Genomic DNA, 144,179 nt, shown 5'->3' on the forward strand with positions numbered 1-144,179 from the left:
TCTTTCTCAAGTTTTATGCTTGTCTCTTGTATTCAAAAAATAAAATGTAATTCTTAGGTTTTAAGTTTTTTTTCAAGGACTATTGTCTTTTTCAAGTTTTATGCTTGTCTTTTGTATTCAAAAAATAACACCAGTTATTGAAAGCAAATATAATATCTTATTAAAAATTAAAATGTTAGATAAGTTTTTAAAGGATAAATAATAACTATCACATTTTGTGATACATTATCTTTAATTATTATTTACATATTTTAAGGGTATTTTTTGTTTTCATTCACTCATTTACACACACACATATATTTGAATATTTTTAAATAAAAAATAAAAAATTATATATTTTCTTCGAATTCCTTCGGGCATGACTTTACTCTCGAGAATTGCGACTCTCCGACACGCGCCACCGCTATTCAAAATGGAGGGAAAATTGATTAATTAAAACCCAAAAACCCTAAAAAAAACGCGGCAGTAGTTTTGTCCGAGTGACTCACGGTCAGCTTGTTCACGAGTGAAATTTCAGCTTCTTTTGCTCATTTCATTGTTTAATGTTCAGGAAAGTTTCTGTCCTTTTGGTCTTATTGTGAGGTTGGGAGGTCAGAATCTGCAGGGTGCTACCATACTATGTCCAGGCTGCTTCGTAAAACCTACCTTCTGCGGAGCTCTCTTTTCGGCAATGACGTTACTACGATGGTACAGCTTTTTTTTTTTTTTTGCTTGAATATTCTTGTTCTTCAACTTCTACATTATCTTTATGCATGGCAATCGACTCTCTCTCATTCGACATTCGTTTTTGGCTATAATTTGTTGCACAAGAAATGTTGCATTGCCCCCTCGTTCCCTTCCTTGTTTCTGTACCTTCTCTCTTGAGGGATTCTGCTGCTGCTCGGTCACCCATTTGTTATCATTTCCCCCCTTTTTAGGGACGGGTTTGTTTGAACTGTTTCGTCGTGAAAATCTAATATAGTACTCGAGGATAAGCTATTTCCTAAATCGCCTCTCTCAGGAATATATGCCTTTTTGTTTTTCAAGGAAAAAATATCATGGCCATTTGTGAGTTATGTAAGATAATGTCTCCCTCTTCCCCCTTCTTTTCGAGTTTGAGTTTTGATGCATAATCAATGATATACTTACTAATTGTTAATTTTTTTCCAGGGCTATAGACATGGATTATTGGGCACGTCGCAAATTTTAAGCTTCTCAACTCGAGGTTGTTGAAGGATGCTTTTAGCTTTCCACCCTCCCCGTATCTTTAGCTGATGATAAAACGAAAATGAATTTGATGGGTTATTTTATATTGCACAATTAATTATGCCAAACATGAAACATGAAACAAAGGGGCCACTTTAAGTCTTCGAAATTTGTCAAAGGAACCTGGTGTGACTCATCGCAATGACGTTATATTAGACTCAAGTCTGCTTTTTCTCCCTGTTAACATGGTCTCTTTATGCCCTTTGAGTTTTCTGATTTTATAATGATGAGGATGATGATAGCTCTTATTTCGGTCTGCTTGAAGGTAAAAGGGGGTCAAAATCAGATGGAAGTTGTTCACGCGAAGAAAATATGTCCAAGAAAGAGTTGGCCATACAACAAGCTCTGGATCAGATCATTTCTGCACATGGAAAGGGATCTATTATGTGGCTCGGTCGCTCTGTCTCTGAAAAACATGTATCTGTACCTGTAGTGCCGACTGGTTCTTTTGCTCTTGATATAGCACTAGGAGTTGGTGGGCTTCCAAAGGTATCATTAGATCCTTGCTTGAAGAAGTTCTTTCTCTTCATTCAATATGAATAGTCTTTAAAAATGTTAGTGGCTGCTAATTGTATATGATTGTCTTCACTGATAAATCTTCATAATTGAAAATTTGGCTTTTATAGTTTGCTCTGAGGAAAAATAGTTTGGGAAATGAAACAGTGTACCTTTCAGTTTTCACATGCAAAATTGGTTTGTGTATATAGGAAGGAGGGGTGAAAGAGCCAACACTATTTTGCAGTGTGCAATATGTTTACGTTGATTAATATGTTTCAGTGTGATATCTACAGGGACGTGTTGTGGAAATATACGGTCCAGAGGCTTCTGGTAAAACTACTCTGGCCTTACATGTGATTGCAGAAGCGCAGAAGCAAGGAGGTTATCTTTATATGTTACTTCTGCAGTCATTTTTAAAATATTTATTGCTTTATATGCTTTGTTTGGACTATTATTACTGTAAATATGGTGACCATTCTTTGTATTGATTAATGTTGTCAGCACAATTCACAATTGCTTTAATCTTCCCCCTTCCTTTCTCTCGATATGTAATTACTTGGATAGATGCAGCTGTTTTTTGACTAATAAATTTATGTGTAAATCAGTTTCATAGAATTCCCATTTGACCAACATTATTGTAAGGCGTTGAATTGTTGGTTAAAACCTGATTTCTCGTTTGATCTATTCTATCACTGCTTTAACATACTATGCAAACAGTTTATTGGTGCCAGCAGAATTCCAGTTGTCTAACTTTTTCTGCCTATTTTTCTTTTTTCCTTTAACAAAGAAAAAGAAGGCACACTTGTTTTATCGGTTCCCTCTTTATTTTGTAAATTTTACATGGTAAGTATTTTTAGTGATCTTTCAATTTATTAGACTTCTTTTCCTGTTCCTTTATGATGAAGATGGGAGGCCTGCAATTTTAATCAGTGTGATCAACATGCCAGAGTATCTTTTTTAGAATTTTGTGTTTGTTTGTTTTATGCAGGCTATTGTGCGTTTATTGATGCCGAGCATTCACTTGATAGAACACTCGCAGAGTCCATTGGTGTAAATACTCAGAACTTGCTTCTCTCTCAACCTGATTGTGGTGAACAAGCACTTAGTCTTGTTGATACCTTAATTCGAAGTGGTTCAGTTGATGTAATTGTTGTTGACAGTGTAAGTATGCAGATTTATTTTTTTAATTTGTTTTTTTTTCATTCTTTTTGCTTGGTCGTTGATTTTTGCAAGTAACTAAACTCACTGCTACGCTATTATAAGTATTATTTGTGGTTTCTGTAGCATACTCTTCTCTAATTTGTGGGTTGTTTTAGTATCATTGCTTGCATGTCTCTGCTATTATCTGCATCGCACTTCAATATGGTGCAAAATTATTGACTGTGAGAATGAAGTATGTGATGGTTATACTGTTATGGAAGAAATGAGTTGTTTTAAGAATTGCAATAGGACCTTACCTTTAATTTCAATTGTAGATATTGCTATTTTCAATATTTTGAATTTGAATCTTGCTTGCTGCCTATTAAAGTTTCTTTTATGGACTTATGTTCTCACTGCTTGTGTTGTTTTAGTTTTCCCCTCTTTCTGTTTATCATGCCTTTTTAACTATTGTAAGGTTTACATTTCCTTAAATTGTTTTTCATTGAATGGAATATTTTATAGTTCTTGGATATAAGTGTACTAACTTATTGTTGTGTCCAATGATAGGTGGCTGCTCTTGTTCCTAAAGGTGAGCTTGATGGTGATATGGGTGATGCTCACATGGCAATGCAGGCTAGGTTGATGAGCCAGGCACTTCGAAAATTGTGCCACTCTTTGTCAATGTCCCATTGTATATTGATTTTTATAAACCAGGTACCAGCTGTAGTTGTGGATTCAATTTCATTATTTTGTTGCTAGTCAAAGTGCAGAGTGTAGATTTAATTATATTTACTTAGTCTTGGTCAATTTAATATTTATATCAATCTTTGTTTATGTTTGTTTGCCATCTGCTCATTCTTGGTCCAAGTTTTTATAAATGCTTTGAGCCAGTATCGTTTTCACTTTCCAGGTATCGGTTGAGTTTGTACTTCACTTGTGTTGGCAGCTGCTTTGATCCATTCTTTTTCTGTTTATTGAACCCTTTCCCCCCTTTCTCTAGTTTTGTTCTGCTTCTGATCTTTCCTGGTGAATCTGTTACTCTGCCCTTTTAATTAACAGACCATGTTTTTATCTTTATCAATATACAATGTTCTGTTTAAATCTTAGATATAAAAAACATGAGCTATTAATTGATAGGAAGGAACCTCTGCAAGAGTTGCTGAGAACATATGGTATCCTAAAATGTCTTTTGTTTGGACAAAACTTCTTCAATAGTGATAATCTTTATCTCTCTTCTTTTGGTTACTTGTAGTGGATACTATTGACGTGGATAACGTTCTTTTCCTGATCTTTGTATGAGAAAGTATTGTTGATATTCTGTAGATAAGATCATAAGATATATGTTCTGGGATATACTCTGAGCAATCTGGATTTGTTCAAATTAACTGAGAGATGCTTTTATTATATTTCAATGGTAGAGGATTCTTGTATGCTACAGGTGAGGTCAAAGCTTTCTACTTTCGGGGGGTTTGGTGGGCCAACTGATGTTACTTGTGGTGGCAATGCATTGAAATTCTATGCTTCAGTGCGGCTAAATATCAAGCGAACAGCATTTGTTAAGAAGGGAGAAGAGGTACAAAAATATGCTTATTCCTCTGCCTCCTTGCCGCCTTTGTTTGGATTTGCCTGTTCAAGTGCTAGTGTTAAATGGGCATGAATAGTTTAATTGTCTGCTGTGATCAGTAAGGTTTGGCTTAACTTGCAACTAAATATTGCTTCTTCTATTGTAATTCTATGGAAAAAATCAGTGGTTGTCAAGTTTACTGCTAATTTCTCGATTGATTTTATCCTCATCCAACAGATTCAACTTTATTCTGGTCTCCATGCCCTTTTTTATTTTTTATTTTAAATCTAAATTTTCCCTCCCCCCTCTAAACTCCTTTTTTCCCAAAAAAAAAAAAAAAAAAAAACAAAGATCCTATCCAATTATAAGTATCCCTTGCAACGAGTCAGAATTCCAGTTATTAGTATAGATGATAATATGAAACATCATTTTGGTATTTTCACCATTTACGCATCTGTGCCTTTTGATGGATATAGGAGTAAAGCAATGTTGAGACATTAACTTCTGTGATTACTAGATTTGAGATTGATCTATGTTGAACCTAATGGCTTTCGCTAGTTATCTTAAACATCATAGGATCAATATTTTTAGCGCTTGATATTTTTCATATGATTATGGGTTTCCCTCCTTCATTATGTTTACCATGCATACTATGCCAGACTTTAGGAAGCCAGCTCCTTGTCAAGGTTGTGAAGAACAAGCTTGCCCCTCCATTTAAAACTGCACAGTTTGAGCTTGAGTTTGGCAAGGGCATAAGCAGAGAAGCAGAGATCATAGATCTGAGCTTAAAACATAAGTTTATCTCCAAGTCTTGTTCATTTTTCAACTACAATGGCCAGAACTTCCATGGTAAGGATGCTCTTAAGAAGTTCCTGGCTGGCAACCCTAGTGAACTAGAAGAACTTACTCTGAAGCTGAGGGAGAAACTTCTTACTGCTGAGAAAGAAGCAGGGGTGACAGATGGAGATGTTACAGAAGTTGCGTCACCTTATTCTACTGATGAAGAAGCTGCTGCTGCAGAAGTATGATTTTGCTGATGCTCCCAAAGTATGCTTCTACTTTATCTTCATTGCTTGGATTAGATCCTATATGGTTTCCGTATACTTGTGGGGATGGCCTTAAGCAACAAAATCCTCAAATGCTTCTGGCTCTGAATCACATCCCTCTTTTATCAATTAGTCCTCTCAGTTGCTTGATTGCCCATTTTGTTCAAGGCCTAAATGGTCAAGGTTTAAAAAATCTCATTTTTATCTGGGTCAATGTTCTTGCAAAACAACCTGACTCAGCTAGCAAGTTATTCAGGTCAACCTGTATTCCTAACTCTAGGGAAGAGATAGGAATAGATCTGGGGTCTGCCTGTCATTGTGGGCCTCACGTGGAATCTATTCCATGTCCATCTATGTCCTTGAGCAATTTTGCAATTAAGAGGATACAAATCCAATGTTTACTGTACGTTGTCACCACTAATGGAATTATTTGGTCATTGATTCATGTGCCTAATTACTCATGGCATGCGCAGATTTTGTATGGAGGACAAAAAAGTGTGAATTGATATGGGTTATCAATGTAAGTTAATTATTGAGCCATTGCAGATTATTTGTGAGGATATCACTCTTCATGTATAATGTTGCATATTTATATCCCTCCGATTCTTCTTCCTCATGTTAGGTTCGGTGTGATAGTAGAATTGAAGTGGCGTGGGGATTTGATGTATTTACTTTTGATTTGTTGAAAAGAAGGCTAATGGATGGGTTAATTTTTTAAAAAAATTAATCATTTAATCCTTATAATTTAAATTTGATTTGATTGTGATTCAATTTTTAAATTTTGATGTGTTATAATTTAGTTTTTATAATTTTGATTTGGTTGTGATTCAGTTTTTAAGTTTTAATTTGGTGTAAGTCAGTCCTTAATGATTTTAATTATTTAAAATATTGATTTTCATATTTTAGAAAATAAAACTGTAAAGGTTAAAGTTATTTCCTATAACATAAGGACGAGTTAAAATTATAAAAATTAAGTTATAATAAATTATAATTTAAAAATTAAATTATAATTAAGTTAAAATTATTGAGAACTCTTGGTTAAATTTTCCTCTTTCTTCCCCTTTTGGGAAACGTATAATTCGTTGAAGAAACAGGTCACACTGTGTGCACATGAACAAGCAGTCCCCACATGAAAGAAACATAAAAGAGACAAAACCACTCTACATGCCGCAAAACCCAAACTAACAAAACTAGCAACAAAACCACAGGTAGAACAAACATAATCAAACCCATGGGAAAAAGAAGACCACGGAAACTCGTCACAAGAATAGCATAATAAAACCTATGAACCTAAAGAATTAAGCTAGCCCCATGTTTCCACACGCACATATACTTCGCGTACTAAATATAACAAAAAGTTAGATTTGTTAATCTTTTTTTAATTTTATCCCATGTTTATTTATAGGTCAAAGACATTTTCATTCCTCAATTATTTGTTTAGGAGTGTTTGTATTCTAAACTTAAATGTGATGTAACTTTGCTCTTCAATATTTAAAATAGTGTATAGAATATCTTACTGTTAAAAATGATAACTTTGATGATTAGTTGAAAAATAACGTACTTATTTGACAACTAACTAACACTCATTTATTTATTTTATTAATAATAATTAAAATTAACTTTTTTAATGGTGGAGTGTCCAATGCACAATTTTCAAACGTCGAAGGGCAAAATTGCACCACATATAAATTTAGATATAGAATGTTCATGAGCGAATAGTTGAGAGGTAAAAATGTCATTTAATCCTTTATTTATTGTTATTAGTTTTATATATTATTGGATTTATTAAAAGAATTTCTTATACAAATATCTCTTGATTTGTTGTATTCTATTCTAAGAAGCACTAATATAATATGCATCGGATATAATTTAAAATATGATCATTTTTAAAATTTTAGCATACTGGTATGAGAATATATGTGTATGTGTGTGTGTGTTTATATTTGGATTTTTTAAGGCATAGGTACGAGTATTTTGAGTTTTAGACAAGTAATAAAATAACTTTTATAATAACCAACCAAAATATATAGTAATCATGTTTTAAGTTTTTACGTTAATATAAATGGTTGAGGATGTGATATGTATATTGAAAAAGGAAGTGTATTGTAGAGAAATATTAAGTAAATCAGGTACATTACATCATTTGTGATCTGTCCAATAAAAATATAACATTTTGATGACCTTAAATATAAATTAATTTTGATATTAATAAAGTAGAGAGAGAAATGGTAAGAAATTAAATGTGTATTTTGTTATAAAAATAAAATTAATTTAAAAATATCACAGAAGATTTATTTAAATTACTTAGAGTATTTTATTAAACAGACTATAAATAATGTGATATACTTAATCTATCTAAATATTTCTCGTGTTTAGTATTAGAGACATATCAAATACAAGTGGGTTTATTTTTTTCAAGTGTTAATGCTTCATAACGTAGTGTGTTTTCACATATTAACATATTATAATTCCCGATCAAAAAAATGACAGACAGTAGTATCATCTATCAACATACTTATCTAGTTGAAATAATTTTTCCTTAAAAACTATACTTATATTTTTAAGATTTCAAAATTTTTATAAGGTAGCGGATTTTTATTGAAAAATTGACAAATAAATCCCATCAAGATCGGCGTGACAAACGAATACCATGAAATGCGATAATCACTTTGAAGTCCTTAAGGATACATCTAACATCATTTTTTTGTGAAATTATATTTCTAACTCTAATCAAAATGATAAAAAGCATAGTTATTATACCAAAACTAGTGTTGTTAATAACAAAAATAAAGTTATTAATATATAAAACATAACTAGATTCTAACTCTCATACATTGCATGAGAGTAAAAACTATCACAAAATCACATTTTAAGTAAAACATGATTAGTAATTAATAATATATCAATGTTCGGTAAATTGAAAAACATTGGCACCCATACTATTACAACATGAGTAAATACTACTCAACTTCTTATCTCATTTTCCTCTCCCTAAACTTGACATAGCATAATCACTGAACAAACTTGTACAATTAAAATTGACCTTGCAAACATATCAAAAGAAGGGTCGAGTTACAAAAATAGCTCCTATTTTAACAGCAACAAAACATGATCACTACAATCCCTTCAACATTCAATCTCAAAATCCCTTCAATGTAATCACCACACAATGGTAACTTTGAGTAGCTATATATTTTGAGTTTTTTTATATAAATAAAGGAAATCAATTCAACATAGTATTAAAAGAAATGTCATCATAGTGCACAACAAAGGAGGCACCTTATGTGACTTTATTAGAAAATCATCACACTATATCAATAACCTTACAAAAGAAAACACAAAGGACATGACTACTCATTGTTGCCGAAGATCGATCACGTACAGGGGAAGTTTTTTCAAAGTTGAAGGGAGTGTTTTGACACTATTATGGTAGATTATATGTTGCCATATTGCAACTGACATAGAAAAATGAATTAACAAATGATAACTAATAAAATAAAAAGTGAAGAAGTTTAGCTAAAAGTAACTCAAGGTAAAATCAAAGTCAACTACCATAAACTCCCACAAAACTGACATGTAAGTGTAGGTTGTACAAAAAGGTAAAACAGATCACATGAGATCTTACAAATTGCAATATTTTCACAAAGTTGACATAACAATAAGCATGTAGAAGATATATTAAAGAATTTGAAAAATAATTGAGAATCTATGAGCAATGAGAGGGAAATTCAAAATTGAAAATAATAAACTCTTGAGAATTAAACTTGGAAATGCATAAGGGTAAGTGAAGTACAAGGAAAACTCAAAATACATTAAAACAGTAACAACTAAGCATTACACTTTAATGTGGGTACAAATTACAATAAGAAAAATTTCTTCCACTAAGCCTATTGAAATAGTTGGAAGTCTATCAGTTATAAGTAATTGTTGTTGATTTTTAAAATTAAATTAGATAATAACTATTTTTTTTAAATTTGATCTTTCTTTTAATTTTTTATACATAACCTAAATTTTCAAACATGTGTTATATTGACATATGCAACAAAATATAAAACAAATGTCAACTAATAAGACAAACGCCCTAACCATTTATGTTTGAAAAAAAGAGTTACTCATGGACTTGAACATATAAGAATAAGATCAACAAAAAGATAAAGATTTACATGAAGGGGGAAATATTACAAAGGTTATCATAATAGTAATACTCCTTATAAAATAAGAGGTATATAACAATAAATCTCAAAGTATAGTTGGACATAGAGACAATCAATGAATAAAATGAAAGGTAATGTATTCATGTGAAATCCTCTTAATTAATTAAAATAATCACAACCATGCACTTTCCTTGAGGTTACAAACTTTTGAGATTTGTATAACTTAATCTTTTAATTGACAAAAGTTGCCACAAAAAATGAGCACGGAAAAAGAGATAATATTATCACAAAAAAAAAGAATTATAAGTTGGAACAGAATATATATGGCAATTTATAGGATGCAGATAGTAGGGACCATTACTTTTGATTTGAATAAGTAAGCTACCAATGAAATGAAAGAAATGAGCATTCTAGCATAGAAATCTGACACAAATTTTAATAATTATAGCTGTTGTAATACTTACAGTTAAGGTGTTTATTGAGTAGAATCATGTGAAAAAATGAAAAGAAGAAGAGACATTAGAAAAGTAGGAGTGGTTGTCTGCAAAATGCACAATACACCCTCGATAGGCATCTCAATTCTATTGCTTTGACAACCTTGTTCTACCCAATTTACAATTTGACAAGTAATACATGCTTGAAATAAAGGAAGCTTTGATCCAAAAATTGAGTTGTTCTAACATAATTGCACACATTAAAGATGAAAGCAAAGAGACTGAAAATTTTCAAAAGGTCCCAATTGAACACCAAAACATTTTAGCAAATAAAAAAGAGAAAAGGAAAAAAAAACTTTTTCCATCAAAAGCAATAATAGGAAACTTAAGTATAGTGATTTAGTGACACATAAAAACAAACTCAAAATAAAAAGAAAGAAAATAAGCTTAGGAACATACCATTTTTTTCACTTAAATAAAGCTTAATATACGAATAAGCATACCACTTCCCAACTAGGCTATTGGCAAGAGCATCCAAGATAAGCACTCCATTAATAGCCAATTACTCCACAGATTGATTAAATGCAAACTTAGTTTCAAAATAGGTCGTGACCCTTCCAACCTCACTGACTTGTCAACAATTCCATTTACCTATATATGTAATATAAGAAGCATTTGAGCTATTAGAGTATGAGTAAAAGGCCACATGTCTCACCAAAGGTTATAATATTATAGAATGTAAGATCTAAATAAGAGCTTATAGTATCCACTTGGATAAATTATTTTAGGGAAGTCAGGGTAAAGAGAGTAAGAGGGAAAGAGAAAGAGATATAGTTTCTTACAACAAGTGAGGAATAGGGGTTATCGACGACCGTTGAGGTCAAGACAATGCCGCTGATATCAAAGGGTTAAAAGATTCACACTATTAAAATTGAGTGACAAACATAGACTTATAGTTACCGATGAAGCAATAAATGCATTTACGCTGTACGTTTCAAATGAAGAGACTCAAGGAGAAACCATTAAAGCAAGAAACCAAGGAGACTTAAGCAACTCAAGAACGTACACTAATCGAATGCCCTAGAATAGCTCCAGCCAATGATGAGAGGGCTTTAGCATTTATGCCGTTGATTTAGAACAACAAAAGGATGAGTAGTTGGTCAAAGAAGAATTAAATGAGATAGGAGAGATAATTTTCAAAACAGGGAGAAAATGAAGGGAAGCACGGTTTGAATCCAAGGATAAAACCCAGCCTCACAAAGTTGAAGTTAACAGGCAGATGAACTCAAGCAGCTCGATAAACCATACACTGACCATCTAAGTTAGCCTGCTTCAACCCATATGTAGGGTTGTACATGAGGCATGCACTCTTTTAACCGTGAGTAATTGGGACATCTCACTATTGACTTGAGGACAAAATGGGTCATCAACAAAATCCTACCTATTAACCAATGGCCAGTATTATGTATTTTTAAAAATAGTACAAAATTAATTAAGTTATGGTTTATTAGGAAGCAAAGCAATTCGTTCTAGGGTATAAAAGCCGAGAAGGAGCCATTAGTTAATTTCGAGCCTCAACTATTCATTGTCATAGTAAAATGAGTCTGGAGGTTGGGTTAGATTGAATACTAATGGCTCCATCAACATTCACGATGTAGCTAAATGCGGGGGTCTTATCCAAAACAACTAAGGAAATTGGATCAAAAGTTATTTCAAATACCATGATTATTACCTAAGTACAGCTACCGAACTTATGGGCATCCTGGAAGGTTTTAACATTTGCTATGTTGAGAAGTTCGAGAAAGTTAATATCTACATTGACTCTACAGAAACTCTCTCGCTAATCTATAATGAGTTCTCTATTATCCACCCACTCACTGCTATTATTAATAGAATCAGAGATCTCACTATGCGAGATTGGACAATCACGTTCGATCACACTTTCAGGGAGGCAAACAAATGTGCTGATTGGTTATATCATCTAGCTTACACCAACAATTTATGTATTCGTATCTTCGATATCCCACCGCCTAGTTGTTGTAATATCTTATACGCTGACATGACTCATCTTGTCAATTACATGATCTACCTGTGGCCTTCAAGTTAAAAAAAATGAGTCTAGAGCAAGCATTGTTACAGGGTTGGCTAGAGGAGAATTAGGGGTTATATTGATTGTTAATTTAATTATACAATAACAAATATGTTTTCTATATTAACAATTTTATCTTAGTAATTAACTTCAGTTTAAGTATTAATAATATAGTTGATCTTCAATTTAATCATGTAATAACAACTAGTTTTCATATACCAGAGACTTTATCTTTCCATGCTTTTTATTAATTTGTTTAGGGTTAAAAACATAATTCACAAAAAAAATCTTAAATAAGTTCCTAAAAATTTTAAAGTAATTATCACATTGAATAGTACTTATTTGTCATTTAACTATTTGAATGAAATTTATTTATTTTTTTTATTTAGCACTTAATTAGTAGCACTACTTATTAATGTATAATTTAATCTTATCAAGCCTGAAGAGGACAGATATGTTTTGCCCTTTGTGTGTGTTAAGTTTGATTAGGCGCAGTCAAACGCGCCGCCTGAAAAGTAGAGTTAGAAATTTCCACAAAGAAAATTGATTGACTAACAACAGGAGTCCCAATCACTGTGTGGCTACTTAGGACACAATTTGTGTTAATTATATTATCAACCAAGCAACTCTTAAATATATAAATATATATATGACGTGGAATTGCATGAGGGCCACAAACTGACGCACCCATAGAAAGGTCCTTAATGACTTTTAAGTTTTTAAACTAAAAAACAGTTTGACCTTCTTTGAATAATTGAATTTGAATAATCTCTCTATTATTCTCTTTCTTAAGTAGCAGTCAAAACAGGGGACATGACATGACACCTTGGTTTTGTTTTTAATGATATTGTCTGTGTCTCAAATTATAACAGATAAAATTATAGTACATATTAATAACATTTAATAATAATATTTTATAAATTTAATTTTTTTTAAAATAAAATTATAAATCTTCAAAAATGCTCATACAAGCTTAATTATTATATTACAATATTATTTTAATTTTTTTATAAAATAAAAAATTATCATTAATAAAATTTTAATTTTTTTAAATTATTTTATATTTTGAAATGATAAAATACCTTTAAAATTATTTTATAAGTTAAAATGAAAAGAGAAATTATTTTTACCTTCGGACAAAGAGTATCCTATATCCTTGGTGCTGCTCTGATATACTCTCCCTGGTTTACACCACATGATATTGATAATTATTTTATAATTTAAAAAAGTTACTTAAAATTTTAATTTTTTTATAAAAAATACTCTTTTCAGTATTTTTTTATAAGATGCCTTTAATCGTCTGATTATAATAAAAAAGATGATTGAGTTATCTATATTCAAATAGAAAATTTTCAATCTCTCATTATATTTTTTTTCTCATATTTAATAAATTTAAATAAAAATAATATTAAAAAAATATAATTAATATTCAGTGAAGTATTTTATGTTAATCCATTTTTTAGGATGTGTTTTATAATAAGCACTGACAGGTTACACGTTTGCTCGAATTAAAAAATATTTCATTTAATTAAATATATAAAATTAATACAGCATCTCATTCCAAAAAGAAAAGCGGTGGGTCCCATCCACTCGAGTCAACGTAATGCAGCGCCCCCACAGAATATATGGAAATACAAGGTACACATGTATTTAATAATTAAGAATCTATTCCCTATTTGAACAAAATGATAATAAAATATAAATACATGCCTAGATTTGGTTGAGAGCCCAACTAATAATATATAAATATCTAATAAAGATTGATTTAATTGGTAACGATTATAAATCCTCAAAATCCATCTCTAGCAAACTGCTGTTTTAAAAATAAAAAAAAAATTGAGGAGTAAGTTATAGAAGATGACTGATGACGTGGGATGTGATTATTGGACCAGATGTAAGTTACTGTGCCAGGTCAGCAACCACCCTTCTCACTGCTTCCTGGAAGGCAGACTCGTCCCATTCACTTCCCTGCAGCAATCAAAACATCTCGCTTTTGATGTCAAAAATTCAAGCACATAAAAATAATAAAAAGCAAATATCTATGGATCATGAACAATTATATGATTTATCATACAGATTTGGCATAATACCATGGACCCACATTTAGTTTCAAAAAATCAAACTGTTGAAAATCCAACATGTCACTGAATTAGTTAAGATGCTGATTTAAAAATTAATCATTAAAATTATAGTCAAACTACAATTAATTAGATCATCATGAATAAATTATTTTGGTGAACTAGTTAAAATATTGATTCAACAATTTATCAATTCAATTGACCTATTTTTAATATCACATAAAAAAAAGAAATTCAAGTGCAATTATAACTTATAAGCATACCACCATTAATAATGTAATTAAAAATATTTAAGAATAACATGGATATGGTGTTGAGTGATGAGAAATCACTTCTTAAACAAAGTTATAAGAGGTTTTTATTTTTTGGTTTAATTGAAGCTATACTTAATTTAAATCTGAATTAGTTAATAACACTATGTATGAGATTATTTTTTGTTTTAAAAAATAAACAACAAAAAAAATAATAATACAAATAATCAAGGCCTTTTGGGTTAAAAGCAGGTCTTTGCATTCAATAGAAGTAATAATTATCTGAGTCTCAAATCACGTCACATGTCAAAATCTGGAAGAAATCATTATAATGATCCAAATACACAAAGGTTGTTAATTGGTTATTCTTATTTGACGGCTGGGAAAAAAAGAATCCACTTTTTGAATATTTGGTTGAATTATTATGCGTTTTGGATCTTATCAACTTGATTGTGACTCTTCTTATCGGCACCACGCCACCTAACCAAAACCAAACTACCATGTTCGCACTTTCTCACCTCCTTCCTAAATTGATTAACTATTCATTGTATGTGTGTGTGTGTATTATTCTAAACCTAATAGCCACATTTTAGTATTCTAGAAACAAACTAGGTATTATACATATCAATTTGTCTTTAAGGTCCCATCTGATCCTCTCCCGACGACTATAGTTTTTGAAATAAATATGGTAATAAAAATGTAGGGTATGATTATGTAATTCATTATTATTTTATTTTTGTATACATTTAATAGGGTGTAGGGTAATATTTGGACATCATCGGACCATCGTTGATAATTTTTTGTTATTTTAGTTTTTTTAAAAAAACAAATAATGTCATGTTTATTAAAGTGAGCATTGAATCAACTGCAAAACTTATTTTAATTTCTATTTATTTACTTGTAGTTTTTAGAGCTAATTAATTATTAATGGATGGTCCTTTTGTTCTATTTATATTCTTGGTCAATATTTTTAAGGTAATATTTGATGTCTTAAAAAATAAGATATTTTGCACACAAAAAATAAAGTTTTATAAATGATGATTATTTTACCATTACACCTCACTATTTCACTAATTAAATAAATTTTCTTTCCTCCTCTCTCTTATTACTAAATGATAGTTTTGAAAGTTTATAAAAATTTTAAGATTTTAAACTACTCCTATTTAATGAATATCATTTATATGTATAATTTTATAAAAAAAAAAGCCTTATAAATTGGGATGATATAAACAGTATATGATATACATCTAACTAGACATGTTCTCTTATATATTACATCAAACTTGAGGTGAATTATATTATATATGCATAGTTGCGTTTATATATAATAAGGCTTATTATAAATTTTATATAAAATCCAAAAAAAAAGTAAACAATCACATGTTATATTGACAATTTCTAAGTGTGAGCCTAACATGATCAAGGTCTTAATATATATATATTATGTGCACAATCAACTAGCATGTAAAATAAAACTATTGAGAAGATAATTAAATTAAATGTGTTGCAACTGTCCTCATCTAAAGTATTAATTATTACTGCACTAATTTTAATCAAATTGATTTCACGAACTACTATATTAACTAGTTGAACTCATGTGCATTAGGCGGAATTTCAGAAAAATATTCCATTGATGGAATGGTTTGTTTTATATTTTATATTAATATTTAATTTTTTTATCATTTTCTTATCAATTTTCTATACTGTAATTTCATGAGGTTTTTACGTAAAAATGAACATACCTCAACCCTTAGCCTTATTGTGATTCGGTTGAAGGAATTGGCGTGAGCTAAATAAGTGTTAGCTTCCATGGAAATCAAGCTCAAATTTTGATCCTGTTTCAAAAATTCCAGTAATCGAATCAGAATATCGACTTGAGAACTTTGTCCCCTCACTGTCACTTCCAAATCTGCGATTCTCTCTTGTTCCGACGAGCTTGATTCTGATAGTTCGTGTGAAATTCTGACATTTAACCTCTCATTGAAGATTTCATGATCATCACTTGCTTCTTTCGCTACCGGACGAGCCGCCATTGATGATGATGATGATGATGTTGCTGCCACCTCCAACTGCTTGTTCCTCTCTCTAAGCTTTTCTATCTCCGCCATTAAAGAGGTCAGTGCTTCCTTCGCTGTTGTAAGTATTGATGCTTTGTCTTTCTGAAACAAATCCATATTCATATTGTCTTAGGCTTTTGAAATATATATAATCCCTGGAAGCTGCTTGATGACTTGCTCGAAAGAGAAAATATCTGTTGAAGTTAGCGTCACTCGATCGTGACATTCAAAATAGCTAACCATATGATATCGAGGCATAATAATTATTATCTATTACGTTTCCATTATTAAAAATAGCAAGCACTGATCAATACGTTTCCATTAGATGATTAATCCTCTTGCTGTAAATATACACATGTAATTGGTTACCTTAGTTCCAGGAGGAAGAAGTGATCTAAGAGCTTGAAAGTTCTCGTTGAGCTTCTCACGTCTTCTTCTTTCTGAAATCATGTGATGAAGCTGTGTACTGCTGGGACGAGTTGTTGTTTGAACACTTTCTCTCATTCTCATGAAATTCAAGCCTCTAAAGAACGTCAATGACCTTTTAAAGAGACTTTGCCTCAGCTGATCTGGTCCCATTTGGGATGAAGGCCGCGGGATAATGGGGCTGTACCTCTTGAAGGCACTAGTCTGATCAGGACGAACCATATAATCAGGCAAATTCTGACGGTGGTGGGGTTGATGAAGAAGAGAGGTTGGAGTAGAAGGAGGAGGATTATTAGTAGAAAGGACATGAAGGATTGCTCTCATCATAGCATCATTTTCACCTTCTGGTGTTGGGAATGTACTGCTCTGTGCTGTGGATTGAGCCAGTGCTTGGAAGACTTGCTGGTGTGAGCTAGAAGAAGAAGCTGTGAGGGATTGATCTTGAGGGAAATGAGGGGAAGATCCAGGAATGTTGAACAGGAGGGATGAGTATTCAGGGCTTCCTGCAGATAGGGAGAGTGATCTCAAGGAAGAAGATGATGATGAAGGTGGGTTCTGACTCTGATCAATGTTTGGCTGCGGATTTGATGATGACTGTAATCTGGAAAATTCATCTGGGAACCAATTCCTAAGTGCTGTCTGAATATCATCCTGCACACAGCAAATTAAATAATTATCAAAGTTCATGAGCATATCTGACAGACGTATTTGTCTGATTTATATAAATATATATCAGAAATGGTTTACTTACTTGAGACATGTTTGGGAACCCAAGTTCCATTTCTCCATTGTTACACCCCATGAAGACAGCAGTCTGTGAACAAGGCAACAAAACAATGGCTTTAGAAGGTTGGTTCAATTTTCTGCATAATTAACCTCAGCAATCATTTTTTTTTTTTCATATATATTCAGTTCAGTCTTCAAACAGCAAACCTTAATCCTTGCTTCCTGTGAAAACATATATAAAAAAAGGTTAGTTACCTTATAATTAGCCCAAACAACTTCAAACAATGATTAATTAACACTCATCTCATAAAGCTATAATTAATTACCTGATAAAATTGTGCCTGTATTTGTGTCCATGCCAGTCTCAGAAGATCTGGTTGCTGCAGCTCAAGGTAGCTGCGGTTCTTGAAGGCCAGTCCTGGAATTCGGCTATATAAAACAAAAACAAAAAACACATGAATAACTTTACAAATAAATAAATATAATACCTAACTCTCTCCATCTCTCACACACAGAAACACACTCACAGAACCACATAGTTATTGACAGAGAAGGGAAAATTGAGAATTACTCATTATCATTGACATCAAATACTAAACTCCTATATTGGTCAAAAAGCCTTTGAGCTACACTCCCCAAAGAGGTGCTCGCTTGGTTGATTCTTACATTGAACAATCCATCCAAGCACAGCAAACGACTGCACAGAATCAAAAAAACAAACAAACCATAAAAAACAAACAAACCTATAATCAAGGAAACACACAATAACAACAACAAAAGGATATAGATATATATGCATTGTACATATGCACATACTTGGATAAGAGGGAATCATAGGACCAAAGACAAATGTATGAGCAGCCTGAGGACTGCATTATAGACTGCAGAAAGTTAGCCCTGGCTGACTCGGGGAGGGAGAAGACAGTGTCCATGCGGTGCATGGAAAAAAGAAAATGGATCGATTCTAAGGAAACTTGTATTTTGTAATTGTCATCATCAAGGTAAGATGATCAGAAAATGGTAGGATTCTCATATTGGTTGTCATTGGAGTATACTTTGGTTTATGTGATACATATTCATTTGACAAAAATAAGGGAGAAAAACTGTGTGTGTGTGTGTGTCTGCTGTGGTTGCGGGAGACAGGCCGCGTATGTATAATCTGGATGAAGAGAGAGGGTGTATGAAAATTCTGAAGGTATTGAAAAGTTCAAGGTGGTTAATTGTGGTGTGTGTGAATGGGACGATCAGATCACAAAGGGTTTTGAAAAGTATAGGAATTAGTGGAAAAAAATACAAGAGATGATGGACATGTGAACTGAATAACCAATGAAGCCAAAAAAAAAAAAGACCCACCTGGATATGAGAAAGCAGAGAGGGGGGGGGGGAGAGAGAGAGAGAAGAATTGTCTGGTAATTGTTGGTAAGTGAGAGAGAGCTTGAAAAGTTGTAGGGAGCAGTGACCTTATACATATAACGAGGCGAGGGAGGGGGGGGAGATGAAATGATGGGGAGAGAGGAGAAAGATGACAAAGAGGAGAAAAGTAGAGGAGAGAGAAAACAGCAGTCAGCCAGGCAGGGAGGGGGAAGGTGGGAAAAGTATTGAGTCAAAGGTCCATTCGTCCATGCCTTGAAAATTTTGAATTTTAGTCAAGAGAGGAAGCTACTTGTAAGTTTCCGTTTTTTTTTTGTTGTTGGGCTCGCTCCTCACCTCTTAGCCCAAAAAAAGATGTGGATAAAAAATTGTCTTACTAGTTACTACCGATCACTAGATCTCGACAGGTAGGAAGACGTGCTGCCTTAACCAGTAATCTCGAGTTTTAATTCAAAATATATATCAGTGTTAAATATTAGGAGACTTTTTTTTTTTTTTACCATTTTGGTCGTCTTCTTTTTCTTTTTCTTTTTCTTTTTGTATATATGAGGTGGAGTTTGAAATTAGCAACATTTTTTTCTTTTGCTTTCACTCCAATATTTTATGTTTTTGATCTAGACAAATTTTTTTTTTTTGGCCAAAAGATCTAGACTAATTTAGGCAGCAGCTTATAAACACTTTTTTAAAGGCATAACTCTAGCTGTGAATTTGTATACTCAGGACTTGAACTCAAGTCCTTTAGTTAACTTATAATTGTTGCTGCATATTGTTGGAACTTGATATCTTTAGTTAATTTATATAATCATTATTGTTACATTATTATTTATGACTTATAAATAATATAAATTATTATATTTTTATTATATACTTCATCCGTTAAAAAATATAAGGTATTTTTTGAGAAATTGGATATTAAAAAATGTAAAGCATTTTTAGTCTTTTGATATATAATTATTGCCTTTTTTTTAAGTGTTCCTATTGATAATAACTTTATATTTATTATAAGGTGTTTAATAGAGTAAATATGAAAAGATAAGGTTAGTTAAAAAGTAAGTAACTACTTTATTGGAGGGTAAAATTCAGTTAAAAATATCTTATATTTTTTAACGAAAGAAGTATATAAAAATATATTTCCTTAAATATTACAGCTGTATAGTTGGTAAAAAATATGTTACAGTTATATAAAGTTTGAAAACAAATTATAATATCAATAATCTATAAAATAATATAATATATTATAAATTTTATTCTATATGTATATATATTTATATATATGTCTATGTCTATGTTGACTTTTGTAATTCAGGAAAAACAAAAAATTCATACGTGGAATATGTAAAAACACAAATAGATAATCATGAGTGGAATATGACATGATATAATATTCGTTTCAACTGCCATATAATCCCTCAGATTTCGACTTATTTAATTTAATCCTGAACTTACATTATTATAATAATTAGAGTGGTTTCACGAAGAGTTGTCACAGTTGAATAGGTCCATTCATAATTTCATACATATATTAATATATTTATTTATGTGTACATTTATAAACGCCACTTCGTCGGCTACAATACAATGATACACTACTCAACCCTTGAAGAGTTTGAGCTCTTTCAAAGTCAAAATGTTTTTTTTTTAATTTATTTTTTAAAAAAATAATAATACCTTTCCCACGTGCTCCCAGTGGTAGGTCTTCGAAGTTCAGACTGTAATTTTACTTTTTAAATTGAATGAATCTAACAAGCATTTATAAAATTAATCCTTTGACGGCTGATTAATTTTTGAATAAAATATTGTAACCTCCCTTCTATTTAATTAAAATTATAGGGATCTCACTCATATTTTCAAAACATATATTTTAGTATAATTTTTAACACCATTAAAAATATTTCATTAAAAATTTTAAATAGTTAATTTTTTACTTTTAATTATGTTGAAAATTAAAATTATAATTTTTCCTTATAATCAAATTGTATACTCTCTCCCCAAATTTAAGGAAATTTAAATAATTAATTATTATAGTATTTAAATAAATAATTTAAAAATATTTTTTTTGAAATTAATAAAGTTTAAAGAAAAATGAACATAAATTATATTAATTGATTTATTAATTTTTATATTAAATACCTATTTCATTGATTTTTGTTCGTGTGTGGGTTTGAAATATTATTTTAGCCAATTTATATATTTAATTTTTAAAAAATTAGTAAATAAATAATTTTACATAACTAAAAATAAAATATGAATAAAAAATCAGAAAAAAATATACACATTAATTTGTTGGGTAATTTAAATGATTTTTAGATAATATCCATATTTAAATAATTAAATATAAGTATTTTGGTCCAACATATATACGCATTAATTTTTTGGATACCTTATTATCAAATTGAGCTCAATTCAAATAAGTTCAAAATATACAACATGATTTGGGTTGTTTGATTATTTTTGAAGAATTACCAAAAGGAGCACAAATTAATTGGCAATTAATCACCAATAGGCTTAATATTAAAGAGGCATTTGATTCAACTAATTAGGGGAGTTGAAATATATAGTTACATTAAATGCAAATACCAAAATATTCCTAAATTACACAAAGCGATTTCTTATAACGGCAAGACTCATGTATTTAGCCTTATAAATTTAATATATTTATATTCAATTAAGCTATGACATGTGAATCTTTTATAGATTATTAAGATTCACATGTCATGATTTAATTAAATACAAACACTTTAAATATAAAAGGTTAAGTACATAAATTTTCTCCTTCTTATAATGCCATGTAATGAAATAAAAAATATTAATGCTATGTTTGAATATATATAGATTTGGATTTGGATTTGAGCAAAATTCATTGAGTGGGTAATTAAAAATATATGCATTTGCATTTGACCTAAATTTAAATTCAAGTTCTACTTCAATCTCTTTATGATTTGAAATTCTTTCTAAAATCCTATTACTTCAAATTTTAAGTCAATCTCTTTTATAATTTAACTCAAATCCATGAAGGCTTGATCGACCTACCAACGGTAATTGAAACAGATCATTGAAGTTGATGGAAACAAGCTGCCACTGTTGATTAGGAAGGGATGATTGACTTTCACTGGGATTGAACTGACAGTGACAACAGGCACTAAATGGCCCACTTGCGTGGGGACTGGACCGACGATGATAACTGGGACAAGATGACAGACTTTCACTTAGACTTAATGGTCGATTTTCACCGGATTGAACTAACGGCTATGATCGAGATCTAACGGCTTACTTCCACCAACTCCAATCTTGATGGAAGTTGATCGTTCGATCTCGGTAGAAGTCGATCATCTTATCTTAGTTTTAGCAGTCAGTTCGGTCCTTTTAGAAGTTGACTGCCCCGTCTAAGTCACTATTGCCGTTTCAGTTCTTATGTAAGTCAACTGTCCTGTCCTGATTGTCACCATCATTTTGGTCCTAGTAGAAGTCGGCCATGCTGTCTCAATCACCATCACCATTCCGATCCTTATGGAAGTCGATCGTTCGATCCTGGTCTCAATAGTCGATTTGGTCTCGGTGGATGTCGATTATCCGATCTCGATCGTTGTCATTAACCCGGTCCTTATGGAAGTTAGTTGTTCGATCCTGGTGAAAATCGGCCGTTTGATCCCCGCCACTACTTCGGTCTGATCCTTGTGGAAGTCGATCCTCTGAGCTCAGTCTACGCTATAAGTCTAGTTTCTATAGAAGTTGGCTGTCTGGTCTATTAATTGTTGTCTATCTGGTCCCAACAGAAGTTGGCCGTCCAGTCCCTGAAGTCATGTCAGTCCGATCCTAATGGAAGTCAACTGTCCCATCCCAATCGTTGTTGATTGGGTTTGATAGTCTAATCTCGATAGAAGTTGACCATTCAAACTGTTGACTTTGACTAAAAATGAATTGATGACATTTTCCAAGTTTCTTTTAAATTCAAAAAAAATTTAAATTTTATTTTAGATCCAAACAAAGAATTTTGATATTATAATTTTAAATTTTTTATATCATTTAAATAAAAAAATTAAAATTTATGAATTTTAAATATAAAATTTTAAATTTAAATCTATCCATTCAAACGTAATGTAAAACAATTCTAAACACAGTTGTTCCACAGCTATGTATAATTAAAAACTTCAACTCTGAAAAGTTCGGGTTCTTGGAAATCTATCGTTATTTTTAGTGGGAACATGTCCTTTATTTTTATTAATTGTCTCTTTCTCCAAACTCAAATGGTTGCCCCCCACTTTTTTTTTTTTTTTTTTCATTTTTTAAGTGAAAAATACCTTTCCCACGCGCGTGCTCGAATTGCCAGTTGGTACCTTTTTCATTTTTTTTTAATTGCAAAGTATAATGATTTATTACTTTTTATTTACAGTTGGATTGGATGAACAGTATAAAAATCCTTTTTTTAAAACAAAATTTGTAGGTTTCAAATCATGTAGGACCTGCAATGAAAAAAATAAGTTTTGGATATATGATAAAAATATAGTTAATATGAGGTTCATATTAAAAATGATAGGTATGACACATTATTTGTTGTTTGTATTTTATATATGTACAAGATAATAAATTGTGAAGGTAAAAAATAGTAAATTATGAAGTAAAATACAAATAATAGCATCATCAAATAATAAATTATTTTTTATTTTTTAATACACACGGGTATGAAATATATATATATATATTTTAATATGCACATGTATCTTATTTACGCTTTCAGTATGTGTATAGATAAAAAAAAATTAAGATAAAACAAGTTTAAAATTTATTTTATGTATCAATAATACTTACATTATAAATTATAAATTAAAATATTATTTTAAAATAACAAATTATAAAACAGAATATTTTTATTTAAATTTTAATTTACATGGAGTAACACAACAAATGACAACAAATTATTTATTATATTTGTCACACGCAATGGTAAAAAGTTATAAAATAATTTATGTGGAAATAATGAAGTTAATTATATGATATTGATAAACTTATTTCCATTTCACTCTTCGTAAGCTTTTCTTATATATTATTTATAGAGAGTACTGTATATTGATTATGTTATTTGCTAAATTTAAAATCATTATTATTTATAAATACTATTAGGTTAAAGTATATCTTTTATCATTTAACTTTACATAAAGTTTGATTTTAATCTCATAATTTTATAAAATATTTTTTTGTTCTCTAATCTTAACATTATTAGTTTCAAATAATTATTCTATATTATTAGTTTCAAATAATTATTCTATATGCTAATCACTATTATTTTAAAAAAATTAAATTTAATATGTCAAAATTTGTGAATATTTTATTAATATTTAAAAGTTTAATATAAATTTTTTTTGTTAATGAAACTAAGGTGTTAGGATTAAAAGACTGAAAAATCAATTTACAAAATTAAGTTATTGAAATGATACTTTTTGTAAAATTAAATAGCTAAATGTACACTTAACCATATTATTATGATATAAATTATAGTATATGATTCATTACAATACATGTTGCATTTCTTCAACATGGATGGGCCAACAAATTCTTAGGAAAAATAAGCTATTTATATTTTGAAGGATGTGAGGAATTGAGAAATGTAAAGAAAAAAATATAACTTTTGATCCTTATATTTTACTCAAATTTTGTTGTAGATCCTGTACTTTTTTTAGTATTCTAAATTCCCACACTTTTATTTTTTAATATTTTAAGTCCATATAACAGCCCTCATGGAAGTGTATAGAATATCAAAAAATAAAAGTATAAAAATTTAAAATATTAAAAAAAAGTATAAGAATTTATAATAAAACTCAAGTAAAATACAAAGATCTAAAATTATATATATATTTTTTAATATGCATTAAGGTACTCCCTCCGTTTAAAAATATAAAGTATTTTTTAAAAAGTTGAATATTAAAAAATGTAAGGCATTTTTAGTCTTTCAAAGTGTAATCATTGTCTTTTTTTTAAAAGTGCCCTTATTAATAATGAATTTATATTTATTGTAGGGTATTTAATAGGGGTAAATATAGAAAGATAGGATTATTTAAAAAGTATATAATTATTTTATTGAGGGGCAAAATTCAATTAAAAATACTTTATATTTTTGAGTAGAGAGAGTAACATACTACAAAATAGAAGTTGTTGTTTAGATTTTAATGTACGCATAACAGATAATGATAGAACTATTAATATTTGTTGGAGGGCAAATTTTGTTCTTATAAGGGGTAGAACTTAGTGAAGAAGTTAGTTTTTAACTTGATTTCAAAATTTTCCCTCACATCAATTATAGAAAAGCACAAGTGTGGATGTAGGCTCCCTTAAATCCATCCCAGGAACATGTTTTAAAATAAAATAAATCATTATTTATATATTTAATATATGTGGCCAAATCAAATTTTAAAATAGATCAAATTTTTATTTAGATTTTGATTAATATAAAATTACAACTTATGCGTACACTGAAATAAATTATTTTTAATTTTTATATTTCTATTATGTGTTTACTTTTAAAATATGAAGAAAAACATAACTTTGAATTCCTATATTTTGCTATAAATTTTTATACTTTTTTTTTTAATATTCTATATTCCTACGCTTTTTTTTAAATGTTCTAAATCTCTCAATGAGCGGTATTATAGAGTCTCAAAACATCAAAAAAAATATAAAGACCTACAATGCTTAAAAAAGTGTAAAAACATATAACAAAACTTAGACAAAGTATACAAATACAAAGTATGTTTTTTCAACATTAAAAGCTGCTTACAAATATTTAATTATGTCTCGAATATAATGCCCTAATATATATATATATATATATACACATATGAATGAATGAGAACCATGCCGCTATGTGGAGGCTAAAAATGAGAATTTATCTAAAAATGGAGGTTGAAATTGATTGAAAAAATATACGTGTTTACAAAAAGAAGGCTTTATAATATGATAACCACCCCTTATACTTATGAGTAACTATAAAGGAAAAAAATATTCATGTGTGTCACACAAGGTATCAATCTAATTTAATTTAAAGACCATAATTCTTAGTTATAATTAAAATTTCCTCTACCAAAAATGCCATCAAGGGTGGCCCACTAGTGATCATATTCCAACAATCAGCCATTAAAAAAATTGAATTTAGATTTGATAAATGGTATAGATATACTCACTTAATAAATATCTCAATCACAATAATTAAATTTTATAAAAACTTAAAAATTATCGAGATATATTTATCTTCAAATATTCAAAATAATTTTCACAATCAGAATGCTTTTCACATACATAATTCCTCTCAAAATATTTATAATTTGATACTTTCTAAATATGATAAAATCTTGACAACCATTCAATTAATCAAATAATTGTTAACAAGCTGCATGAGATACTTATAATAAGTATACTTAAACTACTCATCAGATCTAAATTCTAAAAAAACCTGCTGGTGACAAACCACTTTTTCCACCAAAAAAAAAAAAGCCCTTTTTTAAAAATAATTTGGTCATGAATGTGATTGCTGAAAAAGTAAAAATGCTTAAAGTAAGTGTGAAATTTCTTAACTTTATTATTCAAAAGTCTTAATCTCACTTGAAAATTAAACTATCTCAGACTTAGATTAAATTGCCGGTAAGTGAAAATGCTTGAGTTGGATATGAAATTTCCTTAATTTTACTAAAATTTCTAGCCTCATTTGAAAAATAATTTATTTTTTGTTACAAATAATTTAGTCCAAGTCTAAAACATGTCAATTTCTAAGTGAGGTTACGGCTTCCTAATAGTGAATTAAAGAAATTCAAATCCATAATCTTAATCATTTTTAACAGTCATCATGACCTAAATCGGGGGGAGGGGGGGAACAGAGTCCTCATGACCAAGTTATTTAAGAAAAAGGAAATTTTTAGGGTGAAATGGTAAAGGAAAAATCACATCTAACCCCTCAAGAGAATTAATCACAAATAAAAACTAATGCAAAATAAATTATTATTAAAATAAAAATATGATTTATTTTTTCTTAAACAGAACTTATTATTAGTCTCTATCTATGATTAATTTTTTCGGGAGGAGGTTGGATGTGATTCTTTCAATAATAAATTGGGTTATAAACTATAAATTCAAGAATGTTTAATATTTCTAATTTATTTTTATATAATATTTTTCTTTAATTTTTTTTAACTTTTAAAAATAATGCAATCTAACTCTTAATATTAATAAAAATTAATTTTAACTATTAATTAACTAAAAATAATAAAAAAAATACCTCAGACGAGCCCTTAGCCCCTTAAAGTCACAAATATTTGTGGATTTATAATTTGATGGCCAATTTGCTTTTTTAAGCCAAATTTTTTTAAAAAAAAACTGTTAGGGAAAAAAAAAGTGGATTATTGCCAATCTTATTTAATCGTTATTTGTCATTTTCCCCAATTAGATATAAGTTTCTATCATAAGATTTACTCTCTGAAAATTTTAGATTTGGTTTAAAAAGTCCAAAAGGTGCAAAACTCTATGGAACTAGAAATTGTATACATATAATGTTTTTAATTATAAATTATAATATGAATCCTTTCAATTTTTTTAATTTTTATTCAATATTTGTTTATTTACTTATTAATTAAATAGTGTTGTTGTTTGATTAAAGGGAAATTCGCTATTAGGTCTCATGTAATAATTTTAAATGCCCAAAAGTCTCACCAAATCCACAAATAATTATTTAAAAAAATTGCATATAAGTTTCATGTAAAGAAATTAATTACTATAAAATTTATTAATAACTGAATTAAGGCAATTGATAATTGATAATACATTGTCAATGACCTTAATTTAATTATTAATAAATTGTATAGTAATTATTTTTTTATGTAGAATCTCGATGTAATTCTTCCTAATTATTTTTTGCATTTCTTAAGACTTATGTAGATAAGATTGAAGTTATAATTATCAAAATGTCAATGGTTTGAAACAAAACGCACCCCTGTTGTTTGAGTGGACTCTGAAACTAACCCATGAAATGCTTCAGCGTTTGATGAGTTCAATCATCTTCATCTCCTCCGTCTCCTTTAATTGATAGTGCAACAACAATTTTAATAACGACATCTTCTATTAATTTAGATACATCTTTTTTTATGTCAAAGTGCACTCAATTCTCTACCAACAAGAATTAGATATAATAATGAAATGAGTTAAATTCTCATAACATGACGATATTAGAGATGAATAAAAAAATTCCACATATAAAAGATAGAAGATAGATTAAAAATTTATAAAATTTAAGCTGTGTATAATCAAATAGCTTAAGTTATTTTGGTGAAATAGATTACCCTCAAACATACTTAATATAAAAAGGTTAATATACAAAGCAAAATGTGCTTACATCTAATATTTAACTATACTTCAAAAATGTGATTATCTTAGATAAAAAGCATGTATGCCTAATCACAACGTGCATGCAATTCTCCCAATATTTAGGTAAGCATGTCTTTGTCTTTAATCTTCAAAACTTTCCTATTCATATATTTATCTTCAAAACATGAGAAATAAATTCAAACCAATCTCCAAACTTCTATTAACTTTATATACTTACATAGATTCACACACACACACAGAGATTTGGATTCTTTAATTAAATCCCCAGGGGGGGAGATGAAAAGTATATATTGTATAATAATTTTTGCCACAGTAAATTAAAAAGGATAAATTGGTTTACTGGTCAAAAAACATCTTGTGCCAAAAAAATATGAATCAAATTTTAAAAAATTTAAAAGTATGATTAATTCACATTGATATATAATAAGTTTATTATTAATATATAATGAATTTATCATTAAAAATTTACAAGAAATTTATCATTCATATACAACAATATATCATTAACAAATATAATAAACCGGCTATAATGCAAAAATATAATAAATGCTAGATTATTTACTTGGTTTAGTCCTATAACATGAGTTGTGTCTGTAAAAATCCCCATTAAAAATTGTTAAACATAAAAACATTAATATTAATGCACCTATTTTTGCTAGTTATTTTTAATCACTTTACCAGAATAAAAAAATTAGCTATACTATTAAAATAATTTTAAAACTAATTTAGTTTTTACCTTTACTCATAAATTTAAGAAAATGTTTCTCTTTCCCCTTATTGAAAATTGGCAAAGGAATTTTTTAAGAATAGAGTAATTAATACCCATAGTTTTTTTTTTGGTAAATTAACTTATATTTTAAATCAGAAAATTCTTTAGAAAAGTGACTTATTTAACAATTCAGCAACACTTATAACTTTTGAAGATTTAAAGACAATGAGATTATAATGGTCATCATCAACACAGTTCAGTGCTGTAATTATGGAACTAAGAATTCTTCATAAAATATGCTTGATCCTTGTTGGATTAATGTAATAATGCTCATCATGACCTATCTCTTGGTCACAATTTGTCTAAAAGTGAACAGAGAAAGCTCTTGCTGATAGTGATAAGACCTTGGACCGATCATAAAGCATATTCATTGTATCCTCATCCCCCTCCTTCAATCCTTTTTAGAGGAAACACCATTATAATAATAATATAATAATAATAATAAAAATCTACAGAAACATGTTTTTTCAATTTATGGGAGCATTTCAAAAGCACTCCTTATCTAGAGGTTGTCGTATGTACTTTCTCCCCTCCTTCCTTCTCGTGTCTCCATTAGAGCAAAGAATTTAGGTCAAACTTTATGGATTAGCTTGAATTTAATTGAAAAAAAAATAATTTTTAATATTGGGGCTTATTCCCCAAATAGGCCCGAATAAGAAATAATTTTTTTAAAAAATATATAAAATATAATAAATTTAATTAATTATTTAATCTTTATATCATTTTATACTAAAAGATCATATGTTTGAATGCATTATTATAATTATTTTTTAAAAAATTAAAAATAGTTATATTTTTATTATTTTTAATCAATAAAATTTTTAAAATAATACTTTAAATATATTTTAATATTAATTTTTATATTTTAAGAATCAATTTTGTTAAAAAAATATTTTGAGTTATATACATCATTTTTGTATTTAAAAAAATATATTTTATATTTTTTATAAAATAAGATACTTAATGTTAAATAAAAATAAAAATAAAATAATTTTAAAAAATAAAATTTGGGCATGTATGAATTGTTGACTCTACTACTAGATAAACATGAGAAAAAATATTTTTAACAATAATTATTTGATTATCATTCATGTCAAACTTGGTTAAAAATTAAAAATAAACTAAAATAAATACCCTTTGTATGTAAAGGTTAAACAATATAAAAAGTTAAAGAAAAATAATTTAAAAAATAGTATTTTACTCATAATTAAATGATTTTATTTGATATAATATAATGATGGCCATTATTCTTACATTCTTAAAAATGAAAAATATAATTTACCTAAAAGTTATTAAAAACTTTAAACTAATCAGAGCAATGATTTTAAGTCAGTGGTCTAACCATAATTAAATTAAAATTAACTTGATCATAATTAAAATAATTTAATTTAATTAAAATATAAAATATTTATATATAATCATGATAAGAGTAATATTTAAACAAGTAAGATATTAATTTACAAGTAAAAAGAAACATCTATGGATAAATTACACATAATATAATAAAATAGTAATAGAGCTAATTAAGTACAAAGTTGATAAGTTATTATTTTTATTTTATTCTTTTAAATTTAAAATAATATCTTATGCTTAATAAAATTATTTAAAAATTAAAATTAATTAAAAAATAAAAAATATTTTAAAAAGTTTAAGGTATCTGGGCAGGCCTGAATAAGCCTAAAGCTCAAAGGTGTTAGGGTCAGGTTTGGCTATATGTGCTTTTTAAAAAGAGAATGATACTTTAAGCTCGATCCAAATAAGCCCAACTCAAATTGAGTCTTGATCCAAATAAGTCAACACACATGAATTATCGTCTTTAGTCTCTATATGTACTAAATACTAAGCTTGATCTTTAATAGGTCTAAACAATTCTATTTTAAAAAAACACAATTTTGAGTCCTAATACTTTGCTTGAATTTTGTTATAGGTCATTGAACTTTTTTCCAATGTTTTAAAACAAAAAAAACAAAGTTCAAGGATTTAAAACATAAAAAAAAATATAGAGACCTATAATAAAATTCAAATAAAGTGTTTGGATCCAAATTTATATTTTTCTTTATTTTTTAGGTACATTTACCAAAGTGCTTCCTAGCAAAAGCCTTCCATTAAGTGTCTCTTTATTTTTTCCTCCTCCTAGAGTGCTTTTTATTAAAAAAAAAAAAAAACCATTTGCTAATGTAGACCCACGCGAGCAAAAAAAAAAAAAAAAACATTTGCTAATGTAGACCCACGCGAGCACTTTTTTTAGAAAGTGCTCTTGTAGGTTATGCTTCAAAACCTACAAGAACACTTTAATAAGAGCGTCTGGTAAGTCTTTTTTATAACGGTGAGAGATGCATAAATGGAACTAACTAGGAGTGGATTGAAATCCAATAGCTCATGAATATCATGTTTTAATTAATGTATCAAGTTAAAGGTAATTATAATGATAATAATAGTGATGAATACATTCAATTATTTCTTTACAATTTGTTTTGTTAAATCACATTAAACCAAGAAAACCTCACTACGAGGGATTACTAGAAATGGCCTTCTTTGGAAACTTGAAAGGTAAACAATGGCTTGCCATGCCATTTATGAATATATGCATGCTAGAGGGAAATATTTAGCTTTCAATGAATAGGTCTTCTCACATGTATTTGTTTGATGGCTAGCAGCAAACGTGTTTGTTTAAAAGTAGGATTACAAGTAGCTCTTTAATTTAGAATTTCATTGTCACTTATAGCATCACATGGTTTGGGATTGAGATAATGTTAAAATTTTCCATTTATTTTTATAATTATCATCTACATGTGAAACCTAATATAATAACTGAGAATGATAACTAAAATAATTTTTTTGGGGCACTTCACTGTGAAAGCGCTCTTGTATGAGCATTCTAACAAGCATTTTTTGTAATAGTGTTAGGATCTCATTATAACTTTTATGTTCCTATAAATTCAATATTCATCTTACATTTAAGAACTGAATTTTTTTAACAAAGTCTGATTTGGTATTAACTTTTTTAGCATATTCTTAATTGTCATTCTTCATAATATATAACAATGCAGGGAAATTGTTTTTTGCACTCATCATGATGATGAGCATAAAATATTCACCATAAATTTAGACGGTCCAAATTAAAATTGTTCGGACCTAATTGAACAATATTGCATTTTTTATTATTAGAACGTGTAGTTGAAAGGTCATATGTTGACAATTATATTTGAAAAAAGACACAGATTCTCAACGGATGACCATTAACATATATTAAAAACCCTTTCATATTGTCTCCACTCCCACCAACCAGTGATGGATTCCGACTTGCCCCTCATGCTATGAATCTTTCTTTGTAAATATGTTTACTTTTATTTGTAAAAATGTTGAAATCAATTTTAGCCCCAAATTTCAGATAAATTTTCATCTTTGATCATTACATGATGGCTTCTAAATTCCATCCTACTTCCAACAATATAGTTTTGGATAAGGTACTAAAAATTAAGCTTATCGTTGAATCAGTTAAAGCACTGATTGAAGGGTTAATAGTCAAAATTATGTTAAAGTGATAATAAACCGATCAAGATACTTGGGGGGTAGAGCTTAGATTTAAAAATACATGGGCTGGAATTAAGAAAACATATATATTACAAAGCTTTTATAAATTGTGAATGGAGAGTTAGAAGTATATGTAACATCTATATAACAAAAAAAAAAAAATAAAAGACTTGGGAGTTATGCCCTTGTTGGTTCCCCCTCTCTACCCTTGAAGACACTGATTTAATAGTTTGATAGTTTAATCGGATAGGTTGGCTTAGATTTCTATATTATGATTGTGGAAGCTCAAAAATAATACATTGTCAAATGTCAAATTGAGGAGTGGGTGGTGATGTGGCAAGAAAACGATTGGGAGAAAGAATACTTAGTGTTAAAAGAGATTATTTATGGTTGAGTACCGCAGCCTAAAATAGTTGTATTTGAGTGGGAAATGAAGGAATTTCAATGGGAAATTAGAGATGTTTAATTAGAATTGGCTTTTAACTACAATTCATTTTTTTTTTTGGGCAAGATCCCAAAGTGTCATTTTCCTAAAAGATCACTTCTTTAATTCTTTTTATAAAGTCTAGAGGTGGTAATGCATAGTTAATCCGTGGGTTATGTTGTCATAGATAGGACAAGTTAGAAGCGGCCCGCCACTTGGTGGATTGAAAAAATGCCAACTCAGCCTGCTATAGATAGGTTGGCAGGTCAACTTGCTACTTTTTTTTTCAAATAATTTTTTAAAAAAATTAAATTGAATTACAATTTTTTATAAACTAAAATTAAATTATTTCTGTATTTTTATAAAATTATATAATTAAATTAATCTCAGAACCCGGCTAATATAAGCAAGTAATCTATTTTGTATAATTATTTTATCAATATAAAAATAGTAAATCAATCAAAAATAAGGAACTAAACTTAAAATTATGTTCCTAATATGCTTAAAATAAGTACAAAATAATGAATTTTTATTTAAACTAAAATTAAAAACAAAAATTGTAAAACAAATTTAAAAAAGGAGACAACCCACAAGTTAGCAAGCTAGCTTAACTCATGCTCCTGACTCTAAATTAAATTTTATTAACTACTTTCATGAGATCGAAGAAATTAATTATAAAGTGAGAGAGAGAGAGAGAGAAGAAATGTTATCTTTTGGAATGAATTATAAATATTTCATTAAATCTTAAAAGAGACTTTATATTAAAAACCAACAAAAATATAAAATCTTATAAATAAAATTAAAACGAATACCTGACATTGGTGAGGTTGGAGCAGCCTTGAAAGGGAACATTTCGAAGAAACTTCCTACCTGATGGGTGATACGAGGTATGGTCTTACCCACCCACAACCACAAGTTGCCTTTGTTAAAGAATCCCTCAAGCTGTCTCTTCTAGGGGACCACAACACTTTCTTGTTGCTCAATGTTTTGGATTTGTCTTGTTTGATGCTCCTTGACCTTTCTACTACGCCTTTGTTGTGTTTTGGGTAATCAATCCTGAATGAATTTTATCAAAAGCTTAGCCCCCAATTTAGAATCTTCATTAGTACCCTTTTGTGATGAATTATGTTTGCATTGATGAAATTTCAATTCAACATCCTTTGCATATTAACTATATATATGTTAGCTATCACATTGTCTCATTCAATTTTTGTTAAGGTATTAAAAATTAAACCGGTTATTGAACTGGTCAAACTATTAGTTCAAGAATTGATGGTCAAAACTGTAGTTGAATTGAAATTAAACTAATCATAAATAAAGCATTTTTTTAAACTGGTCAAAATATTGATTTAATTGTTTATTGGTTCAATTGAGTGAGTTGACTTAGATTTTTATACTATAATTTTTGTGATTGCTTAACTATATGGCAATTATAAACCTCCACTTTAACATGGGTCATTTTTCACATTGGCAAATTGCAAGTTTGGTATCATAATGCTAATTTAATCACATTTGGAATCTTCTTCAAAAATATTTACACATGTTAAATTCAAGGTTTTGAAACTCAAATCAGTTATTGAATTGGTTGAGATTATAATTCAAGAGTTAATGGTTCAGACTATAATTAAGCTGAGGTCAATGTAATTATAATTAACTCAAAACAATATCGTTTTAAGATAGTTGACCTATTTAAAACTCTTGATTGAATCAATTAAAAGACTAGTTCATTGGTCTTGCTAGCTGATTTGGTTTTTTTTTTTCCTTGATAAAAAAATTCAAATAAGTTGAGTGCTAAAAACTTATCAAAACCAGAATGTGCCTCCAAACTTAAAAAACACTTATAAAAGTACTTATAAATTACTCACCAACAATGTCTTTACATTGATAGTGGGATATAAATCTACAACTTTGTGAATTATATATCAAATTTCCACCAATAAGACTAACATTTTGTTTGAGGTTGGTTCTCATACTATGGTTAAATTAACTAGAGTGGGCATTGATGATGCAGGAAGCATAATTGTTAGTGGGATTAGTGTGTGGGCCGGGCCTTATGGATGCAACACAGAAATGAGGCGACCATGAACATCCAAGTGAACGCTGTGATTATGGTCACACGCTCACCCCATCATTTCCCAATTTGAATTTTATGGTAATTCAGTGAGCAAAGTAGGAAGATATATTTATTACCCACATCTCCATAGAGAATTTGATTTTTTTTTTATGAGTTCTACATAATCTTACACACAGATATTGTATTCTAAACTTCAACTGATATTTCAGAATGAATCTTGTCAAAGGTGCAAACACACATTTCCTACCAACAGAAAAAAAAATTACATAATGATGAGAAACAAACTTTTCACATATCACTGACATAACATATTTACAGTAATGTATTTACATAGAATGACAGAATTTCTGAGAGCAAAACTATTGCCCACAAGAGTGCAATGGGCAATTTGCAGAAAGGTCTAGCTGTTATAAAAAAGGGCAAAAAAAAAAGGACGAGGAAGAAAAGGAAGAAGGTCTTGCTATCTTGAAAAGGCTTCCCAAACAGAAACATAACAGCTCAAGAATTTCTGCTATCATCCTGTTCATCGATCAGTAGATTAAACTATATGTTTGATAATTTGATATCAAGCTTCCAAAATTCAGTCTTCCCAGCTAACCCAACTGCAAATTTGCAATGCATTACCATACCAAGTCAAGGCTCGTGCTTCTTCTGAACATTCTCATCCTAACTAACTACCGCTGTAACTTTTGTCAAAACACGTCTCTGACCCTTTCACCAATGAAAACTGATATTTAAGGGAAAATGGAGTGTCTGACTTCATTAGACACGTGGCGTTTAGAGTTTTTAATGAAGTAAACTCATCAAAGCATTCAAAAAGCAAGATGCCACAAGATTCATATCCTGAAATTACTTTCAAAGAGTTTTATTTTTTTATTAGGACAAAACCTCAATAAAGGAAGTGTGACTGTGTGAGTTTGAGTCAGAGGGAGTCGAATGAATTGTCTCTCTCATTGACTGAGGAGTACACATTATATGCAGCATATACACTTAATCAGATCGCACTAATCTCGCTTGCAAATCCGGGTAAAAGAATAAAATAAAATTAGAACGGTCAAGGGGAAAGAAATCAGGAAATAAAATAAAACTAATTTTCCTCATTAACCATCGGGATTTGAGCACCATTGCTATTGGGATTTCCACAGCAAGACTCTGCTAACGGTATTTTTTTGACTTTTTTATTAAAAAATCATCTAAAAATTGTATCAAGTTTTATCCTTTTCAATCTAGGTCAAGTTATCAGAGAAGCATTTTCTACTTATCTATAATTCACACAAAGAAACTCATAAAAATACCTCTTCCAAGTTGTCACCAGAAAAATTAGGCTCAGCCAGCCTTGAATAAACAGTTCCCTCATATCTTCTTTCCATTACTCATATCATCCTAAAATTAGCAAAGCATATGCAAGCACGTGTAAAATATATAAAATAATAAAATAAAGTTAACAATATAAGCATGTCAAAGATATTTAGGAAGCAAGAAAAGCCTTACCAGCTCAGATTTCAGCAACCCAATCTCCTCCTCTAAGTCTAAGATATGATGTTTTAGTGCCTGCAAACATAAGCAAAAAAGATTAAAGAACGAATATATGTGTGTGTATATAAGGTCTCAGTTCACTGTTTAATCACATGTTATTGCATTGTTACCTCACGTCTTTGAAGCTCAATTGATCGAGCTAATGCCTGCCTTCGAGACAACAAATTCTCAGGTTTCAGAGCATGTGGACGGAGGTAGTTCTTTCCACGATAAACAATAATTACATAGCCTTTAGGAGTTTTATCCACAGACACTAACACCCCACCACTTTCAGCCTCCAAAGATATTGCAATATGCTTTACTTGGGCAGAATTTTTTCCATTTACAATTATCTTCACCAACTCACGGTACTTCCAGTGTAGATGCATGTTTTCTATGGTACCAGAATAAACATCTCGCCTACCTGAAACAAAAATGTCGTGCATCAGATATCTCAGTATGTAAATAAATGTTCCACAAACGAGAAACTATTTATGAAGCTCAAAACAATTTCCTATTCTTACCCAGAAGTAAATATGGCTTCATACTCAGACCAATCTTCCGGAATAAGAATCTCTCTTCATTAGTTAGTGTTTCCAAATCATTTGGAAGATCTGCTGGCTCCAAACCATCCTGCATTTTTGCTAGAGTCCTCTCAGCCTTCTTGACCCTCGCTTTAGCCTAAAATCCACCAAAAGTTAGATAGATATGGTAAAATAAGACTGAAGAATTCTCCATGATTTGTTGGACTTGGACCCTCAGTAACTCACATGAGCTAATTTATTCTCAAGGTTTTTTATTATAGAAGTCAGTTTGCTTGTAGCTGCATCTCTCCTCATTTTCTCAACTTCTTGGCTACTTCGTTGATGTCCCCACTGGGTGGTTGCTGCCTTTGTTTCAGCAAGGGTGCCAGCAACTAATGGAACTCGAGAAGCTTTTCCATCAGAGCTAATCAATGATGAAGCAATTTGTCGCACTTGATCTTCTTCATCTTGCTTGAGAAGGGCTAGTTTCTGCCTCTCAGTCAATGCCTCTGTGACAGCAGGTGGCAAGAAGTCATTGCCCCTATAAAATACGATATAATCCTTATTTCTTGAAAGTAGAGTCCCCCCAGTCAATTTCTGCATGCATGAAATGCATTAGTCATCAGTATGAATCAAATCGTTTCACTGGGGTATGTCATATACCCAGTGATAGAATGATCCCCCCCTCCAATGCAACTACACAGGCAAATGGGTCGGGATTTTCCAAGTACCAATAGTCTTCATAGTCTTGAAAGAATGAAGCAAATATTATAGTCGGCACCAAGAAAGTCTAATTTGTCAGAAACAGCAAAGGTCTAAGTAAGAAATCCTCAGGGTGTTAAGTCCATGTAAGTCATTAGGGAACCCCAAAATTTTTGGAAAAAAATATAGACTGATGTAAGCGTAAAAAACGCAATAACCTTACTTTCATCATGTGATTCAAAATAAAATCTATGAAACTCACACACGTACATAGTTTACTTTGACCTAGATATAATAAGCATGCCTAGGCAATAATTAGAACATATAGGCACCCATGACTTTCTTTTACTCTTCAGACTTTATAAAATACTCTGATATTCTCATTCCCAGTTAAGACCAGGGTAACAAAACCATTCAACTCTCGTCTTTCTCAGTTTTTTTTCTGGTGCAACACATGGTTATTTAGTTGTGGGGGAAATCCTTTATTCAGTTATGGAAATTTGGTTATGGACGGATTCATTGTGCACGACTGCCTGTTAGTGAAATTAATTCATTAGTTGCGCTCCGCAAAGAAGTTAAGGCAGTAAACTTCTAGTTGCTAGAGCAATGCTAAAAATAACCAAATAAGACAGGCATTAATTAAAGACATAGGCACGTTTTATTGCCAAGTGTTCTTTTTCTCCAACATATAAATCATACAGAAACAATTAAAGGATTTAAATCCTGTGAAGTAGAAATTGGTGACCAATTTAGGTGAAGTTTTCTTTTTTCAGTATTTTCTCTCATTTTATTATTCTTTGATAAAATATAAAATCTTCTCTCTCTTTCTTAAAAAGGGAAACTTCACAAAAATTCACTAATCCCAACTTCAGAGAATTTGAATCCCAGATTAAATGGGCATAGAAACTGAAATCTCGTCCCCAGTATTCACATATGCAAATAGCTAGGTCTCATTAAATGCAAAGTCAAAGCAATGGCTAGTTTCATAGACATTTTGTAAATCTTCAAGAACATTAAATCACAATTCTGTTCTCAAAATCCCAGCTCAAATTAGGCATTGAGGCATACCTTGAGTTCTTCCGCCATCCTCTCATTCATTGTATTGAGAACACCACGTTTAATGGCTATTTTTGCAATTGCACTTCTTTCCCATAGCTTCAACATAGCATTAGCCAGACCTTGCAGCTCCCTGTTTCTACCTGCAGTTTTAAAGTGATAACATTAATTTTGGAATACATTGCAACCAGGGGCAGAGTAGAATTCGATTATTTTGTTCCTTGAATACCAAGGGCAAAGTGTGGAGCCATAGTTCTTGCAAGTCTTCGAAAATTAGTCATCTCCTTGTCTCTTAAACCAGGTCTTACCCCGTGAGGAAGAAGTCTGAATGGAGTTTTATATCCTGGAACCACACCAGGTAATAAGTCTGCATCAACAGGTAATGGTTCACGGCCAGACCAATCTTTGAAACGTGGCCCTAACTCATCTAACAAATCGTTGAGGTCAATCAGTTCCATGTATTCTTCTTCAGATAAATTCTTCAAATAATTTGTAGAGTCTGGCATAGATGGATGCTTAGTTCTAACTTGTTCATTCAGTCTGACTCGTGCATGATTCCCAACATCATCTGAGTGGAGCGCAGTATTCACATTAGCATGGTTTAGTTTGGTATACGTTTGTACACAGGGAAGGTTGTAGCTCGACTGTCTATATAGCACTACAGAACTGCCTGATCGCCATACCACCAAGCCTCCAGTTTTTCTCTGATTATAAAGGTAATTTAGTTATGAATTTATATGACAACCTAGAAATAGAAGGATATGCATGACCAAAAGAAAGCCCTAGAAAATTAAGGTTTCATCTCAAGCCATGAAACCTTAGGTTGATCCACTGCACGGGTGACGAACAGCAGAATATGTCATTAAAAGTTTTCAAATCTGATAACATGCTAAATTAACAAAGGAATAGAAACTAAACATTCATCAAAAAGAAGAGAGGATTGAATGAACTGACCTCTAAAATCTGATGAGCCCTTCTCATGTTAGCTGCAAGAGGACCTTCAAACTTCAACTTCACAACTTCATCCTCCCTCCACTTGGCATGAATTGAATCCACCAATTCCTGCGTTATGCCCGCCACTCCAACATCGATTCTCTCCACCATCCTCAAGGCAATATTTCTAAGCCTTCGCAATTCATGTTCGGGAACCAGCTTATCTGCTAACTCCGTGCTGCTTCTCCTTTTTCTATCTCCTTCACGACCCTCCACTTCATTCACTCTACGGGATAGCAAATTGCCAGCGTCCTCAATTTCTTCATTCAACCTGCGAACATCACTATGATCTCTCTCGTCGCCATTCGTCTTGTCCTTCGAAAATATTTTCTTTCCTTCCACTGAGAGGATGGTCTCTCTTGCTGCCTTAGCCGCACCTGGACTGCCATGACCATCGTATAGTTCTCTATCAACTTCGTCATCACTTCTATCATCTCCAAAAAACTCTTTTTCAATAATAGATCCAGTAACATTATTTTCGAAAATTTGTTTATCGTTCTCGGCAATATCAGGTTCAGAATCAACCTGTCTATCGAGGGGTTGGACGCCTTGATGCCAGGGAGAAAGAAAATTACGAGATTGGGAACTCACAGGATGAATAACTGAACCTTTCACTTCTACCATAGATTCAGATAAATAAGGCCCAGAAGACTCCTGGACCCCTCCTCCGTCCTCTTCTTCTTCTTGCTGTTCTGGTTCTTCCCACGGGAATTTTTCCCTCGGTGAGCTCAATTTGAGGGACCATTTATCGCGAATTTGCTCAAAAAAACTTGGTCTAGCACTATTCTTCTTCTTCTTGTATCCTTCTGATGTTACCTTCACTCGTTGGGGTTGTTCAGCGTCAACCTGAGCTGTCTGGTTAGAGCAAGAAACTCTAAATTTGAAAGCCACGGAACTACTAGAAGAGCATAGTTGACGTTGAAGGGGAAGAAAATGTAGAGAAGAGGAGCAGGAGAATGCAGGAGAAGCAGAGGATGAAGAAGACAATGGAATTGGCGGACGCGCCATTGCTTGCTTCAATGGCGTTTGGCAAGTTCTACAGAATTTGGCGGAAAGACGAGGTGTGGATTGAGAAGGGGATGATGCCATTTGTTGGGCCAGGCTAACATTATTAAGAATCAGTTTAAAATAGGCCCATCATAATATAGAGTGGCCCAGCCCAGACTAAATTCGTGGTCTTTTGGGAGAGAAACGACAATCTGTCATGTGTCCCAAAGGAGACATGCGCCAAAACCAACAGATATATGCCAAAAAAAAGACGACCATCTGTAATGTGATCTTTTAGAAGATTGAACCTAGCAGAAGAGATTAATCCTTTATAATATAATTAATTAAGATACAAATTTTTACCTCAAATAAAATTATCTATAATATAAAGATATCTATGGATTGAAAAAAAAAAAAACATTTGGAAGCATGGTAAGTAAAATGTTATACTCTTGACATCTTTTATATTTTGTATTGATGGTGATTGATCGATGTTTTTTTAGCAAAAAAATCCTGTATAACTTTGCTTAAGCCAGTAGAAGTGATTATGAAGTACATTTTCACTGTCTAAGTTTTTTTTTTTTTAATCCCACCAATCGTGAGGTGGATTTTTTGCCGCACGTTGGGTGTAATCTATTAAAATATGGAAGTGTTCAAAAAATCATGATTGGGTCTTTATTAAATTATATTTGATGATAACATTTATAGAAAATTTAACAATAAACAATTTCACAGAAATCACACTTTTAATTAATTATACATCTAACCAGGGTTTTGATGAATATAATTTAAATAGAGCTAACTTTTTCATAATCACTTAAAAAAAAGAGAGAGAGTATCTAGTCAAAAATCATGATTTATCAACATTACTTAGGTCACTTTTAAAAGTCATCGTTATGTATAATCTCATCCATTCAACTCTAATCCAAACTAGACAGGCACTAGATAGATTGTGGACTAACTTGCAATTTTTTGTTTTTATCAAAGAGCCTGTTGTATACGTAGGTTAATATTATGACCTTTGAATGTGAATATTACAATTTTACTTTTTTTAATTAATAAAAATAAATACTAAATATATAAAATTAAGTATATAATTTTTTCTTTTAATATTAGTAATTATATTATTTTTTATATATAGGGAGTTAACTTGAGCCAAGCCTGAAAAGGTTAGGGTCAAGTTCTCTATATAGGCTTTTTAAAAGAAGTAGAATACTTTAAGTCTGATTTGAACAAGCTTGGCCCGAATAAGCTTGACTTTTAAAATTTTTATCTCTATGTGTATGTAGAGCAGGTTATTTTGGCCAAGCCCAATGGGCCAATTCGAACCTGATCAAGAAAAATTAAGATCAAATTTAATTATATGAAATTTTAAAAAAAATAAAATACTTTGAACCTGATTTGAATAAGTTCAACAAAATTGAGTCCATCTTGCCTGAATTACTGGCTCTAATTGTCAGTCATGTTAATACATACATGTAAATGGAAAACTAACAATAGCTCAATACTTTTTTCTTTGTAGGTTAATAATTATTTATTATATTGAATTATTGATGAGGTTAGATGAGTTTTTACAAAAATCTTGTTGGAGTCTGGGATTTGAGATTAATCCAAACCGTTCATTATTATTTTTTTAATATCATTTGCTTGATCATCGGGACAATCTCACCCAAGGCCTCAAAACAAAAAAAAAAATACACTTAAGAATCAATATATTCTAAAATTATTTTGTAAGTCTAAGTACTTGTTTTGCAAATATATTTAAAAAAAATACACAATTATCTTTAGTGAGAAAAGAAGAACTTCGCTCATTGTCAAATAATTACTCGTTGATATATGAGTTTAAAATTGTGAATTTGTGATATTTAATTATAAAAATTTGAATTTATTATCATAATAAACCTTATAAATTCTGAATTTTGACTTGTGAATAAAATGAATATATTTTATAAATATTTAAATTTTAAATTGTAAATTTATTAATTGATTAAGACAAATTTTAAGTTATTAATATGTAGATATAAAGTTGTGAATAAATGAACATATAATTTTATAAGTCTAAAGTTGTTGTCATAATAAACTTTAATTTTAAATATAAGAAGTTATAAATTATGAATTTTAACTTATAAATAGATAAATATGTATTTATAATATTTAAATTTTAAATTTTAAATTTATTAAATTGGTCAAGACGAATACTTCAATTCAAAATAAAAATTTTATTTTTAATAAATAATTATTTATTAATATGAGAATTTAAAATTATATATTCATGAATATGTAATTATAAAAATTTAAATCTATATTTATTGCCTTTTTTCCATTAAAGGCAATTATGGTCTTTCTTTTTAGCACATATTCGAAAAGGAAGGAACCCTTGAGCCTATAAAATAATTTTAGAGCGCATTTTGCTCGAAGTGCAATTTTTTCCCCCTTTGGGCGCCTAGACGAGATTGTCCCTTGATCATTTCCTTTGCTGAATTGCTCGCATACTCAGACTGTGCCGTCTTTTGCTTCGGGAAGATCATATTCATACATAGCATTCCTAAGAACCTCACCGTCTTCTTCGTAGGCGTGCTCTCGTAAACCGAACTGTTTACTCCTCGTTCTCCCATACACTAGGCAGCTGAAAGGAGAGCTCAAGCTTTGACTTAGTTCTGCCATGGCGGAGCCGATTCGAGTACTATACTGCTCTGTTTGCAGTTTGCCCCCTGAATACTGCGAATTCGGACCCGATTTCGACAAATGCAAACCCTGGTTGGTCCAAAACGTACCGGACCTATACCCGGATCTTCTAAAAGGTCGTTTGCATTTTTCTTGATTTCATCCCTTTCTAGTAAAACTCAGTTTTGATCCTCCGGAAGGCTGTTCTAGTACCATTTGCTCTCAAATAATTTTTGTATCGCTTTGGTGCTGAATGTTTGATTTTTGTTTTAACAGCACTTTGCAATATTTCCGTTATGAGATTGAAACAAAATCAAATTCTTAAAAGCTTTTTGACTAATCCAATTGATCGTGAGGCATCGTTGGAGGACCTAAATGGAGTTTTATTCGTTATTTTCAATAATAGTAATCTGTTCCAAGTAATTTGTTTATATCCTTTTCTTGGGTGTTGTGAGTTTTGACTCGTGTCCCCCCGCCCTTTTTCCAGAGGCTAATGAAAAGGAAGCTGATAAAGTTGCTGAGAAGTTGCAGAATAACAGTATAGCTTCTGAGGCTAGTGATGGAGCCGCTACCTCAGGTTAGCTCTCTTGTTGCTTTGCTCAAAATTTTGTTTTAGCTGTTTCCTATGCTTAAGGACTTTGCAACTTGCTATTATCTCCTAAAACTTCCGAAAAAAAATTGAGCCATTTACCAATCATTACCCATCACTTGTCATTTGTTATAATTTGCACATGGCAAATTTGTCCAACAATTCCGCGCATTTCTGGTTGAAATTACAAGAATGACTTTTGATGCGGACATTGAACTAGCTGAAGCTGGAAGTTTCCTGGTTCTTTTGGAGGGATCAGAAGTTGTGCTTGAAGGTGAAAGAAGAGAATAACTTATGTAGTGTCACGAAAGAATAACGGAAAGGAATTACATTTATGGCTTGACTGGGAACATGGTTTGAGCATCCAAACCATTAATTGGATGTTCAAAAGCTAATAGGCTGAATTGGGCTAGGATGATTTGGGACCCATTTTAACACGCTGTCATCATTCCAAATTGGAGGCTTTTGGATGGTTATAATGTTTCCGTTCCTTTTTTAAAAGCAGTTATTGATAATAGTGTGGAATGAGTTATAAAGCAGTTTAGCAACTACAAGTCTATAACCAAGGGTGAGTGAAGTTGGCAGTTGGTGTTGTAAGATGCACCTCCTTTTTTTCTTTTTCAACTCCAATATTAGGGCAACAATTGGTCTTTAAGAAATTGTACTTGTGATTGATAGCTTTCCTTGGCTAAATCTTGTCTTACTATTTCAGAATTTGGATACATTCATTGTAAATGCTATGTAGTTCTGGTTGCATCCATTAATAATGCGGTACATTTAATTAACAAACCACCAATGTTTTCTTATAATTTTTCTTTCATGGGATCAATGAAAATGAAGATTCTCATTCATTTCAGATCTGACTTGTCATGGCATCCCTGTGAATTTTGACGTTCTGTTTGATATGTATCATATAAATTTTGATCAGTGATTTGGCTATAGACCAAAACTTCATATACTGCATGCCTATTGGTTATAGAAATGACATTATAAAGCCACCCTCTTTGAATCATTTGATGTTCCAGCACCCAAGCAAGAAGATGTAAAACGTCTTCCGGGTGGGAAAATAAAGAAAAAGGTATTTCTTTGAATTTTTGCACCCTTTTGAATCAGAAATTCCCATTGTTATGACACTGAACATTATCGTTGTAATCAGTTCATATGATGAGAACTGACCTTTTCCCCATCTTCAGGATAAGAAAGAGGTTGTTATTGAAAAGGTCATACGAAACAAACGAAAAAGCATCACAACTGTCAAAGGCCTGGACCTTTTTGGTGAGCCATACTTTGCCGTAAAGTTTTCCCTGATTACAAGATCTTATATTGTTGATGTCATTGTTGTCATTAACTCATTCTCTCTCATCACATTTCAGGTGTCAAACTCAGTGATGCTTCAAAGAAACTTGGGAAAAAGTTTGCAACAGGAGCTTCTGTTGTCAAGGTTTTTCTGTTATTAGATGATGGACACATGATTAATTCTTCAATAGAAGATTGTGGTGTCTTACAGCGTTTTGTATTGTTTGGTCTCAGGGACCGACTGAGAAAGAGCAAATTGACGTTCAAGGGGATATATCATATGACATTGTGGAGTTCATTACAGAAACTTGGCCTGATGTGAGACATTTTGATTATCAGTTGTTTGATTGATATTGTAATCTGGCTGAATTTATATTTCTATAGTCAATATGGGAAAAAAGGAAGAAAAGTCGAGCGATCTCATCTCAGTGAAATTATCGTTCATAAATTCACTTGGTTATTTATGGCTGAGAAACTAAAATTTCAGGAAAAAATGTGCTTGTCGAGAGGAATGATGTAAATGCTTGACAAGATTTTTTTAATCTGCATAATATAATACCTATGTAATTCTATTTCTTGTATGTCAAGTTGTAAAGACAACAGTGAATGCTATACTGGAATCTATTGGAAATATGGATGTGTAAAACTACAACTGAAAAAGGGACGGGGCTGGTTTTTTTTCACAGTTCATAGTCTAATTGTTAAAGTGGTGAATTGTTTTCTTGTAATTTTAACAAAACGTGTGCTTTTATTGATGGCAATGCATGTACTCTGATTCTTCATAGTTTCATTAGTTCCATTTACGTCTAGAATTTGGAGCATTTATATGATTGACATGATGTCTTTCTCATGCAGGTCCCAGAAACTGCAATTTTCTTTATAGAAGATGGCAAAAAAGTTCCAGCTGTTTAACTTTGAAATCTGGATATGCTCCTCGTTGCAGCTGTACTTTTGAAGGATTGTGCTATGAACTTACTTAAGCAGTGAACTTGAACAATATCTTTGGCCAATGAGGTCTATTTGTTGATGATCCCCTTGCGGTATCAACATGTGTTCAAAATGATACTGTTCTTGAATAGAAGGGTTGTGTGTAAAAGCAAGATGATCAGGGTACTAGCAATGCGGTTTTTGGTTAGGTGAGAGATGCTGAGAATATTTTTGGTGGACAAATTTTCTTAATTTATAGTTGAAGAATTCCTTAGGCTGTTTGGTATTCTGGAAGCATTTTGAAGGAAATGGAATTGGAAATGGTGGTGGAAAAGAAAAATGAATTGGGTTCGAAAGTGTAGTTTGGTGTGCTGGAAAATTTAAATGGAATTCTTGTACTAAAAAAATGTTATAAATTAATAAATCTATTTATAAAATTAATTATCACCCAAAAATTCACTTCATCTCCCAGTTCTTGCTCCTCAAACATCTGTTATCGATCTTCACATCATTTCCTATCACCTTCTGTTTAAGAGCTTCGATGGTGGATGACAATGGAGAAGTTTCACCTCCTATCTCAGAGCTTCAATTTTGGAGGACGAGAGAGAAGCTTCGATGGAGGACTACGAGGAAAATTTGGAGAAAGTTCCTCATCACCGGCATCTTCAACTTCATAGTATCCTTATCACCACCAATATCTTCGAACTTGGTTGCAAGGAGAAGCAGATATGAAACAAAGCAAAACAAAGGAGCTTGGTTGGATTCCAAGCAAGCGAAAGAGGAGGTGAGAAGCTCTATCGAAGGAGGGACGTGATTGCTTGGCCAATGAAGAAGGAGCTCAAAGAAACCGAAGTGTCTTGGAATTTTGAGAAATCATTGAAGGTTTTTTGGTCCACAAAATTAATTTCCTAGGGGTTTGAGGTGAGAACCAAATTTTCATTTTTTTCTTGAATTTCAATTTCCAAGCATTAAATTTCATGTCAACTAATTTAAAAAAAAATTTACTGATTCCTTTTCCTGAAGCTTATTTCTAGCAAACCAAATGAGACCTATTTCTTTCTTTTTTTCCCCATTAATTTTATGTCTGTATATACTTTTTGTAAATTTGTTACCAGTTCTACCAGTAATGTGGATGAAAGTTTACTCAATGGATGCTAAGCATAGAGGTCCAAGGTTGGATGGAGTCTTGGAGATAGAAGTTACCCCTCTCTCTCTCTCTCTCTCTCTCTCTCTCTCTCTCTATATATATATATATATATTCTATGGAAGAAGTGATGGTTTGATGTCTATAATATATTCAGTTAAAAATAAATAGAGGATAGCGTTAAAAAAAGGAAAATAAAATTTTGTAAACACTTTTAGTTTTTTCTATTCGCTTTTTAAATGAATAATTATTAGTTATTAGTTATAAATAACATAAATTAGAAACGAAGAAGGGAATTTTACAAAAAATGTAGAAAGGTTAACTCAAGTTTTATGTAAATGGATGTGTTTACTCTAGTTTTTATTAAAAAGTAACTGATGAATAAATTTAGTTAATTTTTATAAGAATTGATTAAATGAATTCAGATTAATAAAAATATAAATGGCTCACTTCATTTGAAAAATTATCGCGTGACAAATTTATACTTTTAAAAAATATATTCCATCTATTTAAAAATATAAGACATGATTAATCGAATCTCATTCTTTAATAAAATAATTATTTATTTTTTAATTAATTTTATCTTTTTATATTTTTCTATTAAATATTCTACAGTAAATATAAAATTATTTATTAATAGAGGTATTTTTTAAAAAAATAATAATTAAAAAATTAAAAATATTTTATATTTTTAAATTAAGGGAGGATGAATAACACCCTTTCAGTATATATAGCAATAACTGCCTGTGCTTTCAAACAGAAAAATAGTTTTTCAAAAAGTATTTGTAATTAAAAAAAATGATATAGTATAAATATGAATCCGGTTAGTTCTTAGGCACTGGAGCTTCTTCTCCTCCCCGATTAGTTTCACCCAGCTACTATTGTACACGATGGCTCCGAGAATCCTACTATGCGGCGACGTTATGGGCTGCCTCAACCAGCTCTTCAAGCGTGTTTCATCTGTTCGTTCTTGTTTTTTTAACCTCTTTCTTGGTTTGATTCCTTGCCTTGCTCTTTTGCCATTTCATTGAATTCAATTATTCTGTACAGGTCAATAAATCGGCTGGTCCCTTCGATGCGCTTTTCTGCGTGGGTCAATTCTTCCCGGAGTCTTCCGACCAGCTGGACGAGTTCATGGACTACATTGAGGGTCGAGCGCAGGTTCCTCTTCCGACTTACTTCATCGGCGACTATGGCTTCGGTGCGCCTAAAGTTTTATTAACAGCTTCTAAGGAGCCGGCAAACTGTGGCTTCAAAATGGATGGCTTGAAGGTTTGCGAGAATTTGTATTGGTTGAAAGGCAGTGGCAAGTTCTCCCTCTTGGGTATGTTTGTTGCTTGACTAATATGAAATTTCTACTTTTTACCTAAGTCATGTTCTTTAATCCTATTGTTAGAAGTAGCTTGAAGAGCCTAGCTGTCCGACTCTGTTCGGCTGCATCTCAATCATTGAAGATTTTTGTTTTTGTTTCGTTCTTTGAGAATATCATTGATAACCATCAGTTTTCAAGTTTAATTATTTCAATATGCCCTTTTAGCGACGGGCTTTTATGTTTCCGGCAATGACCACAATGTATGAGATTATTTATTTGAGTTGAACATCTGGCCAAATTTTGGCGCACATCTTTTTCTGTGTTTTTAATAGTGTGTTTTTGGGAACCCAGAGACTGTAGTTTACAATTTTTTGATCAAGGGATTAATTTACCTGATCACTTTTGTAAAAGATTGATTGATTTGATGGCATTTTGAAGAACGAATCTCATTTTGAGAATTTGATTTTTCTTGCATCTTATTTACTACGTCGTATGTAGGGTTATCTATTGCCTACTTATCCGGTAGACAATCATCAGATGTTCAACAGTATGGAGTTTACAGCCAAGATGATGTTGATGCTTTGAGAGCAGTAGCTGAGGAACCTGGAATAGTCGACTTGTTCTTGACATATCCTTAATTTGTATGCGTGATTCCTCATCAATATATATTATAGCCCTAATGCCACTTGATTGTCTCTTAGAAATTAATCTAGTTGTAGGATTTCCTTAATCAGTGATCACTAATGAATGGCCTAGTGGGGTCACAAATAGAGCAAATGCTTCAGACGTTCCTGCTGGACTTTCAGATTCCATGGGGAGTGACTCAACCGTAGCAGAGTTGGTGGGAGAGATTAGACCACGGTTTGTATCTCTATAAACATTTAGAGTTTGGATGGATATCTGGTATTATGTACTCTCCTCCCTCTCCCTCTCCCTCTCCCTCTCCCTCTCTGCTTTGATACCTTTTCAAACAAACTTTTATGGGCAATCTTTTAGTTGAAATGGACTTCAGGATGCACTAGTTCCTCAACAAAACAATTGAAATAATAGTTTAGATGCTTTCTTGGTACTTGTATACTTAGATTTCTTTGTTCATATTTTGCACTTTTGCTTTTGACAGGTTTATATCTCAAGTTCCTTGTTTGACTGGGTGACTTTGTCTCATTCTCACATCATGTTTATAAATTTGTTATTAGAGAGAAATATTGGCTATTATATTTGCAATCCAGATGTAACTGGAGATGACAATCTCACAATTGGTTAAAACAATGGGGATTTGGTTGGACAGGTACCCAGAAGATTAATTGTAAACTTGGAGGGTCCCTCAGGAAAATCTGATTTGTTGACATTTATTCTTATATTTCTAATGGCTTAGAATCTAACCCTATCACTTTTGCTGGAGAAATTTGCTATAAACATGCCTTTGCATGCTCTCTTGTGGCCTTATACACTTTTGCTTTTAGCTATCACATTTCAGGTACTAAAGGTATTTACTATGCTCGTGAACCTTATTCTAATATTGAAGCCGTGCATGTGACTCGTTTCATAGGGCTTGCTTCTGTTGGAAATAAAGATAAGCAGGTGTAGTCTTTGGATACTTCTATGCTATCAGTAAATTGTCCTTTCTTGAAAAAATTATATATCCTTTATTGTTACTTATGATAATTGTAATTTTTTTTTCCTAGATATTAAGATTCCTCAATTAGTGCAATAAGGCTTTGTGGGATCAGTCTTGTTGTTGTATTAGGATTCTTCAATTGGTCTTGCTAGTGAAATGTGTGATTTCCTGCACAAAATGGGTGCGTCTGTGCGTCTGTGCGTTTGTGTGTGCGTCCGTCTGTCCATGTGTCCGTCCGTCACTGGTTGCACTTGTTGTTCGTAGACTTGTATATTCAGCTGTTGGGAAAAAGAATTATTTACTGCACTAGTTGCACTTGTCATTCGTAGACTTGTATATTCAGCTGTTGGGAAAAAGAATTATTTACTCTATTTCTGGATCTCTGGAAAATATGAACCTGTCATTTTAGGTGATAATTTATTTTTTAACTGAAAGAATGGTTGCTTTTCATTGCTGTAAAATCTTTCTTCCCATCTGCTTTCCAGAAATTTATTCATGCAATTTCTCCCACGCCTGCATCCACCATGTCCTCAACTGAGATTGCCACGAAAACCACCAATACCACCTTATCGCCATACACATTTGTGGAGAAAGGAAGTTCTCCCAAGGACACCACAAAGAGATCCAGTGATAGTGTCTCTGATTCTCAATATTGGAGATATGATGTTTCTCAAAAGCGACAGCGACATGGAGCTGGAGATGGTGATAAATTGTGTTTTAAATTCTTGTCCTCTGGTTCTTGTCCAAGGGGACAAAAGTGCAATTTTCGACATGATTTTGATGCTAGGGAGCAGTACATTAGAGGTGTTTGTTTTGATTTCTTAAACAAAGGGAAATGTGAAAGGGGTCCAGATTGCAGCTTTAAGCACAGCTTGCAACATGAAGGGGAGAATTATGCTGACAGGAGGCCAAGATCTGAAAATTCTAGTTCTAAAAGGTTAGCCTTCTAAGTTTTGACATTATTTTCTATAATGAATTTTTTATCTGTTTTATTTATTAATGTTTCCCACGTTTTGAGAATTATTCGGTTGTGCCAATACTAATGTAGGAAAATCTCTATCTAGAATTTTTTTCATATCTGTTAGCTTAATTCTTCCATTGTCACGAACTTTTGGGCTTTTTTGGTCATTAACTTTCTAATTTCGATCCTATTATACATGTGTAGGTCAAAAGAGTGCTGGTTTTGCTTGTCAAGCCCCAATGTGGAGTTACATTTGATCACTAGCATTGGTGAAAATTACTATTGTGCATTGGCTAAAGGTCCAGTAGTTGAAGATCATGTACTACTAATACCAGTTGAGCATTTGCCAAATACATTGTCACCGTCAGCAGAACACGAAGTTGAGCTTAGTAAATTCCAGAACAGCCTAAGGATGTACTACAAGAGTCAAGGAAAGCAAGTCATCTTTTTTGAGTGGGTTTCCAAACGTAGTAGTCATGCCAATCTTCAGGTAAAATTAATTTCTGTTGCAGCGTGCACTTGGGTGAAATCCTGACAAGAGTGAGTGCTTGGTACGTATCTGTCGAATCTATTAAATAAGCAAGCTTGCCTTCCTCTGCCCTCACCCCACACCACTCAAAAATTGTATAATTTGAGTAATTAGTGTGTGGTATGCTACATGGATTTTGAAAAATGAGAATCACTGGTCTTGGCTCACGAATGATGTGGTATGTTAGAGTTTTATAGATATAGATTTCAGTTTTAATATATACTCGGGTGAAACCATGTTTTGTTAGCTAGCTTTTGTGCAGCTTTAATTGACAGGTGTAAGCTGTGGATGGCATTTTGTTTTTTTCTCTCTTCATGACTATATCAAGTCAACCTTGAGATGATAAATTGTAGTTTTGATTCTCTTGTTAAAACTATAATTCCTCTTGTTCATGTAGGTTGTTCCTATTCCAAGTTCCAAAGCAGCACTGGTTGAAAAAATATTCAGTTTAGCAGCAGAAAAGTTAGGATTTAAATTTGTGGCTAAGAAATGTAAGTATTCATGTTTCAGTTCTTGTTCTGAGCTGCATCTGTTAAGCTCTCTACCCCTTTCCCACTTTTAAATTCTTGTCTGTTAGAGGCATGGCCTTGCTTCATGTCCTGGCTTACTGATGCTGCTAATTTTTTGACTTGAAAAATTGTGAACAACTGTTTTATTCTTTTATTTTATTTATTTATTTATTTTGCTTCTGCTGCATTTTTTATGTTTTTCTTCATTACTACTTTTCAGTTGATAGCGATTCTGATGGAAGAAAATTTTTGAGGGCACAATTTGATGGAAATTCAAGTTTGTTCTATGTTGAACTACCAGGAAGCACGATATTGTTGCATCAGATTGAAGATAATGAGAAATTTCCTTCCCAATTTGGTCGTGAGGTAGGCTTGTGAAAGAGATTTGCTAATATTAGTTTACTTTCTCCACATTTTTTTATAGGAGAGGATGTCCTTTAGCTGTATGTTTTTGTTATATGGTTAATAACTGTTGTATTTATCAATAAGAGGGTGTGATCTGTAAATATGATGAATCAGGTTGTATCAGGCTTGCTTAATATAGCGGATAAGGCAGATTGGAGGAATTGCAAATACAGCAAGGTGGAAGAAACAAAAATGGTTGAAGATTTTAAGAGTCGATTTCAAGAATTTGATCCAAACTGTTGATCATTCATTCACCAAATTCTCTATGTACAACCACCACACCATCATGATCATTGTGGTTCTAAGTCTTGGTAATATGTCGATTGCTTGAGATGCTGCATGTTTGACTCTCACAATCAGCTAAATTTGAACGTTTTACCTTCTATAATTTCTGTTTAGGTGATTTCATGATCACATTGGACGTGATTTGATTACTTGGTATTACCAGTCCTATGGTCATATTCACCTTCATTAGGCTGATTGTCTGTAACTTGTGCCTCTCCAAACGTGGGTGAAGTTTGATGTGCAACCTTACGCACACTGCTTACTTAAGGTGGGAGTGGTCCATGGTGCTGGACTGCTGAAGTTCATATCTTAGTATTCTACTTGCATACAGTGGATAATAAGCAGTTGTCATGATCTTGAAACTTCCCTCACAATCTTTAGCTTGCGGAGGAGCTTTGTTAATGCATAGATACACACAGGTTGGATGTCCAACTGCTCTATACAAGAAGTTGATAATGGTTTATTTGTTGGGAAAGATAGGGAGGCTCAGGTTTTGGAGGTGGTTGTTTCCTCAGCTAAATATGTAACTTGTTATGGATCTTACAAAATTTACACTTGCAGTGAACTAGAATTTGTATTTGTAATGTGCAACTTACAAATAGAGAATTTTCTTAGAGTTCATAATCTTGTGGTACTCCAGTTCTATTGTTGTTTTGGTCATTATTATGTGGGATGGAGTCTTAGCTATTATTGTTACCTCTCATATATTAGGTTGTTTGCTAAATTTGTAGCTCCGTATGATATTCCACTTTAATTCACTAACAAAAATTTTATAACACAAGGTCATATCATATTTAAGGCAAAATGAGTTTCATTAAGATGTCTCTAAGTATTATAAAGCAGTCTTATGAGATTCATGTTTCTTTTTGATATATTGCCTCAGAAAAATGTCTTGTAATGCCCAAGAGAAAAAGCTAAGTTCAATTTCATGAATGAAAAGCTTGCAGCATTCTGTCATTTTTATGGGCTTTTCACAAAGGAAAAAACTCGTATATTTATTTTGTATATTTAAAATATTTGTTTTTAATTAAAATAAGACATGTAAATTTTTTATAAATTATTTTTTTTGTGATAAAATTTTATTGTTAATATTATTAATATATTAAAATTTACTTGTTTTAATTTAATTAGATAATATATTAAATATATAAAGTTAAGTAAATAAATTTTGCCTTTTTACAAATAGATATATTATTTTAAAAGCATAATAAATGCTGGCCAAATTTAAAATAAATATGCTCTTTAGAATGCAAAAGAGGGTCAAAATAAATACTTTATCCATGATTTTAACAGAACAAGTTCCTTGATTTTTGTAGAGTAACAAATATAGTATTCCAAGTTAAATTTACAAGCTTTAATTAATTTCTTAAATAGTGCAAAAATACCTTCTTATTTTTATTTCATTATATGAGTCTTATGTTTCATCAATAATTCAAGCTTTTTTTAATACCATAAAAAATCTTAATTGTTCATCAAAAGTATAATTTGCTATATACTTTATATTTTATATTAATTTATTTTCCTATAAATTATAGTTGAAAAAACATTTTAATATATTTCAATGTTAAAATGTCCTTCGCAGACCACTTGGTTTAGGCTTCTTGCAAAATAAAATATTGAAACGAAAATAAAATTATTAATTAATTAAATTTTGAAAGATTATTAATCACTTAATTAAAATATTGATTTACCCTCAATTTCAAGCACGGTCAATGCCATTCGAGGCTTTGCTCGCGACTGTGGCGTTGCGTCTGTAAGGCTATAAGCTGCTTCTAGCTGGTTCCGAGTTCGGCTTTGGGTGAGGCTCTCAGTAGTCAGTTCAATTACAAGATTCGTTTTTGTTCTCCGTTTCTCTGATGGTAATCCTCTTGAATTAATCCTAAATTTCAGATTATTTCATTTCTGGGTCTTTTCTTCTTCATGGAATCCTAGTTTCATTGAGTTTTCTTTTCTCTGTCTGCTTTCTGAAAGGCTGCGAAACCCATTACCAGTCCGGTCCCCGTTTCGTGGTACCCGACCCTGTCCGTGTTTATGCTGGCCATAGGCCTCGTTCTAACTGCGTCTTTCTTCATGTAAGTCCGATCTGATCCTCGTGATCCCTTTTATTCGATCTTACATTGATTCCAATATGTTCCTCGCATTAAATCTTAGTTTTTGCTCTGTGATGCACATTTGGTTTCCTGATCTGCTCACTGGACAATTTGTGGGCACGCAATGTTGGGGAAGATTTGCATGAATCAAAGAAATTAGCCTGCACAGTTTGGATATACAGGAATCTTGGGATTGTTTAGAGCCTAGATTCATAGTTCTTAGATTAAATAGTCTTCTTTATTGATTTTCAATTGTTTATGCTAAGCCTTTTAGTATCGATATGTAGCAAAAAGCTACATGGGTATTGCATTTTTCTAAAAGTTTAGGATGGGGATCCAGATGGGTAAAAGTTGATCCTTGATAAATAGCACCACAATTGATTTGTTTAATAGGGAAATACTGCATGATGCATGTTCACTTGTCCATATCAAAAGCACATGGCATGATTACAGTAGAAAAAACGAAGCCAACTCTCATCAAACTGGAGTGTCAATACTTTTTAGAGTATTAGAAGGAATGTTGCATTGATAGCAAAAGCTGTAGCTGTAGCAATCAAGAGTAGAAAGGTTATTTTGTGTTACCTTGACCCATTTGAGCTATCTGCTATTAATGAAAGCAATGTTTTACCAAGAACGTGACACCAATAATGGCCTCGGTGGAAGGTTAATGATGACATAAACTTGTCCCGAACAAGTAAAGTGTAAGTACTTCGTAATGGCCATGTTGGTCCTGGAGTTTATGAGGAAACTTGTTTAGTTTGGAGATGCGGTGTTGCTAGCAATATCTATTGTGGAATGAAAAATTGGACTGAGATAGACAAGGAGTTGTATAAATGCAGAAGTTTCTCTCTCATTCATCTGCAATTATTGCACAGGCTTCTTGTATAGGTGTAGATGTTATGTTTTTATTGGACTTTGAAACCAAAGAATTTCATTAAAGTAAGATATGTATGTGAATGGCACGTATCATCAAGTTTGAATTTCAAGGGGTAAAATGTGTTGGTAGGCTCTAATTGAATAGAAATGACAAAAAATTGTGAGAACTGATTGCAATGTCAAACGAATTGTACTTGGTCAAGAAAGGAAAAAACAAGGCTTTAGTTATGCCTGCTTGTTGCGTGTTTTCTCAATTGTAGAAGCGAGCATAGTAAATGGTATATTTCACAAAATTTGAACTTTAAAAGTCATCACAGTAGGACTTTGTGGGCTTTGTAAGGAGTGAGGTGTGAGAGGGAGAAGGAGAGGGGGAGGGGGAGGCAGAGGAAGGCATATATTGCAGATGATGGGAGGGGTTAAGCAATTGGGCAGTGAATGCGGAGGTAGCCAACCTCCTGAAAGCTATTCTGGTGTGCTTTTTGTCTATTTTCTTTGCAATTCTCTGGTTAGACTTGTACTCTGCTAGGTAGTTTGAGTTGAGTTTTATATGCCTAGCTCAATAATGTAGGCATCTTTTCAAGAATTTTTTAAATACAAGCTTGCAATTGTATGAATACTTTGTTTTAAATTTTCCTTCCATTGGATGGAATTGAGATCAGCTTAATGTGGCCTGTGTTCTGCTTTGTAGTTCGCATTTTCAAAATAATAGTTGTTGATGTTGGCATTTAAATTCTAGACAACAGGACTTATCCAATTTTCCACGGCCATGGAAAAGTCAAAACCAGAGTGGGGTTGACTAAGTGATCTTATATCTCTATATGACAAGAAGTTGATTGCTTTGTGGGATTTAATTCTAATAATAAAAATCTTATTTTGATTCTCAAAAGACAGCATCTCACTGGGGGTTTAGCTGATCCCCTGATGGAATAAGACTTCTTGCGTATAGTACCTAAAAGAATGATTTTATTTCGACTGTCCAAATTTCTTATCCTTGAAGCATCATAATCCTGAACACTGAAGTTACTTAAAAAATTGAGTATCAAATTAATTATGACATTGTCTTACATGACCAAAATAGGTTCTTTGTCAGTGTGATGAGTTGTAATGCTTGAGTTTAATGGACTATGGTATGGATCTTATGGTGACAGTTTATCATTTTGATCCAACTTCTTTTATAAATTTATCTGTTATGCCCAGATATGAAACGACCTCATCTCGAAAAAGCCGTTCTCTTGCCAAGGAGCTGACAACTGCAGCTGTGGCATCATTCTTCTTGGTACATACCTTGTGTATTATGTTTCGCTATCAGTGGCTGAAACGATGATGGCTTTAGTCTTAATAAACTTGCACTCACGTGTCTCTGTCCTTTCCTTTGCAGGGTTTTGGGTCTTTGTTCCTCCTGCTTGCTTCTGGCGTTTATGTCTAGCTAGTCATTGAACGACAAATTGGATTACAAGTTTTGTTAAGCGGATCATTTCAAAGGATTAGTAGTTATCTTTGTTGTTAGTTTGATCTCTAAGCTATGGATTTTGTAATGCTTGAGAAGATAATGAATTGATTATACTGTTTATCTTTGAGAATCTATTCATCTATTTAGGTAACAACTAGATGCAATTTAAGCCGCAATAATCATAACTTTTAAACAGCATAACTTACTGTATTCCTTTATGTTCTTTCACGCATCCTTGCAAGGAAAAGTGGGGCAACTTTTCATAAAAGAATCTGGAGAGGGTCTGCCTCTTTCTACTATTCTCTTCATGAGATTTTCACCTGAGCTATGATTCCTGAACAAGGCATTTCTCACCCATTTGACTACCTAAATAAGTACTTTTCCATGGATGAATGAATTTAGTTAAAAATAGTTAAATATAAAGATTTTAAACTTTTATACATTGACATTTTTTAAAATGATTCATAAATATATTATTTATTTTTATAAAGGATCTTGCATTGATAATGATTAGGACAGTTCTAATGAATAAAATTATATAGAGTTTGTGATGAGTCATATCATTTATGATTTATTCTGGCAAAAAAAAAAAAATTTACTCATGACTTCTAAATAATACAACTTTTTAGAGATAAAATATATAAATGATGATTTGAATATTTCATTTATTCAAAAAAGGGGTACAATTATTAAGTATAATTGAATTTTAATAATTTTGTTTTCTATTTATAATTATTTTATATTTACCATTTAGTAATTTTATGTATATCAGGCAAATCATTATTTTTTTATTTATAATTATAATCATAATTCTCTAAATCATTCAATTGGGCCCATTCAACCAATTATTATGTGTAATTGGGATTTTACCACCAGGCTAATAAAAATAAAATCGGGCCCCTTGAATCCTCTTTCTGCTTCTGCATGATCTCGGAAAAACCAAACACAAAAAAAGTGATAATTTGAATTTAAAGTTTTTTAATTCACCATTTGAAATTTAAAAATGAGGAAAAGCGAAAGTTAATGCGACTAATAGACCCAGGCGTTAGGTTTTCAAAAGAAGGAAAAGAGGAGGAAGATAAATTTGAGGGAGGCCCCGTTCAGAAACCCTCTTAAGCTTCTCTCCTCTTCTCTCCTCTAGGGTTTTGGGCTTTACCTTCCTTCTTGTCTCCCTCGCCTTTCTCCTTTCATCTTCAATGGGCTCCGACAAGGATAACTTCAGCATGGCAGATCTCAGCTCTGGTAACTTACTGTTTCTTATTTGTTCAACTCTCTCAATTTCGCTGTTTCTTGGTTTTTTTGCACTCGCTTTTTGGTTATTCTCATGCTATTTTCTGTTGTTAATTTGCAAAGCTCTTAATGAGGAGAATCGAGCGGACCTAGTCAATGCTCTCAAGGTTGGTTTGCTTGGTTTTAATTGTTCGTTGTGCTTACTGTTGCTATATTTGGGAGATTGCTCTTTTTCTGTTATTTATACTATTTTCTTTGATAGAACATTGATTGCTTGATTTGTGAACTTAAGAGAGTTGGGTTGGTTGCTAGAATCATATGGATTATGGAGTTTTAAGCTTAGGGAAATCAAATTTTATGTCTCGGGTTGGTGTTGATTTGGTTCGTGTGGATATTTTCTTGTGCAGAATAAGATCCAGAGTCTGGCTGGGCAGCACACAGATGTTCTCGAGAGTCTGACGCCTGATGTCAGGAAGCGTGTTGAGGTTCTTAGAGAGATCCAGGCATGTCCTAGCTTTTATCACCCTCAATTTTAAAGTTTTTTGGAGTAATAGATGTAAAGCGTTTTGTTATTTGTAGATGTGATTCAGTATGTGTTACTTAATTATAAATAAGAAGGCTTTGCGTCGTGTACAAAATAACTTAATCTTTTCGATCTTATTGTGAAACACGAAGTTGATTTTAAACATTAGATTTTATTGATTGTTACCATAGTGTATTGTTGAATGAAAGCTGAATAAGAAATCTAACTAGACTGAATTTTTCACCTCCGTTTGAACTTTAAATTTGGTGACAGTAGAGTTGATGGTGATGACCAACCAAAGTATATATTTCCTTATGTTTGGGCCAGTTTCTGATGAGGAGTGACTGTCGTTCCATCACTTCATCTTATGAAAATCTTGTCCTGCAGGGTCAACATGATGAATTAGAAGCGAAATTTTTTGAGGAGAGAGCAGCTCTTGAAGCCAAATACCAAAAATTGTATCAACCATTATATACAAAGGTGCACTATACCTATTAATAAGTTGCATGCAATGTTATGAGGCTATATTGCATGTGACTGCTAATTTCTCCGCTAGTCTTGAACATTTTCTTATCAATATGGTGATTCTTAATTGTAATGAATCATCTGATATTGATGTTTTCACCTATTAACTTGTGATTAATGGATGCAGCGTTATGATATTGTAAATGGTGTTGCTGAAGTGGAAGGAGTAGCAAATGAAACTGCAGCTGATACAGAAGAGGATAAAGGTACCATATAAATGCAATGCCTTTTTCTTCTGGAAGTATTTCATTTCCTTGATGTTGTTATTATCTTGTTTAGAGAAAGGCGTGCCTGCTTTCTGGCTCACTGCTATGAAAAATAATGAAGTGTTGGCGGAGGAGGTTAGTCATTTGTATTTATTTTTCAGTTGTTATTTAAACCTCCCATGTGAGCTTCCCTGTCAAGACACAATTGTAACTGTTCTTTCACTGCTACAAATCAGATTTCTGAGCGAGATGAAGGTGCTCTCAAGTATCTCAAAGATATTAAGTGGAGCAGGATAGAAAGTCCCAAAGGATTTAAGCTTGAGTTTTACTTTGATGCTAATCCTTATTTTAAGAATTCTGTCTTGACAAAAACATATCATATGATTGATGAAGACGAGCCTATTCTGGAGAAAGCAATTGGGTAACTCTCTCCCACCCACACACGCACACACAAATCAATTGATGCTTTCACTTTATCTTCTACTCTTAATTACAATCATGTGAGAAGGCTTAGCTGAGGATGGTTTATTTTCCTTTTCATGTAGCACGGAAATTGAATGGTACCCTGGCAAGTGCTTGACGCAGAAGCTGCTTAAGAAAAAGCCCAAGAAGGGTGCAAAGAATGCTAAACCAATTACTAAAACTGAAAATTGTGAAAGTTTCTTCAATTTTTTCAACCCACCACAGGTCCCTGAAGATGATGAAGACATTGATGAAGATTTGGTATGATTGTCCTTTTTAATAATCTAGGCTAATAAATTTGACTCTTTTTCCCTTTCTTATGACCGTAGTTGAATTTTGTGAGTAGGCTGAGGAACTTCAGAATCAGATGGAACAAGACTATGACATTGGGTGAGCTTAATTACCTTGTACTTGTTTGTGAGCTGTCATATGTTTTTGTCCAATTATGTCACTCTCCTAATGTTCAAACAAAGTTTATTGACAACCAATTCCTCCCCACTTCCTTTTTTTTTTTTTTGATCTTTTTGGGCAGTTCACAAACTTGTGGCTTTCCTGATTCTTTATCATGCGTTGTTCAGGTCAACAATAAGAGACAAGATTATTCCCCATGCTGTATCGTGGTTTACTGGGGAGGCCATTCAGGGAGAGGAGTTTGGAGACCTAGAGGATGATGAAGATGAAGACATTGAAGATGATGATGAAGAGGAGGAGGAGGAGGATGAAGATGAGGATGAAGATGATGATGACAATGACGAGGAAGAAAAAACCAAGAGCAAAAAGAAGGTACTATATACTAACTGTTTTTAATATTCTTTTTTTTGCTTTGAAATCTTTCATTATTTTCTATTTTCTTTTAGAATCTGAATTGATTTTTTCTTCTCCCAACTTCCTTGTGGTGTCAAATCTGTTCGTGATGTTGATCCAGTCATCGGGCCACAAGGTATGAAATTTTGATTTGGTGGTGTTTATGTGAAATAGGTGACTTTATGCTCATTTGGCCATGCTGGCGGAGAAAAGTTGCTTTATGAAAAGAAAATCATTTTTTAAAACCTTCTATTTGTGTTTGGTCACCATACAAACTAGTTTTGAATGCTGGGATGTAGCAACATAAGCTAGGAATTGTAACTTCTGTGTTTTAGAAACTGCTAATTACTAATCTTTAGATAAAAACAGTTATGCAAATAAAAAGAGATATAAATATTTGTCTTGAACAAAATTGCTATGTGCGCATGTGTAAAGATTTCAGTGAATGCTGAACCACATTATCAGAAAAAGGAAGAAATTTGGCTGCACTGCTAACCTTAGTCTTACACAAGACATGCAAGATCTAGTGCTGACTATGTATTATTTCCATTTCCATTTACATTTATTCATATAATGCTATATGTAGCACAACCCATATGGCTGACTTTAGTAGGATAAAGCTTGTTGTCATCGTTTCATAATGCTGTATGTGGATTATGCATCCATATATTCCATGGCATGATGGAGTTTTGAACTTGCGACCTACATTTTGGTTTTATCTTTCAGAAGAGTGGAAGACCACAGGTTGGAGGACAGCTGGGTGAGCAACCTCCAGAATGCAAACAGCAGTAGAGGGGGTTTTTTTTTTTTTTCCCGTCAGCTGAGATTTGCTCTGTGGGTCTGATGCTGGTGGTGCTGAAAATATGGGTGTCAGGCAGGTTTGGATGGTACTTCTATTCATTGTTCTTCCAAAATATTTATATGTCTGAATGGTTTTGAGAGTTCCTTTCAGTTTTTGTCCCTATCCCCATGGAGAGAAATGTGGTAATATAATATATAGTCAGGGATGTCATCTGCTATATGCTGGAAATTTGTATCTCGGATGCTTCAGAAAGATATTATTTATTATTCTAGCCTTTGCAATCAGCTGCAGCTGTGTGCGCGTGTGTAAATGTCTTTTCCTTCTCTTAAATTACACTTTTTTGTCATCAGCATTATAATACCCTATTAACCAAGATAATTAGCATATAACCTTTAAGAACAATGTTCAAGTTTACCCAAAAAAGGTGGAGAGAAAGTGACCTAACTTTCATTCGATTCAATTTTAAATCTTTCTTGCACACCTGAAACACGTGTTGTCATTGTCATGTTTCAAAATCAATGTCTTCATTAATCAATATAAATATAAGTAGTCAATATCAATATTTAATATGTCAATATGAGGTTTATAGCAAGTCTGTTTACAAGTCTACGTGATTTTGTTTATAATGGAGGGGGATAATTTACATGAGAATTGGAAGACATTGATTTGGATGGGGAAAAAAATTGTCTAACTTGTTACAAAAATTTGGACATTGCAATTGTGTTTGGTTAAATGAAATCTGATAAGAATAACGAGAAAAAAACTAATGAAAAAATATGTTATGCTTGTAGTGTGAATGTATATCAAAAAAATTTTTTAATGCCAAAATCGGTCTGAATAATTTTTTCCCCCCTAATATGAGAAGGTTTGAACCTTTCATCTTTATTCTCGCCCACGCTTGACCAAGTTGACCTATATTGGTGAGAATAATTTTTATCATGATTATACATAATGAAAAGGAAAATCGTTTCTTGCGTATGCCCAAGACAACGCTCAAGATGAAAGTGAGAAGTATGCCCCCCCAGCCAAGTATTTGCAAGTGAAAACTCATTTCTATATATTAGTTTTTTATTTTTTATTTTATTTTTTGCACAGATATCTTCTTATAAAGGGTAATTTTATTGGATAAACAGTTGAATATTAAAATATAAGTGTGCATTTGATTTTTAATTTGTCAAAAGTTAGTTTGATGAAAGTTCATTTGGTAAAAATTAATTTAATAAAAGTCAGTTGTTGTAACGAAATTTATATTTGGAGATATTTTTTTAAAAGTTAGTTTGACAAAATGAAAATTGTTTGGATTAATAAAAATTTATGCTTTTGAAATGTGCTTTTTAATTTGTAATGATAAAAAAGATATTGATTATGATAATTTGTAATTTTTATTATACAAATATAATATATTAAAAGTGTTTAAAAATGTGAAGCAAATTTAAAATGACATAAAATTTAAAATGTTAAATAATAAGAATAAAAAATATAAAATTTAATATTGAAAAAGTTTATGTAATAGATAGTTAAATATTCATTAATATTGAATAGTTATATAATTAATGGTTGGATCTGTAATATATAATTTGATCTTTAATAAAATTCTGAACTCTATTCATCTTTCTATCAAAAGCTACGCTTGAAATTACATTTAAAATTGTTGATGAAAATACATGGTCATCATTATCATCATTAGTGCTAAACATATTTTCATCCTTAAAATGCCTAAAGTTAGAATCAGTTTTAAATTTTCTTCTAATTTGGTGGGGTACTATTTCAAAATTTTCCCCAACAAACTTTAAGCCTTATTTGGCAATTTTTCCAAGGAGATTATTAATTTATTATATCATTCTCTCCCTTCTTCCTCGTCGGTGATGCACTGACAAAGTAAGAGATGACTCGTGCTTTTCCTTTACTTTTCTTCTCCTCCCCGTCACATTGGTTTCAATTCTATCGTTAGCAGGCGTGTTTCCTCATCAGTGGAAAGTCATCCACTCCCCTTCCCTCTGTTGTTCGTTCGTTTCTGTCTAGTGCTATAGCTTAATGTCTTTTTATTCTTCACTATTCCGTGGCTGAAAGAGAAATAGAGAGTGATACACACACAGAAGAGAGAATAAGGAGATGAGTTTTGAAACACACCATGTAACACCCTCAAATTTATAAACCTATTTTTCGTAAATTATTAATTCAATAAATTATTTTTTTCATTGAACCCTTATCATACCCTTATCATGGTAGAAAAATTTTTAACATGGTACATCCAAGACAATATACCACAGGTTTTAAAATATCTCAAAAAGCAATTAGAACCATGAGGGACAGACAAGATCCTCATAACATGATATTTAAATCAGGTCATGAATCAAGAGGGACAAACATAATCCTCTTGGTCATATAAATGCATTTAATAAAAAGGATTAGAGTTTACATGTTATCAAAATAAGAAATGTCCTAGGTTGGCACAAGATACATTGTATAATCCAAATTAAGAGGCAACGTAAAAGATGGTGTCTCATACATCAAAGTTATGCCTCTGGTGCTTTCTCGACTGGACTCGCTTCTGTAAAAATATTAATCACGGGGAATGAGACTTAAAAGTCCCAATAATCAAAAATTAATATGTAATGATGCATGCGGTTGTAACTAATCATGCGATTGCTAAGTAGGCACACAAAACATTTAACCGAACAATATTTTCAAACAAACCGAACAAGTATTTAATCTGCATGACTACATCTTATATCCTCCTTTTGCCATGCTCAGACGCCAAATCACTCGACCAAAGGTGAGTTGTACCAAGCGACATGCCACTCATTGGGTCCAATGAGGGCTTACCACGTGATAATAATTAACCGAACAGAAATTCCATTAACACCATACATTAAAATACCCTGACAAGTCATGCATCATTCAAATATCCAAACAAAAATATATCCGAACAATAATATCTCATCATGATAAACAAAAATAAATTTTTAACCCACTTGGCAATAATTTCAAACAAATATATACAGTATTTATTTTCAATAATTCATAATTTTTCCAAACAATAAAACAACACAACCATTCACAAACACACCCATCACAACACATTAATAATGGTTACCTTGTGTCTTGAATAACAAGTTCCCTTCACAACTCCTTTTTCACCACTATCTTTGTCAATATAATCTACATAATTATTTCACAATACTATATATTAATTTTACATTAAAATAAATAACTCTAATTTAAAGAGTTAGAAAGTCTTAGATCTATAATCCATATTAACACTAATTTGAGATTTATGACTCATTTAACTTCTCAAATTCTTTTTCAAAATTCTTGTACCCTAATAAACTATTTTTAAGCCTCAAATCACTTCTAGTATCACAATTTCATCCTTCTATATTCTAAAAATTCCAAAAATAAATTAAAAATTTTATAATTATCCTAAAGCCTTAAATCACCTTTCTATAACCTCAAAAATACCTATTCATACTTAAATAAATATTTAATAATCATAGTTTCATCCCTACATCTCAGATTCAACGTAAATTCAACCATATCGATCTAGATTTTAACTCAAAAATTCTTAAACATGAGTTTCAATCTCAAGAAAATATTTTATAATATTTATTATATCCCTAAGAGCTTTAACCTATATTTTTAATCCATCATATCATTAGATTAACTATCCTATAGAAAAATTCTAATTAGAATATTTACTCTATCCTACAAAATAATCATATCACTAGAAAGCTAATAATATTTAAAAAATAACTATAAAATTAATTTTTGTAATTAAATAAATTTTTAAATGCTAATCTAAAAGAAAGTTAGAACATACCTAAAAAAAATAATCCCCCCTTACGAGAAAACGCAGAGCAACATGAGAAGAAGAGAGAAAAATAATATAAAAATAAGATTGTAGGTCCCAAAATTATATATAAAAAAATATAGGTCTGAATTTAATTATTCAAACCTTTGGGTCATTACTTGTAATTTTTACAAATTATATCTTGGACCCTTAGTAGCAATTTTTACAAATTACATAAAAGTTTCTTCCTGCCTCCTCCCTGATGCGCGTCGCTCCTTTATACATAAGGAGCATTTTTCTCTTCCCACATCTGACCGATATGGGACTTCTACAGTTTCCCCTCTCTTTTTTTTTACTTTCTTCTCTTTTTTTTAACTCACACACACACATAAATTTTTTTATCATATTATTATTTTCAAATAACCTCAAATAATATAAATTCTTATTATTATCATTTTTTAAAATAAAACTTAAATTTCATAAATTTTTTTATCTAAAAATTAGGATGTTACACACTGACTCCTAAGCCTGAGCACAAAAAGACAAAACTCACGAGGGGGTATCATGATCATTTAAAATAGTAGGTATCAATAATTAATGCTTGCATGCTCAAAGTTCGTTTCAAAAGCTACAAGGCAGAGCTTTTGAATTTTTCCATTTCATTCCATTCTCAAAGTCCTTTTTAAAAGTCAATTTTTGATGATAAATGAATCCCAAACAACATTTGACTTTTTAAAAGTAAAAAGCAGCTTTCTAATGCCAAACATAGAGAAACCAAACACACCTTAAATACATTTCTCAATAAAAATCCAAACCTTATTTATCATGTTGTGAGATATTATTTCCTTCTATTATACCTAATTTCTTTTAGTTTCTATTTGCGAGTTTATGGTGAAGGTGGCATCTCAATGAGGGTTTAAAAGCCTATTAAAAAAATAGATTTTGAAATACAAATTAGGAGGTTATGCTTTTTAAAGATTAATAAATAGGTGAATTATTTTTTTCAGATGAATTTTTCATATTATTTTCAATATAATTTTGATGGAATAACACATTCAAATAGCCTTTTGAGTGTCTGGATCTCATGATGCCTCTAGAGCAAGAATTCCCAATATAAATGTAGAACTTTGTCATTTCATTGGAGAAGGATATCTTTAGTACCAAAGTTCATGAAAGTAATACCATGGGAAAGGAAACTCATAGCTTAGGCCAATTGAAAGAACTTGAGAATGAGATGACTCAATCCAAAATGTGACATAGATAAGCCCAAGGGCGCATTTTGTTGCCATCAAAGGCTCTGCTCAACATATCAAAGCAGTGCTCAAGGACCTAACCATCATTCATCTAAAAGAAAAGGCACTTTGGTAGAAATATGTGTTCATGTGGACAATAATGGATCCAAGATCCTGTTAGTGGGGTTAAATTATTCCCACTAATTCCAAACTCTAATAATTTTTTTGTTCATGGAGTGAAATGTCTATCTGAGTTTTATGTGCAGGTAAGTAATTAACCTGACTACTAGAGATGATGTTATGCAACATCCTCAAAGGGATATTATTGAGCAAGCTAGGTTGCTTTTATTCAGAGGGAGAAATGTTTATCTGAGTTTGTCTCTATGGGAATTGGCTTTCCTCCACTGAAGTGGAAGAAACATTATAAATCTAGACCATTAAATTAAATTAGATGGTTTGAATTTAAGTACGGATTAATTTGTATCATGAAAATTTAATATGAGCTGTTCATATTTACAATGGAAGGAAAACACAATGGAGAAAAACCAAATTCACGTGCAAGAAATCTAATTACTGTGCTCGTTTTCTAGCCACTAAGGCTTTGGATGGGATGAGAATTTTTTGTACACTTAATCTCACCTTATTGTAAAAAAGTAGTAGATGATGAGAGGAAGTTAACTCATATTGACTCATTTATAATCTCCTATGATTAATGGATCTGTTTGCATTCTAATATATATATATATATATATAGCCAAATACTCATAACACAGATCCATATGGCTCTATTGTTTCTTGGGTGTTCTAAAAATTGGAAGCTGAGATACAAGAGCTGCCTCATTCCTTTTATGTAAAAAATAGATGTATAACTGTGTCATCAAAATCATTGGGTATACACCCACACACTAAATCTACATCAAGATAGATTGCTTGTGCAAATTGATTAATTTGAATGTTTTTTATTGTTCTTTTGGTCAATAAAAAAATGAATAATACACAGTAAAAATATTTTAGTTATAAATTAAAAATGATGAAAGTTTTAAAAGAAGTAAATTTGGATCAAATACACTACCACAATAAATTTGTTAAATACCCTTGTCTGTATTATTACACTTATCTTTTAAGGTTATTGCATACTTTAAGCATTAATAAAGTAAATGTAATAATTATATAAAAAATGACATACTTTACTAAATATGCCCCTTACTTAATGTCTGGAAAAATATTATAATATTATAAATAATAAATTATTCTAAAATAAAATAAGAAAGTGTTATTAAGTAATGTTTTAGAATTCTGAAAATACTTATAATAAAGTAAAACAATTATTTTGAAAAAAATATAATAATTAGGAAGACATAACAAGAATTTTTTTCGAGCAAATTAAATAACAGAGAATTAAATTTTAAGATTTAAGAAAGATTTGTCCTCAACCCAAATTAAAAAAAGAAAATAAAAGAATTTGAGGAGGGTCATGTATTTCTAAGGAGCGCGAAACGAAAAGGAGAGTGGTATCAGAATTCACTACATTGAGAGAGTGTGAAGAAGAAGAAGGAGGGAGGGGATTAGTGTCATGGAGACTCCACAGCAAGGAGTGGTGAAGAAGAAGGAGACAAGGGGTCGCAAACCGAAGCCCAAGGAGGAGAAGAAGGACGACCAGCACCAACATTCCAAGACCCCTAAAGAGCCCAAGAAATCTCACCCTCCTCCCTCTGTCGATGACAAGTACACTCAATGGAAGTCCCTCGTCCCTGTCCTATATGACTGGCTTGCTAATCACAACCTCGTTTGGCCCTCTCTCTCTTGCCGGTCTCTCTCTCCCCCTCTCTATCTCTAGGGTTTTGCTTTTATTTCCTCCTCATTCTGGGGTTTTTCTTCTTTGTCGCGATACCTATTTTTTCTGCACTAATTTTGAGCGACTTTCGAGCCTCAATTCCATTTTTTTCATTCCTAGACGTATGTCTGATACTTGATGTGCTACTACTGTTGAACTATTCTTAAACCCATAGGTGGGGTCCTCAGCTCGAGCAAGCTACTTACAAGAATCGCCAGCGTCTCTACCTCTCTGAACAGGTAAGTCTCAATCTTAAAGTTTGTGCATCTGTATTCCATCTAATTGAAATGTGTGGGCTGATGTAGTTGGAGCTTCCTTTGAGTTGCATTGCATAATCTCCTTTTGGGGGGGGGGGTTTCTGAATATGTATTCGTTTCTTTTATTTCCTTTACTGAAATGGAAATATCCCATTCTGTTTATAGACTGATGGTAGTGTTCCAAACACACTCGTCATCGCAAACTGCGAGGTTGTGAAGCCTAGGGTTGCAGCTGCGGAGCACATTTCACAGGTGACTTATTATTAAGTGATCCCTCTTATCTTAGCTTTCACAATTATGTTTGGGAGGCAATTAAGCTGCAAGAAATTGATGGCTTTTTGTTTCTTTCAGTTTAATGAGGAGACGCGGTCACCATTTGTGAAGAAGTATAAGACCATCATACATCCGGGAGAGGTAAATATTATTCACACTGATGGACAAGTTAAAAACAGCGTACTTTGATACTATGTGTTAATATAAATGATGGATTGGAACACTTTTGGCTCCCCACTCCTTGTCCTTGCCCAAAACCCTATTTGAGATCATTAGTCTCCTGTGGTTTTGTTGAAGGCAAAACCCAGAATTTCCACACATTTTTTTCTGTTCATCCCCTGAAATGGCTTTATCAAAAAGATTTTCCAAATGTTTTTTCAAAGAAAAAAAATTCAGAGAACCTAAAAGCAAACATCTAAAGAAATGAACTTTACCTGACTTTTGTCCTTGTTTGAAGGTTTTGACAATTTATCTTTATAACTATATTACTTTGATATATACGCTTTGTGCCTATGGATCCTTTAACTTTCGTGGCTTGAATCCCCCCCCCCCCAAGATGTTGATGTTTATGACACTGACCTCCAGGCATCACTTTGCAGGTTAATAGAATTCGGGAATTGCCAACAAATTCTAAGATAGTAGCTACTCATACTGATAGCCCTGATGTAAAAATCCATTGTTTACTCGTGTATTTATTAAATCTGATTATTATAAATGATTTCCTCGTTGTATGGTTTCATAACAAGTGAATAAACGATAATCAGGTCCTCATTTGGGATGTTGAAACTCAGCCCAATCGTCATGCTGTCCTTGGAGCAACAAACTCTCGTCCAGATCTGGTATGGTCTAATATTACTCTTAATTACACACTCTTTCGTCTATTTGAATTCTGTCCATTTTTATTATCTTATGGAAGAAGGAAGCAGATTATGCTCTTGCATCCCTTTATTTTGGGGAATATGCGTGACTCTTCCACTAAAGTAGGATATTTCATTATGTGTTGTTGACTTGAATTGTCAGATGCTAACCTTAATTAATGGCTTCTGGGATAAATTTTCTGATCCTTTCTTCTAATATATGAAATCTGAGGCTATTAACATAGCAGTGGGGAAGCAATGTTGGGGCTGAAACATGGGATGCAGTTGACATACTTGGAAATGGCTAGTAGGATTTGACCTTTTCACTTTGAATCAAGTGACGCATTTCATTTGTCCCTGCTCCCCAATCATATATTGTCAAAGAAACTCCCAAGGAAACAATTTTGTTGTTTCTGTTATTTTTATTTTGTTGGCTGGCATGATTGCTATATATCAGAGTCTTCGTCTTGCAGATATTGACGGGACATCAAGATAATGCTGAATTTGCTCTTGCAATGTGCCCAACTGAACCCTATGTTCTTTCTGGAGGTTGGCATAGTTTTTAATATTTTCTTTAAATAATTAGGCTCTGAAACTGCTGCTCTTGCAATGTGCCTAACTGAACCCTATGTTATTTCTGTAGGTTGGCATAGTTTTTAATATTTTCTTTAAATAATTAGGCTCTGAAACTACTTATTTCTTGAAATAATTTTATATAGTTGTCCTAGCCACAATTATAGGAGTAAAAATTGTGATCAACTGTTGGTGAATATCAACAGTGATCTTGCAATGTGATTTGATGAACTGTGGTTTCTGCTGGCTGAATTACATTTTTTGTGTTCCTCTTGCTCTTGTTCTGTCCTGAAACATGTAAAGTAGCAAATGTTGAAGTTTCTTATATTTTTGTAGTTTGTCATGGAATTGTTTCTAAAATGAACTGAATTTGATCTTTGTGGGTATACTGTCTGAAAGAAATAAGTGGCATTTCAGGTAAGGATAAATCAGTGGTTTTGTGGAGTATTCAGGACCATATATCATCTGCTGCCACAGACCCAAAATCTACTGAGTCAAAACAGAACTCCAAATCTGGGGAAGGCAATGACAAAGCTACTGATGGACCATCTGTTGGACCACGAGGCATCTTTCATGGGCATGAGGATACTGTTGAAGATGTGACTTTTTGTCCTTTTAGGTAAATTTTGTACTAATTATCAAGTGCATATCTTTTCATTCCTTTAGGTAATTTTTGTACTAATTATCAAGGGACTATCCTTTTGTCCTTAAAGGACACTGTTTTCCTTTGATTACACTCTATGAAGTGGTTATCCTCGTTCCTTTTCATTCATATTAACATTTAAACTTCCGCTTTCAATGAGCTAGTTCTTCCAGATGAATTTTTGTAAGTATAGCGGAGGGAGAAAACTTCTGTTCTGAATGTGTTATCTAGTCCCCTTTTTGGACTAACTTGAAAAAAATTAGGAGGGGGAGGGTTGGACAAAATTCCCTTGAAATCTCTTGAATTATAAAGTCTCTCTCTCTCTCTCTCACACACACGCAGAGATTGGGCCATGTGTATTTTGCACTTTATTAGCAGCAGGAACTATATTTTTAGGTTTATTAGTTTGCCTTCTCATCCTGACGTCTTTATAATCATGTTGAAGCGCACAGGAGTTCTGTAGTGTTGGAGATGATTCTTGCCTCATATTATGGGATGCACGCGTTGGCACTGGTCCTGTTGTGAAGGTTTTTTTCTCTTTACTTTAATCATGTATGTAATTGTTTTGTTATTCTGGATGAGGTGTATTTCTTGGTGGATTATAAAGTCAGAACCTATTTTTTCTATTAAAAAAAAAGAATTTCTTACAAAGTGAATTACAGTGAGTATATCCATCCTGTGTTTTTAAATCACTGAAAAATTGCATTTATATTTGTTAAGATGTTGGCTTACAGAACCTTTCTCTTTTGAATGCTCATCATGGTGACAGCTCGTTTTGCCCTTTCCTTTTTTTCTTTTCCTATTTGGTTCCCTACTAACTTGGTGGCAGGTTGAAAAAGCTCATAATGCTGATCTCCACTGTGTTGACTGGAATCCCAATGATGTTAATCTTATTCTAACTGGGTATGTTCTGCTGCTGTATGTTCCCCCTTATCAATAGTTCATTAATTTGTTTAGTACAAACTTGCAATTCAGTATAAGTGCTCTCTGTGTTTTAGCATTATAAGCAAGTTGTTTGAGTATGATGTCCTCATTTGACCTTGTCATGATATCTCTCCAGGTCAGCAGATAATTCTGTTCGCATGTTTGACCGGCGTAATCTTACCTCTAATGGTGTTGGGTCACCTATCCATAAATTTGAGGGTCACAAAGCTGCTGTTCTTTGTGTTCAGGTGATTGTGGATGTGGTGGCATTTGCTATTCATTCTGCATACGTTAGGGCTAGTTCTGGTTCTGCTGCAACATATGTTGACTAGTTTCTTTTTTTTTATGTGTTTTTTAGTGGTCTCCGGACAAATCATCTGTATTTGGAAGTTCTGCAGAAGATGGTCTCTTAAACATTTGGGATTATGATAAGGTGCCGTTTCAATCTGGTTCTGAATCTCATTACTTTCAGGTGGATTGCCTGAGATGAAGATGGTGCTTATCTCAACATCTTTTGCTTTTGTTCTGTAATTCAGATTGGTAAGAAAACAGAACGAACAGGAAAATCACATGGCTCTCCTGGTTTGTTGTTCCAACATGCTGGCCATAGGTAAACATGAATTTACTTTAGTTAGCCTTCTCATTCACCTCAACTTGTAGTTGTGACCATTGATATTACTTTTTAACCTTTTAGTATATCTACTTTGAAATTAGGATGTAAAAAATGATTTCTTAAATCTCCTTATGTTGTCATTATCTTTTCATTAATCTCATGTAGCTCCACAATTGTTTTTCCTTGACCATTTATGTTACTCTTTCCGGTCTTTATTATAAGATACTTTTAACTGTTGCATTTTAAGAAACGTTAGTTTTTTTTTTCTTAATAATATAAAAAATGATATGTTCTTTTATTTTTACTTTTGGCTTTAAATAATAATACACTTACATTAAATACGTTTTCGCTAATCAAAAAAGGATTTAATTGAAAAGAGTAGTTTAATTATTACAAAGTGTCCCACATTTTGGATGAAAAATTATTTCTAAAAGGTGTCCTACAAATAGGGCTGGAGGGAGTATTTATTACTATGACTTTATATTTATCTTTAAAATTTCCGTTTTTATAGACATTTTTTATTATGTGCCTATATGTGGTCGGTCTTTTTGTATATTGGCATCAATGTAGTAATAAAATTTTCATGTTATTTTCAGACTGTTCATCATCTCGTTTTTGTTGTCCACAGACTCATTATGATTGTAATATTTACTCATTTCGGTTGCTGCAAATTTGTAATGTTAACACCTGACGTGTTCTTCAAAAAATCAGCATATTGAACGCACCAAGCTAGTTTGTCTTATATTCCTTTTCAAGTCATCTGTAGTTAGTCTCATAATTTCTTTCTTTTCATATGAATTTTTAGTCTAACGTTAAAGGCTACCTGGTAAATGCTATCGGATGTTTTTTCAAGGATACAATAGAAACAGAATTTTAAATTGTGTTAACCTTTTGTTTTGTTGAAAATATTTGCTAGACCTTGTTCTGTACCACCTTTTCTTGTCTTGTTCCATGTAATGAAGTTTGTACTGCTATGCAGAGACAAGGTTGTTGACTTCCACTGGAACGCATATGACCCATGGACAATTGTAAGTGTGTCTGACGACTGTGACAGTACTGGTGGAGGGGGAACATTGCAGGTATGAATCTTTTTCCTCATCCATTAATTGAGTATGCAGACCTTTATTTTCTTTTTAATCATATAATTGAACGAGCAATTTGCGGAAAGATCAACTAGTTTAGTTCTTGTGTTCATCTGTGGTCAGATAATGTAATTTTGTGATATGCTGACTAACATTCATCTTTAGGGTTAACCTTTTAGTTAGATCAAAACACTTTCTGCTGGGATTTGATATCAGAAAATGTAGGAAATGTCTCCCCTTGATAATTTCTGTGAAATCTGTTGGGTTTCTTGCATGTGATGTTTGCCATCTGCAAGATGTTTCATGACCATTGCAAAAATAAGTAAAAATTACTTCGGTCTGAAATTTATGTGAAATGTTAAATGATTTGTGCAGATATGGCGCATGAGTGACTTGATCTATCGACCAGAAGAGGAGGTTTTGGCAGAGCTTGAGAAATTCAAGGCTCATGTTGTGGAGTGTGCCTCCAAGTCTGAAAAGTGATGACACAGATGTTGTAGGCAGTGACTTGTTTCTGACTTGTCTGTGGTCTGAATGTATCATTGTATCATCATTGTAGCAGCTATTGTAATTTATGTTCATCTATTACTGCATTTGTTGTGATGTTTGTTTTGGTTCTAGAAAACACCCAGATAGAAAAACCCAAGTGGGGGGGGGGGGAGTCTTAGGTTGGAACATAGAACAATGAGGGATTTGATAGTGTTTAATTCAAGTTTGGATGATCATCATTTCGGAGATTATGAAAACCCTTGACTGGTCCTCGTGGCTCCTAAATTGTTTGTGTTGGCTGATAAATAAATTGTTTAGGTCACAGTCCCTTTTTAAAGGTTTTGTCATTGATGGAGTACAATGACTTGGCAATTTATGTAGTCAATCTTATCTAGAGATAAGGTTTGTTATTTTTGTTGTCCAGTCCCTTTCAACCTTCAAATGGGGAGTGAAAAGGTCAAATATTTTAACGATGGGGACTTGCTGACTCTGATATTTTAGTAGTTGGGACGCTGGAGAAGGTGGTGTTAGCAGGCATGCATGTTGCTGGCAATGATGGTTATAGTGTTGGCAATGAAGATGGTAGTAATTGTGACAGTGACCAAAATAAGTGTGATGATAATAATTGATGATGCCTAGATGTGGGTTTTATATGTTGCATCAAAACTAGCTGAAGGGAAAATTGGCCACAAGAACTATAAGGTCCAAATATTAGGACACAAGTCTCAAATATAGAAATAAAGCTTGCAAGCGACTTTGATCATGTAACGGCAATATATTTTCAGATAAAATAAAAAAATATATAGAGGAGGAAGGATAACAAGAGCATTTAAATAACAATATATATATATATATATATATGATTTTTTTGTTAGTCATCTAAGAATCTTCAAAATATGTATTACGGAAACAAGCGTGGAAAAAAAGATGAGTGTTTTGATAATTTTGTTGAAAAAATAGTCTCTCGATGACCGTGGTCCTTGTGCCCAAATATTCTGCAATATGAATTTAGGACATGTCCAAATATTGAAGTTTCTTGGTTTTTGTGGGAAGTGTTTTCTTAATATAGATACTATGAATTACAAATTGGATTTTTTCTTAATATAGGTACTATGAATTACAAATTGGATTTTTTTAAGTAGTTTAACATTCTTTCTGGTCCTTAATATGGGATATTTTAGATTATGAAGTATTTATGATAAATTATTAAAAATATTTCCATTTAATTTATTATGTCAGGATGCTTTAGGAAACAGGAGTTTATTCATTCTATAAGAGGGGTAGTTTTTTCACTGTCATTTAACACAAATGATGTTATTAACTAATTGAAGTTTTCAACATAAATCACGTGATTTGGTTAAAATGATTTTATATTGTTATTAATGGCAGGGAATATTTTATATTGGTAACTATGTTGTGGGCTAGGCTTGTAAGAATTATGAATGATGAAGATTTTTATCTTACTTGCATCCCCAAAATAAAATCCAACATTCTAGTTGTAGATCTAGTATTCTCAATTAAAAAAAACAAAATCACGGAAATGTAATGATATTCACAAATTTACTGCTCCCTAAAATCATAAAATTTCTAAATCTCTAAAACTTTGGATCTACCTAATAGGGGAGGAAAACAAATTCTTTAGGGGCTGTATTGTGCGACTGTGGAATCATTTTATGGTTTTAAAAAAATTTTCCTTTATTTTTAAAAAAGGGGAAACAAATCTTTGAGCTTAATTTCTATAACAATAAATAAAAGAAAGAAAAACTCAACTGAAATGACAAATAATTTTAGAAATACAGATTTTCTATAAGTCAAATAAGTTTTCCATTTTTATTAATTTGTCCATCCAACAACTATGTAATTTTTATTTTTCATAAAACATCTTTTAATGTATACTCAACCAACACGACAAATCTAGACTGTCTTATTTAATTTAATGATTTAAATTTTATATTTTAAAAATGTAAATTAATCTGTATCATTAAAATTTAATTTAATTAAAATCATAGTAGAAAGAAATGGTAACAATAAATAAATAAATATTAATCAAGTTGGTAAGCTTTTTTTTTTTTTTTTTCATAGTTCAAAAAGCTGTATGTTCCGGTTAGGCATTTTAAATGCTAAATCTCTTAAAAAATATATAATTTTTTGATTGAATATTATCCTTAATAAAATAATTAATTATGTTTAAATTAATATTATCTTTTCATATTTATTCTTATTTAATAAAATATTTCACTTAAAAATAAATATAAAGTACATTATTTATTATGTACACTTTAAAAAAAATCAATTAACATTTTAAAATATTAAAAATACTTTATATTTAAAAAAAGTGAGTCCTTAAACTTTACTTAAATTTTACTATAATTCTATGTACTTTTTTTTAATGTTCTAAATTTTTAAAATATTAAAAAGTAAAAGTGTTGGAACGTAAAATATATATAAAAAAAAACAATCAGAGGCCTAAAATATTCAAAAAAGCATAAGGACATACTCTTTTCTTAAAAAATATGAGGCATTTTTAATCAAATTTCACTCCCAATAAAATAGTTATCTACTTTTCAACTAATCTTTTTTTCATATTTACCCTTATTAAACACTTTACAATAAATATAAAGTCGCTATTAATAGGGGCATTTTTTGAAAAAAGAGCAATGATTACACTTCAAAAGACTAAAAATGCCTTCCATTTTGAACATTTAATTCCTTAAAAAATATCTTATATTTTTGAATGGAGGGAGTACATTAAAACTTAAACAAAATATAAGACCTCAAAATTATATATTTTTTATTTTTTTAATATCTAATATCTAAAAAAATGTCTTATACTCTCTCCGTTAAAAAATGTAAGGTATTTTTTGAGGAGTTAGATGTTAAAAAATATAAGATATTTTTAATCTTTTGATATGTAATTATTGTTCTTTTTTTAAAAGTATCTCTATTGATAATAATTTTATATTTATTATAGGGTGCTTAATAAAAATAAATATGAAAAGATAAAATTAATTTAAAAATAAATAATAATTTTATTAAAATAAAATTTAATTAAAATATTTTATATTTTATATTTCTATGAGCCTCCTTGAAGGCGGAAATATGCCACGAACTTGACGAGTTCCCGTACCTAATTGACTAATTCAAACACAATTTTTTGGGGAAAAAAAAAAAAACAAAGCTGTCACATGTTAGGGAGTGGTAGCCTGTAGGCTGCAGGGATGCGAATGCAGTGCCGTCCAAAATAATAATAATAATATATGAAATTAGAAAAAGGCAAAACAGCAGCAAATACAATAAACGTGACGCCGCACGTCCAGTAACAGTCCAGTCCGATTCACTTTCTGAACTCTGCAAACGCCCATCGCGTACGTTCCCTCTCTCTCGTTCCCGCCAAATTTCGGTCTCTAGTATCTTCCTCGACGCGCCGCCACGTCAACCCCATACTCCTGCCACGTCTCACCTCAAATCAACGGCCACTAGCATCGGTCTTTTCAAATCTCTCATCATTGCGCTTATCTCCTCCATCCTCCTTGTGGGTCCCTTCGAGATCCTTCCCTTTCTTTTTCCAGGTCCCTTCCTCTCTTCAAATCCCTCTCCTTCCTTCATCTTCCTTCCTTCCTTCTCAAGCTCGCTTCTATACCCTAACGCACGCTACTATGGAAGTTCAAGCTGAGGCTGATAACGTCGTCACAGCCGCCAAGGTCTCGTCGGCGGATGATGGCGCCGTCTCCGTTGCGGACGACGTTTTTGCTTGGTTGTTGATGGGCGACGATGGGTCCGGTGGTGAGCTGCTGAATCTGTTGGAGGACGTGAAAGATACGGTGGTGGAACCGGCGAGTACAGTGGGCGGAGTGAGGTTCATCGACGACCCTTATTCTTCGCTTTTGGTTTTTCAATCCTCCTCGTCGTACATCACCATAAACGGCAATGAGGAGAGTTGCGGATCGTCGTTCTCCGATTCGGGCACGTCTGTGATGGCCAGCGTCGACACCAACGGGTTGAGGGGGAAGCTTGTGGGTTCGGTGGAAGAGCTGGGCAGGGAGAGAAGCGCGTCGGCTTCCCGCAATGACACAACGCGTGAGGAGGGTTCGGTTATCGAGTGGGATGATGAAGTTCTGGCGAGGTTCCTCGGGGAAGAAGAAGGAGGAGAAGAGGTTGGTTTCTCAGAAAAACGCTGAAAGTGAAAACACGACCTCAGGTTTTGTCGTCGTCTTCATCTTCTTCGTCTTCTCATTTTCATTTTGTTGCATTTTTTGATCCTCTCGAAAAGGAAAATGGCAATGAGGAAATAGGAAATGAGTTGGTGGGTGTGCATTTTGTGAAGAAGAGAGTGAACTGAGGGGTCTTGTTTTGACACTGTGAATAGAATATACAGAAAAAACAACGGACGGAAGGAAATCTGCTTGCCTTGTTTTGGAAATTGCGTCTAGTTTCTGGGCTCGTCTTTTACCCTTTTCGGCTTTTCCCGTTTTCCCTCCCTCTTCATTCAATTTTCAACTTTCTAGCTAAAAAATATCAGGAACAAATATGAGCTTGACAAATCAGAAATAGCTTGGAGGATCCAGACATGCAGTGAGTATATTTTCTATATTATTTTCACTTTTTTTTCCAGTCTATGCGTGCGAAATATTGAATATTATTATTGATTCAGAGTTTTGAAACCCACAATACATTACATGCTATGATTCTTGGGATTCTCTTGAGACTCTGGTTCTGGGTAGCAGCTTGAAAGGATTTCAACCATTGCAGGTGGGGATGAACTTTCCAATAAGTCTCTATTATAACTAGGGCTGTTCAAAATCAAATTACATGAACAAATTAAAACTTACGAAGTCATGTTATATTTATTATATACATATTTTTATAAATTTGTTGAAGTTTTCCCCCTTTTCTTATATTTGTAAATCAGTAGTAAAAATGTTACAGTTAACTAAATATTATCTATAATTATATATGTGATAATTTTTAAATTTTCTAATATATATATATATATATATATAATTTTTAATAGTTAGATATGCTAATTAAATGTTAAAAAATATTTTTGTGTTCAAGAAATTTTTTTCATTCCAAATAATAATTAATAGTTAAAAAATAAAAATTATTAATGAATGTAAAAATATATTAGTAATTATGAAAAATATTTTATCAAAAAGCAAAAAATTTGAGACAAATCAATTAGAGGAACAAAATCGAGTAAGTCTCAAATTATAATGAACCCGCGGGTTTGATTTGTTTTTTTTCCCCACCAAACTGAACACCATTAATTAATAATTATTACTATTATTAATAGTATTATTAGATTTGGAATGAGACATTAAAGTTGAGAGTGGAGGGTTTGGTGTGGAGTCCAAAGGAGATTTGTAGTATTAGCTGTGTCCAAATGTCTTTTGCTTGAATTGCCAACCTCCAAATCTTTTTTTTTTTTCTATTAATATATTTGAAATACTCAGTATTTCTGGATACCTCAAAATTGAATGATTTCCCCCCTGTTCATTTGGTTGATGTACTCAGTGGCTTTTTGGCCAAAACAACTACTCAATGTTTTTAAAATACTTTAGAATCTAGAATATTTCTATCTATATAAATATTAAATATCAATTGCTTATGATTTTAGAATTAAGATTTTATATTTAATTGAGTTGAGAAAAATTATATTTTTAGTTCTTATTATTTCCCTTAATATTCAATTTGATATTTATAATTTATGAATGTGTAAATCAAGTCTTTAGAATTTAAATGATTTCAATGCAGTTTTTATTATTTTTAATTAATAATCGGTTAATTATACTTGCTTTATAATGCAGGTTTTTTATTTTTGTTATCATTTTAAGTAATGTATTCTAGCCAATTAAAGTGATATTTGGATCAATCTGGAGGTCATTTCAATCTCATTATTCGGTAAACAATGCATTATAACAATAAAATATAACAAAAGACTGCAAAAATTTTAATAATAAGTTTACTTAAAAAACTTAATTTTTCCAAAATATTTTTTAAAAGAAGTTGAGGGGCTGAGTTATATTTAAAAAATTAAATTTTAATTGAGTTAAAAATTGAAAATTAAAAAATTAATTTTCCCAAAATATTTTTTAAAAGCAGCTTTTGATTTAGTGAAATATTAAATTTGATTCCCTATGTATGATATTTTATATATCTTTCTTAATGTTTTTCTCTTATAAAGTAAAATTTAAATTTAAAATAATTTAATTTTTTTAAGAATGTTATGTGTGGGTATGAATTTAAGCTGAAAGCCTCTAAAAAACTTTTGAATGAAAAGGAAAGAAGGCAAATGCATTAATGCAATAAATAATATAGTTATGATTTTTTTATTTTAATTTATGTTTATTTTACTCAAGTGCTCTACCAAATAAATTCATAGTCATGAATGATTCCATTCATTTCCATTCCCCATGATTCCATTAACTCATCCCAACTTATTTTTAATGACAATTCAGACAATATATATTTACTACAGTGTTGAAGTGGAGAGACGTGTGTGTGTGTTAGCATTACGTGGGACACAACAATGAATAATGGCAAATCCTAATACCCAATTATATTGTGTTTGGAACTCATTGTGTTATTTATCATTTTTCACGTGCTTCTTTCTTTTTCTCTTGTTCGGCAGATAAGATAAGGATGCTCTCTTCTTTCTAGACATTATTTTCTTTTTAGATGAGCTCATCAATATATTTTCTCCTGCAATGTAATGTACAAAAGATATGATTTCAAAAAAACTAAAAAAAAATGCTAGTGAACAAAATAAAGTATCTAAAAGTTAATAAAAAAAAGAGCTACGGCAAAAATTATTTTAACTTAATTAAAGATTTTGAGTTTGAGTTCTAAGAATGCAGTAACGTAACTGGTCAGGGATGCCCACCTTTGTGATGCTTGTAATGCCTTGATTTGAATTAGTCTAAGTTCCGTTAAGTCCTCACAATTCGAGTGAGGCAAGGTTCAAGACATTGGATGCTCATGCAAAAAAAAAAAGTTAATAAAAATGTGATAATAAATATTGAAAGAATAGCTTATTCATTTTTATGTGTGCAACAAGTTTAATTGGTTAATAAAAATGTGGTGATAAACAGTAAATCATAAATTGTCTTAGTGGTAGCATTACCTTACTTGTTTAAAAGAAGTCCTAAATTTGAACTTGGTGTTAACATATTTGTGTATGTACGTGTTTTAATTTTATATGATAAAGGGTTATATTTGGGATAATTTTTTTTTTTCAAAAAAAAGTTATTAAATCTATCATTTGCCTTGAGGGATAGTATTCTCCACTTGGAAATGAATACTCTAGCTCAAAAAAATAAAAAAGACATTGAAAGAATAAAAAAATTATACCAAATTTAAGATTATGTTGAATTATTTATAATTCATAAACAACATAGATTTTAAATATATTTCATATTTTAAGAAAATTGATTCCCTTAGTATTATGTCCATACATTTTTTTTCTTATATAATTTGTTTCATTTATCTAATTGTTTATTTGATTTAATGATGAAAAATTGCTGATTGTGACATTTAATTAAATAGGGTAAATGAACAAATTACCTCTAAACATTAGATCAAGTAACACCATAAATATTAAATTTATTTATTGTGTAAATTATTTTCTTAACTTGTAAAAACAGTGTAATTTAAGCTTTATTTTTTTAAAAAAATTAACTTTAATCGTTAGTTAATTATAAAATGATAGAAAAAGACTTAAAACATTACAATAAAGGGCCTAAATTGAAATCCTTTTTTATCATTTTATAGTCAACTAATAATTAAAATTAATTTTTATTAACAATAAAGATTAGATTATACTATTTTTAAAAATTGAAAAAATAATTTATATAATAAATACGTTTTAAAGTTTACTATTGTGCTATTAGGTTTGAAGTTCTCTAGATAATTTGTTCATTTGTCCAACTAAATATATTACTTGTGCTAATAATAAATATATAATTATTGAATTGAACGTGGAATTAAATGAATGGTAAAATTTCAGTCTATGGCAAACAACAGAAGAAGACGGAATGGAATTGATAACGGTGAGTGGTCGTACAAGCTCTCTTTTCCATGGGATCACTGAAAGCCATTGTTCTTTTGAGAGCCAATGGGAGAGACAATGGGTGCTTCTGGTACACCGATGGTTAAAGCCGTCTTTTCACGAACCACTTTTTGGTGAGACCTCTCAATATGACGCAGATGGTTTTCATCCCCAAGATTGATAGACCCAAAGGCCATCGAGGAATTCCAGCCAATTAGTTTGAAAGCAGATGATAGACATAATTGGGATTTTCTTTTTAAATGTAATCCTAGGAGGTTGATTCAAGAATGTGTTTCATTATGAATTCTCTCACTATACTTGTTTTTCACTTGCTAACTAAGAAAGATATATCTCTTTTCTTTTTTCTTTCTTTGTTTTTTTTTTGGTGGATGACCTTACGCTCTTTGTCATGGCAGATTAAGAACAAGCATGTATGATCAAGGCTACAATAGATGGTTAAGTTAAAATTTATTATTTTTCTTATAAATAAAAACAAAGAGAAACATAATAATTTCTTATATACTCAAAAACAAATAGTAATTTATCATGATTTATGATGGTGCTATGCTTGATGACTTTTATTTTAGAGTTGAAAATAAGGATCAGGTTTGAAAACATTATTTAGATAAAGGTTCAAGTTTGAAAATTGGTGGTTTTTTTTTTTAAAATTAGGCCTCCAGGCCCAACGTTGGTTGGCCCTGAAAAAAAGAAAAGAAAAGACTCAAACTCGGGTAGCCCTTTAAGTCTTGTTCCCCAAAAGATTGATAATTTTTCAAATATTGTGTTGTCAAAATAATTGATGTTGGTTCTTTTACCATTTATTTTAACACAATATTAACAGGTTTTTTATTAATTTCTTAAACACAATTACTTTATAATTTCTATTTCTTGATTTTGATTAATGTTTTACTCTATGATATATAAGTTTTTATATTTATTGAATTTAATAAGGTTGATATAGATTGAAAATTTTTATCTTCACTTTAAAATGTGATTAAAATTCTATATCTATATTTTTATTTATTTATTTTATTAAATTTTTAAATTTTTTTATATTTTAAAAAATAAAAAAAGATTACAAGCCCAATTTTAAGTCCTTCAAATAGAGTTGAGCTTTAAAAATTAATTATTTTTTAAGAAATCAGGCCTAAGGGATGAGCTGTTAAGGACTAGGTTTGTCCATTTTCTCACCTCTACTTTTCTCTTTTCAAATATAGTTGCTTTTTTTTTTTTTGCAAGATCTAGTAACTGATTTTTAAATTTTCTATTACATAAATATATAGCCTTTTTTAAAATTTACTGTATTGTATAGTGTCACAATGAACAAAATATATAATATTTTCGTTTTTTTTTTCAAGTCCACATGCCCTCAATGCCTTCTATTCCTCGATGATAGGTAGATTTTCGTGTTTTAAAACTTTAAATGGTGAAGGGAAATGATTTTGAAGTGCAATTTTGTTTTTAAGAAAAAGAGTGGGCCAGGCCTTGTAATCTCAAGTATTGGACATTAGTAGAGCCCATGCTAATGTAATTTTCAGGCCTGGGCTCCCTCAAGACTGCCAATGGTCCTACCTTTGTTAGCCTTCGATTTCCCAACAAGGAGTCCACTGAGTTCTTTTTTTTCATGAAACAAAGAGACAATGCTAGAAATCCCATCTTCTATTGCTGAATAATAATTTTTTTATGAAAAAAAAAAGCTTTTAATCATCGTACCTTTTTAATTGTCAAGACTTAATCCAACACATTTCTTATAAGGTGTTGAACAAGTTGACATAAACTCATTTTTTATGTAAAGTTTTTTTTTAATGTTTGAAAACAGTACAATTTAATAATTATCATTAATGAAAGTTAATTTTAATCGTTAGTTAATTAAAAAATAATAAAAAAATATCTCAAAATTTTTAAAAAAGGACCAAAAAATTACCAATAAAACTTTTTTGTCCTTTTTTGTAGTTTTTCACTCCTTTATTGTAATTTTTTTTTGGTTTTTTAGCAATTTTTTTTGATCATTTTTTAATCAATTAATGATTAAAATTAATTTTTATTAACGACACAGATTACATTATGCTATTTTTAAAAGTTTGAAAAGAAACGTTATAAAAAAATGAGTTTGAGGTTACAACATGCTCACAAACCGATAATTTAATGGACAATTTGTTCTTTTATCCTTTCTTATAATTTATTAAATTAACAATTTATAAGGATTAAGTTATTTTGAGTCAAATTTTAGAGACGAGATCCTTACTTAAAAAGAAATTTAAAGACAAAAATTATATTTTTAAAATTTTATAAAAGTAATGATAATTTTAGAGAAATGAATTTAATTGAATTTTTTTTGTTACATTCACTAATGCCAAAATTTTAGTATAAACTCTATCCGTTTCAGTTTATGAAATATTTTTGAAAGCGATTAATGTTTTAAAATATAAGATATTTTAATAAAAATATAATTTCATTAATTATATTTGTTCTATTATTACCCTTTACTCCTTATTATATTTTGAACAAGATATAATTATTTTGTCTTATATATTTAATATACTTTTATCCAATTAAATTAAGACAAGTGAATTTTAATATATTAATAATTTTAATGATAAAAATTTATTATGAAATACATAATATAGAAAAGACTTGTCTTGCTTTAATTAAAAATAAATATCTTAAATATATAGAGTTAAGTACATAAATTTTTTTTAATAAAGAAAATAGCAGAATTTTAATTAGAAATTTCGGGAGTGGAGTTAGAAACGGTGACTAACTTTCATTTGTCTCCTTCTAAGGTACCAAAATGTCATAGCCCATAATAAAAAATGAAGGGAGAATCTAACTCCCGAGGGAGGGGGTAAAAAACGGCACCTGGACTAGAGCCCAATACTTTTTAAAATTATTTTGAAAGGCCCAAGAGGTTTGTTTGCAAATATGTTTTAGGAAGAAAATATAATAAATATAAGTTCAAATTTTTATAACTATATATTTATGAATTTACAACTTTAGCACATTTTAACAAATAATTGTCAATTAGAAGTAAAAATTTTATTTAGAGTTGACATGTACGTCTAGGCTAACTTAATAAATTTATAGATTAAAGTTTGAATATTCACAAATATAAGTTTATTGATTCACAAGTTAAAATTCAGAATTTATGACTTCATATATTTAAAATTAAAGTTGATCATAATAATAAGTTAAGATATTTTACAATTTTATGTTTACATATTAAAAAGTAATTATCCATTGATAGTGAAATTCTTGTTTAGGGATAACAAGTTCATCTTAGCCAACTTAATAAACTTTCAAATATTTATAAATACAAGTTCATTTGTTCATAAGTTAAGATACATAATTTATGACTTTATATATTTAGAACTAAAATTCATCATGATAAACAAATTTAAATTTTTATAACTAGATTTTTACAAATTAACAACTTTAAATTCATATATTAATAAATATTTTTTCATTGGTAGTAAACACAAAGTTTTTTCTTTTTAAGGACAGTTGTATCTTTTTTTTTTCTAAAATATATTTGGGCCTGCAGAAGAATTTTAAAATATATTGAGGCCTAGATGCATATTTGTCTCTCTTGGTGGCCTTAGATGAGAGTCTACTCAAGTAAGATGCCAAGAATCTTGAATCTACTTCAGACACACGCAATGAATCAACTTGTGTCTGCAAAACGCAAATAGGATAAGCTCTCCATCATGTAAACGGCAACCGCTAAACTGGAAACTCGGGTTCCATGAATTTGTGTCTTGTCATTGTCCAACAAAACGACGAATGAGGAGTGCCATCATAAAATGGCAACCTAACACGTGCGATCCAGTGCCTACCTTATGCCAATCGGCAAGGCAAAAATCACTCCACTTATTATCTATGCAAATGCAAAACATTTATTCAGGCCCCATCTCCACGAAGGATTCATATCCATGTTTTTCCTTTTAGTAGACAAAGAATCTAATTGAGGTAAAGGAAGGAGACAAAAAATCTAATTTTGTTCACAAATATAAATAAATAAATTTAAATTTATGTTACAATTATTTATAACCACGCCACGTGAACATCACATTGTCAAATTTTGAAAAAAACAAAATTTACTTGTCCTGTGAAAGACCTTTTCTAAGCTTTTTTCTTTAAAAAAAAATTAGGTGAGTTAAAGATTCAAATAACACTTACGGAAATTCTCACATCAGAGGAGGATTTGAACCCATAACCTTATAAATTATAAATCAAATCCTTATCAGATGGATATTTTTTGTTGGTAAGAATTTTTCTAAACTTTTTTATTAAAAAAAAATTTAGGTGAATTAAGTCTCAAAGGTTTAGTAAGATTAGGTATATCTTCAAACTCAAATGACACTTATAAAAATATTTACAAATTACTTATAAAAACAAAATTATATTAGGAGCAGAATTTGAATTCATGATTTTGTAAGTTATGAATCGAATCACTATTAAATTGATTAATTTTTTATGGCAAGACTTTTTTTAAAGTGTTGACACAATATATACGTATAGATTCTTTTGTTCTCTATTGTGCTTCAAGACCACTTGGAGCACAGGTGAAGAGAAACAAACAGAAAAAGAAGACCTATATGCGTTACATGTGAGGTGAGATCCGCTAAAGCATTTCTCTTTCACTTGTACGACCCTGAGACTGATAAAAAAGGGAAAATCATGCTTAGGTTTCACACCAGAAGTCTGAACATACAAAAGTTTCATCAAATTATAAAACTATTTTGAAGTTTTATGTTCTTAACTGAAATTGTTGATGTACTATATTGATGTTGTCAATCTCTATGAGATAACTGTAAGTGAAATTGTTCAGTTAACAACTAAAAAACCATAATTAACAAATGAAGGACTTAGTGAAATGACATGAGACTTGAGAATAATTTTATTATGTATTTAGATTGCTTGTATGGAACATGAGAGTAATTTTTATAGTAAAAAATGCAAAAAAATTTGATAAAATCATAAAACTACTTTGTAGTTTCAAGACTTTAATTAAAATTGTCAATTTTAGATGGATAATTGTTAGTAAAGTTGTTCAGTTAACAACTATCTAGCTATAATTAACAACTTTAGTAAAAAGACGTAGAATTTCAAAGTAATTTTATAATTTCATAAAAAATTTATATATTTTGATTACTTATATGAGAACTAAGAATGATTTTCTTAAGGGAAAAAAAATTTGGGATGAATCTATTTGGCAGCAACATGTGAGAAGAAGAGGGATTGGTAAATGAGATGGGGTGGGACCTTCCTTATAAATTTTGTAAGGTACATACATGTTTTTTCCTGGCCAACTTGTAAGGCTTAATTGCATACAAGTGATTAATGCTACTTTGCAAAGGTGGCACACATGTAGGACCTAATACCACAAGAAACATTCCAGAATTGTAAAACCCATGTGGCACCATAAAAAGGAACATCATAATTTTGAAAGTTTTTTAATAATAATAGAATTGTGTAATGCTAAGCACTTTCTAATTGTATTATGTGGCATAATTCATTATATTTACAGAAGTTATTTGTCTTCAATCCTAAATTATACACTCCATGGGATGTCAAATGTGAGACATTCAAGAAAAATTTTATTTGGTCCAAAATATAAGACTCTATTCTTTTATTTTTTTTTTTTTATGGTTGGTCTAATTTGTTTGGCTCATTAACTAAGTTTCCCATTTTTATGTAATTAAAATTTAAAGTCAAAATAAATGAGAGAGTTTGATTTATGGATTTATGTATGGAGAGCATCACCTAGGCGAGGATAACCTCTTAAAGGATGTTTGAATTTTATGAGTGTTTAGTCTCATAAATATCAGTCGTGAGGATACCTTGAAAAATCAAAAAAGAAATAAATATGAGAGGATAATTATATGAGACATTAAGAAGAATTCAATTTATTTTAGAGGGAGGTTAACCATTTAATAAGAACAAATATGAAAAAAAATAATTTCCTTTTGGTACAAAGTTAATATTACTTCCATTAAAAAATATAAGGTGTTTTGTTAAAAGTTAGATATTTACAAATGTAAGACATTTTAAATTTTTTAAGATTTAATTATTACCTTTTTTTTTTAAAAAGTGTATTTATTGAATATATTACTTTATATTTTTTAAGATAAAATACTTTATTAAATAAAGATAAATAAAAAAAATAGTATTAATTTAAAGATAACTAACTGTTTTATTAAAAGTCAAATTTAATTAAAAATATTTTATATTTTTCAATAAAAAGAATAAATAAAATTAACTTTCTTAACACACACACACCGACACACGTATATGGAGTAAACAATAATATCTTATATTCTTTTTAATTTTTAATATAAGACAATTTCAACTAATTACTTCATATTTATTGAGAAATAATGGTTATATATCTTAAAATTGTTACAAAATATTTATAACTTTTTTACTTTAATTTACTCTTCCTTAGATTTGATAATCATATTAAACTATTGTTTAGAAATTCAAATACTAATAAATAAATAAATAAATAAGATAAAAAAACTTCTATGATTTTACCTTAACAAAAAAAAAAAAATTTGTCACCTGTTAAGGATTGAATGGAATATTTGAGATTAAGCGGCATAAAACCTATAATATGTTTCACCGTTAAGAAAGTAATTTTTTTTTTTTTTGCTTGGATACCCAATATTTTAGGACAGCTCATCTTTCTGGCACATCAATAATTCCAAACTAATTTAAATCGAGGTATAACATAAAACCATTAAAGTTGGCACTTCTAATTTTTAGAGTGTTGTATATTTACATCTTAAACTCAAGATTTGTAATTAAATTAGAACAGCTCCAGCTAGCTGTAACCTCGCAGGGTTGTTGAGAAAGTATTCTTTAACGCACATAGAGAGTCACCTGATTAATGTAAATTAATTACCGATTGAAAAAAATATTTTATTTAGATAATCAGATTCAGGGGGATGCATGACCCGGATCTCTATATAAATTTCTGCAGCTGCGAGATCAACGAGCGGATCGAGTCGTCCAAAAAAAGAAAAACGAGTGGATCGAGACCGTTGACTTGCTCATGTGGTGGGGCCCCCTCTTACTCAATTCACATGTGAGTTTGGTGAAAGGCATTAATCAAACTTTTGTTGCAACTTTTTTTCTGTTTCTTCTTTTAGAGGGTTTTTTTTTTCTTTTTTCCAAAAAAAGAATTCTTATTCACCAATCACCCTACTTTCAGTTTTATCATTTATGGACTACTTGGAATTTTAGACTAGGGCATTTTTTAAAAATCATAAATTATATGAGGCTAATTTTCCGACAAATTAAAAGTATTAGTCATACAATTAAATTGATTTCTTAAGAATATTTTTTATTATGGAAAAAATATTCAGTAACAAAATTAAATATTAAAGAGAACGCAAAAAAAAAAAAGAATTCATAATTTTAAACATTATATGAAAAATATAAAAGTAAAATTTTAAGAATAATATTTTTGATAAATTATTTCTAACCAAAAAGTAATATTATCCTTGTGGATTTTATAATATGAATTCTATATAATTCAAATTTTTTTTCTAACAAGCGAAAATAGTTTGTTGAAACCGCGGAACTAAATCAACTGATAAAAGAATTGGCCAAATTTAATTGGAAATCTTGAGTTCAAACTCTAAGTGTATAACAATAATTGAGTTTTTATCAGATTAATTTAGATTAAAAATCTGAGATACCGGATTGCACAAAAATGATTTGTTGAAACCATAAATAATTATATCAAGGACTAAGTAGATATCTCTATGTAAGGTTAGAGAAGTGAATTTTGTAAATTAAATAAAGTCATGTTGAGCAAGAAAACTATTAATAAGAGATTCAGCAATATTTAAATTGAGAACAATTCGAAATATCAAATATTAAATAATTGATTATTGAATTACTTTCGAAGTTGGCGGTGAAGGGGCAGCAAGGTAGCAGCGGTGGCAGGTGTAGGGAGGTAGGTGAGTACTGAGTAGGGAGTAAATAATGTGTCAATTATGAGTGACTCATGTGCTTCTTTATGCCTGTGGGGTTCTACAATAAGTATGGTACACCTTTTTGTTATTTGGAAGTGGCACAATAAAAATTTTAAAATTTTTACTTCCTAAAAAAATATATATAAAATATTATTAATTAAATCTTATTTTTTAATAAAATAATTAAATATTTTTAAATTAATTTTATTTTTTCTATTTATTTTTATTAAACATCTTATAATAAATATAAAATTATTATTAATAAGAACACTTTTAAAAAAGAGATAATAATTATATTTTGAAAGACTCAAAATATCTTATATTTTTTAATATTTAATTTTTTAAAAAATACTTTACATATTTAAATAAAAGGAGTAATAATTAAATTTGGGAGATTATTTTTTTAAAAAATATATTATAAATATTGAATCATTTATTATAAATAGAAATTATAATTGTAAATTAAAAATTATATTCAAAATGTAAATTTTTTTATTTATAAATAGAACTCTTAAATTTATATTTATCTGAATCAATATTTGTAATTACTTTTTTAAACAATTTTGTCAAAAATTTAACTATCATAAATTTTAAATTTTGAAACTTATTGTTATTTCCCCTTGTTATTTCCAACTCTCTTTATTGGCCAAAAAAAAACAAAGAAAATGTACCTCTTTTTTCTTTTTTTTTTTTGACTGAAAAATGTTCCTCTTTTTTCAAGTATAAAATCAGAGGATTTTTCTCCCATCTTCTTTGGTCATCGGTTATCAAGAATCAAGATAAAGGTCATTGCTCTCTCGTATAAAAAGAGAGATATATGTAAAATTTAATTTGGTAATAATAATTTTAAGAAAAAAAATAAAGTTTTTGGTCTATCAACTAATTCTCAATCATAGATTAACTCCTTAAACTTTGATTTAAAACAACTTCATTTTTATACTTTATTGACTAAAAACAACTTAGTCTTATAGTAGTTTTTTATTTAATACAATTCAATTCTAATAATTCCTTAACTCAAGGACTAAATTATACTAAGATAAAATTCAAGTGTTAAATCAATAATTGAGAGAAAGATTAATAACTAAATGTCACCCGATAGTATCCTTGATTTTTAGGACTTGCCTTGTTATATTTGATAAGTTTTTCTTTTGTAAATTAGCAAATCTCATTTGCAAATTCTTGTTTTGATTGTTACAAATGATAGCATGAGAATAGCAAATTTTTAGACTAATTAAATTTTTTAGTCATTTAATATCATACCTTCATCAATATAACATATAAGATTCATAATAAATATAATATTAATAAATTATGAATAATGTGATTTATCTCAAATTTCTTCTCACATATTCCATCCAATTTCATGAGAATGAAGAGAATGTAATAAGAAATTTAACTTTATTCTATAAGTATTTCTGTCCTTTTTAAAAAGATAATTTTTTAAGGAAAAATATTAGGGGTGTTTCTGTCTTATTATTATTATTATTATTATTATGCCAGAAGGGACGTTTTGTCCAATCCAAACAAAGTTGAGATCTTTTTGGAGCCTTTAAATAATTTTAAATTAATTTTTTTTGGATAATTTATAATAATCTCAAAAAACTAATAGTCCTAATGTCCGTACCTTAACTATTTTAGCTTAATGCAAATCATAAAAACTACAAAAACCAAAATAAAAAATGGATATAACGAGTTTGACTGTTGTAGCATCTAACTAATCCTCTTTCATTTGAAATGCATAGATAGTTATAAAATGAAAATCATTAGGGAAGATTTCTTTTTAGGATCAAATATCATGCATATTTTGTATTAAGGACTTTAAATTCTGAAAAAGGTTTTGCAACATTTCTTCCATAATTTTTTAGGATTTTTCATATCTTACAGCTAACACTTTTCAAGAAAATTTGCAAGAAGTGCTGCTTATTTTGCTACTTTTCTTACTCAAGTTTAAAATATGTTGCATTTGGATTTTACAACAAAGTATATCTCTCAATTGGCCTTAAAAGAGATTTTAACTTTTGATAAAAGAAAAGGTAAATATAACTTTTGGTTTTTATACCTTACTCGTATTTTACTTTTGATCTTTATATTTTTTTTTATATTTTAGATCCTTACACTTTTATTTTTATTGTTTTGATCCTTTTGAGGTTCCTATGCTTTACTCATAGAGGGATTGAAAATAATGAAAAATAAAAGTGTAGGGATTTAAAACACAAAAAAAAAAGGAATCATAAGCAAAATGCGAGTAAAGTATAAAAACCAAAAGTTATATTTATTTTAAAAGAAATGAACATAAGCACATTGGATGAATTTGTTATCACCGTCATAACTTGATATTTTGTCACCTTTTAGAGAGTTTTCAAATATTGCATAAAAAAACTATATACCTATTGGCATAATTTTGGGATTCGAGTGCGAAATCTCACGTGTAACTTTTTAAATTTAATTTAAAAGTTAATTTAATTAATTAAGTGATTTAATTTATTAATTAAGGTAATTAAGAGTTAGCATTTGAGTTTGGATAGCCATTTAGGCCTCTTGTACTATATAATAGACTTAGAATAGGGTTTTAGAAGCTATTCAGTTAAATTGGGCTCGTGAATTAGGCTTGAATGACGAACACGCTAAAAATTTTAAATCACAAAAATGTGATCAGATTTCATTTCAAAAGAGAGTTTGAGGATGAATGTGAGAGAGAACACTTAGGCTCTGCTAGGATTTTGTAGGGAAGCATCTTGAGGGCATCTTAGGGCCTCTAAATCCTTAGGTAAGTCCTAAGTACCCTCCTCTCATCTCCTTTAGTTTAGTGCGTTTTTCTAATTCTTTAGTTTTGTAGAAGCCATGTATGAATCTAGGGCTGATTTTCAGCCATTCATATGACCTAAATAAAGTTTATGAATGTTAATAAATATTATACTCTTGGGTTTTATTGATTGGCAGCATTTAATGCCATTTATAAGGGGTATAGAGTAAACCCTAATTTTAAATAATTAAGTTTAAGCTAACGAGCGTAGTTGGCAGTGACTATAAAACTTAATAGGAGTTAAATAAACTAATGGGAGATAGTTTTAGGACTAGTTAGACTTAATCATGCTTAATGGTAGATTTAGGCCTTAATCATGATTAGAGATTAATTAATGATGGTTAGTCATTGAAGTTGTTTTTGTGAATTATGGTTGCAAACTGATTGTGCTTGGAGCTTATGTTCAGAGTAGTTCCCTTAGGAAATTCAAATTTACTCTTGGGGTGGTAGCTCAAAAGTGGAGGTAATTAAGAATTTAATTATTATATATAACTGTGTTTGCAACTATGTTTAACTACTATGTAATTAATGACATAATATTAAAAGCATGACCATGCTATGAGACTGTGTACTTGATATTGTTATTAAATGGAAAGGATGCCTAGTAGTGATACTTATTTGATATCTATGATGATGATGTTATGTAAGTATGAAAAATGAGTTGTGAGCCTAAATTGGCCATGAATAGTTGATGACATTTATATAATAGATTGTATGCCTGGATTGCCTATATTGTTAAGGTAATTTAGATGTCTTGTAATGATTATGCAAATGCATGAACTGTGATAGTAAGCAAGTTTTGTGGCTATGTACATGCTGACTATTGAAATATGCATGACTAGAATTGCATGTGTTAAGTTGAATTTGTGTGAGCATGATGGGTAGGAGTTCACCCTATAGTAGCTGAAGGCTATTTTAGTAAAATTTACATGGTGTGGCCTCCGCTCAATATTCCAGGATCTTTATTTAGTACTATATTGAGTTGTAGTTGGTACCAATAGTTGGATTGTTTAATTATCTATGTGTGGACATTTGAATTATCTAAAACAGAGGTTTAAGCGATTAATTAGGTGCACAAGTTTAGTTTCTATATACTAGCATTATGCTGATATAAGAGGTTCCGCCATGAAGGATGTGATTAGTCATGGCGGATGAGTTAATTTTTGGTTGGCTGAGATGGAAAGTTACTTAGTCCTAATGGATTTGCTTTCATACATTTGGTTAAGGTAGAAAAGTGTATTAATCGAGCCGATTAGGTGTCTTAAGTTTGCCTCGATGAGTGGTCTCTGTGCCACAAGCCATAATAGATGGTTCTAATCTTGCTAAAATGACTGTTTTCTTAGTGCTTTTTTTGTTTTTCATGTTTCCACGCAACTTTTACACTTTAATGTTTTAAAGAAACACCTTATATAACTTTCAAATATTTTGAAATCCTACTTTCAAGATTGATCTTTATTATTATATTTATACCTTAAGGCCATGGTTGATCCTTTTCTTTAAGTGTTATTGGTTAAATGAGTTTAATTTGGGGTTGATGATTGGGGTCATTACACCAAGCCTTTTAGTGATTACTAGGTATGCTAAACGAGTAGATCCTCAATGTGAATAGTGTATCAAAAGATTGTGTGTTTCCAAAGTCCTTTATCGCAATTTCTTTGAAGTGTCAAAGCTATTTAGAATATGCTATAGTGCATATGAAATGAAGTTGCATTATTGATGAGTAATTACAATGGGCACTCTAATAACAAGGGGGGAAATCATAATAAATAGCCTAGGAGATATAAGCTATAATGATAAAGGGCCACACTAGTTGAACTTAAGGTGAGGCATGGTTAATTTAAGGTTACATTGGGGAAGTTGATTCAGGTGAGATGTTTGGGAGAATCCCTTAGTTATATGCTCTTTGCCTTTTATAGAGAAAGATAATAGTGCACTCCTTCAAACTTAAATTTTGGTGCTAGAAGGAGCAATAACCATGCAGGTCATTTTAAGGTCCTTTGGTGCACCTAGTTATGGGAGAATGGTGAGGTGGGTATGTCGAGTTTCTCATAAATGTGAGAAAAATGGTGTGAGACCAGATTGTTGCTCTTATGAAATGCAGCATTCTGCTAAATTGATTCTTATAATTTAGACTTAATGAGTCATATTATTACCCTATGGTATTAAGCCTTAACAAATTTTACTATTGGCCCAATGGGCCAAATTCAATCCAAACAGTACCTTTTGTTGTATCTAAATAGACATAATTAGTCATTATTTATATAACATCAATATATATATATATATATATATTATATAAGTTGCACAATTAAATTTTATACAAAGTATCTCTAAGTGCGAATCATGGCCATTTATTTTTCATGAGACTTCATTTTTATATGAGATTGTGATGAATTTTTTTTATCAACTATTCCAACTAAAGAGAGATTGAAGAGCTTCAACATGTTGGTTCATCAAATTTAGAAACTATATTTTGTATTTATTTTAGAGTTTCGAGTATACAGATCATCTTCAATATATACAAGGCTTTGCCTCATATGACATCACTTCCTTTGATTTGACAAGTAGTTTCTTTAATAAACCCATCCAATTTGTTATATATAATTAAGTTGTGCTTGAGAGCTCTTGATGAACTTTTCTGCAATCTCGAGCTTCAAAATGGGTTTTAAATAACCTTGAAACCCATTAAACATGATGGTCATCCTTTGTTAGATTATATATATATATATATATATATTAGAAATATCGAGAGCCTCATGATTCATTATTGGACTATCCTATCTTTAATTATCTATTCACAATAGCTAATCTTTATGTTGATTGGCTTCCTTGACACGCTTACTATGATAATCTTTTTTTGGATTTAATGTAATTTGTTTTTATTTACACGGTATGACTTTGTAATTCAAGAATCACATAAGATTCAGAGCTCTAGATAAAGAATAAAGATGCAGCCACGTCAGTATCACTGTTCTTAGATCCAATTTGTTCCAAGGACTTTAAAAATTAATGTAAATCATAAGAGACAAAAGTTAAATTTCCCCAGATGTATTATGAAGAGAGAAAGATACAATGGATTCGAAAAGGCAACTAGAGTGGACTTCTCCAAGAATTGCATAATCTCATTTCTATTTTTATTACGCATATGGCAACGATTAGATGATTGGTTAGTATTCTACATATAAATGTGAGCTAAACTAGAGTTAAAATTTTTATAATATATAATTATTGCATCATTAGATATTTTGGGAAAATTTGCTTTCCAAAGCTGTGGTCAACTTGAATTATGGTCCTCATAGTTTTTTCATCAAGGAATTTAATATTTAAAATCATGGTCAATTTTAATCAACAGAACAACAAGAAAAAGGAATGAAGGGATGGGACATTTGTAGACAACACTGCTTAAAAAATGGTTCATTTCTAAGCTTAATGCTTAATGGGATCAACAAACTCAAGAGGATTCACGAGGATGGATGACTATAGCTAGGAACAAATTTTTTTTATCAAAATGTCAGTAAAGTGGACAATTTAAATTTAATTTAATATTAAATTTATTAAAATAAAAATTATAATATGATATACTATCAAATGTACTTAGACAGTACAAATTTCATATTATAATTTTTATTTTAATAAATTTAATATTAAAAAATTTAAAAACTTGAATATAAAGTCTACACTCTTCAAATTAAATTTGCACAGTCCGAATCTTTCTCACACCTCAACGCCTCGGTGGAGGCGCCAGGGAAGACTCGGCAAAGAGAAGATGAGTCCAATAAATTCGGATGGTCGCTCGCTCAAATATCTCACCCTCACGATACCTTCTTTTTCACTCTCAACCTCTCTGCTCTCTCTCTCTCTCTCTCTCTCTTATTTGGTCTCTGATAATAATTAATTAGCCATACCTTAGAGAGCTCGACAATGGTGGTGAAGAAGCCGCGGATTGTGATTATCGGAGCCGGAATAGCTGGTCTCACTGCAGCGCACAAGCTCTACACCTCCTCTGGCTTCAAAGATTCGTTCGAGCTCTGTGTCGTCGAAGCCAGCACCAGAATCGGCGGCAGAATCTGCACGTCGGAGTTCTGTGGTGACCGGATTGAACTTGGCGCCACTTGGATCCACGGAATCGGGAACAGCCCAATTCACAAAATCGCCAAAGATACTCACTCCTTGGACTCCGATCAGCCGTGGGAGTGCATGGACGGCGGCTCCCCGGACACCTTCACCATTGCCGAGGGCGGCTTCAAGCTCAGTCCGGCCATTGTCGACCCCATCGCCAAGCTCTTCAAAACCCTCATGGATCAAGCTCAAGGCAAGACCAATAATGCTTTGATGTTGACCGAACATGACAGCGAAAGGCGCGAGCTTTATCTGAGTTTGGGTTCATTTCTGAGGAATGGACTTGAAGCTTACTGGGACATGGATGAATCGACGGAGGAGCTTAAAGGGTATGGAAAATGGAGCAGAAAGCTTCTTCAAGAAGCGATTTTTAAAATGTATGAGAATACGCAGAGGACTTACACATCGGCGAATGACCTCATGAATCTGGATTACAGTGCAGAGAGTGAGTACACAATGTTCCCAGGTGAAGAAATCACCATAGCTAAAGGTTACATCAAGGTAGTGGAATCACTAGCCTCTGTTCTTCCACCTGGGATTGTTCAATTGGGTCGAAAAGTGACTAAGATCGAATGGAAACCTCAAGGGTTCATGGAAAAATCACAAAGGCCAGTGAAGATTCATTTCTATGATGGGTCTGCAATTTCTGCAGAACATGTCATCATTACGGTTTCATTGGGAGTGTTAAAAGCTGCGATTCGAGAAGATTCAGGTATGTTCTATCCTCCTCTGCCTCTTTTCAAAGCAGAGGCAATCTCAAGGCTTGGTTTTGGTGTTGTCAATAAACTATTTCTGCAACAAGAAAGTAAAATCGCGCACTACAATAACAAGAATGACTGCTTCCCTTCACTGCAAATGGTGTTTCACCCACATGATTCTGAGCTTAGGAACAAGAAGATCCCATGGTGGATGAGAAGAACAGCCTCAGTCTCGCCTATTTACAGCAATTCTAATGTTCTTCAAGCTTGGTTTGCTGGGGATGAAGCTCTAGCACTTGAATCACTGAAAGATGAAGAGATTAAAACTGGGGTTTCAGCTACAATTTCAAGCCTTGTATGGGATTGGAAGTTGTGCAATAATGGGACTAATGCAGATTCTGAGGAGAAATCTCATGGAAGTGAAGCGAGATTCAGTAAAATTCTGAAGAGCAAATGGGGTTCTGATCCTTTGTTCTTGGGGTCGTACAGTTATGTTCCAGTAGGATCAAGTGGTGAAGATTTGGATACAATGGCAGAGCCATTACCAAAGAGAGAAAGCCATAGCAAAAGCAATTTCCAATGTTCTTCATCATCATCAAAATCATCATCCTCCTCTTCACCTCCTCTGCAAATTTTGTTTGCAGGCGAAGCTACTCACAGAACTCACTATTCTACCACTCATGGAGCTTACTTTAGTGGTCTTAGGGAAGCCAATAGGCTTCTTCAACATTATCACTGTGTTGGGATTTTTAATGATCAGTAATTTTTTTTTTTGGGTTATATTTTAATTTTGCTTTAGGTTTTTTTTACCCACTTTTATAAATTTTTTTTATCATTGATTAATCTCTATCATATTATTCCCATCATTATCTCAAACGTCTATGTTTCTCTTTTAAGGAAAGTGGATAGTAAAAGGGGCAAAAAGATGAACAGACAAAAAAAAAAAAACTCCATGAATCATCATCATCATCAGTAGATGAAATATTTACTGATATAGATCTACAATTTCAAAGCTTTGGATCCTACCTCTTTTGAGTTCTCTCATTCTTTCAATGGACAGGATCCACTTAACCCGGCTCTTTTCAGTTTTAGGGGTAAATTAAATTTCAGAAATAAAGTTTAAAAACAAAATAAATAAATAAATAAAAGGAGAACACTTTAGCTGATTTTTATAATACTAGACTTAGACTAGATATGTTCTTTTATACATTATGCATTGCAGGGAATCCAATAAATGAGCCTTGGCCAATGAGCATTGTGTCTGGCTATAAATTTTATTATGTTTAATGCTAAAGTAGTTATATATATATATATATAGTTGAGGGTAAAAATTCATGAGAAACATTTCTTCAATTTTCACTTTCATGCAAGGCAATTGTTGCAAGTCAACGTTAAATGGCCCTAGTAATAGCATTACTCCTCTCATTTGGAAGAGTTTTCAATTTGAATCCAGGATTAACATATTTGTGTGTATGGGATGCACGTGTGTCTCCTTTTTATATTGGAAAGGACTAAGTTAGGTGTAATTTAAAAAAAAAAAAAAAACAAAGACCATCCTTGCAAATATGATTGAGGTTGAGGAGTGAATGAGAGAAATAAAAGATTTGGATGGCAGATTGAAGGTTTTGATTGCCTTCTAATTTTCACTTTGATATTTTTCAAGAAAGTTTTGCCTATTAATTTTGATATCTTTGCTTCTTGTTAAATCGTATCACTTTACTCGAATTTCAAAATAAAATTGCTTCACTCAGCGCAACAGATGATGCGACGAAACACGACAGATTAAATGATCAGAAACTTGTTCAACAAAATTGAATCAAAAGCTTGCGAACTGGACTGAATCGATACACGAGAATAAGAGCCCCGGTAACAAGGGCGAGTAGATGAGTTTGGTCGGAGTGTTGCATGATTTAGATGAATAATAATAGAGATAGAGATATGTGCCCATGAACTGTTGATGTCAACACACCAAAAACCAAGTTGTCCTTAACAATGGGACATGCTTGCTTGGAATCTTCTGGGATGGACAAAACATTATGTATTCTATCATTTATGTTAGAGAAAGTACTTTCGTCATCATGCGTCATATATCAAAATTTTGCAAAAATTTATTTATCTAATCAATAAAAATACGATTTATATTCTTAAAAAGAAAACATGGGAATTTTTTGGTGTTGAATAATCTGTAAGTAACTTCATATATGAGAATTTAAAATTTATTTATTTTGGTATACTAAAAAAGATGAGAAATTTTTGTTAAAATTAATTTGGGTGAATTTAAAATATCGTGTTGTCATTAATCTTCTACCAAACAATGGCTGGGGAGATTCTGTCCATATGCACGTACGTGGATATGTTATTAGCCATACAAACACTCTTGATAGTTGGCTCTAAACTAACCAACTAACCAACCCAGCAAACAAACAGATTGGTCCCTCTACGCTGTAACATGCCATTATATTCAAACCCAACATTATATTAAATTAAATCATTATATCGTGATTAATTTGGTTTGAAATTCCTAAAATGTAGGATATCATCATCACTATCAACATATTTATAAAAATTATAAGTTACATTGTTTACAAGTCATTATTTTGAGTTGCATGCAAAAATATAACGTTCACCCTGATTTTGTATTAGAACAAAAATCAAACTGGTCAACTCAACTTTTAATATTATATTGTAATAGTAAAATGATAGTTATATAAGTCTTAAAAAATCAATTAATGAAAGTTAATTTCTTGATAATTATTTTTAAGAAATAGGTAGCAAATATTTGTTCAAATAATTATAAATTCAAAAATTTTAATTTTAAATAAGAAATTTAATTTTTAAATATAATTCTTAGTTTGTGATTAAAATTTTGTTTTGAAACCATCTAAGTTGGTATTTATAATTCATCTTTTCATAAAGTTGCATCGGAACCTAAATATCATTTATTTAATCTTTTAAAACTATTGTGACTCTTCCTATTGTAATACTCATAATCTTAAAGGATTATCTCCTCTTGGTTCAAATAATCTTATATATTATGAAGTACTTGTTGAGAAGTCACCATGAAGTATGCTTTCTAGAATATTAGTTTTTCAGGAAGTTAATCTATGATTAGCTTGTCATCTAAACCTTTTAAAATAAATCAGAATAGTTTTGACTTCTCCTCCCGTTCTTATTACTTGAGTTAGCCTTACATATGACTTTTTTTTAAACCTTTTATCCTCTAAAAAGTTCAAATTATTATTTTTAAATAAATATATTGATACCTCTAATCGTGTAACTAAATCATGACAATTGAAATATGTGGTTAAAATTAGTTAAAAATCTTGATTTCTTCAAAAATTTATACAAAATTTCCAAAGTAACTTTAATTAAAATTATTAACTTTACCTTTATGTAGCATTTTGATTAGTGAATTTAGATTTGAAATCTTTTATTTAAATTCTTTCATTTAAAATTTATGTATTTAAAATTCTTTATTTAGATAGTTTAAAAAAGTTTAAATGAATAAGAGAGCATGAGTTGAAATTCAAAACAAAAAAATGAAAGCGATAAATTTACCTCTATTTTTCAATTAATGAAAGATGAAAATGAGAGAAAAGAAAAAAATACAAAAGTCATAAAAACATCACAACTGAAAACACAAAGAAGGCGAGATATTTGAATTAACTAAAATTTCAAATGTCTAAGGTATGAAGAAAATTTAAAATTACAAAGGATTTGATTCAAATTTAAATTTAAATTTCTATCAATCGAAACACACCATTAAATCTTCAAGTCAAACATGCCACCCAAATAAACCAATTGGATATGTGGATATTTTTTGAAAATAATCATTATTGTCTCATTAAATTTTATAAGTTATCTCATATTAACAACCAAACAAAGCTTCTAGAAAGTATCTTACACATGTCTCAATATCAAAGGTATAAATACTCTTTATTTTACTTGCATCTTTAAAAAAGAATTAGAAATCAAGAGAACTTGCCAAAATTTTACTCAATAAATAAACTGATGCAATAGAACGTACTTACCTGAATTTCAGTCAATAAAATAAACTTCATTGTTAGCTTCATCCTTCCTTCCCGAAACCAATACAATCAATCAACATTTGAGTTTTGATGAATGTCAAGTGAAAGTAAAATGTTCTCACAAGCCACAAAGCTCCAAAGGCTTGAGAATTATCTCTTGAACATTAACACATGGCATCATTGTAAATCTATAAATCTATCCATCCATCTATATATATATATATATATATATAATTTGATGGTTATGATTAATAATGGCCTTAAGATGGGTCCATGTATATTAATTTCCAATTGCCTTGACTCCATTCACCTTCCTCTCATCATTCATTTTTTCTTACCAACAACAACAAAGAGTTGTGTCCAATCACTTAGAACAACTGTCTTGCTATGATTTAATCACTAAATTCTACTAACTTTTGTTTGAGTTCATCATGCTCCAAATCTATATCTTTTCATCTTTACTAGACACAGATTACACAATAAAGGTAACTCTAGGTAATTTTCACTTCTTCTTTTTTTTTTTCCTATCTTTTACTTTTCTCACACGAATCACTTGTCAAATGGAATAATTTAGTGATAGATAAGCTAAAAACCATACAATTCATAAGTCTTATCGGTTTAACTGCTTATATTGTTTATTATAAAGTTAAATGTAAAATTACTTTTAAATTATAAGTTTAGAAATATCTGAAATTCTAAATTTATTTTTAGTATAATATTTTTTTCAACATTTCAAAATAATACAATATTATCCTTATGGTTAACAAATATTAATTTTGACCATTAGTTGATAAAAAATTACAAAAAATAATATCAAAAATATTATTACATAAAAGGACAAAGAAAATCATAAAAAAGGACCTTAATAAATATTAGTTTTTATAGGGTCTTTTTTATTGTTTATTGGTCATTTTAATATTTTTTTGAATCAATTAAAAGTTAAAGTTAATATTTATTAATGATAAAGATAATATTACACCATTTTTAAATATTAAAGGAAAACATTACATAAAAAATAAGTTTAGAATCTCAAATGTTCGTGGACATATAATTTAAAGATAAATTTATTCTTTAACCTTTGATTATTAACCATCCTATGTTTCTTACAAATCCTAACCAGTGGTCATGGAAATTTAAGATTATTTAATATAATTAAGTTTAAATTAAATTTTTTTCACTGTGATTTGTGTGTGTGTGTGGAGTAAAGATGCAATAATATAATAAAAGTGAGGCCCACTTAATATATATGTTTGCTTCAATCAGCTTTTGATGATTGCATATGACTCACCATGCTGTCACTTGTCTTTGTCTCATACATGAACTAACAAATGAGAATCAGCTTTGCTATGTCCCGCTCACTATCACTGCTAATTACTCAAACGTGACACTTTTTACCCTCTTAATTAATTGACACTCATCATCATCATTATTACTGTGCTCTAATCTCTGTGGACTCTTATGCTGATTAAATCAAATTGATGTTTGAATTATCCTTTTCAATTCTTAAAAAAAAACATTTTATACTAATTAATGAGACAATCCTTCAATTATAGGGGTCATTAAAAATCACTCAATCCTACTGGTCACTCTTGCTTTAGGCCTTTTGAATTGTCCTTTGATTATATGGTTCCCCTTGACTTATAAGACCATTGAATTGACAACACGTGCAAATCAATTTAAGTACATATCTTTACATGATATAAAATTTATTAGAAATTAAATTATTCATAAGTCTTATATAATATAAATAGTAGTGTGTAGTTCATTTTAGATTTCATGTGAAGCATGAATCCACAGTGTCTTAATGTAAAGGAATTCCTTTCATTTTTTTTAACTTAATTATCAGCGGAATTTTAGACTTTGTAGGGTTGTAGTAATCTTGGTTTGATTTATAATCTAATTATGATTTTAATAATGAGTGTATTTATCTCTTTTTTTCTTTTCTCTTTTTTGGTTAAGCGACAAAATTGTGAGTGAGAAGAGAGTTGACATTTTTTACTTTGGTGATAAGAGAGATTTTAGATTAATACAACAATAATATTATAATAATGATACGCCCAAGGAACATGGGTCCCAAGAACATTTATTTCCAAAAGATGAGAATTGAGAGATATTCTTAGAGACAACACATGCCTAAATTTATGATGGAAGGACTCTTAACTCTTAAGTACTTCATGTTCTTCCAATTTCATCAATACCCAATTGAAATTCATTCAATTATTCTTTACATACAATGCACTGCAAAGAAATATAACTAATATATTTTTTAAATAAATTTATTAATGAGTATTCTTAATTTGATTAGTTCACAACTTCACTAAAAGATATCCCCTCTTAAAAATATCAAGAAAGTAGAGATTTTATCACAACAAACTGACATAACTTTCAACCACCAAAGTTGTGTATACTACTAAGCAAATAAGCAGCAGTGGATCTAGAACCCTAGATTAAGGAGGTAACTTTATTTTAAAAAAATTAATGAGTTTAAAAATTAATTTAATAATTGAAAAATTAATTATATAGATTTATTATATTATTAGACTTTGAGTTAAAAAATTTGAAAATTTATATTCAAATTTAGAGACACAATCAAGATGAATTTAATATTTAAGATGAGTGTAAAATATGAAAGGGAGAGGATGCAAAATTTAAAATTTTATATTCATTATGTGTAATTTTCCAAGTGAGTATGTGGCTCTGCCACTACAAATAAGGCCATTGCCTTTGGCCTCTAAATGTTCACTTGTATCCTATAGAATCGGTCATTACTTTATTTTTTAGAACATTAATATTAATTACATATTTTTAGAAAGAATTTATTTCTTGCATATACCCTATATAACCTATCATTATTTTTTTCAATAAGCATTAATGTTAATTATATCTTCCCATTAAAAATTCATGGCCCCACATTTCATTGCACCTATCACTCTCATTCCTAATATCTAAAAATCATTTGTCACAAGGGTGCATAAACCTTACGAGTTCTAACATGTCTTATTTTGTTTCTTTGCATGATTTTTTTTCATGACCTTGTAATAAAAAAAATTGATAAGTTCTATGACTAAAGAAGAAATCTCAATATATCATAAAACTCAAAATTACTGAATTAGTGTATACTATTGAAATCAAAAGGGCTAATATTAGGGAGGGGGGAACTCCCCTTAACATAACAAAATCATGGATCCTTTTTTCTTTTTTGAAAATTTAATTACACTAAAAATTCAGATTCACCAAATGAAGCTATGCAAGAATGAAAATCCCATAACAAATAATGTATTAGCTTTCTCCTTCAAGCAATTGATTATAAAGGTAAGCCCTCACGAGTGATGTCTTTATTGAGGAACTCATGATATATATTTTTACTAATGAAAGCCATTGGTGATATATATATATATATATATATATTCACTCTTTATGTTGATTCAGTCGGATGTACTTTAATCATTCTCTTCCTAAAAAACAATGGTCCCCATTATCATGTTATTCAACTTTGGACAAACATTTCTTTAACTTTACGTGTCCAACTTCTTTAACATAATGATCTCTCAATATTGCTTTTCCTTTTTTGCAAATCTTAGATTAAAATTTTGATGATTTGCATGATTAATTAAGAGGTCTCTCTCTCTAGCTATTTATTCTTTTTCTATCTACATGATAATTTAGCTTCTATCTTTTATCATTATTCTATTGGAAGGGCCAATGACTATGATGACTCTATGGCCAAGATCAAGAAGAAGAAGAAGATGATGATGATGAAATCATGTTCAATTAAATTAAGTTATCACATTGGTGATTTGGATTGTGGATTTTGCTTTGAAAGGTGATTATTATAGCTTTTATTTAATAATAAAGGACGAACAAGTAGCACCTTACTTAAATAGTATTGAGATTAATGGAATCTAAAGATGTCCAATTTCTCTAGTTTAGTCATCTCCATGAAGTGGTTTGTTCAACGTTCTTTTTCTTAAAAGAAGTCTAAAGTTATTTAAAAAAAAAAAAGGGCAAGGTTGATGTATATGCGCATCTATCTACACTCACAATGTATTGAAATTCATATTATTTATAAGTTATAAATAGCATGGTTTATTTTTGACTTCATGCAAAGTATGAACCCCTAAATCTTATTTTTCTTAAATATTCTATACCTAATCTATTTTAACAAAGATTATACATTTTCATTATAATTTTTTAAACAAAATTAAGGGAGAACAACAATAAAGTATTAAAAGGGGAAATTTATGACAATTAAGTTCTTAACAATTTTTAAAAAAATTAATGATAAATATTAATTTAGATAGTTACAAATATAAATTCTAATTTCTAACTGAAGGTTTTTTTTTTTTTTACCAGCAATTGTGAACTGAGGGTTACTTTATTTCAAATTTGAATGTTTTATTTATAATTAAAATTCTTAAATTTATAATTGTTTAGTACTTATTTTAAAAAAAATTATCAAAAACTTAACTATCTTTAATTTTTGTTGGGGATTTAATTATCATCCTCCCTAAAGTTAATGGTTAAAAATTACATTATTTTTATATTTTTTGGAACTGAAATTTCTTTTATATTTTATCTCTTTCGAATTGGAAGGAACTACAAAGTTTTTTTTTAAAATGAATTGTTCAAATCAAATTTGGACCGCAATAATCAACTCATGTGCTTCTTTTTGTTTAATTTGATCCTTAAAAAAATTATAAGCCCTTTGATTATTATAATGATCATATCAATCCTTGAGTCCAAAATCACAGAGTATTTATTAATATTATTATGGAGTTTTAATTACTCGGAGGTTGGATCTAAACTTTATTTTAAAAAATAAGCAAGCATGAGAGTTAATGGAATCTAAAGCTGTAATTCTCTAGCCTTTTAGGCTAATAGGATGCTTTTAGGCTTTCCTTTTTCATATATTCTTTTAGATCAACTTGAAACTTTTAACATCATGCTCTTATTAATTTTCTGCTTAATGCTAAAGTTATGAATTTTAAATTTATGGACTATCTAATCTTATCAAGAATATTTTCACCATTTCTTTTGAATTTTTTCTTATTATGTCATATCATATCATATATTCTATACTACATGGAATAATGTCATTTTGAAATCATCAGGTGATAAATCAAAATTGAGAATAGAAATTTTACCGACAAAATTGGATTGAAAATGCACCAATTATATCATATTCATATATAATAATATCATATTAATTAATTTGTTGTTTTAAGGCAAGCTTCATCTCTCAAATCAAATTGTAAAATGAATAATGCTCAAAAATAATATATGCTTGAAATCACTGTCATAATGTTAGAAGCAAAGCTAGCATAGCAAAACATTTTAGGGGGACACGCCTTTGGCAGTGGTTGGAGGAAAATAGTCTTATTAAAATTGTTGTCCTGAGAAACAGTGATATTAACAAAAATGTTATAATTAAGGGAAAAAGACCAATAACCATATCCATAATTATTCTAATTTCTTGTCATCTTTTTTTTAGGAGTAATTAAATAGATCACAATCCAGCATGCCTGAGGCTTGGTGCATGGATATTATAAAGAAATCCCTAATTGTTATACTAAGCTTTAGATGTTAAGATCATGCATTTAAAATTCTTTTATCTTAAATTTCTCAACAAGAAAATGAAAGTGAGATTTTAGAGTTAATGGTTTATTAACTGGATTAATAATTAGCTTTCAAATTCTACAAGATCAATTGTTAAGAAGAATTTTCTCTAACGATCCCTTCAAGCCTATGTATATTAAATAAATTAATTTAAATTTTAATATTTTTTATAAATAGGATCAAAGGTAGTAATAATAATAAAAAAGATAAAGTTGATTTTTTTAAAAAAATTACATATAAGAAAATTTATCATTTTCAAAATAGATTAAAGTTCTATAAATAAAAATATTTTTTCTCTCAGTGATATTAAGAGGGCTTGAATTTTTTATTTTTTATTTTTATCGCTGTTGATATTGGAACAATAGGTGGTACTGATGATATTTTGCATATAAATAGTGGTCCAGATTTCATGCTCCCAAATTATCAAGTTCTTAGCAAATGAGATTTTTTATCTTCAAAAATAGGGAAATAAAATAAAATAAAATAAAAATTCATTATAAATTAAAAATGAAAATTTAAAATAAAAGATGGACCCTCCACATCCAAATCCTGGGTCATAGGAAAAAGATGCAATCAATCTCCAATTTTTCAATAAGATTTTATGTTAATACTTATTGATCATCATGGAGATTAAAAAAATAGAGAAAAACTTTTTTCTTTTTTGAAAAAAAAAATTGTGGCAGCAAGGGCATATACTCCAAATTTAACTGTCACATCTCTTAGATCTTATGTTTGCTTTCATTGATGAACCTGAAAATGAATTAAATATAAGGTTTGGTTTCATCCATTTGGGAATAACATTCACTCCAAATGTATAGAACTTTTAATCCATTTGGATGATTTTTCACCAAAAATTTTGTCTGAGGTCAATGTCTTTACCTAATAAATGATTTAGGATATGTTTTACATTATCTGATTGTAAATTTTCTGTTATAGTAATAAAATACTATTATAATAAAAATAAGGAATAATAAAATATTTGGTCTCTTAAGCTTTCCTCAATTATTAATTTAATCTTTAAAGTTTAATTTTTATCAATCAAATCCTTAAAGTTTTATAATCATATAAAATTAATTCTTGTGATTTCAAAACCAAATAGCTGTGGTTATCAAATTTTAGGGCTTGATTGATAAGAAAATAAATTTTAAAAATCAAATTAATAACCAAAAAAATTAAGGAACAAAATTTTTTTATTCCTAAAAAATTTAAGGGCACGTCCACACTATATTTGTATCTCCATATACAATTTTGTTGTTTCCATGGAGAGATTGAACCATTTTGATTACTATGCAATTCTTTCCCTAATATAACTTCGTTCACTTTCTATTGTGGTCTTCACAACACAAGGTTTTGCTTACAAAAATCAACCAAGGTTCAAAAATACATGGTTAGTTACTTAGTAAAATTAGATTTTCCCCCTATTGGAATTTTTTCAAAAAAGGTTTTTAACATTTAAATCCTATTAAAAAGTGGCCAGAAAAGACCTTTTTGAAATATATGATATTAAAAGAATAAAAACAATGTCAGGTGTTAGTCCTAGTAGGAAGAAATATGACCGCCCTCTCTGACGTCCTAGGAAAAAGTAGTAAAATGCTCTCAAGAATTAATTTTTTAAAAATATAATCAGCTAAGAATTGGGAACAGATTGAAAATTTTCAAACAAATATTAAAAAAATATGGGTTATAATTCCTCTTTATTTATTTATGTGTTGGTAAATACTTCCCTTTAATTTTTTTATCGCTAATTACTTATAAGTTATATCTTTTCTATAATAGCTTTATAATCATTGGACTAGACATGAGAATTTTTAAGTGCCATGGATCTAAGATTGAAGTCAATGCAACACATTCTTTAGAACTGCATTATAATTATAAATTTGCAGTAACTATTGATTTATGTGGATTTGTTATATTTAGTTTGGGGGAGAAAAGTTAAATTTTCTTTCCCTTTAAACGACTGCCCATCAAAGAACAAATTAACAAATAAACAAAAAAAAAAGTTACTAATAAAGAACTGAAAGAATGTTTCTCAATCCTCATATCATTTTTTTAAAGGATTGAATTTCATTACAGTCCGTAGATTTTCAATTCAACAATAAAGATCCCTACTATTTCTTTTTGAATTATTTGTCTGTCGCATTATGTCATTTGACATCATATACATAATATGTATTCATTTTGATATAAACAGATGATGTGACATCATATAGACTATATATCAAAATGAATTATTAAAATCATTTCGATAAAATGGAAACGAGAACACAAAGTATATTGTGACTCAATACACTATTTTCATATGCTACTCTTGGTAGCAACGCCTTGTCACTGCCAAATTGTTTATACAAAACTCTTTTTTCGCGCCCCCCCCCCCCTGGCATGCAAAAGATTTGGCTTCAATGCAGCCCATAGATTTTCAGTTCAATCCTTGAAAGATGACACATCATCTAATTTAGCCTGCAAAACGATGACATTTCACTATGTATAGATAACATAGTGCAATGACATAAGACATCAAAATGGACAATAGAAACTTTCCTGGCAGGATTGAATTGAAAACACACAGATTACACTTAATCCATACAGTATCTCAGGCACCAGTTGAAAGGAAGCAACACTTCATTACTTTCATTTCAAAATGTTCATACATAACAATTCTGCATGTTACATAGCAATCACAGCAATGTGTAAAGCAGAGTTCTTTATTGTTACAAGCCAAGTAGCATATGGAGAAATATATTTAATTAAGCAGAATAAATATATTGCCTGTGCCTGTGCACAGAGCATCTTTACAACCAAATTTGCCTTATGTAGGTGCCTTTGGTCAGGTGGTGCGTGTATATGTATCAAGTAATAGAAGCCATGGAGTATTATTGTATTGGACTTCAAAGCTCTCTCTTTTACTGCTAAAATGGTGCATTGGAGGATGAGCTGCACAAGGCCTCAATTGAGAACTTCTTTGCATTTCCCGGACATGGGTCTCCTCCAAAAACTTCAGGAGCAACAGTTACGAAGCAAGATTGCTTGCCAATGCAGTTCTGCACAAAAAGGCCAAGATGACGTCGATGAGAAAGTGAAATATTATAATATCAGGAAAATTTCTTCCTCAAAACCTAGATACAGTAATTTAAGTATTATCTGTTTCTGAGGCCAATTTTTTTTTTTTTAAAAAAGTTTTCTGTGTGAAGTTCTTGGATTATTATGAGCCAGAGTTCTCTTCCTGATGGAGTCAATGATGTGCTTTTGAGTTGGAAAAAATATCCACACTTGAAATTTTATTAAAGTATCTTACAGAAAAATTTTAGTCAAAATATTAATGGTCAAGAGAAATATCATTGTTTGGCAAACTCCCTACATCCATGCACTAAGGTCCACAAATATAACCAAAGAAGCTCTCAAAAACCTCCCAAATAAGTCAACCTCTCAGCGTTTTCACTGTCATGACTCTGCAACACTTCAATATTAATGCACCAGACCTCTGTTGTACCTGGAACCACAGACTACACAACACAACACTAAAACAAACCTCTTTATGCTACTCAAGACTTGACAGTCTGATTACTTTCTTTTCCTTTGTAAGGATTTCTAGTAAATCTATCCTGTTTTGCCTTTTCAAGGGACACAAAGTATGGCATTCTTAACTTTGAAAGTCTAGTTTCCTGGAAAGCTTGAAAGAATCTCCATACCAAACTCATCCTTAAAGAGTTCTCCGATGGTTTGCCATGACTTAATGCTGGAATGGAGCTATTCATTAAGATGAAGGAAACAAAAAGGAAATAAAAAAGGAAAAGTTGGATTACCCTTTTAGCAGCATCATATGACCTGGTGGCATGACAGCTCCCCTCTAGAAAGTTTCCACACACACCCTGTGGCTGTCCATAGCTAGCAAATTTAATCTGGGAGATCTTTTGCCCAGGTGAACACCGTAAATGAGCTTTAGGGGTATGAATTTTTCCAGATTTTAACATGTGCCAATGCTTTAGCGTTGGTTGCCCTTCAGAAATATCAGCACAAACAGTTTTTGTGGATCTTTTCACCAAAGAAATTCCAGTAGGGTCACCTCCCCATTCTTCAAGCACAACCAAAAAGTTATCACTTGGGTTCAGCCATGATCGAGGAACATGATACCTGAGAAGATGATAAAATGTTGTTATCATTCCCAAGGACTGACTATTTCAACTCAATAGATTACATTTTTAACCCACAAGCTCCAATATGTCCATTACAAAAGCTTCTGTTGATCATTTGGTCACAGAAGTTCTGATATAATGTCAAAGACTTGAAGTGAAAGCTAGACGATATACTGTTGTCAAATAAGCTGTGTGCATGCTTACCATCTCTGAGAGGGTTCTCCACAATTTGTCTGACATTTGTATTCAGTGTAGTTTCCGGCATAATCACAATCATTACACCTGCCATGTGCTATATATCCAGCCCAATGGCGCCCAATGCTCTGACCATTCACCCAGACTTGACCCTTTCCCATGCTACTCATATCAAAAGCCAACGGATCGTTGCCTGCCGGTGTGCTAAAGGTTGTCTGATAACACCACAGCATTAAGCAACTCAGGATAAATGTAGATGTAGGTGATCACAGGTGACAGAAAAAGACATGAAGCATTTTGTAGCAGAAAATTTTACCTTGTACCATGTCAAAGGTTGTTTCTTAGCCAACAAGGATCCCTTTGCCCATTCAACAGAAGAACTCCCACTTTCAGTATAAAGGCTTAAGGCTTCGCCTTTCAGACCAACCTGCTCAACAACATGCAACAACTTAAATTCTCTGCAGTTGCAACTTGCAACTTCCACTGAAAAAATATGACAAAAAGCTGCATGTGAATTGTTAATGCTTAAACTTTTTCTTGCTACCCACGGAGATAAATTTCATCAACAACACTTTTCAATAGTTACATAGCAAATTTTTTCTGTTGCTTCCGTAGAAAATTTGCATGTGTATACACACACACACACACACACACACAGATGACAGACCTTGTAAGACCATTTTTGTCGAGATAAATCCCTCGTCCCCTCATTTAGACCCGCCAGTGTGACTGGGCCTAACACCCCAGCATTCCATGTCTCGAAGTGCAAGCCAACATTCTGGATTTATTTGAATATAAAATTAGAATAAGTCTTGAAAGCTAAAAAAGAAAACACAGATTAAAATAGTGAGAGAGCCAACCGGGAGACCAACGGCAACACTAAGTAAAGAGATCTTGTTATTGCCAACACTCAGCTTCACACTGTCACTAAAAGTTAATTTAGGATTCTTTAAACTCCCATACACAATCCCTACATTGATACAGGAGATGGTTAAGTGATAAAGTTTATCAAAGCAAAATATTAATTAAAAACCACCTTATACCAATTAATTACCTGAAAGTTGACCATTAATGAAAACATGTAGAGCATGGCCTGCTGACATTACGGTGAGAAAGGGAGATTCCCCACTCTTTATAAAAGCTTCATCAGGATCAATATTGACACTGACCAAGATATCAATATTGATTAGATGCAGATAGCACTTAAGTAGTAAGAGGATCAATATTCAAATTATTTGGATTTTGGAAGGCAAAGACTGATCAATTAAAAGATACTCACTCTGTCATGTACCACAAATAATCTGAGGAATCCCAGGTGACATTAACCTGCTCCCAGAGTGCATATTCTGTAAAGGAATCATCTTCACTGGATGATGCAGGTTCTTCAATGTATGACTGCCAAGTGAATTCACCATCTACGGGTGTCATCTCCCTCCCAGAGCTCTGGGAACCAACCTGCACAAGATTGGCAAACAGACATACACGTGTCACCCAAGAAAACATCTCAATATGGCAATGACAAAGGATTTCCCCCCCCCCCCAAAAAAAAAGAGGTATTTATATAATGGGTCTGTCCTTCAGGAACAACTCAAGGAAGGAACCGCCTAGTTTCTGTAAGAAATATGTAAGTGACCTATTCACCTCCGGATACATAATTTTGGCCGCACATTTCACAAAGAAACAAAATTAGAAAAATAATGAGTTTTGTACTAGGAAATCAGTCTTGTCTTACCCTTGCAGTGTTGAAAACTTCAGTTTTGCAGTCAGGGAGAATGCTGATAGACCAAGGTGGCAAGTCATATTGGCCATTTCCAAATGTAGCTTTTGAAGCAGACTTGGTGTCATAATTTGCAAGAAATGCAGCACAAGCACCAGACTCTGTCTTGAACACATGAGCCTGGGAGAATATTAAAGAAGAAATAACAAATTAACTTTCCAAACATGAGGCAGCTTTGTCAGTTTTGATCAGCAGAAATATTTTACCTCCAGGTTCATTCCAAGTCTTGTCACAGTAGGATCTGCAGACACTAAAGCTGGCTCACATAGCTTTATTGCTTTATGCAAATCTCTCAAATGACCCCATTTTGGTTCATTCAGAAGTCCTGATATATTTTTAGAAAGCTTCTCATTAACAAAGCTTCTTATGATTTTGGAAGTGAATACATGCACTTTTGCAGCAAATGATGTTTATTTTTTTCACCTAATTACCAAATGACAATGATTGGCAAGCATGAATACAATTTGAACATCATAAGAATACCATATTCATCAATAGGAGCATCATAGTCATAGCTTGTGGTAATGAAGAGGCCACTAGATGTTCGGCCAAAGTTTGTTCCTCCATGATACTGAATAAGGAAAAAATGAGATAGTATACTTAAGTCAGAGTTTTTGCAACATAATCACATGAATTAGATTATTACTAGCAGCAGAGTGACAATCAACCCACCATATAGTAATTAACAAATGAACCACCATTCTGTATGAATCTTGCAACTGAGAATGCCTGGTCTTCCACTGGTCTACGTGGGACTGCACCACCAAACTCAGTATACCTAAACAAGAGATTTAGATTAAATATATGATTAAGATAAATAGCTTGTCATCTATAAAGTATCATTTGCATGAGTTACCATCCACTCCAGTTCTCTGTCCACATTTTGGGCTTGTACTTCGTGTTGGCTCTGAAGTTATCACAGTAGTACCCATTACACGTGTCAATCTATCACACAGTGATCAGAAAGAGAAACATGTAAGAAAGGAGTAGAATCTTCTGTCCACATTACATTTTGGTGACAAATTTTGAAACTAAACAATTAAGTTATGAAAGCAATAAAAGTAAGTGGACAAAGCTAGGCACGACTTTTAAGAGCTCACTTCTTGGGTCTCTAACAAAAGAAAGTACAAGTGCATAATTTTCAGCTCAGCACAGCATAACTGGACCTTTGGATTTTGAAAACTTCAACTTAAGGACCCGTAAGGAACAAAATTACTCTATAAAGAAAATTAAAATGCTTTTGAAAGACTCTTATCCTTCAGAAGAATTTTTATTTATAAGGCCATTTAGTATAATTGTTATCCTCTAGAAGAATTTTCCGTTTAAATAAAGAATCCTTAAATGCCATGTTTATGACTACGTCAAAGAGCCTGAATCTAGTCTAGTCTCAAATCAGGACCCGACTGAAAAACTTGAATTGCAAATATAGGCTCCCATGGCTGCAATTACACAACAACCAAGAACCAGACTAAAGTAGGCAAGCTAAAACTGCTTAGCTATTAGCTTATATGTACCCTTTAAAAGTAAATAAAAGCAAAAAAAAAAAAGAACAGAGGGTGAACAGTAAAATATCAAATAGTAAAGTATCTAACCCACCTAATTAAGCAACTGACTTTTAATGCGAAAACCCCACCAGGATACATGGATCATATACATTTAATGCAACAAAATATCGTTTTGTGGAAAAAGACAGCCACGAGAGAAAAGAAAAGGAGGGAAATGACATGAAGAAACCGCTGTAGTAAATTAATTGCATTTAAGGATCATCAACTGTTGAAATTACATAGAAGGACTAAGGTTTTTTAAAAACAGAGTAAATGGACAAAAATGCCCTTACAACTTCATTAACATATTCCAGTTGTAAATCCTGAAAACTTAGTTGCAAATCACAGACTCAATTGTATGGTGGAAGCTTTAAATCCTAGAAGCTCAATTGCAAATCCCGGAAGATCGGTCACAAATTTTAAAATATCAGCTGCAAATCAGTATAAATTATGGAAGTCAACCAATTAATCTCCCAGTTTTTATGACTGATTTGCCACTCATCTTTCAATATTTGCAACCCAGCTTCCAAGATATACAACTAATCTTCCAAGAATTACAAATTACTAAGCCTCCATGATTTACATCTGAACTTCCAATATTCACAACTAAGCTTCTAAAATTTGCAACCAAAACATGTTGCCAACCTAGTAAGGGTATTTTGGTACATTTACTTAAAAAAATTGACCCTTCTCCGAAATTTCATGAATTGGTGATCCCTATATGCAATTAATTTCCTAAAGTGGTCTCTAAATGTCATTTTCCTGAAGAAAAACATTTCATTTCAAGAAAGAAACAAGATAGCTTGAACTTCGCACTTACCACAGGATCAGGAGCATCTGGTTGCTTACACATAACCCAAGGAGCCTCAGTGTCAAGACCTACAGCCATTTTAGCCGCCCATTGCGAGTAAGCTTTTCCAGCAGACCCAAGTTTCCCCTCAATAGGTCCAAACTCGTTTTCTATCTGTCAAATTCATTTGGAAAAAAGTTTGCATCTTCAACAAGTCAATAACTTTTCTACACTAAGCTTTGAGTTAAAGGTACGTAGTGTGCAGCTGTACTATGATCCAAAGAATTCAAATTTGAATTCCGAGTCAAGCTAAATCAATAATGAATTATTTTTAATGTACATATATTTGAATCTTATTATTGCACCTGAGACAGGATTATTGGACCTCCCTGAGCTTGAAACAACTTCTCTTCCTTCATCATGCTAACAATCTTCCCAGTAAACTTTTGCATTGCGGCCTTCATGACATCAAAATTACGAAGATGAATCATTTGTTTTAAGATTAAACAGCATAAAATGAGATTAATTCAGATAAAAAATGAATATAGAATGAGATCATGATGACCCAAGTTGAAAAACAATCTAACCTTGAAAGGCTCATTATCAGTTCTGAAGCTAATACCCGGCACAAACTTGAGCCAAACAGGAAATCCCCTGAATTTAAGAACAGAGCATGTGATCTTTTCAAGTATTTTCCAAGGATTTTGCTTGTCTAGTAACTTCAAAATCACGAAGCAAAGATATGAATGAATTATCACAATCATTACCCAAAGTTCCATTCCGCACACACGTAGGGACCAATGCGGAGATGAACGTAAAGGCCAGCTTGCTGAACCAGCTTGATGAACTTTACTAAGTCGAACCTATCCTCGAAAAAATACTGAAATTCACAATTCCATGAAAAAATATATATACATCGTGAGCTTCCTTTTCAGCTTTTAAAAAAACAAAAAAATCAAGGAAGCATTTGTATAGTGCCATTACTTTTCCAGGAGACGGCTCGTGGCCATTCCAAAACACATAGGTCTGTATAACATCTAAGCCTCCGTCTTTGGCCTTCTGTATCAGGTCAGGCCACATCTGCATTCACCCAGAAACGATGAGGAAGTGTGAGAAAATTAGAAACTAGGCAAAAAGTTAGGACTAAGAAGTCAAGTCACCTCAGGTGTGCTTCTTGGGTAGTGAATGGACCCAGAGATCAGAATCCTTCTGTTACCATCAATAATAAGAGCTTTGTGATCGTAAGTCACAGAAGCCGAGACAGCAAAAAACCAGGAACAAAAAAACAATAACACAACAAATTTTCCACTGGGTAGAAACCCCATTAAATCTCTTGGACTCATAGCCTTCTGGGCTTCTCAAAGGAACGGCCTTTCTTGCTCCTTCGAACACTCAGAGACAAAAGGGATACGATTCTGTTTCTGCACAATGCGTTTTCTGAGCTCTCTGATTCTTCTTTTTCTTTGGGATTGAAACGAAATGGAGGCCACTAGAGAGCATAAGAGTGGCGGGTGATCAGTGAGAGGCCTGAAACTGCATTAGTGTTATGTCGTATTTATACATGCGCCCATTTGAAGAACACAAGTTGGCAAAGTCGCTTTCTTTTTGTTTCTTGTATGGAGAAATGAATTGACGTGGGGCTTACATGGCGTTACAAACTAAGCAATCCCTTCAAGCTTGGGTTTGATTAATCTAATTTTGTATCTTTAAAGAAAGATCTCATGCTAATAATAATTATGACTTTTCTAATAGATTATAGAAAAAAGAATGGGAAAAATCTTTATTGATCTATATGTCACACATGAGATTGTGGCGTTCGGTTTGTAGTAATCAAATTGTGGGGTAATAGATGTCATAAAAATCATAGTTAAGTCTTAAAATGATAAATTTAAAACAGTGTCGGTAAATTTTTTTTCAAATATGTTATAAATATTAATTTAAATAATTACAAATTTGAAGATTCAAATTGCACACAAGACATTTGAATCATTAACGTAACTCAGCTTACTATTAGGATTCATGTTTATAACTAAAACTACAAATTTCAAAAAATATTAATTATATTTTTCTCAAATTGTCCATTATAGATGGATTGATTTGTTAAAATAGAGGGAAAAGGTAAATATTAATTACCAGGACATTTTTGTCCAAATATTTAATTTCAAACATGATTATTAAAATTAACTAATCTCCTTAAACCATGTAAAGTGATTGAAATTCTCTTATATTTAAAAATAGAGAGAATATTTATTTTGTCTATGAATCTCATCAATGATTTTAAAAATTAATACTCTCATTTAAAAATATAAAATATTTTTAATTGAATTGTACGTTTTAATAAATTGTTTAAGTTAATTATCTTCAAACTAACATCAACTTTTCATGCATGCTCTTATTTAATAGGATATCTCACTAGCTAGAAGGTAAAGAGTTAAATGGTTTATTCATTAAAGTATTTTTTAAAAAAAATATTAATTACATGTTAAAAAAATTAAAAATACCTTATATTTTTAAATATTTAGTTTCAGAAAACAAAATCTTATATTTTTAAATGGGGTGGGTATATTGTTTTCGCATGAAAAAAAAAAAGTTAATGTTGATTACTGTGAGTGTATATAAAGAAAACTTGCAGAGGAACGTTATTGAGTATACTTTCAACATCAAGACAGAGATTGAGTTTGGGTAGCTTTCACTGCATTTTTCCAAAGCAAAATTACTCTTTTTTAATGTAATGCCCCACCTAGCCGAAAAGAGCAAGGAAGAAGTGCGTGTTTTACACACACATGTAAAATACGTAAATAAATAAAATAAAATAAAAATACATGTATTTTTTAAATTTTATTTATGAATTACTTTCAATATATTTTATCAATATTAAAAAAAATTTAAAATTTATTAACTTTATCTTAAAATTTAATAAGTTTTTAAATTTATTTCTATTAAATATACACACTTCAATAATATATTTTCTCTCTCCAACATTTAATGAAGGGTAAAAGAAAAATTTATAATAAAAATGTAATGACATAATTTATAAATAAAATTAAAAATTATTCTCTATTTATAAAATAAATAGGACTAGAGGGAGGATGTACGTGCGCATTTGAAAATGAGGTAAGTACAAATATAGAAAATGAATCAATTAATTTTGGCGTTTAAGTGGCAAAACAATTCTGGTATTTCAAGAAGATTATGTCTCATAATTTTTTTTCTCAAGTCTTAATTTTAAAATTATTAGATACGTAAAAAACATGAAGGGAATGTGGTTTTGAAATTTAAGCAGAAATATATTTTTGATCATTTCATTTAATTAAAATTTTATTTTTCTTTATTAAGTCTCAATTTAATTTTAATTTACACCTTTTAATACTTTCTAAAATTTTATTTTAATCATTTGGTTTTACCTCAATTTTACTTTCATCTCTGAATTTATTTTTTAATTTTGTTTTAAACTAGCTAATAGTTTTATTTATTTTTCTTATATCTTCTGTGAACAATGCAGACTATAACCTTTGAAGTATTGAGGGCAAATGATGACCCTTTCAGATCAACGCAAAAAATTAACCCTCTAGGGGAAACTAAATCAGTTACTTCCTTTGATAAACAATACAGACCATTTTTTCTGAAATTTAATGTTAAAAATTAGAAGGAATCTTTAATTTTTCAATGTAAAATTAATAATTTTTAAACAAATATTCAATAAATAAACCAATAACAATTTATTTTTAGATAAAACACTCCACTAAATGAGAGCAATTATGAAAAGATATTATTAATTTAAAGATAATTAACTAAGAATTATTGGAGATATAAATCAGTTAATAATATATATTATTTTATAACAGATTTTTGTGGAGGTAGGGAAGAAACTACATTGACTAACAAAAATTAATCTAATTGATAAAGTTTTGATCTATAATAATTTATAAGGTCTTGATATCAAATCTTACTATCAATATTACTATGTTAGGACCATGCCGGTAAGTAATTTGTAATTTTTTCTGTAAATATTTTTTAAACCTGATAATATGTCCTGACTCCAATGAGAATTTAACTCACTTAAAATTATTAAAAGAAAGTAGAAACTGCATTATTGGTCAGGGATTATTTTTAATGAAATTAAATATTTAATTTTGTTTGTTAAAGAGACTCCAGTCGCCGCATCTCCTGATGAGTGCGCCGTGACGTGTTTTTGAACCCACGAAAAATTATTAAATAGGAGTACTACTAGTTTTTCAATGTAATTTATATTCTATTTAACAAAAATATTTGAAATAAATAAACCAATGGGGGTACTTATTTATCTTTTTAACACATATTTATTTATCAAACTACTTTTAAATATATATTTAAAAAAAAGACTAAGAGACAGCTCTTTCTGAATTCCTCAAAGAATATATATAATTATATATATATATATATTTAATAGAAAAAGTTCATATTGTTCTCCCTCTATTTATTTCTTTCTTTCTGCTTCTTTTTTTGACAAAAGAATTCAGTATTATTAATTCCCACACGTACTACAAGTCTACCACACTGAACCAAGGCAACAAATCTGCGAAAGAAAACATCAATTAATTTTTTTTTTTTTAAGAAAGGAAGGAAAGAAAAGTGTAATCGTATTTACATGAAAGGAAAGGATAATTTAATTTACAGGATTAAGATTCATAATTCATAAGTTTGTATAAAGTATGATAATTTTCATATTTGTAATATAAAATATTAAGTTTTATCATACTTATTGTAAAAAAAACATAATTTAATTCATTTGATTCAAATTTTTTTTAGAAACCAAAAGGCCCCTTTGTCAATATATAACCATATACTAAATTATATTTTTAGTTCTCAAACTTTATAACACATGCAGGTTTGGTTTTTAAATTTTATAAATTATCTTTTCAGTTCTCTAACTCTTAATACCATTAATTTTAAATAATTACTTTTCAAATTAATCATTGTTATTTTAAAAAATTAAATTTAATATGTCAATATATTTTAAATATTTTATTAATATTTAAAAGTTTAATTTAAAAATTTCTTATCTACAAAACTAACGATGTTAAGATTAAAAGACTAAATAGATATTTTATAAAATTAAGAATTAAAATAAAACTTTTTATAGAGTGAAAGAATTAAATATATATTTTAACCTATAATACAATGATAGAATTAAGTTAGATAAAATCCAACCATACATTTTTCATTAAATTAATATGTTTTAGATTTTCATCATTTAGACAAAAAAAATTCAAACGAAAAATATTAAAACAAAGAGTTAAAAATACAAAATTAAAAATTAAGAAAGGAGAGAAATAAAGAATTTAGGATTTAAAAATCTCCCATTATTGGCAATCATGCCTCTGTGTGTGTGTGTGTGTGTGTGTGTGATAGTGGGTGGAAGATAAAATCAGAAATTTGTGACTGAATGAGAGAGAATGAAATTTGAAAGAGGCTTTCATCATTTCATGCATCGTGTTGTTCAGCTCTTGCTTATTCACGTCCTCATTCATGTCTTTCAAATCAGTTTCTTCGTGGCACGTCTTTTTCTTCCTCACATTTTCATCTTCTTCTTCTTCTTCGTTCCTTCTTTCTTCTCCTTTTCTTCTCTTTCCACAGGTCCTCCGTCAGTTTTCTCCTCCATTTTCTCATACACATACGTCCCAACCGGATTTTATATTAAACTAAAACCAGTTTTTGGTTTCATCGGTCGAATTGGCTTATCCGATTCAGAATTTTTTTTTTTTTTTAGGGAATGCCATAAAGTAAGGTTCATGAGCTAATTTTGATCTCTAATTTTTTTTATACTATTTGCTTTTTTTTATGGGTTAAAGCCTATTTTCACCTCTCAACCATTTGAGCAAGAATGTCTAGCATTTTAATTTTTATGTAATATAATCTTATTTTTTAACTTTTGAAAATGGTACATTGAGTACCTTATCATTAAAAAAATTAACTTTAATTATTAGTTGACTCAAAAATTCTAAAAAAGAATTTCAAAATTACAAAAAAGGACTCATAAAATTATAAATAAGTATCCTATAAAAAAATAAATAATGATTAAGTTTCTTTTGTGGTCCTTTTTTATAATTTTTATATCCCTTTTTAAAATTTTTTAAATTAAGTGATTGTTAAAGTTAACTTTTTTAATATCAGAGCACCCAACATGCCATTTTCAAAATGCACTAACATTAGATGTACTTAAATAAATAGTTAATAGGTAAAAATATCCTTTAATTCTTTTTTTATTGAATACAAATATTATCCAATTAGAGGTCATATCGTGTTCATCTAAGTATGGTGGGCCATTAAATATGAGTACTTCTTCTAATGGAGATTTAAACAATGATTCCTCATGTTATAAAAGACTAACCTATTCTATCAAACCTAATTTTTTGTTGATAATTAAAGAGCTTGTAATGCTGCAAAAAACATATCAAACTATATTTTTTTTGCCCCCCTATTCCATCATAGAGAATTATTCCTCTAAACCAAACATGAAAAAGACACACTTTATTTGCTGGGAATCTGATACCACAATTAAAGTGGCCTTATTCATTGATTCTTTGAAGCTCTCAATTTAAGCAGTTGAGATTGCAATGAGCAATGTCTACGTGCAAGTATTGCATATGAAACAAGGCATCGGTTAAATGCGAAATTGAACCAGAAGCTAGCATGAAAACTAAATATATTATTGTCTTTGAAGATGCTCCTTAATTTTCAGATGTAAATCATAGGGAAGAAATCTAATTAAAATTGGCTAATAGTCTTGACTGATTTAAAAATTATATATCATAACGTTCACAAATTGCACCTAATAAACCTATAAACATTTACCTTTAATCTCAACCTTAAAACAACGTACAAATGAATCACAATTAGATATGTGAGTATTTTTAGAAATGTTTTACAAAAGCTCCATTAAAACTAAACGAGAATTCTAAAAGATGTATATTTTATATAAAGGATTAGAGAGAGCTAAGTCATCTACTTGTCTTATTTCTTAGGGTTAAAATATTAATTTGTCCATGAATTTTTTTTTTCATGCACGCATAACACCCTCAAATTAAAGGTAGTACAATATTACCCTTCGCGTATAAAAAAACAAGAAAAAAGAGCAATATTGCTGTTATGTTATAAGAAAATAAACATTGACTAAGTCCTTGAATTACCCCTATAAAATATGAAAAATATCCTTTGAATCCACCACTTTGATTAACTATCAGGTGATTATCATATCACTAATGCTGGAAACTTTGGTGAGTAATTAAAAATATCATATTTTTAATAAAATCTTGTTAAAATTTTAAATATTTTAATATTTAGTATAAAATTTTTATTTATAAAATTTATTTTAAATATTAATAGATCAACCAATTTTCTAAAATTTATAGGATGAATGTGTTTTTCACAGTAATTGATTTGTAAATTAAAATAGCATGATTAATTATAAGTCTTCCTCCAGAATTAACATGTTTATAAATAATAATAATAATAATAATAATAATAATAATAATATTTAAATTATCAAATATTAATATTTTAATAAAATATTATTTTTTTAAAATATTTTTAATCATTTATCCATGCTGATGGTTGACTCTTTTATTCGATCTAAATATAAATAAAGTTTGTCTTTTACATGATTTTTTTTCCCACAGGTATATTTCTATAAGAATCAATTCTATTTGAAGTACTGTTAAATATTAAATATGAATATCTCTTTTAATAGAGATTCATACATTAATTTATCATATTGTGAGGGATTATATGTGGATTCTTGATTTCACATACGCTTGATTTGGGACAAGAACTTAATTGGGCTTTTAGGCGTCATCTGAGATCCACACGTAGGCCCAGGCCCAGCCCACCTCAACGTATTCAATGCCTAACGTGATTGTGATTGCCTGTTAGGGTTACGCTCATATGTTCTATCTTTGACTGATTCCTCTGTTCAGCAAATTCTGTGGTTCCAATCACTTTGAACTTTGAAGAGAAAATTAGATTGTGGCATTAAAGATCTTTTAAAAAAAAACTAAAGTTGTTATATTTAATTTAACTTCTATATTGAGCATTTATGATGATCTTAAAGTAACATATATATATATATATATATATATATATATATATATTATAAATGCATTCCTTCCGTTTTCACCCTTAAAAAAAAATTATGTTTTACCCTGTCAAATTATTTATAATTTCATTTCATTAGTTTTATACCTGCTTCCTTGACTTTCTAATTTAAACAAACTGGCCGAAAAAGATTGTAATTTGAATTAGACATATTATTCTAAGAAGACACGCATTCAAAAGAAATATCAAAGTTAATGTTAAATAATTAGAAATTTCAGTTTATTTTGCAGTCCTTACTTGTCATTCTCCAAAAAAAAATGAATGAATAAGTAAATTACTCCTAAACTTTAAGTCTAATAGCAAATTTTGACCATTAGTTGACTACAAAGTTATAGATAATGACCCAAAAAATTATAAAAAAATAACTAAAAAAATTTTGGTTTTTTTTTGTCAATTTTCAATCAATTAATTGTTAAAGTTAACTTTTATTAATGATAGCGGATAGATTACATTGTTTTCAAATGCTAATATAATAATTTACAGAATAAATGAGTTCAATTTTTATGATACTATTGAACCCTTAATTTGCTTTAGGAGCTAGCCAGAGTATCTTCTTAATCGATCTAATTCTAATTACTAACATTAGAATTTTAAATTTAATAAAGTATTAACTATTTTTAACATTTTATCTTTCCTTAATATCTAACTTCCAAGGGAGTATTCAAGTTGAAAACATTATGATAAAATACCAAATTTTATTACTATAATTTATACTTCCTCCATATCCTGAATTACAAGATAACTTTAAAAGTATTTTGTTGTCCTAACATTAAAAAAAAACTTAACTAAAATAAACTTTTATTAATAATACTTTTATAATATTTCTCTTCAAATGAAGAGAGAATTAAAATAATTACAATGTAATAATTAAGTGAATAGATTTAAAATTATATTAAATGAATGGCATGTTTAAAGTTTTATATTTTTATTTTTAAAAAATAAGTTTATAAAGTATTATTATTGAGTTTTATTAACACATATAATTTTGTCACAAATTATTTTATAATTTAAAATAGAGGGAGTATTATTTAATAAATTTGCACCTGTATGAAAAATTCCAAAATAAGAGTTTTTGTGAACATGCCAAGTGGGGTTGATTATTTTGTCATGATCATATTAATATGTGTGCTTCTCATGCGGCTACACAGACAATAATATTGTGGGCATTTGAAATGATGATGTGTTGGTCTGAATACACAGAGAGTCGTTATCAAGGTCATGTTAAGGAAAGAACCCAATGGTGGCAAATTGGCATATGTGTGTGTGTGTGTATTCTTTCTGTTACTTTATAAAATACATCTAATTTTAACTACTTCAGCAAAATAAGGGGATATAATTAAATTATTAATTTTTTCAAAAAATAAAATAAAATTTTAATTTTTTTATATTTAAATGAAAATTTTTCAAACTTGCATTTCATTTTTTTACATATTTAATGTGTTTAAATATGGATAAAATTGACAAAACATATTTAATACATTAAAGACCAGAATTTGTGTGTGTGTGTGTGTGAGAGAGAGAGAGAGAGAGAGAGAGAGAGAGAGAGAGAGAGAGAGAGAGCCACAAGCCACTCAAATGATAGATACCTGGTAACTAAAGCCACATACACACGTCAATTAATCAATTAATTAGTCAATTAACAATTTTTTTTTTGAACTTGATCACCTGTATGCCATCCATCCTATCAATGTGACTAAGTTCCTTTCTTCTTTAGTAGCAATTAAGATCGATTTAGTTGTCACAACTACTAATAGTTGGCATTCGATTTTATTTAACCATATATGTTCAAATACTATATCAGTGTTAAAAAAAAAACAAAATTTCTGGTCCACAAAATTAAATAAACTTGTATTGGAGTTTTAAGTTCAAGTCTTGAGAAAGGTAGCTACATTAAATAAATATGTTAAAAATATTTTCGATATACACGTGAAACTATCATTAATAATAACAATTCCATACAACAAGTGACAATACTCCAAGTTTCCCAAATTGTTGAGTAATGAAATAAAAAAAAGATGATGAAATTTTTCTTTGCTTAAATTTAATTTAGTTATCAATTTAGATATTTGTATTGATTTTTTTCCCCTTAAACATGTCTTAGCAGTTATCGATTTGATTTTTTTTTTTTGGGGGTTTTGAAGAGAAAGCAGTATCCTTAAAACTTTCTGGCACGCACACGCGCGCGCGCGCAAAATGAAATATTGAGTTGTCCACTATGTAGTTAATAAAAATAAATATAACTATTCATAGCCAAAATAAAGATAGCATACTCTTATTTTAAAAAATAAAAGAACAAAACGTAACTGGAAAAGAATAAAAAGAACAAGAAAATATGTAAGGAAGAAAACATAAGAAATATAAAAAAATAAATTGGTTTATTCTAATTTAATCATATGCATACATGTCAAGTGATCGCTATATATATTGTATACATCTGATTAATTTAAGTTAAATTTATATTTTAAAATCTATAGCAAGGTGACCAGATTTTTATATTATATTTAGATTTATGTTGATATCTTCACTGGGATCTTTTGCTCATCAACTTTTTGAGAGATGCAAACTCTACAACATTATCTTCCTCTCACCAATTAATTAGTTAAAAAAACAATCATATATAAATATAATAATATAATATCTTTCTTGGATCAACCTAGGCTCAATTTATTCTTGAATAAATAAATAAATACACAAACATATATATGTGGTGAAATTAAAATTACATTTTAGATGCAGGCATGAAGAAGAAAATATTGTGAAAAATCTGTCCGAGAGAATAAATATTAAATATTGAGAAGGATGGGGTAGCCTCAAAAGCAATCGGCAACCATACCAAATTTGGACTCATTTTGTAATACAGACACTCAAATAATATATATTTTGCATCAAAGTCCCTATCCATCAAACATCCTCATTAATTAGTGATTCTCAATCCACATACGTAGCCTACTTCTTCATCGTAAAAATTACTTTTATTTTCTTTTATTTTTCTTATTTATCATTTTACACGCACACGAAAATGTATATATATATAGCTATAAGAGACCCACACAGAGACACGAAAATTAGCAATAAAATATTAAGATATTGTCTTTATAGAGGATAAAGCTTTCATATGTAGTCTCTGGACCATATGTATATACGTGGATGTTTATAGGCGTGCTGTAAATAGTTGTGTTTCTATACAGATCTCAAGGAATATATAATCTCCTAGATATTTTTCCACACACATGTATATATATATATATATATATATTCAGATTTAATTAAAAAAACATATATATTTACTAAGAGGTGATGATAAGAGTTCATTGATTCAACGGTCTGTTCACAATTAATCGATCTCAAGATTATGTGTCATTTTTAATCCCAGCCATTCGTCCATCGTGTGAGTTGTTGAGAATGGATAGTTAGAATAGATATTTACATTTTCTTGCTCAGTTGGTAATGTCCAAATGTGAATGGTTTTGAGCTTATGTAAAAAGTATCGTATTCGATAAAGTTTTAAAATAGAGAGATGATAAAATAACCTTAATCGAATGACAAATATTTGGAAACCAGGGGATAACAAATTGAAGAAAACTCTAAATTTGAGTATTGAAGTTTTGAATTATGCATTATGGTATTATATTAAATTCAAATTCAAGTTGGGTAGCAATCATATGATGAATCTAAAGTAAATGATAGAATGAATTGATAGCTAGTGGTGTATGAGAATTAAGTACTTCCAAAAAAGGTAATGTTTTATTATTGATATAAGTTATCGATTCTTAAAAAAATCAATCATTTAATCTTATATTTTAGATTGGATTGTAATTTGGTTTCTTAGCTTTAATTTGATATAACTCAAAATAATTTGACTTAGTTATTATTAGTTGCTATTTAATTTCTAAACTTTAACTTAATGTAATTCAATTTCTATAGTTTTAGACATTTAAAACATTAGCTTCTAAAGCTTCAAAAAAAATATTTTTATAGTTTTATTTTTTAAAATGTACCATCATTTGAAATAAATAAAATTATAAAAATTGAATTGTATTGAATCAAAGGTGATAGGCTAAGTCTTAATTGAGTCAAACTATAAAGATTAAATAATTATTTTTTTCTTGAGATAATTTAGTAAGATCACTTTTTTTATATGTATACCAGGACGTGGATGGTGGGGTGCATGTACTTTAAGAACAGTCAACATTACCATTTGTTATGGATTCACATGGTAACTGCATAGTTTTATTTTTTTAGCATAATTGTTTTAATAAATACTTTAATCTTAGCACAAAGGCTCAAATTTAGGTTTGGGTGGCTTGAGAATCGAATTTTAAAATCAAATTTGGATCATTTGGATATGTTTATTATCTTTATCTCAAAAAAAAAAGATTCTTTTTTTAATACTATAGGTTATTCAATATGTTTAAATCAAATATGCTCCTTAAGATAATTGGGAGGTCGCCCAGGGGAAAAAAAAAAAAGGACAATGGGAAAAAGTACGCTGATGAAGCTTTTGATATTTTTCGAACTGATAGTATAAAACAGAACATTAGATATATAATTAAGGAAAACATAATTACTTGTTTCTATAATTTTATCAAATTTTATTTTTAGTTCTATAGTTTTTTTTAGTGTTTTTAATAAAGACTTGAATAACAAACATTACCCAATTTTATTGAAACTATAAGGATTGAGAATATTGAAAAAAGCTACAAGGACTAAAGCAAAACTCAATAAAACTATATGGAGTAATCATTATGTTTAGTTAAACTGTAAATACTCTACATATGCATCTTTTTTTACCTGTAATATAATACTACCCCAATAAAAAATTAAAAAGAAACTTAAAGAATAAAAAAAAAATATGCAGATAGAAATTGAAAGCAGAATGGATTTGAATTTTTTTTTTCTTTTTTTCAAATGCCATCTACATAGGAGGTTAAAAAAGTTAAATTGCAGTATATGGATGCTTGATTTATGACTTGAATGTTTAATATGTATTATAACTCAGAAATCAGCACAAGGTAATCTGATACATACTCCCTCCATCTCTATATGTTGCCCGGTTCTTAATATACGATGAATTTAATAAATTGTCTGGTTTTTTTGGATCAAAGATAATAAACTTTGTGCTTATTAAAAAATGTTAGTTATAATTTGGAATTGTAAAAAAATATACATAACTTTTCAATTTTATCCTTCTTTGTAATTAATGACCAAAATAAATATGATTATTATTAATGATCAAAATAAATTGTTATTTAGGAATTCAAATGATAATAAATAAATAAAGGTAAAATTAGGAAAAATTTTTAATTTCTCTAATTTTATCTTATATTTAGGACAAAATATTAAATTTAACTTCATTTTACATCAACGAGTAGAGTAGCATATAGTTTTTTTTTTTTTTGGTTTTTGGGAGAGAGGTGTCTCCTCTTCCCTTGCTCTCCATTTCCCCTTTCTTTTTTTCTTTATCACCGTATCAAAGTCTTTAACGGTTCAGGTTTAATTTTTAATAAAGTTATTACTATTATTTTACATGAAATATATAAATAAAATATTTAATTTTAAATTTAGATCAAATTTTAACAGCTTGAATTTATTTATATATTTTTACATAGAATTAAAATTCACACATTAAATCAAATGAGAAGAAAAGGAAGGAAATGGAGGGAAAAAAAGGAGGAATTCCTCTCCATTTTTTATAAACTTATTTTGTCTCTAAATATAAGAGTGTCATGATTTTTTAAATAATTAAATAATTTTGTCATTATTGTTTTAATAGGGGAGTGAGATAATAATTGTGTGTTTTGTTCACCATGATGATCGATATTAATTGTAACATTATGAGGGGCAAAACTAAAATGGCTATGGATTTATGTACTTTCAATGAAATAAATTTTTTTATTTATATATAAAATTAAATTAAAAATATTATATATATAAGAACAATGATAATATGGGATAAAAAGGTTACTTCCTCATATCTTTGATGCAAGAAAAAGTTTGAAAATTTTTTTAAATAAAAAAAACAAAGTCAGGGTAATCAATGCCCTTTAAAAAAAAATTAACCCCTTGTTTATCTATTATTGCTTGAATTTCTAGATAGCAAGTAATTATGATTATTAATTGTGAAGAAGGATAAAATTGAAAATCTACGTCACATGTATCTTTTCCCACTTTTAAGTTATGACTGATATTTCTTAATAAATAAAAAGTTGATATACTTTGCCATACATAAAATATTGGAGAAATTATATTTGAGATGGAGATTTTATAGGTTTGCATCTAGGGGAGAATAACATTAAAATTCTAAATTTGATAATTTATGATAATTAAATCCGAGGCAAAAATTTTTAAAAACTGAATTACAAATATTAATTCAAATAATTAAACAGAAATCTAAACTGCAAATAAAAAAATTATATTTAAAATGTAAATGTCTTATTTATAGTTAAAATTTTTAAATTTATAACTATATAAATTAATATTTATAATTTATTTTTTAAAAAATTTAAAAAATAACATCTTAATTATTATTATTATAAATTTATTGTTCTGAAACTTTAATTTTATTCTTCCTTGAATCTAGTGACGTTGATGGTCAATATTCAAGTGCCAAGGGCATTTATTCCGCGATCTTGGAAATATGGTTGGAATTCATTCTGACATTAATATTGCTGGTTCTTCCTCGTTAGATTTGACCTTGTTTACTGGCATTTACTGTCAATCTTGCTTCCCCGTATATCACATTATTCGCTATAGGTTGCACTAAAATTTTGTCTAATACTACTATTTAATTGTTACATTATTCTCCATTAAATTCAAGTGGGCAAAATAGCAATCAAGAATTATTGATAAAAATTTATGTAAGTTAAGGATCAGTTATCGTTAAAATCAAAATAAAAAATAAATTTAAACAAATTGTTATTAATTTAGATTAAATTATTGTTAAAATTTAAATATATATTTATTAATAAAAAATTAATTTAAATTAATAAATATTTATTTAAATTTTAATAATAAATAATTATTAATTGATGTAAATTTTCTCAAGTGGTAATTAATTGGTATTTTTCCATTGAAGTATTCTTAAAACGTTGGGGTTTGCTATTTACAAGGTAACTGAAACGTTGGAGTATGAAGGACAGACGGACAATAGTACTTTTATTGTACCAAAATTTATGTCAGGCTAGTCACTGAAACATCCATGTCACTCTTTTTTTATTTTTTTTATTTTAGATTTTTTTAAGAGAATTCCAATTAAGAATATTTTAAATAGATTTAAAAATATTTTAAAATTTTAATTCAGTTCAATATAATAAAATTAAAAAAATTTTGATGGTAAAAAATTAAAATATCTTTCACTTATTATATAAAATTATTAATTATTAATTTTCTTACTCTACTTGTTAATTTATAAATATGAATTGTAAATTATATGAGTTGACATGTCAACAATTATATAAGATTTAATATCAATTTTTCAATTATAAACAGTAATATCAGTTTTTAAACTATTAAATTTACTTATTAATTTACTAACATCAATTATAAATTATTAATAAGTCATGTTATTTATTAACATCAGTTAAAAATTATTGATGAGTCTTATAATTTATAATTGATGTTAGTAAATTAACAAGTAAAGTTATCAAATTAACAATTAATGTTACTGATTAATTATTTGACAAACGAATATAATTTATAAGTAATATTAGTAAATTAATAAGTACGTTAAGAAAATTAACAACTAATAATTTTACATAATACGTGAAGGATATTTGGTCTTTTTACCATCAATTTTTTTTAATATTTATCCCCTATATTGAATTGAAATTTCAAGATATTTTTGAACCCACATGAAATTAAATATCTTCTCTAATTCTTAACTAAAATGCTTTTTTTCTTTCGCTGATCACATCTATATATAATTAAAGGAGCTTATTTCAAGTTTGAAAGGTTTAAAAACATTTTGATATACAAGTCAAAATTTAAAAGAATGGTCCATGTATAATTTAACTATATATATATATATATAAAAGCAGAACTAGATATAGTAGTTGACTTATGTACAAATCATGAGTCCGAAACTTGTGATTCTTGAATAATTAGTCATTACTGGCCAGTTTAACGCCAGATACTCCTATAAATCCATATGATAACTACAAATAAAAAGGAATCAAAGGTAGTTTTTAGAAGGTGTTGTATTTTCCCTTATTAGCTCATGTATATAAATCACTTCTAATTATTTTATCAAAATTAAGGAAATATGATTAAATTATTGATTATTGATATCGTCATTAAAAATAAAGAAAGTTTCTAGTTTACTTTTATTGAACGCATCACTTTTAAAAACATTCACTTTCATATGTAAACTTTTACTCCATTAAAAAATTGTGAAAGAATAATACTTGAATAAAGTAATTAATGATTCATCTTGTTTAATATAAAGTGACTTATAAAAAAGACGGTTAATTTTTTTAAAATTAATTTATTTATACTCCATCCATCCAATATAATAGAGCATTTTTTTTGAAGTATCATTAAAAAATATAAGATATTTTAGGTCTTTTATGATGTAATTAATACAATTTTTTTTTTCAAAATGCACCCTTAAGGATATTGTACTTGTTCCTAACTATAACTTAAAGTATCTTCTACAAAGCTTACTTGATCCTATATATAGGGTATTATGTAGTTTTTATAATTTCTTTTTCAACTATACCCTTACTTAATGAGAGAATATATTGAAAAGATGAAAAATTTTTAAGATGTTATGGTTTCACCTAATTTTTTTATATCTATAAAATAATTATCAATGTCTTATATTGTAGTTTAGAAGGGGAGGAAAAATTAATAAAGTTTTCTAAATATAAAAGATAATATATTAAATAAGAATAAATAACTAATTATGAAAAGATTGTATACTTTTAAATTTCATTAACTAACTTATTAAAATATGTAAATTAGTTAAAAATATTTTATAATACTAAATAATGAACGACTATAATATAGGGGCGAGTATATGAAATATAAGGCATATAGCAAAGAGGATGAAGTTGACTGGGCAAAAAAAAAAAAAAAAAAAAACGGAGAGGATGTAGTTGAAGAAATAAAACAAATAGAGGGGAAACGGTGTGGAGCCACATAAGAAGAGAATAAAAACGCATTGTCGTTTTGCCTGCTTTTGCATTTAATGCCGTATGGCAACACCAGGGGGCCCCATTCCCTCGGCCTGCCATCTTCTCTCTCTGTCTCTCTCTCTCTACTGCGAGAATAAGCTTCAAAGTCATAATTATTCACGGCCATCACCGATCTCCCTTGAAACGAGCCTATTCAAATCATGCATGAACATTTTTTTTTTTGGAGCTAATCGGAAGATTTTAACTCTGAGTTTCTATATATTTACATCTCATCGTTTTAACTAATTAAACTGATCCAAATAACTTATTGGTTAAGTTTATACTTAACTTGAGACATTGTGTTTAGTCAGCTATAACTCATTCCACAATAATCCAATAATACTTGTTGCTAGCTAGAGCGAGATATATATATATATATATATGTATATATATATTATAGCCACATTGGTAGATATTTTCGTTTGGAAGCAAAATCGTCACACACACACACGATTATCTGGCTGGATTATATTTAAGTATTGACCGGCTCAATTGGAGATAGCTTTTACATAAGTTTTTGTGCATTTATATGGACTTGTAAACATATTTGTTTCTTACCTCTTTGCATGGAGGGAAATAGAGATCGTGAGAGGTTTATGTGTATTTTGGGATCATCAAACATAGCCACTTATCATTGATCTATCACTAATTAATTGATATATTATTAATTGAATTCTCCTCTTTTTAGTAGGTAGTATTGTGATATCTAGGAAACTCACGGAAAGAAATACAAGTTGAGGCTCTGCCTAATATACTAATCATGTCATTATGTGTAATGTAAAATATCACAAATTATTCATAGAATATTAATTAGGTGAAGAGACTGATAGGCATTGAAAATAGTGAAATGGAATATTTGCTAAGCTACGAGGTTTTGAGTTATATAATGCTTAGGTTTAATCTAATAATAATGAATATTAGAATAAATATAAATTAGCAAAAAATACTATTGTTGATCCTTATATTTTTGGTTGATATTAATTTATATATATTTTTAATTATTTCAAGTCCCTTAAGTTTCATTTATCTATTATCCCTTCAGGGACATCTGATAAAACTTTAGTCTCTATATTTTTAAATACAAGGATTTTAATCTTGGTTAGCACATGTGCATAAACTTTGTTACTTTATGTGCTGACTTGTTAGTAATTATGATGTGTTGCATAAGAAAAGAATTATGATTTGTTGTATAAAACGAGAGTAGAAGCCAAAAAGTTAAGCTGGACATTATATTATATCAGGTTCCTTAAACATGCACGCGTTGAAACTTCAAAAAGGAAAAAACACACAACTGGGGCATATAGATAGTAAAGATTAGTAACAGATATTCATATAATGTCCAACTCCAACAACAACAACAACAACAACAACAAGCCTTTATCCCACTAAGTGGGGTCGGCTACATGGATTGCAAGACGCCATTGTGCTCTATCATTTATTAAGCTTTTAGATAATGTCCAACTCCAACTTAATAACAAAATCAAACAGAGTTATGTGTACATACACGTCAACAAATTTATCCCCATCGATGATGAGAAAGACCAATGTTGCAAACAAATGAAATTTATGAGACTCTGAGCAACGAAAAAGGTATAGAAATTAATACCAACAAAGTATGGGGACCATCGGATACATTTCCCGATAAATTAAAACTAACTAGTTAAAGAAGATCTTTCAAATATTTTATAATAGAGATAGGTAGATATTAAAAAAAAGGGGTGGGCCCCGCTGTCATGAGGTTCAATTCACCCCTTTATCAATCTTCTTTTCTAATTTTATCTCCTATAGATTCCCATTAGCAGACTCTCACAGGGTCCAGAGTTTTGTAATGGTTAGTTAATTCTCTTGTTCATATATATTCTCGAAATAAATGACAAAATTTCCTTTTACACACCGACGCAGCTGCATTATTAGTCGAGATTTTTTTTTTTAATTCTATCATTCGGTATCTTGGGAATCACGAGGTTTAACAACCTCCTACCCAAGTTAATATAAATCTTTATTATATGGGATTATTATTACAAATGGCAGCCTCACCAATACATTAAGGATGTTTTTGGCAAATTTAGTGATCGTGACTGTTTATCTTAAAACTTGAACTTGAGATCATAAGATGAAATAATTTAACTTTTTTAACTAATTAAATCAAGTGCCCCTTAGTGCATTAGTCGAGATTTATCTTTAGTGAGCATATTAAATGTAAATAAAATATTTTTTTTTGACAAATCATCAGTATAAACACATAATACGTAATATGAACACTCACTCACTGCTGTGTTATCGGTTAAGTGCCTTACGTTAAAGACAAAAAAAAAATCTCTTAGAAGAGGCTTTATAGTAGAGACCAGAATAGTATATATATTTGTCTGTAGATTAATCATCAGGGAACACATAGTACATAATATGGACACACACAAATGCTGTGTTATCGGTCCCTTAATTGATTGTCAGTTTAGAAAATATATCCTAGCATGCAGCATCCAATTCAACTCTATATGTCAAGCACTTGTCCGAACTAGCTAGCTTTTATCCAGCTATTTTATTCCATCTTCCATTAATTAGGGTAACAATATCAATAATATATTTTTTGTTTGCATGGAGCATCCAATATCTTCTTCCTCAAATTAAATTAACCCAAGGAGACTTAATAGGGGCCATACTCATTCAAATCGAGTTGGAACATGAAGGTTTCGGGCAAAAAAACTATCACCAATGCTATTATATTTTTAGGGATCAAACTTGAGACATTTGGTTAAGAGGATGCAATTTTTTTATCAGTTGAACCAAGGTGTCAGAAGGTTAAAAAAATTATTTATTAATTTAAATGATTCTCTAAGAGACCCTCTTGACTTTTTGGGGAAAAAAAAGAATATTCCAAAAGTTTTCAACTACCATAAAAATTGAAGCCATTAAATTTAAACCATCGTGCCTGGTTTTAGAGTCTCTGATCTTTTCCAATATTTCTATTTTCTAGGCAATAATAACTACCAAATTAATGTTTTCCACAAAAAGGAAAAGCACCCACAGGCCACAGCACACACATGAGACGTATATTATATATATTGTCCCACCACATTTTTTCTATAAAAATGATTGGTTTAAGATGTGCAAGGGCATTATCTTTTTCATGTGTGTGGCTACAAATCTGTTTCTCTTTGGATCGCTCCAATTAGGGTAGCCCCAGGCTAGCGCAGCACTGCAAACGGTAAAATGAAAAAAGACAGTGAGAGAGGAGGGGAGAAAAAAAAAAAAAAGAAGAAGAAGAAACAAAGATAGAAAACAGAAGCTGTGCAGATAGGGTTTTGTCCTAAGTATGGGGTCAGCGTTGGTGCATTCCACACACTGGTTTTAATTAGTTTTTTGTCTTTTTAACTTGTCTTCTTTGATGTCTCATGAAGTCACGTGAATGACTTATATTATATACCTATTCACGGCTTTTTTGCTCTGTGTTTCTCTCTCTCTCATCCATTTGATCATTCATCTCTCTCCTTCTTCTAAACATACTTTGAGTTTCACTATTTTCCTTCTATATAACTCTGAACCCTTTTCCCTGTATCTCTCTCTCTCTCTCTCTCTCTCTGATTCCACCTTTACTGGACAAAAAGAAGATCATTGCACCTACACTGACCCATCTCTCTCTTTAGCTAGCTTGCTTGTTTGCTTGGTTTCTGTGTGTGTATGTGTATGTGTCATGATACCAACTTATCCTTATTCTCTTCCTCCTCCTCCTCCTATGCCTATTGTAGATCTTAATATTGTTGAAGATCAAGGCCATGATCTGATTTTTAGCCCAACCCACCAACCTTCTTCTTCTTCCTCTTCTCTATCATGCCCTATTCTCTTTAATCCCCAGGATCACGCAGGATATTCCTACTGGGAGTCCAATAACTTACAAAATGATCATGATCACGAGGTTAGAGTGTGTTGCTTCTGGATATGTGTGTGTTTGTGTGTATTTCTTTTCTGCGTGAACGGTTAATCATTCAATTCTTCATGTGTGATCTTATTTCTAGACTGGGAAGAATATTATTGGCTCAAGTGGATCATGGAATGATCCAGAAGATCATGAAAAGGGTGGTGTTGAGATCATCAGAAAGAGGGGCCTGAAGCTGAAGGTTTGGAAGAGATCAGAAGGATCAAAGAAGGAGGATGATGAAAATTATCATCAAACTGAGGATCATGATTCAGTGAAGTGGATGCCTTCAAAGATGAGAATGATGAGGAAGATGATGGCTCCTTCAGATCAAAAAGCTTCTTCTTCTTCTTCTTCTTCTGATATGAACATCCCACCTGTACTAGGCAACTCTCAGCAGATTATTAACTCAGAAGATCAGAATCAGAACCATCAGTCTACTCCAGGAACAGATAATAGTAGCAGCAGCAACAATTCTTCAACCCAAACTAACAGTAATACTCATCATCATCATAATAATATCACCGTTAGGGTTTGTGCTGATTGCCACACCACCAAGACCCCCCTTTGGAGAAGTGGACCAAGAGGCCCTAAGGTAATTTTTTTTTTTTGGGTTCCTCTTTCAGGATTCACTTGCTTGCTTGTTTTATGTCAAAGTACACAAGGCATGCTAAAAGTCTAGCTGCTCCACACACTCTATGAAAAGTCAAGATTCTGGTCTACTGAAGGGTCATAATCTGTTTATGTTATGTTTATTTGTACCTGTTATGCAAAGATCCTTAGCCTAAATTATCTGTTGTGTGTATTTCTTGAGCTTCTTGTTAGTGATATTAACAATTTTTTTAATGATGATTATTTTGGTGTGAGCACAGTCACTATGCAACGCTTGTGGGATTAGACAAAGGAAAGCAAGGCGAGCCATGGCGGCGGCCGCGGCTGCGAATGGGTCGCCCGATCTGCTGCAGGTGGCGGAGAAATCCACAGTGAAAGGGAACTACAAGTTTCACATCAACACAGAGATGAAAAAGAAGTCGAAATTCGAGCGTGAGACGACTCATCAGATGAGGAAGAAGCACAAGCCTGATCAAGATCATCATCAACAACAACATCAAGCCAAGGCAGCCAATGATAATAATAATTCAAGAGGCAGAACATCATCATCATCAATAATAAAGAAGTTTAGTTTTGAGGATTTCACAGTAAGCTTGATGAGCAAGAATTTGGCAGCTGCATCACAAGTTTTCCCTCAGGATGAGAAGGAGGCAGCAATTCTTCTCATGGCTTTATCTTGCAATGGCCTATTGAGCTAGCTGGCCAGGTTGATCTCTGTGTGTGTGTGTGTACTGGTTCAGTTAATTTTCTGGTTATAATAATTAGGGTTTTGATGATGATAAGCTTGCTTTTCTAATTAGTAATTTGTATGTGTGTAGTCAATGTATTGGTACTTCAATTTGTTATAATTATGAGAAGGGGATGCAACAGATAGAAGAGAATCATGAGATGTGAAGTGAAGACTTAATTTTAAGATCTTATGTTAGATTTTGAACAAGTGGAGACAACCAAAAAAAAAAAAAAGTGTCTCTCTTTTGTTATCATCTTGGCAAATTCAATAAAATTTATTTTTCAGGAATTACTTTATTTTTATATTCACTTTGTATAATCATACTTTTGAGTTTTTTTATTCATTGTGAACGCATTTATGTGAGTGTATGATCTTTCTGTACACTCATTGGAGTCTAACTTGATATGAGCTTTATTTTTCCTAAAAAATTAGTACAAATTCATAATTAAAAATAATACATATTTATTTGTTGTACGTGAACTGGTTTTGTCCATAGCGACTCAGGAAAAGTGGAAAACAGAAAGATTAAAAAGTGCATTCACTTTCGCCTTTTAGCCAGCAATCATATGTCTGTGTAATCGGGGACATTATGTAAAAGTGTTTTTTTTTTAAGTGAAAATTATGCAAAGTAATTAATATATATGGTCTTGAAGGAAAATATCATGGAAAAATATACATCTAAAGTTCCACATACGGAGACAAATATCAAATTGCATTGCTTTTGCAAAATCAAGAGTTGCATATGATCAAATTACAAGAATTTATTATGATTATATTTTGAGATAATCGCTGTGTCAAAACTACTTATATGTACAACTTTATATATAAATAATAAATTCTTGTGGGTAGTTAATTAATAAATTTCAACATCAATCAATATATTTTTTTCCTCAAATTTAAATATATATATATATATATATAGTGACGCAGCTTTGCCAAGGTTGATGGTTGGATTCAGTGTTAAGAAGCTGAAACTCTCTTAAATAATGAAATCTCAGATTATGAAAGAGTTACCATTCATATTAGTTGATAATATATACAAGACCCGTATCTAACTTCAAATTCAAATTCACGAATGAAATGCAGCCAACAAGATAAGAAAATAAAATGGAGTAATTAAGAACCTCATACTTAATCATGAGATGAAAGTTAATTCTATACATAATTGTATTCTCTTGTCAATCTAGAAAATAATATGGCCAGGTTATACACACATACATAGACGCACGTAAATATTTGTGTGTGTGTGTGTGTGTGTGTGAATGGGTTGATGAGAGAGAGATATGCGAAAGCAAGAAGACAGGCCACGCACATGCGTTTTCACTTTCACCTTTACTTGGTTAATTTTTATCTTCTCTCTCACACGGTTCTGTGTGATGCCGTGTAGACTTGACCTAACCTAACCATGCTGATGAGCTTCTCAATCATGAAAGAGATGACTCATGCTCTGGTTTCAGCTTTTATTTGAGTCCTCTTGGCCAAATGCTTGGCCCTCTCCAACCTTCAACTTCAAGTACTCTTTATTTGTATTCTCTCGAGGTAGAAAACTGGATCAACCAAGGCAGGGAGTTAATGAATATTAATGATGATCAAAACTGTAGTCTATCCGTTATCAAACTGATCATAAATAAATTATTTTATTAGTTTAGTCAAAATACAATGATTTATCGATTTAACCAGATGGGATGATCTGATTTTTCATATTATATATGAATTCTCTCTCTCTCTCTCTCTCTCTATATATATATATATATATATATGGTAGATGACCTAGTACATTCTAAATTGTTTTTGTATGCTCGAGGGGCCCAAATGCAAATATCTTTCTTCATAACAAGACACATTTACCTTTAATTGACTATGTATAATAAATAAACATTGTGCTATTTAAATAAAAACTTTGTCATGTTATTTATAAACATTGTGGTGCATATACACTAAAAAATTTGTACATTTGAGACAAGGGCGTTTGTTCATGAAGAAAGATATTTGCTTTTGGGACTTTTGGACCTACAAAAATAATTCAAGATGTATTGAGCTTTTCGTATGATTTTTTCAATTTTGGAGGTCTTATGTGGGGTTCTCCCTATATATTAAATATAGACACACACATTAACCCCATATTATTAATATTGGTCGCGTGAGATGGATGCAGATAAATAAGGTGCCAATAATTGGAGATTCATATGCACATTTTAATTGCACTGTACTTGTTCACTTGTCTTCAAGGCATTGCTTCTTCATGTGATGGTACTCAGTATATTGTAACCCGTTTCAATAATTTTTAAAGCACTATATATATATATATATATATATATGTATATTACGCACGTTTAACTTTGTATTATCTTACACCATGTCTAAGAAATAATTATATATGTTATACTCTTCATTCGAGTGAATACAACTTGTTATAAATCAACTTTTTTTCCCTACAAGACAACACATTTTTTTTTAAAAAAGATTTAATTTCAGCATTGTTACGTGCACCAATTGCCCCCCATATATTGATATTGAAATAATGAATTAAAATTGTATTATTAGCAATAGATCACTATAATATATAAAATAACAATCATTTAAATTAAATTCCTCTTCAGGTGGGAAATTTAAACTAAAAATTACATTTATCATTCAACCTCTTACATTTTATTTATAAGTAAAGGTATAAAATTCTTTACTTATTAATATGTGATATTTGGCTTGTAAATATTAAATTATTAATATTTCAACAAAACTATTTTTTGGCTGGTCAATACTAGTTAAAATGTGTGAGTCTAATAGCATTTTATTATTTTACATGATAAATTAGTTATAACTAAATCTCATGAGACTTAATCAATTTTACAAATTCATGAAATTTGCCACCTATTTTAGAGGAGAATTACATATAAATCTCATGTAAGAAAATTAATTATCACAGAATTCAATGACCTTAGTTCAATTATTAATAAATTTTATAATAATTAATTAATAACTTTAATTTAATTCTTAATAAATTTTATAGTAAATAATTTTTTATATGTGATTTTACTGGGGTTCTCTTTTTAATCTAGAACCTACAATTGGGCCAAAGTGCCCATTATTATGCTCCATGTGTTTAGCTATCATTCGCAGGTCTCATGGGCTTGTAATAAAATAACACCCCAAAATTCCCTACCCAAAGAGGAGAGGGAAATGAAAAATGTAGAGAGGCGCGACATTGAGTCTCAGCTCACATTGTGAGGATTGTGGAAGAGTTGTTTGAGAATAGTTGAAATTTCTTGAAACGAGAGAGGGAATCAAAGAGAAGACGAACGAGGTCTTCTTCTTCTTCAAAGGGATTCCTAACTGGAGAGAGAATCAATCCCTCAAAAGCAAGCTGAATTTCTCGCAGTTTCAATTACCACCACATCAGAAAACGATCATCATCATTGTTATCTTCAATGGGCGACGCTCAACCACCGCCCCCGCCCCCCCCTTCAACAAGGTTTCTCATGAAGCGCGGCAAGCTACTTTGGCGTGTACTCTTGATCTCAAATTTTGCGCTTGGAGGTTCTGCTTTCAATCTCTCGCTTCCCATAGCTTTTGTTTGTTTGTTTGTGTGCACTTGTGCTGCGATATGAAATGCGTCGTTAAATTCCCCCCTCACTTTAGTCGGCAGAAAGCTGAGTAATTTATTTGGTTGTTACTTTTTTCTTGTGACGAAACGGAGGGCAACTTTGGCGTTTTGTGTATTTTGCATTTCAAGTGTTTGATGTATTGCCAAGTAGAATTTTGTTGGATTGTTTGCTGGGTTGCTTACAATCAAGCGGTTTTTGGCTCTGACTCATACTGTGTAGGCGCATCTAGTTTCCCCTCTTATTCCCTTTTTGAATGGGACCCTTCTTATCATGTTGTTTAGTTTTCGAGTCTAACTCGTACCTACATTTGAGATGACACATCATGGCGTGCTCTTTTAACATGTCTTAGTAGTCTATTATGTTTATTGCATTTTTAGATAATGCCAAAGGAAACCAGAAGTTGAGGCTAGTTTTCATTGTTAGTGCGTACTAGTTCTATCTTGATGTCTTAAATATGCAACTGTAATATTTAGTGTTCTTTTTTTTTTTTTGACCGATAATATTTAGTGTTTCTTTAAGCTTGGTATATCTATGCTTAATCTTCAATGTTTACCATGTTCAACCGTTGGCCATCTGACTCATTGCCTCCCAACTTGCAATTTCATGGCAAAACCTATAATCAGTTTGCCTCTTAATTGATATTTGATGTTTAATTTATTCCCTTGACTAAATATTAGTGTCTTCAAGGCATTTTTCCAATAAATATTCATATTGATTAGATGAATAGGTGATTGTCTTGATTACACAATGTCTGTAGAGTGTATATATTGTGGGACCGTGGGATCGCGAGTAAAAAGCGTTTCTGTTTGTGATTGTCAATTTTTGTTGCACTTTCTAAGTTTCTGTTGCTTAGAAGATTTCTTGTTCCTAAATCCTGACATACAGTTTTCTTTCTTTGAGTGCTGATAGCAGGAATAAACTGACGCTTTTTTGGCCCTTCAATGATTCTGCTGTGATTAATTGCAGCTTATCTCTTTTCAAGGCCAAAGAAGAAAGCTGTGACTGAGGTTCATACCAGAAAAGGTCACAAATTGCAAATGGAGAAAACTACTGTTGAAATTCCTGAACCACCCACAACCACCACTTCAGTGGACACAATTTTTGATGATGATGCATTCTATTTGCCTGTCTCTATACCCGAGGAAGTGCGACCTCCCATTCCTGATGAGCAACAACGTGAAGTTTTCAAATGGATGCTGGAAGGGAAGAGAAAAGCTCAACCCAAGGACCCTGTAGAGAAGAAGCAAATAGATGAAGAAAAAGCCATCCTCAAAGAGATTCTACGTGCAGACATTATACCAAAGTTTTGATTCCCACTTCAGTTTCCTCAATGCTGACAGATTAAAGTTTCAACACAATAGATAGGCTTTGACAAGCTCTGATTATTGCGCACGTTGAAGTCCATTTTTTACTGGATAGCATGCATTAAGCAGTGGCATTATACTGCTAATTCATTTTTCGCTATATTGACATGAGCGGTCATCCAGCTTAAT

The 144,179-nt window shown here is 30.6% G+C and overlaps 13 protein-coding genes across 15 annotated transcripts in view; 10 read left to right on the forward strand and 3 right to left on the reverse strand.

Moving 5' to 3' along the window:
• The first annotated feature begins 438 nt into the window (after positions 1 to 438).
• On the forward strand, positions 439 to 6,185 carry LOC129319449 (DNA repair protein recA homolog 3, mitochondrial-like). The gene is made up of 8 exons (XM_054964520.1): positions 439 to 687; positions 1,150 to 1,204; positions 1,511 to 1,734; positions 2,037 to 2,124; positions 2,732 to 2,904; positions 3,451 to 3,597; positions 4,322 to 4,456; positions 5,107 to 6,185. The coding sequence occupies exons 1-8, from the start codon at positions 619 to 621 to the stop codon at positions 5,473 to 5,475; spliced, it is 1,260 nt and encodes a 419-aa protein (XP_054820495.1). The 5' UTR covers positions 439 to 618; the 3' UTR covers positions 5,476 to 6,185.
• Positions 6,186 to 13,819: 7,634 nt separating this feature from the next.
• Positions 13,820 to 18,999, reverse strand: LOC129319954 (putative transcription factor bHLH041). The gene is made up of 8 exons (XM_054965065.1): positions 18,525 to 18,999; positions 18,280 to 18,405; positions 18,035 to 18,137; positions 17,916 to 17,930; positions 17,734 to 17,796; positions 16,926 to 17,633; positions 16,242 to 16,658; positions 13,820 to 14,138 (listed from the first exon to the last, which is right to left on the reverse strand). Exons 1-8 carry the CDS (start codon positions 18,647 to 18,649, stop codon positions 14,070 to 14,072), a joined length of 1,626 nt encoding a protein of 541 aa, XP_054821040.1. The 5' UTR covers positions 18,650 to 18,999; the 3' UTR covers positions 13,820 to 14,069.
• A 16,423-nt stretch (positions 19,000 to 35,422) lies between these two features.
• On the reverse strand, positions 35,423 to 41,082 carry LOC129320835 (CRM-domain containing factor CFM3, chloroplastic/mitochondrial). 2 transcript variants are annotated; one of them, XM_054966481.1, is made up of 9 exons: positions 39,995 to 41,082; positions 39,270 to 39,744; positions 39,053 to 39,183; positions 37,529 to 37,879; positions 37,283 to 37,439; positions 36,890 to 37,182; positions 36,735 to 36,794; positions 36,539 to 36,626; positions 35,423 to 35,845 (listed from the first exon to the last, which is right to left on the reverse strand). In XM_054966481.1, the coding sequence occupies exons 1-8, from the start codon at positions 41,039 to 41,041 to the stop codon at positions 36,597 to 36,599; spliced, it is 2,544 nt and encodes an 847-aa protein (XP_054822456.1). In that variant the 5' UTR covers positions 41,042 to 41,082; the 3' UTR covers positions 35,423 to 35,845; positions 36,539 to 36,596. The 2 variants fall into 2 exon arrangements, with proteins under 2 accessions (XP_054822456.1, XP_054822458.1); XM_054966483.1 differs by having other exon boundaries at positions 35,423 to 36,256; positions 36,538 to 36,626.
• A 2,364-nt stretch (positions 41,083 to 43,446) lies between these two features.
• LOC129319436 (translation machinery-associated protein 22-like) lies at positions 43,447 to 46,886 on the forward strand. Its single transcript, XM_054964500.1, has 7 exons — positions 43,447 to 43,821; positions 44,172 to 44,261; positions 45,299 to 45,351; positions 45,467 to 45,548; positions 45,647 to 45,714; positions 45,804 to 45,887; positions 46,425 to 46,886. Exons 1-7 carry the CDS (start codon positions 43,683 to 43,685, stop codon positions 46,479 to 46,481), a joined length of 573 nt encoding a protein of 190 aa, XP_054820475.1. The 5' UTR covers positions 43,447 to 43,682; the 3' UTR covers positions 46,482 to 46,886.
• Positions 46,887 to 48,439: 1,553 nt separating this feature from the next.
• Positions 48,440 to 53,883, forward strand: LOC129320401 (zinc finger CCCH domain-containing protein 64). 2 transcript variants are annotated; one of them, XR_008595777.1, is made up of 11 exons: positions 48,441 to 48,602; positions 48,691 to 48,964; positions 49,451 to 49,578; positions 49,692 to 49,813; positions 50,416 to 50,533; positions 51,056 to 51,507; positions 51,736 to 52,021; positions 52,458 to 52,551; positions 52,790 to 52,935; positions 53,089 to 53,285; positions 53,374 to 53,883. XR_008595777.1 is itself a non-coding variant. In XM_054965836.1 (10 exons), exons 1-10 carry the CDS (start codon positions 48,531 to 48,533, stop codon positions 53,215 to 53,217), a joined length of 1,821 nt encoding a protein of 606 aa, XP_054821811.1. In that variant the 5' UTR covers positions 48,440 to 48,530; the 3' UTR covers positions 53,218 to 53,883. The 2 variants fall into 2 exon arrangements, 1 of the variants encoding a protein (XP_054821811.1); XM_054965836.1 differs by having other exon boundaries at positions 48,440 to 48,602; positions 53,089 to 53,883.
• Positions 53,884 to 54,968: 1,085 nt separating this feature from the next.
• On the forward strand, positions 54,969 to 57,795 carry LOC129320528 (uncharacterized). Its single transcript, XM_054966029.1, has 4 exons — positions 54,969 to 55,118; positions 55,231 to 55,331; positions 57,423 to 57,501; positions 57,604 to 57,795. Exons 1-4 carry the CDS (start codon positions 55,116 to 55,118, stop codon positions 57,649 to 57,651), a joined length of 231 nt encoding a protein of 76 aa, XP_054822004.1. The 5' UTR covers positions 54,969 to 55,115; the 3' UTR covers positions 57,652 to 57,795.
• A 944-nt stretch (positions 57,796 to 58,739) lies between these two features.
• Positions 58,740 to 62,511, forward strand: LOC129321104 (nucleosome assembly protein 1;2-like). The gene is made up of 12 exons (XM_054966838.1): positions 58,740 to 58,917; positions 59,029 to 59,072; positions 59,313 to 59,408; positions 59,816 to 59,908; positions 60,081 to 60,159; positions 60,233 to 60,294; positions 60,396 to 60,580; positions 60,705 to 60,882; positions 60,968 to 61,011; positions 61,200 to 61,404; positions 61,547 to 61,561; positions 62,152 to 62,511. Exons 1-12 carry the CDS (start codon positions 58,872 to 58,874, stop codon positions 62,215 to 62,217), a joined length of 1,113 nt encoding a protein of 370 aa, XP_054822813.1. The 5' UTR covers positions 58,740 to 58,871; the 3' UTR covers positions 62,218 to 62,511.
• Positions 62,512 to 68,749: 6,238 nt separating this feature from the next.
• LOC129320931 (WD-40 repeat-containing protein MSI4) lies at positions 68,750 to 75,141 on the forward strand. The gene is made up of 15 exons (XM_054966614.1): positions 68,750 to 69,058; positions 69,259 to 69,322; positions 69,506 to 69,592; positions 69,692 to 69,754; positions 70,213 to 70,278; positions 70,378 to 70,452; positions 70,944 to 71,019; positions 71,461 to 71,662; positions 72,132 to 72,213; positions 72,516 to 72,589; positions 72,747 to 72,858; positions 72,969 to 73,043; positions 73,147 to 73,220; positions 74,203 to 74,302; positions 74,681 to 75,141. The coding sequence occupies exons 1-15, from the start codon at positions 68,823 to 68,825 to the stop codon at positions 74,786 to 74,788; spliced, it is 1,494 nt and encodes a 497-aa protein (XP_054822589.1). The 5' UTR covers positions 68,750 to 68,822; the 3' UTR covers positions 74,789 to 75,141.
• Positions 75,142 to 78,369: 3,228 nt separating this feature from the next.
• On the forward strand, positions 78,370 to 79,446 carry LOC129319200 (uncharacterized). The gene has a single exon (XM_054964194.1). It carries the CDS (start codon positions 78,451 to 78,453, stop codon positions 78,970 to 78,972), a length of 522 nt encoding a protein of 173 aa, XP_054820169.1. The 5' UTR covers positions 78,370 to 78,450; the 3' UTR covers positions 78,973 to 79,446.
• A 17,943-nt stretch (positions 79,447 to 97,389) lies between these two features.
• Positions 97,390 to 99,319, forward strand: LOC129320492 (probable polyamine oxidase 5). The gene has a single exon (XM_054965980.1). The coding sequence runs from the start codon at positions 97,548 to 97,550 to the stop codon at positions 99,204 to 99,206; it is 1,659 nt and encodes a 552-aa protein (XP_054821955.1). The 5' UTR covers positions 97,390 to 97,547; the 3' UTR covers positions 99,207 to 99,319.
• Positions 99,320 to 110,688: 11,369 nt separating this feature from the next.
• On the reverse strand, positions 110,689 to 118,042 carry LOC129320656 (beta-galactosidase). The gene is made up of 19 exons (XM_054966200.1): positions 117,684 to 118,042; positions 117,508 to 117,603; positions 117,291 to 117,403; positions 117,111 to 117,177; positions 116,889 to 116,981; positions 116,554 to 116,697; positions 115,046 to 115,134; positions 114,862 to 114,967; positions 114,673 to 114,760; positions 114,396 to 114,514; positions 114,145 to 114,309; positions 113,692 to 113,867; positions 113,467 to 113,576; positions 113,273 to 113,382; positions 113,080 to 113,190; positions 112,729 to 112,839; positions 112,422 to 112,627; positions 111,888 to 112,215; positions 110,689 to 111,125 (listed from the first exon to the last, which is right to left on the reverse strand). The coding sequence occupies exons 1-19, from the start codon at positions 117,864 to 117,866 to the stop codon at positions 110,994 to 110,996; spliced, it is 2,547 nt and encodes an 848-aa protein (XP_054822175.1). The 5' UTR covers positions 117,867 to 118,042; the 3' UTR covers positions 110,689 to 110,993.
• Positions 118,043 to 137,276: 19,234 nt separating this feature from the next.
• LOC129320693 (GATA transcription factor 21) lies at positions 137,277 to 139,372 on the forward strand. Its single transcript, XM_054966250.1, has 3 exons — positions 137,277 to 137,742; positions 137,843 to 138,337; positions 138,615 to 139,372. Exons 1-3 carry the CDS (start codon positions 137,521 to 137,523, stop codon positions 139,050 to 139,052), a joined length of 1,155 nt encoding a protein of 384 aa, XP_054822225.1. The 5' UTR covers positions 137,277 to 137,520; the 3' UTR covers positions 139,053 to 139,372.
• A 2,866-nt stretch (positions 139,373 to 142,238) lies between these two features.
• LOC129320839 (uncharacterized) overlaps positions 142,239 to 144,179 on the forward strand; it is a 2,175-nt gene continuing 234 nt past the window's right edge. The window contains exons 1-2 of the mRNA XM_054966492.1: positions 142,239 to 142,618; positions 143,653 to 144,179. The exon at positions 143,653 to 144,179 is cut by the window's right edge and continues 234 nt beyond it. Coding sequence (XP_054822467.1) covers positions 142,510 to 142,618; positions 143,653 to 143,996 — 453 coding nt within the window. The 5' untranslated portion in view covers positions 142,239 to 142,509 and the 3' untranslated portion in view covers positions 143,997 to 144,179. The remainder of the gene's footprint in view (positions 142,619 to 143,652) is intronic.

This window comes from Prosopis cineraria, unplaced genomic scaffold (genome assembly GCF_029017545.1).
Source record: "Prosopis cineraria cultivar Desert tree isolate PC_DT_omini unplaced genomic scaffold, ASM2901754v1 PC9, whole genome shotgun sequence".
Lineage (NCBI taxonomy): Eukaryota > Viridiplantae > Streptophyta > Magnoliopsida > Fabales > Fabaceae > Prosopis > Prosopis cineraria.

Bases quoted from the DNA above. Each gene is read 5' to 3' on its own strand.
- LOC129320492 (XM_054965980.1), top strand. From the start codon at position 97,548: ATGGTGGTGAAGAAGCCGCGGATTGTGATTATCGGAGCCGGAATAGCT.
- LOC129320693 (XM_054966250.1), top strand. From the start codon at position 137,521: ATGATACCAACTTATCCTTATTCTCTTCCTCCTCCTCCTCCTATGCCT. The intron at 137,743-137,842 runs GTTAGAGTGTGT...TCTTATTTCTAG, and splicing joins AAAATGATCATGATCACGAG to ACTGGGAAGAATATTATTGG. The intron at 138,338-138,614 runs GTAATTTTTTTT...GTGTGAGCACAG, and splicing joins GTGGACCAAGAGGCCCTAAG to TCACTATGCAACGCTTGTGG.
- LOC129320656 (XM_054966200.1), bottom strand. From the start codon at position 117,866: ATGAGTCCAAGAGATTTAATGGGGTTTCTACCCAGTGGAAAATTTGTT. The intron at 116,698-116,888 runs GTGCAATAATAA...TGAATTTGACAG, and splicing joins GTCCAATAATCCTGTCTCAG to ATAGAAAACGAGTTTGGACC. The intron at 111,126-111,887 runs GTAATCCAACTT...CTTTTTGTGCAG, and splicing joins CATATGATGCTGCTAAAAGG to AACTGCATTGGCAAGCAATC.
- LOC129319200 (XM_054964194.1), top strand. From the start codon at position 78,451: ATGGAAGTTCAAGCTGAGGCTGATAACGTCGTCACAGCCGCCAAGGTC.
- LOC129320931 (XM_054966614.1), top strand. From the start codon at position 68,823: ATGGAGACTCCACAGCAAGGAGTGGTGAAGAAGAAGGAGACAAGGGGT. The intron at 72,859-72,968 runs GTGATTGTGGAT...TGTGTTTTTTAG, and splicing joins CTGCTGTTCTTTGTGTTCAG to TGGTCTCCGGACAAATCATC. The intron at 74,303-74,680 runs GTATGAATCTTT...TGATTTGTGCAG, and splicing joins GTGGAGGGGGAACATTGCAG to ATATGGCGCATGAGTGACTT.
- LOC129319449 (XM_054964520.1), top strand. From the start codon at position 619: ATGTCCAGGCTGCTTCGTAAAACCTACCTTCTGCGGAGCTCTCTTTTC. The intron at 2,125-2,731 runs GTTATCTTTATA...TGTTTTATGCAG, and splicing joins AGAAGCGCAGAAGCAAGGAG to GCTATTGTGCGTTTATTGAT. The intron at 3,598-4,321 runs GTACCAGCTGTA...TGTATGCTACAG, and splicing joins TATTGATTTTTATAAACCAG to GTGAGGTCAAAGCTTTCTAC.
- LOC129321104 (XM_054966838.1), top strand. From the start codon at position 58,872: ATGGGCTCCGACAAGGATAACTTCAGCATGGCAGATCTCAGCTCTG. The intron at 59,409-59,815 runs GCATGTCCTAGC...CTTGTCCTGCAG, and splicing joins AGGTTCTTAGAGAGATCCAG to GGTCAACATGATGAATTAGA. The intron at 60,581-60,704 runs GTAACTCTCTCC...CTTTTCATGTAG, and splicing joins ATTCTGGAGAAAGCAATTGG to CACGGAAATTGAATGGTACC.
- LOC129320528 (XM_054966029.1), top strand. The intron at 55,332-57,422 runs GTAAGTCCGATC...TGTTATGCCCAG, and splicing joins CTAACTGCGTCTTTCTTCAT to ATATGAAACGACCTCATCTC. The intron at 57,502-57,603 runs GTACATACCTTG...TTTCCTTTGCAG, and splicing joins CTGTGGCATCATTCTTCTTG to GGTTTTGGGTCTTTGTTCCT.
- LOC129320835 (XM_054966481.1), bottom strand. From the start codon at position 41,041: ATGGCGCGTCCGCCAATTCCATTGTCTTCTTCATCCTCTGCTTCTCCT. The intron at 37,440-37,528 runs GTGAGTTACTGA...GGTGGATTTTAG, and splicing joins TTGAGAATAAATTAGCTCAT to GCTAAAGCGAGGGTCAAGAA. The intron at 36,627-36,734 runs GTAAGGCTTTTC...TGCTAATTTTAG, and splicing joins GGTTGCTGAAATCTGAGCTG to GATGATATGAGTAATGGAAA.
- LOC129319954 (XM_054965065.1), bottom strand. From the start codon at position 18,649: ATGCACCGCATGGACACTGTCTTCTCCCTCCCCGAGTCAGCCAGGGCT. The intron at 18,406-18,524 runs GTATGTGCATAT...GATTCTGTGCAG, and splicing joins TATGATTCCCTCTTATCCAA to TCGTTTGCTGTGCTTGGATG. The intron at 17,634-17,733 runs GTAAGTAAACCA...TGCTGTGTGCAG, and splicing joins GGTTCCCAAACATGTCTCAA to GATGATATTCAGACAGCACT.
- LOC129319436 (XM_054964500.1), top strand. From the start codon at position 43,683: ATGGCGGAGCCGATTCGAGTACTATACTGCTCTGTTTGCAGTTTGCCC. The intron at 45,352-45,466 runs GTATTTCTTTGA...CCCCATCTTCAG, and splicing joins GTGGGAAAATAAAGAAAAAG to GATAAGAAAGAGGTTGTTAT. The intron at 45,888-46,424 runs GTGAGACATTTT...TTTCTCATGCAG, and splicing joins TTACAGAAACTTGGCCTGAT to GTCCCAGAAACTGCAATTTT.
- LOC129320401 (XM_054965836.1), top strand. From the start codon at position 48,531: ATGGCTCCGAGAATCCTACTATGCGGCGACGTTATGGGCTGCCTCAAC. The intron at 48,603-48,690 runs GTTCGTTCTTGT...TATTCTGTACAG, and splicing joins TCTTCAAGCGTGTTTCATCT to GTCAATAAATCGGCTGGTCC. The intron at 48,965-49,450 runs GTATGTTTGTTG...CGTCGTATGTAG, and splicing joins TGGCAAGTTCTCCCTCTTGG to GGTTATCTATTGCCTACTTA.